Raw genomic sequence first — 142,140 nt, forward strand, 5'->3', positions numbered from 1 at the left:
TTATTCTGGGCTCCCAACGACACAGGGTGACTGAGGGCAGGGCAGCTGTTTCAGAATCGCCGCCGAGACTCGGGAACACAGCGCTACCACTCCGAGGCCTCCCGCCCGCGTGCGTCCGGCGACGCTGTGGAGTGAGGGGAGCGCTGGGGGTCCACTGTAACCACCACCACGGTGTCCCCTTGGAGTGCGCTGTGAGCCTCAAACCCCGACACCCTGCCCCGCCTCCCTTCCCAGTCACGTCTGTTTGCATGCCGGTCCCTCCTAAGGAGAACGCGCGTGGGCCCCAGCGGCCCAGCCCGGTAACCTGGCAAGCAGTGCGGTCTCTCAGGTGTCGGTCTCGTGAGGGTCTTCTGGACCCCGCGTGTCTGCCCCTGGATGACAAGAGCGACTCACGGTCCCCGAGATCGGCTGAAAGGGACCCGGGGTCAGTAGTGTTTCCGCTCCTGAACACGCCTTTGTTTTAAACCGGCCCCCGGAGGGAGCGGGCCGGTGAGGTCAGCTCGGGCCGTTCCACAGAGCGCGACAGAAGCGTGTCATCCCGCTGCGCTGACGGCGTGGACGACCCTGCCCGCGCCCCCCCCCCCCCCCCCGGCAGTGCAAGAGCGCGGGTGTCTGTCTCAGGGGGCTGCAGGGGTAATCACCAGCCTGTGCCGCCCCCGCCCCCACGTAGAAATAACAAAATAAAAAGGCCTCGTAGGGAGGATGTTAACAAACTTCATTAGAGGGATGGCGCGGGAGAGCCCAGGCTCTTCCCCCATTTTTATAACGACAGAGCACCAGGGGCGTTCTTAAGGCTACAGAGTGACTTTTCCGTTAGTACCCTTTCTTGGGGAAAGGAGGAGACGTATGTCTTATTTTCGCGTCTGTGTCTACAGAGCCTCAGGCCGGCCAGAGAGACTGCGGGAGCCGAGTGGGCAAGGGCCGCCGTCCCCCCGCCCTCAGCTGCCCGCCTCGCCGTGGATGTTGTCCACGTGCACCTTGAGGTAGTCGTTCCTGGTGAACTTCTTGTGGCAGAACTGGCACTCGGCCAGCGGCCGGTTGGGGTTGTGCGTCATCTTGTGCCGGATCAGCATCTTCTTCAGGCTGAAGGCCAAGTCGCACACCTGGAAGACACCAGAGGCGGTGGTCATGCCACGCGGAGGAGCCCGCAGCCCGCAGAGCACCGCGTGGGCACGGGCCTCGGGCCACCCCTGCTGCCGGGACGGGCCGGCAGGCGACGCTGGAACTGAACACCCCGCTCCTGGGTAGCGAGAGTCGATGACAGTTCCCGGGGGTCCTCCGCCCGTCACGCGCGGCCTCTGGACCCCGGCCTCCCTCCCCGCCCCCCCGCCGCCGTGGGAGCGAGGAAGGAAGCGTGCGGGAAAGAAGGCTGAGGGTCCGCGTGGGGACGGGGTCGTGCGAACCGGAACGCAGAGAAGCACCGCGCTCGCCCGGCGTGCCTGCGGCGGGAGGACGTGACTTCACAGCCACCGGGAACTGAGGGGGGCGCGGGCCCCGCTGGTGAGGACAGGGCGGGACCGACACCACGCAACGCGCTCCCTGACAAAGCGGCAGCAGCAGCACGTGGGCTGGAAAGAGCGGACGCTGCTCTTATTTATTTCCATGCGTTGGGGGGCGTCGGTTCGCGACGTCACATAAATGTGACATCGTACACGTGACAGAGGCCCGCGCTCGCTCACTCACACGCGCGCACACACGTGCACACGCTCCGGGAGGGCAGGGCCCCACTCACGTCGCACTGGAACGGCTTCTCCCCGGTGTGTGTCCTCCGGTGCTCGTCCAGGCCGCGCTTCTGGCTGAAGGCCTTGCCGCACTCGGCGCACGGGTACGGCTTCTCCTGCGGTCGGGGGGGGCCCCGTGAGTCCCTGGCCGCAGCAGGTGCGCAGGGGGCCCCGCCCGGGTGTCAGCTCCTGGGGACACAGCCGCCCTCACCCCTGCCGGACGGTCTGCAAGCCCCTGGCTCGGGCAGCCTGGCCCCCATGCACGGCAGGCTGCCTGCCGGTCCCGCGAGAAGCCGCGCGGGCTAAGGGAGGTCCCCCCGGGCAGCCTGGTGTTCGCGTCGGCACCGGGAGCCTCGCAGTCAAAGACCCTGCCTGTTTATTTCCTGCCTTAGGGCTCTTGGTCAAGCCTTGTTTCAAGTCGGAGCTCCAAACACGCTTGAGGGAGGCTCCGGTTGGACTGCAAGGAGAACTGTTTCTCAGCCAGAAATCGCCCCGAACAGTCACACGTGCTGAGCAGCCCCGTCTGGCCAATGCAGAGGACGTCTAGTCCCTGGTGTCACCAGGAGCCTCGCCCTTCTGGGGCCCCAGCACGGTGGTGGTGGGCCCCACAGCCAGAGTCCCCTGTCACCATGAGAAACCAAGTCCAAGGGCTGCTGACACTGGCAGCCGCCCCGCAAGGTGCCACCCCGAGTTTCCAAAGGCCTCCGCGCCATCATCCCTGTCCCGTGTGCTGTGACCTGACCTCGTCCTGTCTTTCCCGCCGTCACAGAATCTTTCCTCCAGGCTCCGAATCTGACCGGCAGGGTATGATCAGCCCTGTGTGTAATGCCGCTTCTGCACGGGACACGCGGCACGCACTACACATGTAACTCATTAGCTGGGTTTAACCAGACACCAAGTGATTAGCTTCTTGATTAATTCTGCTTCTGAACGATTACACAGTTTAACTGACAAATAGCTTGTCCTTTGTCATCATGACTGGGGGGCCGTGACCAAATGGGGGCAGTCTGTCCGTCAGCTGGCCTGTAATCGATCAAAGGCAGAACTAATCAGGTCTAATCAGCCCAGCTTTGACTGCACAGCGCTTGGCAGGACTGTTACTATCTACGCTACCCAAAGGGAAACCTTAGACAGTTCTTCCCTGCATAATAACTAGCTGTTATTCAAATCTTACAAAACACGGCGAATCGGATAAATAGGGACATTTTATAAGGGAAAAAAATTAGGCTCACCATTTTAAAAGATTATAAAACAAACTTTGAAATATAAATTATAACAAAAATATAAGAGAGTATATGGGGAAGAAACAGAAGAGTAAATATAATGGAAGTACAGAGGAGGCAGGGACGAGATAAATGTGTGCCCACAGACACATGTGTTCACCGCTACACACGTGTCCGAGGCCACAGCACTGGGTTCTGAACGACCATCAGAACGGAAGCCGGGGTGCAGACGGTCAGAGCCGCCAGGGCACGCCCTCTTCCCCGTCCAGTCCCGCCGGCGGCATTTTGGTTGGTTGTGCCCTGAACGCCTTGCCAATGCCTCTGTTCGAGAGCGTCCCTGGCAAGTGCTCAGCAGGACAGCCTCAGCCTCTTCCTCTTGTTCAGTATTAAAAAGTTACAATCTACTTATTCGAAGTTTCTCAAGTAGAACTCCTGTGATTCCTAATAAGTGTGTCCCAGTTCCAAGAATGGGGACCCTTTGGGGGTGCGGGTCTTTGTTTCTTTCATTGTTTTCTTTGAAAAACATCCCCCAAATGTCCATCCTAAATATAAACCCATAATTTCCGTGGCGTCGCCTTTTTTTCTCATGTGAGGCTAAATATTGTTCTCAGTGAGCGTCGTTTTCACAACCGGCAGGAGGGAGACAGAGGCCGCCTTACCCGGGTGTGGGTCCGAATGTGCATCTTCAGCCCATCGTTCTTGCTGAACCCCTTCTCGCAGTAGGGGCACTGGTACGGACGCTCGCCTGCAAGACAGGGGACGGCGCCGGGTCAGACGCGCGCAGCACAGGGCGGGCACGGGCCGCCGGCCCCTCCCGCATGCAGGCCCGGGCCCACGTGCTCCGTCCGTGACCTGCACAGCAGGGCCCATGCGCCATGGCAGCGTGGACTGAGGGCCGGTTGTCCCTCTCGCAGACGGGGACCCGCCCGGAGCACGTCCAGGACTCAGGAACAAGCCACAGTCCCCGGCAGCAGGCCTTGTGACTCTTCCTTTCAATCCTTGAGCGGAAAGGAAATCTCCTAATCTGTGAAAAGGATTTTATATGAATCAATGTATTAACAAGCTATTTATACCCATCAGGGAGTCCCGCATTGCTCATTCTGAGTGTCTGTAATTGTGCCGCCGATACTTTGCTTCTGTTTTATTTCTATTGATTGGTTTTAGAAAGAGAGAGAAAGAGGGGGAGAGGGAGCCCGAGGAAGAGCGACACCGACGTGTTTCCCGCTTGCTCCTGTGCGCTCGTTGATTCCGGTATGTGCCCCGTCTGGGGGTCAGTCCTGCCCGCTGAGCGTATCGGTCAACCCTCTGACCAACTGAGCCACCTGCCAGGGCCCTGGCACTTGGCTTAAGTTAGGAGGGTGAGTTTCAGAAGAATTGCACTGAATGGGTGGATGTTAAACAGAACCAGTGGTAGTTAAATGACACAATAATTGATCCACACTTTCAGATACAACCAAGCACTGTCCTTGTATGAGCAGAGCTGACCTTCAGGCCGAGCGAACTCTAGGAAGGCAGGGATTTCTTCCTCACCGGGACACGGCCAGCCCCCAGACTCTGAGTTCACTCTGATGCAAGTCCAGACAACTGCTATTTTTTAATATCGCAGGTAGGTTTAGACACTGACTTGATTTCGTTCTGGCAAATCATGATGTTCAGATTTTGACTGTCATGAAAATTAATCTAAAATTAGCCCAGAGCATGGCCAGGACTCAGGAACAAGTGACAGTCCCCAGCCGCAGGGGACTAATGACATGAAGCTAAAAACTCATCTAAGTGGAAATAATAACAACCGCAGCTGCCACACACGAGGCTGCTATTAACCTCTGTTCTGCTGTGCACGGCACTCCCTGCCCAGCAGCAGCGTCATTCCGGCAACAACACTGGGACCCAGGTATTCGTGCCCTGGTTTGCAGAGGGAGAAAGTCGGGCACAGAGAGGGTGAGCAATTTGCTAAAGATAGCACAGCTGCTGGGTGGTGAAATCAGAATGTAACCCCTAACTCTGCGCCATCCTGTTCATTAATAACACGGCCATTAACTAAACGTACTGACAGAAACTCTGCTCCGGAGGTGACAGTCACCATGAACGGCCTTTCTGCCTGGCAGACGGAGACATCCATTCTAAGGGATCCAAGCTCATCAGGGAAAAGTGGGGGGTGGGGGCGGGCAAGGAATGTGCGTTGTGTGTCGAAGCAGGTCCTGCCCTCATGGGACCCTGAGCCATGAGAATGACACGCAGGTGACCGTGTCTGACACTGAGCGGTCCCGGCACCGGCTCCTGTCACGGGAGGTGAGGCTGCCGGGGGGCAGATGGAACGCGCACAGCCGCAGAGGCCCCGGGCCGCGGGTGCGGCAGCAGAATGGGGCTCACTTAGCGAGGAAATGGCGGGGAGGCGAACTACGTCCTGGCGGTCAGGACGGTGCGCGTCCATGCGTGCCGTCTTCAAACCCGTCCGGGAACCCACAGAAACATGATGCCAACGGGGAAAGGGTCGGTTTTAGGCTGATTTTAAAAAGCGTCGCCAAGCGGATCTATTCATCATCACGCAGATTTTCTGAGCGCCTGCGTCTTCTCGTTACTGCCCGGGGCCCGGGGACAGAGTTGTGGACACGTCGGCAAAACCGCTGCCTCGCCCACCGTTCCAGTGCAAAAGAAAGGCAAGAGAGATGTGCGCTACTTTCTGACATGAGAAGTGGCAGGAATGAAATGAGACCAAGGGTCCGGTTTAGGAAAGACCTCTGTAGGAGGGGCAGAAGAGGGGCCGAGCTAATAGCCAAGGCCACCAGAAAAGGCAGAAGGCCGGAATGAACGTGGTTCCCTGACGCCAGCCGAGCACTGTCCGAGCACACGACTTACACGCCGACGCCCGGCACCGTCTGGTCGTGCTGGGGCTGCCTCCACGTCCTCGTGGCCGGCCCACCTGAGAGGCGGGGCACGGTGGCGAATGTTCAGAAAGGGCTCGGCCTTCCACGGCGGACACCTGGATGCCACCTGGAACACCTCCCCAGAGCCGAGCCTGGTCCCCACACAAGTCACCCGGCATCTTTGACAACGAAGTGCCCTGTGGCAACAACCATGCCCTGGCAGATGTGGCTGAAAGCAAGAGGGAAAACATGGGAGTCTAGGTTAATGTACGTCATTAGAAGATTAACTTGCCAACGTGACCATTGTTTTAGGTCATGTAATGTTAATTAAAGACATGACGAGAACTGTGGCCCTCACCGAAGGACTGACCTACTGATATTCAAACAGCATCTTCACTTCGTGGAGGGAACCAAGTGTGTTCATGAGACAAGGACCCTAAAGCCCCTGAATACTGTCAATCCAGCCACGGCCACGGCGCCCCCTCAATGTCCAACCCCCAGCCGCAGATCCTTTCTAAAGGTCTGTGTTTAAAGAACATAAAATCAATGAAGAAAAGTCTTGTAAACCTGGATATTCTTAAATTAGGTATCTTGAGATTCTTAAATTAGACCATGGACTTAATTTAAGAAATACATTTGACTGCTTGGTCAGAAGGCTCAGAAGATCGTATTTCATTTTATGCAAATAAACACATCGACTGGAACAGATTAAGAAATAATGGCCATGATCAACTCTGAAGATAAAATATGTAAAAAAAAAAAAAAAGTTAAATGGTAAGTTTTATCTACCAAAATTTAGAAAGGAAAGTGTACAGAAAATAATCCCTATGCTTTGAAAAATCTTTAAACAAGCAGGAAGGGTTAATACATAATGTACACATTTTAAGAGATTTTGATTAAAATAAAAATGGACTATATTCAGACATTTTAATAATTTTAACTTTTATTTTGTCAGTCAGTATATTTTTAAAAGCTATGCAGATTTCAGAGAACTCTCATAATTCTCTGAAAAGATGAAAAGATTTACCTACACGGGAAAGGAAATTTAAAATGAAATAAAGTTAAAACTCTTACTTTCAATGGATCCAAATTAAATAACGTTTAAGTAATTAAATAATGCTTAAAGACAGAGTCATAGTTTTACATTCTACTTTTGAGTTTTCTAACGAAAATCAATTTTGGAAATGGCAACTTCCAAATGAAAAAAAAAAAGGCCTCACTAGTGTATTTTCATAAAAAGTAGTCTGCAAGGTTCCAAGTGGCTGCACTTGAAAAGAGATGCACGAAACGGAATTCTTTAGAAGAACTTTGTATATTTCTTTTCAACACGTATCACAGGACAGGCTTAGTTTGCTTTTCTGGACTAAGGAAATTGTCCTAGAACATCAAGGTGGCTCATGCTAAATGAAAATTAAGGCAGAAATGTAATTGTGCACGCACCGCCCAGTCGCTTTCCTGGGTTCCCCCGCCCCCGGCCCCCCCGGAGAACCTGCCCAGAGCAGACCGCGGAGGCAGGGGAGCGCTGCACTGACCCATGAGAGCCCAGCACGTCCACACTGGGCACTTTCCTACGGACGGAAATGCTTTCTTTTCCTGCAGCAACAAGAGCCACGGGACCTCGCCAACCCCACTGCCCCCCACGTGGTTCCTCCTGGAACGCTGCCGTTAACCCCGTCCTGCAGAATCTCGCTCGATCGGCAGACGTGAAACCCAAGGACACCATCTTGAAAGAAACAACAAAATCTGAACTTGACATTCACTCCTGAAATATTTCCTGAGACACCCTACCCGTAAAAATTTGAAGTGCTCACTACTGTAAGGAAGTGAGCAATAAAATATAATAATTGAGAACTGACTGAATGAGGGACCCTGACTTCTCGAAATGCTTTTACCCCTTGAATCAAAACAAACCAAGTCTTTTTTTTTTTTTTTTTTTTTTTTAATGCCTGGCTCTATGGATGGAGCTACTAGAAAGTGAAAGACATGTCCTTTTTCTTAGAAAGCTTACGGTTACGGCACCGCTTTGCCACTTTGAAGTGAGGATCACCGGGGAGCAGGAGGATTGGGGGTCCACGTGCTACTAACTCTCTCGTCTCCAAGGACCAAGAGCCAGATGTATTTACAGGTTTGAAGGCAAAACAAAACCCGAGTTTCACTGATGCAAACGAAACAGAATGAGATTCAGAATAAAAAGAGGGTAGAGCTAACAAACACCCTGAAAATGTAATTGTCCAGGGAGAGAGCGTAGAGGATTCCCCACTGAGGACGCCCTGGCTTTGGCCGGCCAGGGGTATAAGGCTGCCCATTCCCCGTCATCGCCCTGAAGCGGGCGCGGCACACACAGGAGAGGCCTCTGTCGCCCGGGGTGGCGGGAGCAAAGTGGGAGCGGCACACACAGGAGAGGCCTCCGCACCCTCAGGTCCCCGCGAAGCTTCAAGCGCGCTGGCCGAGAGAGGAAGGCCACCGGGAGCGGGCCACGCTTCTGCGCGAGGGGAGGCTTCCCAGTCGGGGCGGGCGGCGGGTAGGTGAGGGACGGCCAGGCGGCGACGGTCCTGCTCTGGTCGGGAAGCCGGGCTTTGGCTGGGCAGTCATCCACACGTGCGTCCCCCAGCTCTACGGACCCCGACCAGCAGTCTCGCAGGACCAGTATTTAGGGGCACAGACTGCGCACCGCGCTCAGCCGAGGGACGGAGCAGCCACGCCGCAGGTCCCTGCGCCCGGGGCCTCCTGGTCACAGAGCCAGCGCGGAAGGATCGAGACCATGTGACTGAGCAGCAGGAGACCCAGAAAGGGACTCCCTTCCCCTAAAAACTAGAGAAGCTGTAAGCCCTTCCCAGCCCCGATGCCCAGTTCAGAGCTGCAGAGAAAACGCAGGGAGCTGTTCCAGGGCAAACGTGCGCCCAGGCAGGGCCAGCACCTCTGAGAGGAAATCAGACCCCCTTGCTCTTCCCAGACGAAAGGAAAATGGGGGTGTTCCCAATGCCGCAGAGCTGGCCACCCATGTTATCTCCGCAATTAACCCCTCAGAGAACAAATACAGCGAAATACAGCCCCTGTCACCAGAGGAGGACTGTCTAATTCTAACACGAATGTGAAAAACGAACTTTAAATTTCCATTCGTGTTTGTAATTACTCTGTTGTTTATTTTTGTGTTAATAACGGTCACATTGTCATATAGTTATTTATAATTATTTATAGTCGCTGTTTTTTAACAAATATCCTAAAAAGGAATGAATAGCTTCCTTCAGTAAAAGTATCTGAGAGGAGAGAACAATAGTGGCTAAAATCCACACGGAGTCGAACGAAAACAACCTGGTCCTTTATTGCCAAGCTGATCACAGGGGTTTACTAAAAAGTCAGGTGTTTCCCAGGACAGTGATTTATTACCGCGTCCAAACCACCGTGGGCAAGCAGGCCTGGGGCCGAGGCGGCCCAGCCGGTGCCTATTAACCCGGGAAGCTGGTCGGAACTGCAGGCGAGTAATTAACCTTCCGGCCCCGAGCCTTAAAGCCTGAGAAGCAGCTCCTAGGGTTTCTTTCATAATTTACGAACAGCGGACGGCACTGCTGTCAGTCCGTGGATCCCGTGCGGGGTGAACCCCCGTGCTCACTGACCCCACGAAGCTGAGAGCCCCCGGGAGATGGGGCCCCGCTCTTGCAGCCGACCCACAAAGCCGCTGCCGTCCCTGTGGCGCGGGAACCCCGATGATGGATGACAGAGCTGCCGGCCAGGCCCCGGCCGCAACGGGCACCGTACTGACGGCGACAGCGGCCCCTCAGCTGTGTTCCCAGGGGACCTGCACACTGCCACCAGCGGGGACAGGAAGAGATGCTGACGGCGACACTGGTGTATCCGGGCGTGTGCCCACCTGCAATGGCACCCAGCAGGCGCGGCAGGCAGAGCGCAGCAAGGGGGCCGGTGCGGCGCGCTGTGTACGCGCCTTCCCATCTCCCTCGAACGACGCCGCGAGGCCAGCACTGCGGGGCTCAGTTTTCAGACGCGGAAACGAAGCTTGGAAGAGACCAAGCGGTGGCCCGGAGAGATGAAGCCATTTCCCGAGGCTCAGGCCCGGTGGAGGCACATAAAACGGAGCTCGGAAGCCGGTGGCGGCGCTCCGGGGCCCAGACTCCGACTGGGAACCAGCATCAGGTGCCGAGGGTGTGCAGGGGTGACTGTGTGGGGGGAGAGCTTCTCTGGGTGGGGGGGGGAGCTTCTCCGGGGGTGGCGTCAGGGGCTCAGACTCTCAGACCACAAGTAGCAAACCGCACGCCCTGAAGCTTCCAAGTCAAGCTTATTATCCTCAGTTGGCTGGTGGCCAAGGCAATGCCATCACACGTTGTGGGAGGAATGTATGCGATCCCACGGAAAGTTCAAGTTCAAGGGCAGCGGGAGGGGCTGGGCGGCATCACTAAGGAATAAGGGAGGAAAACGCCAGCCATGCACGCGGAGGCCTTGGCCAAGGGCTGGGTGCGCCACACGCAGGCTGGGCAGCGTCCGCCGAGCGCCGCATCTGGTGGGTGTGGGCCCGGTGCAGACGCTTGAACCAGCGACTGGCGGACATTCCTTTCTACTCTCAAAGTCAGGAATGTTATATTTTAATAACCAATAAAAGCAAATGTCTTGTGCCTAATTATGAAGAATGGCTTGATTTAGAGGATAGATACAAAGTTATGAAAAATAATATTTCACGCTCAATGGGATAAAAACAAAGCCGTGTCAGACTCTGCCCCACAGTACAGGCTGGTGGGAACGGGAGTGGGGGCTGGGGGACAGATGGAACGGGCAGGAGGCGAGACAGGGTACACCTGGTTCGTTATCTAAGGCAGGAAAGGATGGAGTCAATCAAAACGAGAAGGACCCGGCGACTTTTGAGATGTCTCCTTTAAACTGTCTTAACAAGGACCTCCAACAGCGACGTGAATGCTAAGATTCCTCCCAGAACTCTCAGGCAGGCTGCAATCCAGTCGCTGAGTGGTCACCCTCTTAGAGAATAACCCTCAGTCGTAAGCCGATAAACTAAGGCCCACTCTGAGAGCGCTCCTAGGGAGCGCCCTGCCTTTGACACGACCCGACGCCACCGCCCAGATGGGAAATGGCCGACGGTGCCCGTTGGCAACGAGTCGGCCGTCCCAGCTCCTCCTCATAAAGCGTAGCTGCAGCTACAGAAGAGGATCCGCTTCCCAAAGCACCGCACGGTTTGAATACAATCAAAGTGAAATCGGCCCTTCACCCTCTGGGAAAACCTCGTCGCAGGGCCGTGCACCCAAATGGATGCCAAGTCACTGAAAGGTCGAACCGTCAGTTAACAGTCATTTCCTAGAAATAAAACAAGGACTCTGTCCGACTCTCCAACACTCCAGGGGAAAACCGTGGAGACAGCAGAAGCACCGGCGGTTGTCGGGGCGGGTCTGGGGTGAACAGGCAGGGCCCCGCGGGCGGCGGGTGATGAGGGCGCCGAGTGGCACCAGGACGGACACGTGTGTCCAAACCCACAGAGCATCCAACACCAGGAGTGACCCTGACGCAGCGCGTGGGCCCTGGGGTGTGATGTGTCAGGGCGGCTGCTCCGTAACAAGCACACCCCTCGGGCGTGTAGGGGGCGTGCCTGTCGGGGGAGGGGCGCACAGGAAGCTCTCTGTCCCCTGTCCTCTGCTGTGAGCCTCCAGTGGCTCTAGAATATAAAGTCCGTTTTTAAGAAAGAATCAGTGACACTGAACAGAATGGTCCTTTCCTCCGCGCGCCACTGCCCACTAGAGAGTGAGCAAACGGGACGTTCGGTTTTTTAAACACCTTCCATTTGGCTCCAGAGCATGAAACTTCCAAACCCCTGCAATCCGGTTAGGCTTTTAGAACTTCAACCCCCCTTTCATACTGGGGGACGTGCAGCGTGTTGTAACCCTTGTGTTCACGGTAATAGCTGTGCAGCCACGGAGAAGGGACTACACAGAGATAACATAGGATCTGAGGTCAGAAGGTTTACATTGTATTTTCCTGACCAGACAGGCCATGACATTACTTCCTTGACTGGACAGGCCGTGTGCTTCTCAGGATCTCAGCTTTGTTGTGGAAAGCGAGCGTGGCCTTGGAAACCGAGCACGTGCTGTGGAAGGAAGGGACCCCCGAGGGAGGCCCGTCTGAGGGAGTCCCCCTCCTTCCTCAGCTGGTGAAAGCCAGGGGCCTGCTCTGCCCCGAGCGCGGTCAGGGACAGATGAGCACGTGCCGCGTCCCAGTGAGGGGAGAGCCGTGTGGAGTGGGCAGGACGCCTCCCCATCTCTCCCGGCTGAGACCACGCAGCAGGCTGGGGGCTCGGACAGCCTGCCTGGCTGGCTGTGATTATTCCAGCTGCTACGGGGTCGACCTCCTCACACCAAAGGGACGGGCTTCTGTTGTCTGGGGTAACCTGGGACGCCCCGGGATGGCTCCGTGAGAGGGCATGAGCACGCAGGTGCTGAACGGGCAGCGTGGCTCGTGGAGCGTCACGTCCTTGCCACAAAACGGCTCCCCGACAAATGGCAGCCGTTCGGACCTGCATATTTGGTAAACTCGGGTAGGAACGAGGTGAGCCTGTCGTTTCAGGAAGGAAGGGAGGGAGGGAAGGAGGAATTTTCACCAAACACAAGAATTAGAGAAATCAAGCAAAATTTAGAATGGAGGAAGCCTTGCATCTGCCACCACATGCTTGAGGGTAGACTTGCCAAATGACAGAGACCCCGGACAAAGACCTGGTCACTCGGCGAGACAACATTTTCCAAATGATCTGTCTGTGCATCGTGTCACGGAATCACACGTGGGGAAAGGCTCCACATGCAGGTCATACCCATGATTTTCAGCGTAACAGACAGGGGAACGTTCATGGGGTGCTGTGAGGTCCAGGCGACAGTGCCTTTAGAGAAGCACCCCTTTCTGAGTTTACAGGAGGCATTTTTAAGAGTCGGCCCCTCGCCGTCTAGAGAACGTGGACCTGCTCTCCTCTCCTCTGCCCATTCGAATGGTGTACAACTTAAGTCACGGTTACGTCCCAGCCAGGCCGTGATCGCACGATTTCCACGTTAGACATTTAATTTAGTTTGAGGAGGTTACTTAGGCAAAAATTGTCTAGAGAGAAAGACAGGATTTCACAAAACTCTAAGGGAGAGAACACGGCCAAGATTCCTAACTTGGGAGATACTGTGTAAGAGTGCCGTGTTCCTCTTCTGGAAGAATGTTGTCAGTTTTACCCCGGGTGCCGCCACTCACCTGTGTGGCTACGGATGTGGACTCTCAGCGTGCCGCTGCTGGCGAACTTCTGGCCGCAGTACGGGCAGATCTTCTCCTTTTCTCCCGTGTGTGTCTGCGTGGGGTGGATGAAGAAGAGTTGAGGACACAGGCAGAGAACGAGGTCAAGGTGACTAAGCGCCTCTGACCACGGCACATCCATTTTCCCCGGATTATGTTTCATTCAATGATTTAATATCACAATGAGATTTTAAACCATTTATCACGGGTATTCCCACTGGGTCAAAAACCCCTTTAGAACCACGCGTTAGTGTTCATTTGACAATAACTCTGTGGTTGACTTCTGAAGCCTTTACGGAGCTCCCGACCCCCAGTCAGGACAGTGCCCTCAGGGCACGTCCGTGATGTCACAAATGGCTGGGTTTTATTCTTTCTTATCTTCTTTATCGAATCATGCATCGAAAGAGGAAGGCAATACCATCATCGCTGAGCAGTAAAGATTCAGAAGAGAAAGGTCCTTAGTTCAACCTTTGGAGACAGATTGGCAAGGCCAGACACCCACATCAAGGTCACGCACATCTACGTCACCCACATCAGCGTCACCCTCGGGCGCAGTCACTTCTTCACGTCCCTCGGTGGCTATGCCAACAGGCAGAAGACCACCCCCCTCCCAGTCATCTCAAGTCAACACTAAAACCTTTCACTTGTGTGTGTGGCAGTAAGAACCTTGCTATTTAAAATATGTGCTTAAAATGTACGCATGTAACAGATGAAGGTGACCTGCTGATTTGCTCAGGGTAATCTGCGTCACACAGAAAGGTGACCTCCAAGTCACTGTGAGTAGAAACGTCATTTGAGCTGAGCAAACCCTGATCAAGACCCTGCTCTGGACAGGAAAGCCCGGGCCCTCGAGATCCGAGGGGAAGACAGCCCACCGCAGTCCCTGAAGAGCTCAGCCTGGTCCTGGGGTGGCCGAAAGGTTTGTTACGTTTTTTTCATGCGATGGCTGGAGGAGCGCTTAGTTGTCTTTAACTTCTTTTGAAACTATTTTGTTAGATTGTATTGTGACAGCTGTCACATGAGCCTTCATTTTAAAAAAGCATCAAAACTGATGAATTTTTGTGCAACCATTTTAACATTGAGGATGGAAGAAAATACGCAACGTTTTCAGCATATTATGCTCTATTATTGCAAGAAAGGGAAAAACGCAACTGAAGCCCATAAAGAGATCTGAGCAGCGTGTGGAGAAGGAGCTGTGACTGATCGAACGTGTCAGAGGTGGTCTGCGGAGTTTCCTGCTGGAGATCTCTCGCTGGACGATGCTCCACGGTCGCGTGGACCAGCTGAGGTTGACAGCGGTCACATCCGGACATTCATTGAGAACAGTCAGTGTTCTCCCACGTGGGAGAGAGCCGACTCACTCAAACTATCCAGATCAATAAAGTTATTGGTGAAAATGAAAAACGTGTTTTTATTTTATGGAAAAAAAACTAAATGGACTTTTTGGCCAACCAATACCTTCTAAATTAGCTTCAAAAACTACAAGTATTAAGGCCCTTCATAATTCCCATTAAAACACCCGTGTTCATATAAAAAACGAGGCGCTCCCACCCACGGAGCCTGTGACTGCGTCAGCAGCTCAGGGCTGTGCGGCCACACACGTGACTCCAGGTTCACTGTCACGTGAAAACTTGTCTTTTCTGAAAAGGGGAAGACATGCGCTGCAGAGCTGAAGTGAGTCATGCATTCCTTATCTGTCACTTGGAGTAACCGTGCTGATAAATGACCATAAAATGGCCGACCCCGCGATAACACACGTGCCCACGTGGCCTAAGCATGTGCCCACGCGAACGCACTGCCACCACGACTCACTTTCTTGTGGCTCCTCAGCACGGACGGGGTCACGAACGCCTTATTGCACAGCTCACAGCGGTGCTTCTTGTGCCTCTCGTGCACCACCTGCACGTGCACGTTCAAGGTGTCCTTCCGCTTGAAGGTGGCTTCACAGTGATGGCACTTGAAGGTCCTCTCACCTGAGCGGTAAGAAGCTGCGTCAGGGAAAAGCGAGCAGCAGCCGCAGGTCCCGCCCACTGCCCCGTGCACACCGGGGGTCGTCCTGTCCCCCCCAAGTTTGTGTCAGAGCTCTGACAGCTTCTCGTCACCTAAAAGCTCGTTTTTTTCACAACGGACGTCAGTTCTGTCTGCTGAGTCACGTGTGACCAGGGAAGCCCCTCGGTCCCCCCTCCTGGGAAGTGCGGGGCTGAATTCACTCCCCCGGGTACCGTGGGCTTCACGTTCCCAGGGCAGGGGCTGGGGGGCGAAGGAAGCCGAGTCTCGTGGTGACGGAGGGCCTCCGTCACGCAGGGTGCGGTGTGTTGAAGGCCTTTCCTGTCTCCGCTCAATCCCATGACTAACGCTATGGCCTCGGGGCGGCCGGGGACGGGCCGGCCTGGCCACAGGCGCCGGCTGGGAGGGAGGGCCCGAGGACAGACAGACAGACAGACGCGGTCAGAGCAGCCTGCCCGTCACGGGACGGGGGGCCGCACCTACTCCTGGCTCAGCACGATCTCGGGAACTTGGTCTCAGAGAGTTTGGGGGTGCAGAGCGGGGTGCCCAGAGTGGCAACTCCCCATTTACACCCTGGAGCCCCGGGTGCCTTCTCTCATGGAGAGACCTGGGCCTGCAGGGGAAGCACCCCCAGAGGCTGTGCCCAGGGCATCTGGTCCTTCATAAACGTCCACAGCTGCTGTCTCTGTAGCTCTCGTCACACCTACGTCCGACTTCTGGTGTCCCTTTGCAATGCCTTTTAAGCCACGAATATGCGCCATCAGAAGACAGCGACACCTCCCAGGAAGTGACGAGGTGCCCGCAGCCCCCGACCGTATGAGGAAGACAGACTGGTACTTGCGACAGTCTCCTGGGCACCGATTCACACACTCACGTCCTCCATCTACGTAAGAGGTGACCTCAGCTCTGACCTTCTGACACCCCCCTCCACTGGAGCCAGCACACAGAGGGACGGGGGCGCCACGTTCCATTCCACACGCGAGCACAGTCTCTCCTCCGGCACCTCCACCCTCAGCTTCAAACCGACGAGAGCCGATAGGCTGAAGTCCCAGCTAGTCCATCCCTTCTCCTGAAACTTCCTCGCTGGCATTAGAAATAAAATTTCTTCTTTCCAAAGAAAAGCTTCCTGAGCATCAGGTCAAGCTTATACGTTTTCACAGTCAGCACAAACCAGGCTCCCCGTCTGCATCCCCGTTCTGAGAGCCACTTGCCGCAGAACGGTTATCTCCTTGCTCAGGTGACAGCCGGGCGGATGGGCCCGGCCCGCGGCTGCGTGGCAACACTGGCTGATGAGAGGTCTAGCCGCTCCTCACCAGGAGGATGCAAAGCCACGCTCCGGGCGTCCCCAGGGCTGCAGGGTGACCGCACAATCTTGTCTGTGGGCCAAGACGCATCTCATTGTCCCCGTGACCCTCTGCTTCATGAAAACTTCAACAGCTGTACCATTCTGATGTTCAGGTTCAGGGGACCCCCGTATAACACGGTTGTCGGGTTCCTAACCGATGCCGTGGTGTGTGAATCCGGGTCACACGGAACAAAGAGCTCGTACAAAAAGGGGGCTTAGAGCCAACCAATAAAAAAAAATAGTATTATATTTGTATAATGAAGAGAAATAGCTTTATTGGAGCACTTTTCATCCACAGCGTTACATCCTAATATGCATTTAGTGATGTTTCCTTCGTTGTCACTACTGAGCTCCGTTAGCCGAGCGCGTTTTGTTTCTGACCAGAGACCCTCATCCTCTGAACGTCCTTCAGCGTCACCTCGGTCTCCGTGCTCTACTTTTTGCAAAGAGTGTGTGACTTTAGAGGCTTGCTTTTAGCTGCGAGGCCGTTTTATTATAAATCTCACCGTACGGCGCTGAGCACTTTGAAGTTCTCCCTTAGACTCCGGGCTCCTTCCGGCGCAAGGACCCACATTCAGGAAGCACGACCGTGCGGCTGAGTCTGGGCCTTCCTTCCCGCTTTCCAGAGTGAACGGTTTCGCTGCCTCGTCTCCATCGGGGCTCCCGTCCCCTGCGCTGTCCTGGCACGTTCCAGGGGTCGCTTCCACCCAGAACGCTCCGTCGGCTGCTCCTTCTCCCGGCAGCTCCTGGGTCTCCTCCACAGCCACGCGTGTGCGAGCGAGACCATGGGACGGAGGGGCCGCGTTTGCGGGGGCACCTGCACTTCTATTGACCAGGGAAGCTTTCTTCCCAGATCCCGTCTTATCTGTGCAATCAACTGTCAGGACACAGTGATTATTCTGCTGCCTCCGAAACATCACAGATGTGATCAGCAGTAGAACTTTTAAGTGTAGGGCTGTTTTACTGATTAAAGTGCTTGAATTAAAAGCAGGAAGTAGAAACGGGATGACGCTAGATCCCTTTCTTCTTGAATCTGAGATGCCACAGTATAGGAAATCCCTGGTTACTTTAACGTCTCAACAGTGAACCCCCTTGAAGGTTCAGCTGAGCAGAAACTTCCTTCTCTGAAACAGTTGTGTCCTTCAGTGACAGGGCTGTCACGTGCTGTTCTAAAGGCAGCTCCCGGCCTGACTGCCAGACAGGCTTCCCCTGTGTCGGTGTGCGTGACACAGGGACCCCTCACGTACCGCGGGTGTCACGGTCCAGAACCCCTGTGACAGGTGACAATCCGCGAGGCAGGAGCCTTACGTTTATTTTAGTATTTATATGTATCTTAAGGCTTTATAAACCCTTCCCACACACTTATAAACCGTTCCCAGTCCCTTATTAACCTTTCCCACACTTTTATAAACACTGCTTATGTTCTTAATCATAGTCTACACTCTTAAACCTACGTCACTTTAACAACATACGTATACAGTACCACAAAATCCCGTGATACAGCGAAAAATCCGCGATAAATATTTACATATAATATTTTTAAAACCCCGCGACACAGTGAGGTCATGCTAAGTGAACCGTGACATAGAGAGGGATGACTGTAAACCCAGAGGAAAACCGTGCCCTGCAGAGAAGTAAGAAATCGGGGCCGTGCCGCACGCAGGACGAGCGCCAGGCTGGACGTGGCTACGCCCGGCGCCGGCCCGAGGGCGCCCGCCTCCCTTCACACTACGTTGCCTCAGTTCCCCCAAGGAAGAGGTCAAGGTCGAGGCGTCTTCTGACCTCCCCAACCTCCCACGTCGGCGAGCCCATGAAGCTGCCAGAGCCTGACCGTTCACGCCTCGCGGGACGTGCCCACATCTCGATGAGCTTTGCATGCACGTAAGCCCATGAACGGCTCCTTGGATCCAAATGAAACAGTTAAAAAGGACCAAAATGTCTGTTTTAGAACAAACTTCCAAGAAACCTTGCTGAATGCAGGAAATGTTTTTCTGCACAAACGTGAACTAGTGAGAAGACGGGATAGGAAATGAAATGTCTCGTAAAATGACCTTCTGTGGGCAAACAGAGCAAGGACAGAGGACGGGAAGGTGACGTGCCGGTCCCCAGCCCCGTGTGCGCGGCAGACACTCTGCAGGCACGCACGCCCCGGGCAAGGCCAGGAGGGAGCCCCCGCCCCGCACGCCCCGCCGCGGGCCCTCGTCCGCAGGACTCACTGTTGTGGATGAGCAGGTGCCGGTGCAGGGAGAACGGGGTGCGGAACAGGGCCTTGCACTCCTCGCACTGGAACGGCCTCTCTTCCGAGTGGGTCTGCAGACAGAGACACCGAGTCAGGGGGGTGCAGACCTCCCACGTCCTCCCAGCATCGGGGCGCAGGTTCGAGAGGAGAAGAAGGACAGAAAGGGCCGCGGAAGGGATCCTGCCTCTCCTGGTGACCTTCTTGCACCCTAAAGCCATTGGCGCGGATACGCTGTGTTCGCAGGAGGAAGCGGCCGCGCCTTCCGAGGCTCCCGGGAAGGAGACACCCGGCAGGGCTCCCACCGGCCTCCACGCGCACTCGGGGATCTCTCCGGCCCGCCCCTGAGCCCCGCAGCTGCGCGGTCTGAGACGGGAGCCCCTCATCGCTGTGCAGGCCGGGGCTGCAGGCCCGTGTGTCACACCCTCGTCCCCGTCCCCGACATCAGTGGGTGACGTCAGGGCAGTTTTCATCCTGGGTGACGCTTCTCCCCACATTAAACCAGGCATCACGTTGTAATTCACACGAGGAAACGTGCATTCAGTGTTTATTTTGTGTCAGATGCTAACGTTTCCCGCGAATTATTTCACTGAATCCTCGCAGTGATTCGATGAGGGAGATCACGCTCATCGCCCCCAATGACAGGTGAGAAAACCTGGCTCACATGGAAGCAGCTTAAACACGCAACACACAAAATCTCCTGCTGAACAAGGGACGGCAGAAACCCCCCGGCTGACCAAACCCAGAAACCCGACCACAGAGCGAAGCCCGGCTTTCCGTCCCCACAGCACAGACCAGGGAATAACCCGCCCGCCCGCCGCCGACGGCAAGGGAAGGGCGGTGTCGGGAATGACACGGGGCGCCCGTGTCCCAATCAAACACATCACACGGGCGGCGGGTTTTTACGACGCGTGTGGCAGAAACATAAAGGGGCTCATTTAAAGGAAAGTCGCTTTACTGACGACACAGGGGGTCACACATCTGCTTAGCCTACGGGACCCTGTAACACCGGGACACAAGCGTCACCCGCGACAGTGGTGCCGGGGAGAAGGGCGTCATCGCACCTGGTGTCAGTTTTGAAAAATACAGAGAAAGGACGGGAGGAGCACACGCCTAAAAACGAGGGAAAAGTGCAGACATCCAACTGGGTGCCAGGGCGGCCGGCGCGGCTGTGTCCCCGCCCGGGCGCGCGGGGCCGGGTCCAAGGGACGGCAGGCGGCAAGGAGGTGACGAGGCAGGCCCGTCTGAGACGCCAGCAGGCAAACCTACGCAGGCGTCGGTGCGCCTGCCCTTTTGTTTCTGCCTGAAGCTGAAACTGAAATCATAATGTTTCAAATGATTTTTAAAAAGGTGTCTTTGAAACGTACCCCCCAAACACTGAAATGCCCACGACCGACCCTGGCTTGAACGGCGGGTGTTCTTCTCTCTTTCCGTTTCTTTCCTTTCCCCTTTCTTACTTTATTGTAAGAATATAGTACATAACACACATAACCTCCTAAATCTGTGTGACCTCACTGTTTACGTCATTGGTAAGGCTTCCTGTCCACAGTCCGCCCTCAGCACGTAAGCATCTGGGGGTCAAAGTAAATAACAAGTGATGTGCGAAGACAGTGTACACATGGTCCTCACACAGCATGCTCACAGGAGCCACAATCAATAAGCAAATACCAGTCACATCACAAATACATTTTAACATGCAGTTCTAAGATGTCAGGTGTGCTCCGGGACAGTGGACCTGGAAGGAGGGACCGGAGTGGGAGGTGACGGGCACGGGCGTGATGACAATGCGCAGTCACCGGGGACGGGAAAGGGGTGTGGGACCGAAGGTGGTGTCATTCTGCAGAGGGCAGGGCCTTTCGGGGCTGCCTCTGCGTTCCGAACGGGGCAGAGACTACAGAGAGACACAGGGACAACTCTAGGCGTCTGTCATCCACAGAAATGGGAAACTCCAAAAGAGAGGTTATCGGGAGCAAAGAGAATGAAAGGTCATTTTGAGAGTCGTTCACTGGGCCAGAAAGATGCCAGTGAGGTACCCAATAAGCACCGTAAATGGGGGTCTGAAGCTTGGGAGGAAAACAATACGTCCTTTGGAATTCCTCAGCACAGACTTGGCAGCAGAAGTCCTGGCTGTCGCTGGCACAGAGGAGACAGGAGCGGTCCAGCCCGACTGTCCAGGACCCCCCGGGGAGGGGCGCCAGTGCTCAGAGAACCCAGGAGACCCGGCCGCGCAGACTGTGACGGGCACCACAGAGAAGAGCAGTTCAGAGAGGGAAGATGAGCAAGCAGGGCCCACGTCCCAGAAAGAAGGGGGAGAATAAAGGCGCATAATCAGTGCAGGTCTGATGAGGACTGGATGACGCTCTGTTTGTGGGGACAACGGAGGACAGAAACGGGTCCCGGGGTCACAGCCCAAGCAGGGGGTGACATCTCAGCAAGGTCTTCTCCAACTGTTCGAGGGACAGCCCGCGCCAGACCTACAGAACCTTCTTTAAAAGACAGACAATCAGAAATCGCATCAGCGATCAGCAAGGAAAGAACGTGACAATGTAACAAGATTTACCTTCTTGTGGTTCTTGTAAACATTCCTGTGGGCAAACCCCTTCCCGCAGAGCTTGCATTTGTAAGGCTTGTCTTCACTGTGGATGACTTTGTGGGCGCCCACCTGGTCGAGCCTCTTGAAAGATTTATTACAAATCTCACAATTGTAGGGTCGTTTCTCTGTGAAAAAGGAGCGGAGACAATCTCACATCTACATCAAGTAAAGGATAAAAGAGAAACGGCCGTACTTCACATAACGTCTCCTGGAACGGCAACCAAAATGTGAGCAAAACCATGGACGGCACCTCCCGCCCCACCGCTCTGCGTAGGCACGCGCCTGATCACCATAAAACTGCAAGCGTGCTCCTTGTGGCCCGACTTGCAAACTAAGTGTCTACAGTCGCTGGAATAGAGAGATTTGAACTCAATGAAGAAACCCCCCTTCCAAAGGAAAACTCTGCCGACAGGTGTGAGTTGATGTCAGGCCCTCAACCCCAACGCTAGGAGCGGCCCGACGGACAGACGGACAGACGGAGAGGCCGCACCTGCCTCCGGCTGGGCCCAGCGGACCTTGCACAGGCGGGGCTCCTGCGTCTCCGCAGAAACTCACCCTCGGGGGCTTGTGTGAAACCCACGTGTATACAATGTTCGTGGAAGGCTGGCAGCGAGGTGAGAAAATACCATGTGTTTCCAACAGCATCTGAAGGGCACTCGTCACTGTCTCCTACTGCGTTTGCCAAACTATCCGTATCTCCAAAACATTGGGACTTGAATGGCCTCAAGACATAGACAGCCTCAGCTCTGGAAAGAGGCTTCCTTAAGCAAAAATTATTTCCAGAGCTGATTTGTTTTAAGTCTCTGTAACAGACTTAATTATTATGCAACCTTGCTTCAGCAGAAACTATGGCTTTAAAAACTCAAGACTCTGCAAATGTCTCTGTGCTCCTCTCACGAGCGTTCGCGAGCACCTCGGTCGGAATGTCGAAGCCCCTCGAGACGCAGGAACGGGAGCCGCCGCTCAGAGCCGGGCGCTCCGCAGGAACGGCTCTCCCTGACCCTCCGCCTCCACGGCCGCCCCAAGGCGGACGAGCCTGTCTCACAGATGAAGAACACAGCCACGGAGGCCCAAGGGGGACTGAGGACCAAGTTAAATGGTGGCTTCGGGGACCTTCCAAATCCTTTCATCCAGCCCCTCTGCTCTATAAACAGACTGAGGTCTAGGGGGGTTACGTAATGTGTTCAAACTCCCCCGGCCAGACGGGCTGAGCTAGAACTGACAGCGGGTCTGCTGCCTGCCACTCCAGGGCTCCTGAAAGTGACAGGGGGCCATCTGCAGTGACTTCAGGATACGTTTTAAAAATGAGTACTTTACCTGAGTGAGTGATCATATGACGCTTTAGCTGATTCGCTGAAATAAACTTCTTCCTACATTCTTGGCAATCAAAGATCTCATGAATCTGCAAAAGGTTAAATTGGCGGTTAAATCAGCTGTCAAAGCCGAATGAGGTATGCGGAGCTCGGGTAACAGCATCGATGCACGGACAGGCGCCACTGCAGTGACCAGCCCGGGTGTTACAGCCCAGCCCCGATTTATTCGTGCTGCCCCGTGTCAGCTGAGACCGCGGTGAGTCTACAGTACAGGGTCACAATGTGTCATCAGAAGCACGCAAGAGTCCACACTGTTTCCATATGTGATACTGCTGACTGCCTTCATACATACTAGATGTATCCTCTCTGTACACACGGCCGCTGGCGTATTATGTTAGCGCTTCGTTGTGCCCCAGCTGAGACTTGGAAATGTGAGGCCTGCAGGTGACAATGCCCGTTACCGCGGCCAACAGTGATTTAAACATGCATGAGTGTGCTCACAGTGCGGGAGGCCACGCCGGTGACCATGAGAAGACCTGTGGCTCTGAAGCGCGTTCAGTTCACAGGGAGCCTCTCGCACGACGGGAGGACGGGAGAAAAGGAAAAGGTCAGACACCAGAGTAAGTGGGGGACAACCGGAGCAAAGGACTGGCTCACAGAGAAATTACAGCTGCATCTCAGGGTTCATTCTCCCCCTCGCAGATACCACTCAGAGCAGTTAGACGCGGGGTGAAGAGAGTAAGTCCAGGGTATCATCAAAAGCGACATCCAAGCCCTGGCCGCTGTGGCTCAGTGGATTGAGCGTCGGCCTGCGAACCAAGTGTCGCTGGTTCGATTCCCTGTCAGGGCACACGACTAGGTTGCACGTCAGGTCACCAGTTGGAGGCGCGAGTGAGAGGCAACCACACAGTGATGTTTCTCTCCCTCTCTTCTCCTTTCCCCTCTCTCTAAAAATAAATAAATAAATAAATAATTTGGAAAAAAAAAAAAAGTGACGTCCAGGGTTCTAACAGGACCGCGCTGGATAAAGCCTTAGACAGGGAGCATCAAGCTTCCCAATGAACAAGAGCACCCACGGGCCTGGCTGAAGATGCACAAGGGACTTCGGTGAAGGCCTGGTTTTGTTTCAGCCTCATTGAAGGCAGAGCTCAGCACACCCCAGGCCAGGCCGGCAGCGGCCCCTGTGCAGGCATCCAGGCCACCTCGGCCACCTCTGCTGAGCAGCGAGGGCCTCATGGAGAGGTCAGGGCAGAGGCCCCGACCTCGACAGCAGTGAGCAACAGGGGGAAGACTGTGGCCTCCTGGGAAATCGCTCCCTCGATCCAACGGGCCCTAAAGAGATGGGACAGGGTGCGGACCCAGAACCCAGGTCTGCAGTCTGGGCCTTAATTCTGTGCCCAACCACACGGCAGGTCGGAGGCTGCCAACCCACCTTCCGCTCCGGGCAGCGCCAACTCTGGGTGCGTCTGTAAGCTCCACTGGGCAAAGCAGGGCCAGGGCAGGAAACGAGGCCGAAGCAGGCCGATGCCGCGCCACGAGCCTGGCTCCCACCCCGTGACGCAGGGGCATCTCCTCTGACCGGGGTGTGTGGGGTCCCTCAGAAAGCAGTGTGGGGTCCGCACGGATGCCCAGAGGCAAGCACTGCATGGCCCAGAAGGAAGACCTGGCCAGAGCCGTGGGGAAGGCAGGCCCTCCAGCCAGCACAGACCCTCACAGAGGCCGGCTGAGCACAGTGCTCTGGCCGGGGCCGCGTACGCACAGAGAGAGCGGGTTTGTGTTCTTAAACCCTGCGTTTCTCTGATACATCACAGTGCCCCTTCTAACGACAAGTTCTGCTAAAGAAGACGATAGGCTGGCTCAGCCATACCTAAATGAACTCACATTTACTGTATTTTCATTTTTAATGTTCAGCTTTTATTAGCATAAAAAAAAACGTAAAAATTATTAGTGCACATATAAAGTGGAAACTGTTAAAAATACTGGAGAATAATAATCATATTTGTTTACTCCTTAATGCTCATAGCTTCTGAAACATGAAACATTCTTAAAGGTTGAATTGAACAGATAGTCCCCAAATAAAAGAGAGCATTTATTGTGCACATATTTACAGTGGAAAATTGAGGCCAAACCTATTTTCAAAACTCTTAAAAAAGGTTTGATAAAACGATCAGATTTAAAGTGAAAATGATAGGCAATGCTATTTATTTATGCCTACTACCAAGTAACATACATTTTGTAAAATGTCCAATGTACTAAATTGATATGGAGGGTAGTGACTTAAATTTCAAGTCCCAAATTAAATAATTTTCAAGAAAGATCACAGTATATCTTATTGGAATATAGGATAGTATATAGTAATGTACGATACCACGCTGGCTGAAAAGGTAATTTGGCATCTCTTAGAGCACCACCTACTGGCAATGTGAAATACTGCAACCAACCTCTATTAGACATCAGATGTCCCCAACTATAATGGGGTCAGTCACCACTGCCTGTGGTTTCAGAAAGGCCAAGCTAGAGGAGCTCTGCTGCTCTGGAGGATGTGCCACATCGAGCTAATCAGTTATTAATATTCTGCAGAGACCATTGAGGTGCTGTGCTCCACCACCCCCAGGTAGGGCTGAGACCTTCCAAGGTCTGAACAAACAGCACCTGATAAAGCTTGTAGGTGAGGACCCGCCAAATATGACCTGCATTCAAGAACTAGTTCTCCTAATTCTGAGCAGTAACCAAAATAATCTTTGGAAGAACCTACTCTGCTGCTCTCAGTCTCACATCTCAGAATGTGTTTGTATTTAAGTTAATGACAAGCTCTGTCTTTACGATATAAAAAAATCATCTTAAATGTACATGGCAGACCCCATAAATGACTTAGAACAATCTCATGCTTTGACGAGCCTTCATCGTGATCTTACTAACCTTTCTATGTTCCTGCAGGCTTGAGGCTGAAGAACACTTTTTATTGCACACTGAACATACAAGCTTCTTCTTAGGATCTCCTAAAACAGAAACAAAATCCCATCGTGATTTAAATGAGAGTATTGAGGGGCAGCAGATGCAGCACTCCTGTTTCTCTCCTCCCCACAGCTTCTCTTCTTCATTCTAGAGCTGGAGACCTCGCTCCTCTGAGCAGACATACGGGGACAGTTTAGGACTGTGCACCTGAGCACGAAGACAAATGCTGTCTCCCATAAATGCCACATCTCACAGGTGGCACCCACAGACTCCGAGCCAAGCAGAAGGGCAGGAAGTGGGGTCAGGCAGTGAGCCCTTCTCTCTGTGTCCTGCTGGGTGACCGTGAAGATTCTTACCACTCTACCAGCGTCCCTAGGTCCAAGGACAACCGCACCTGGAAAGCCAAAACTAGCCTTTATCCTCTTTTAGTTTCCCTGTATTCAGGTAAATCTGGTATTTGGCTTCATATTCAATTTTCAAAAGTATTAAGAACACGTTCCTTACAAAGGCAGGAGATGCGTGATTCATCCAATGGGAATGAATACAAAGTCACTTAATTGCGGCGAGTTTCAGCACGAGGCAGGCTGAGCATGCTTCTAGGAACGGGTCTGAAAACCCACCCCTCCGTGCACAGTTTCTACGGGAAAATGGGATGCTCATTTAAAAATTCAGCGTCTCTCTTCTTGGCATCTTGAACTCCTACCACTAACAAGAACCATTTGTGGTAAAAGCTGCAAGACCTCGTTCCCGGACGACTTGCCTTTCTGGTAAAGGGTCCCACAGCCCCAAGTGTGAACCCTGCTCTGCTTCTGAAAACAGGATCTTCTTTCCCCAGGAGTCCGTACAGGCCGCAGAGGAGGGACAGCAAGAGAGGCAAGGAAAGGGACCGTCTGTGGGCCAACCGCAGCGAAAGGTGGGCTCAGTGACCTTGGACTGTAAGCAGAGAGCTCCACCTTTTCTAGGGCCGACAAAATATAGCAAAATGAAAGCTTTGCATTGCCAACTGTTGCCTACAGGGTCAGCATGACTCTCCTGAAAGAGTAACATGATGAGAGCCGTGGCCGATTACAAGAAGCCTCCAAGAAAGGACGGCTACATAAGACAGCCCGAAGACCACATGTCCCGTCACGCGCGGGAACGCAAGTTTCCAGAGACAGTTTCTGCAAGCATCTGGCTTTTCACTCAGTTCAGCGGAGTTGATGTTACAAATGACAAGAGAGATTTGTTATAATGCGTTACAGACGAAGATGGAGAAAATGAAGAACAGCATTTTAAACACAACAGCTTTAAAAAAAAAAACTATGAAGACAGGTCTATTCAAAACCCAGGCTTGCCTTTTGCCGGCATGGGGAAGCCCAGGGACAATGGGAGCAGAAAAACGCCACCTCCCTTAGATCAGCCACATTCCTCCAAGAGGATGTCGGGGCCGAGAGAGTCGGAGCGATGGCGCACCTGCAGCTGTCCCGCTCGGCACTCACCCCTACGGGGCCACCCCGGCCAGGGGCAATGCAGGGGCCGGCACCCACGCACACACCAGCTTCTAGGTGTTGGCCTCAAAGGACCCGTGCAGGAGACCGAGGCGGACACCATCACCCCTTCCTCCTGAGTGCGGGGACACACAGGACGGGAGAAGAGACACCCAGTGTCCTCATACCAGGAAAGGCTGCTCCTCCCACTCCCAGAAGCCGAGGGCAACAGGAAGACAGCACGTGAGGAAGTGCGGGCGCAGGGGGGCGGCCCGCGAACCTCCGCCTCCTTCAAGGCCAGGGCTCCGGGCAGGGAAAGGTTTGCAGTGACGCTGCAGCCGTTGCTCTGCTGGGCGCAGCGCCGTGGATGCGATCCCTGGACCGAACCCTCTCCCGTGTGCTAACAGCCGAAACCCGAGGGGCAGTCCCACTTGATGTTTGCTTCACTGTTTATCGAGCCATTAAGAATTCTAATAGCATCTGCTTTGCTAACCCAACACCCAATTCCCATCTCAAAACGGAGTGGGCCGTTTTCTCCGACACAGAATCCCATGGCAACCACGCGAAGGCAGAGGGCGCCGCTTAATGGTTCACAGCTGCTGAGAGGAAAGTTCAGGGGACGAAACACAGTTACCCCTCAAACACACCCAGTCCGAGAGCACCTGACTGCCGAGCACCCCTGGACTCTAGCGCGGGTGTCCAGTTTGGATGACCTCAGACGGGAAAATGGCACGTTCTGCCGAGATCAACCCAAAAAGGGAAAGAGCTTCGGGGGAGAGGGGACCGGCGCTGCCGGAGCCCCCATCTGGGTGGGCGGCGGGGCCAAGGCCCGCTTTCTGCTCCGCAGGGACAAGGACAGACGGACGGACGGCGCAGCCGGGGCTTCTCACCGGCGTGGACATTTTCCTGGTGTCTCCGCAGGGCGTCCCTGCTCTTCAGCCTCTTCCCGCAGCTGCCGGCCTTGCACACAAAGCTGGCTCTGCTCCGGCAAGTCCCCTGGTGCTGCTCACAACTGCGGGACAGGGAGGGGCCGGGGGGAGGGGGGGGGGTGCTGTGAAGCACTCGGGGTCACTGCCTGCATCCCCTGGGCAGCTAAGTGGGGAAGCAGTCCCAGTCTGGGGCCCACGGTACCAATGCACGAAGACCCTGAAAGCGCGCCGCCCGCCAGGACCCCCTCTCCCGTGGCCGCGCCCTGCTCGCCCCGCACAGACCTGGACGCCGAGCTGAGCGGGGAGTCACAGGCGGAGCACTGGGGACGTCGGGAAGACCCCTTCACACGGCTCCGTGCCGGGCACTGGAGGATGCTGGGGACACAGAAAAGACAGGGAACAGGAGCCACTGTCCCGGATCAAAACGCACGACCGCAGCTGCGCTCTGAATGGAGTCACATGCGACGTCCCCCTTCTTACTCCATCTCTTGCCCTTTAAGACTTTTACCAGAAGCATCTTCGGTATAGAGTGTATAACAGGAAACTCAAGCCACGCTGACTGGACTGCAGCTTTCACGTCCGTTTAAGGTGGACAGCCCTTGGTTTGTGTTAAAGAGCTTATAATGGAATTTCCAAATGTTTAATCTCTTGTTATTATAAAAATTTAACCTATTTCAGTTTAAAAGTTTTGAGCGGACATTTTTCATCTCAAATTTCATAAGCCAAAATGGATGCTGAGAGCACATGGCAATAGCTTGACAATGAAATGTAGCATATTTCAAAATTTTCCCTTAAAGAATAAAAAAATGATGCGTGACGCGTGTGTGAAAGATTTCTGGCTCGTACGCAGAGGCACTCTGTTAAAAATGGAAATTTACAAGTATACGTATCTACTTTCTCAGTTTTAATAACTCCTGACACCGTCCGCTGCCTCCAGAGACACTGACGTGCTGGTCGTACATACACAGAGCGATAAGGGGCCCACGGCCTGACGGGTTCCCGTTTCAGCAACCCGCCCCAGCTGCGGGGAGTCCGCCCTGGTCCCCCAAAATCCCCACGTCCCCTGGGGTCTGAACTCGCCCGTCTCCCACGCGTCCCCGGACGGATCGCAGCGGGCGTACCGAGGAGGGCCCCTCACAGCCCCCGCCGCGTGCGCGTGTCTGATTGCAGAGGAGGGACGCGTGGGTTTGCTCTTAGGGATGGAGACAGAGGCTGACGCGCACGGGCAACGTTTACTTGCTAAGCGCCCCGCGAGAACGTGTCAGAAGGCCCCCTGCGCCCGTACGCACTGTCGCTGCAAAGCCTGCGTCACCGGGAACTTCTTCCCGCAGCCCCTGCATGTGAACCCCTTCTCCTCGCCGGGCGTCTGGTGCAGACTGAGGAGGTGCTCGGCCAGCACCTCCTCGCTGGGGAAGCTGGCCTCACACTGGGGACAGGCGTGGTCCTCGCCGCAGCCGACGCCGTCTGCACGGGGACAAGGGCACAGGGGCATCGGGTGAAATCAAATGAACCGCTCAGTTTTTCCCTCATTTTAAAATCACATTCATTGTGCTTAATGGTATCAGAACTGTAAAATCTTATTATTATCTCCATGAATATTAATAGTGTTATCCACAAAAAGTAGTAGGAAGTGTTGCTAGAGAGAAATACTCCTTTTTTAAAATCATTCACTTGTATTCTACCAAATTATTATAAATTCAGTTTTTAATTCACCCTGTAATGCTAACTGTTCACTTCAAAGCGAATTGGGAAGCAAAAGATTTCCCCGAATTGGGTCATCCTGAGTTCTCATTTAGATGCACGAAGAGACAAATCCAGGCGAGAAAAACTAGGCTGAATCGCCGAGGGGGCTGTCACGTCGCCGGGAGATGACCGAGGTCCAAAGCAGGCCGGCGAGGGCAGGGGGGGTCGCCGCTCCGCCATGCCGCCCGGCCCGCCCGCACGGCTCTCCCCAGGGGTCCCAAAGAGTGTCTTTTTATCCCATATCCTTTCCGATTAACCAAGGAGATGAGAGTCGGAAAACGCAGAAAACATGCAGGAAGTGAATGCCGCCCCCTAATGAAGAGACAAGCACTATAACCTCCTTCTGTCTCGTGTGCCACGCACGGCCTAGGAAGAGCGGCATTCATGGTCACACTTCGCGTGTGATGTGTCGCTCTTTTATTCTGTGGAAAACGGAAAAGCACGGCTGCCCTAAGTGAAGGCCCGGGACTTGTTTGACAGTCTCTCCGCCGTCAGACGTCTGGGCGGCTTTGTTTTTGCTGGTTGTTCAGTGGTTTGGGTTTGGGTTTAGAGTTTTGTTTTTGTAAACGAAACTCTGAAGTCTCTAAAAAAAAATAGCAACACTGTAAGTACCTAAATCATATGTTTTAAAAATCTATTTTCTGTTGATTCTTTTCAGAAAAACAATGAAAACGGGTATTTTGTTAACGAAAGAAAAGCAGGGGCTTTCCTCGGTAAGTAGGAGGCCGTAAGTTTAGACCATGGCCACAGTTCTCAACAGGCCCCAGGGGCAGTGGAGCCGAGAATACACACAGAAACAAAGAAAGCACAGAAAACACAAAAATAATTCCCATCACTCAACAGGTGACAGTCCAGACAGCCCACGCACGCCTGACAAACGGAACAGCCCGCCTGCCTCGGCTTCCCCGCCACTGATCCAAGTGCAATAAAGAGGCAAGCGCTGGATGGCCGCGCTGGGAACACGCCTCCTTCCTCAGACAATGACAGAGAGAGCTCACGTAAATGACCTCTCTCCCGTGGTGACTAGAGAGACCAGTGTCCCCTGGGAAGTGGCCTTGCTCCACGGATGGAGAAAGACTCCGGAGTAAGTATGTGGAGCCCGGTGACATCATTCCTGCTTCCCTGCAGCCCTGTCGGCAGCGAAGCACCACGGAGCAGGGTCAGGCCCGGCGGTGACTGCTGGGGGCAGACCGTGGACCCAGCTCCTGGGCGCAGGGCAGGTCTGACCAGGTCTGACCAGAGGTCCTCACGAGCCGCTGGCCACCCAGCTAGGGCGTCCCGGCCACCCCGCAGGTTTTCAGGGGCCCTGGGTTCTCAGAGAATCTCAGGCAAGAGCAAGGCCTAGAACAGTCCCAGATGGCCCTCTGCACACCTGTGCCCCTGTCTTCCCGCACGCAGGTGAGCACGGCAAGTCTCAGAGAGGCGGTGGCCGGCCAGGTCCCAGGGCAGCAGGTCCAGGGCTGGAGCACGAGTCCTCACTCCTGGTCACCCCACTGCCCCGGGACCACGGGGAGCTTCCTGGGACCGTGGCAGCAACACGGGGCGCATCTCCCCCTACCCCCGCCCCCCTGCCCCGTGCCAGCTTGCTCCTCCTGCTGGAAGGAAGTGGGGCACACAGCCGGACACCCTCAGAGAGCAGTGCTGAGCGAACCTTAGACGGTGCGACCCTAACACACCCCGGTCCTGTTTCTCTGGCACTTCCACCCTCGCAGACGGCCAACGGCGGGGGCACCTGTCCCGCCAGGGGCCGGCCTCCCTCAGCGTGTTTACCTTCCCCTTCCTGGGTCACCGTGGCCGCCGGCTGCTCGTCCTCCTCGGCCTCCATGTCGCTGTCCAGGTAGCCAATCAGCAGCTCCGTGTCTGTTTCTATATCTTCAACGGCCAAGTAGAAAATATTTTCTCCTTCCTGCAGCAACATGAAAACACACACAGTGCACCTAACAGCTCTGCGCCCGTGGTGAGGCCACTGCTGGGCCATCCGCTCACTGCTGCCAGGGACTCGCGACTCCTTCTACGGCCCCGGAGGACCGGCCCCTTCGAGAGTGCCTGTTGCTTTTGTTTTATGTCCAGGTAGTCTGGACACTGAGAAGGAATCTGACGATGTTCAGTCACCTTCACACAGAGCGCAAGCAGCGATTATGGACAACGACATTTCTACGCATCCAGTGCAATAAGGATAATGGTTTAAACTTCTAGAGGGAATTCTGCATCAGTGGTTGGCCGTACGCAGTCCAGCCTGAGAGACCCGTCAACGCAGCAGAAAGTACTTGGGTCAGGGACGGTGTCGGAGAGCAATGAGATATCAGTGAGGTCATTCTGAAGAACATTTAACGCAAAACTGGAAGAGAAGTGAACTTTCAAGTTACACCACAAGCCAACAGCGCTGCCGAGGAGCCGCGAGAGAATTTCCAAAACGCTGGACCAGAAACAGAGGGAAGACGAGGCCCCGGGCCGCCTGAGCCACCGCGGCACCTCCATCCCACTCCAGGGACAGGAGGGAGGAGAAAGCAAGCCCCACCAACACACCGATGCTCTTCAGAAGGTTCTAGAAGGCAGAGACCCCGTCACTCCTGTGGAAGAGATCTCAGCCCTAAGAGATCGAGAAGAGGACGGCTGCAGAGAACTCCGCAGGGAACCTGCTGAAACACCAAGTCCCCGTGGGCCAGGGCCGGTCCCCAGGGAGGCCAGGACAGGGCAGGAGTGCCGCCATGGCTGTCACGCACCTGGGGTTGGCTCTGGGTGGGGTCCCAGGGTGGCTGCTGGGGGCAGAGGGGAGCAAAGCCCAGCCTGGATCTGCTGAATCCCGGCGGTGGGCCAGCAGAGGAGGAGATGGGACAACTGGCTCCCCGGGGGTAGAAATTCCGTCACGGCCAGCACACAGCGCGCCACCTCCCTGGTGACATCAGCGCTCACGCTGCGGAGGCGAACCGAGAGGAGGAGGAAGGGGTGAACAGGGAGGAAGAGAAATGGATGTACATCCGTATGTCTGTATGCATGTCTGTATGCACACGTGTATGCATGCACAGGCACCGCCCCCATGAAACACTGGAGAACAGGCATCACACTGTCACACACTCATCCTTCCTTTCCAGGTGGCAGGAGGGACGGTCTGCATTCAAGGCTGCTGTAGACTCCTCCCACGGACAGATCTCTTTGTCGTGAGAAAAACAACAGGCGTTAGAAACGCCGTGGAAGACACGGAAAAGGTGCTCGGATGTTATTTCTAACTAAAAGCACGGAATTAACGTCTGTACAGTTGTTCCTCTCGGTGCAGCTGAAACAAACAAGAACCGACGTCAGCTCTCAGCCAGAGGGAGGTCTCTCGTTAAGGTGACTCAGGGCTGTACGTCCCAGGGGCCCGGAACCGCTTGCTAAGTCGCCCGCAGCAATGAAGGACCCAGCTACTGAAGGCTTCAGAGTGCACTCGTCGGTCTTGGCGCCTATGGAGACCCTGTCTCACACGGTAGTCACTAACTCCGTGACGGCCTTCGCAGCGCCAAGAAAAGATAGCAGTTTTTAATTTTAAAACAGGATACATTAAACTACCATCTCAAGACACGGCCAGCCTGTTCAGGGGATCGACAGGAAAAGACCATGTCAGTAGCGCAGGCTGGCGTCCACACGTGGACGACGCAGGGGACCGCGCTGGGGTGCTGGTGAAGGCAGCACGCGCTGCACGGGAACAGCAGCGGGCTGAGAAAGCCCGGCCCACCCGACTGAAATGACGAGCGGAGGTCCGCACCAAGGGGACCGCTGCAGACCCGGCGCCGGGCGTGCGGACGGGACGCTCTAGACCCGCGGGACGCGGGGGGTAGAGTTTGGACCATGGCTCCCGGGATTCTGCGTCCACGCGCGGGACCAGCCAGGGGCCCCTGGTGGCAGATGGCCGTGGAGAAAGCCCCGTCTGTGCCCAAACACATCCAAACCGCCGCTCTGTTCAGACTCTCATCAGACCTCCCCGCTGTGCCAGGCTGAAGTGTCGCCCGAGGGGGCCCCCGGAAAACTGCCTGAGTCTCCGTCCTCCCACGAGGCAGAGCGAGGAGAGCAAACACTAAGGAACCACACAGGTCTCCTGGTGACGGGAGCCACCCTGGCTGCAGAACCGGGGTGGGACCGTGTCAACAACACCCGGCGCTCAGCCCAAGGCCTGGGGCCCTTTCCCCTCAGACAGCCCGTCCCTACACCCTCACCCCCCGCGGGAGGTCACCGGGACCCGACCGAGTCTCCAGATGCTGCTCCAAGCCACCTCTCATTTATGTCAAAAATACCTTGCAAAAAGGCCCAGGCAAGATCAAGGAAAATACAGCCGTAAGAACATGAGCTGTGGCACTCTCGTCAAGTTATGACTTCCAGGGACCTCATTCTGCCTTGAAACGAATCGTTTTCTATCCCCAAAGAGGAGAAGCTTTTGAACGCCTACAGAAGAACACTGAGGTCGCAGACACATTTTGGCCTGTAGTGCAGTAAAATCAACGTTCAGGAAGACTCACCCACTTCTCATCGAGCTCCGGGACTCTTCTGGTTTGTTCTAAGCCACAGCTTTCATTCTTAGAACGTTCTGGTTTACTTGGAAATGGTTTTCAGAAGGCTGACCCCAGTTCGTCCCATTATTCCGAAATGCATGCATGTGGGGAGAACTCTTCGCCTATGCGTCCTTTCTCAGTAACTCAGATACTGAAATCATCATTTCCAAAGCAATTTCCCAAAATCAGATAAATTGCACAACTAGAAATATAATCAAGTCTCCAAAGAGAATGTCCAGTCCTCTGCCAAAACAGACCTTGAATTCTTACTCCCTCGTCCCCGCCCCGCCAGAGAGCGAACTGGAGCAAGTATCGACGTTTCCCACCAGAAAGCCGCGCAGCCACAAATGGTTCCCATTTACCCCACTCCCGGGACATGCCGCTCAGATGAGACATTTCCTGAGTACCCCAAATTCCAGATGCAGTTTGGAACGCAAGGGGTTCATAACGTGGCGCAGGACAGTAAGCTCCTCGCGCACCGGCTCCGTGTCTCTGGAATGCCGTCCTCGGGAGGGTGTCCCGCCCCTCGGGAGGCTGACCGCGGGCCCAGGTCTGACGCTCTCTGCCCTGGGGCAGGCGTGACTTTGAACCCTGCGGCGCCGGCTACCCCAGCTACTGTTCAGGGAGGAAAAACGCCACGTCGGGGGCGCCGGCAGAGATCCGCATTGTGCCCCGTGGGCACAGGGCACCCCCACCCCCCAGCAAAGGGCAGCGCGGGGTGAGAAGGAATTCAGGCCCTGTCACCACCTCCGCCCCCAAGACGCCCCCAGGGCCGGGCAGCAGACACTGCCGATTCTGATTCTGCTCCCGTGGGAAGCTCCACAGAGCCTCCGGCTGCTCTGAGTCCCATTCGCGTCCTCCCCACGTCACGCCTCAGTGGGTGAGCAGTCACCTCTTGGACATGAAGTTGCGAGAGCCACCTGCCGTGGATCCCTGGCTTCTCTGAGGAAGGACACACGGCAGATAGAGAAGGATAGAAGTATGGCCCCGTGTGGCTGTCAAAGACTGTGGTCACTCCAGGGCAGGGGCTGCAGGGGCTTCCGTCCCGTGGACTAACTAAAAAGGGCTCAGAGGGGGGATGAGCGCGTCCTGACAGAGCGTTCCCGTCTCGAGAGAAGGGGACTGTGAGCAGCCGCCAGGACGGACGGATGGACGGGACGAGGCTGACCTGAGACCCTGAAGCAGAGCTGAGGGCGGAGCACAGCACCTGCCAGGCTGGGCCGTGGGGACAGTGGCAGGACAGGGGGAGAAGTTCCTCACCCGAAGCAGCGCGGGGACAGCTCACATTCACTATCTCAGCATCGAAAAGACTCTAGTTTGAAAAGAACAGAATTCCCCAAAACCCGATATTAAAGAACCCAGAAAGCCACAGTTTAGCAAAAACTTCATAGCTCTGTAAGTTCTATAGGCAATTTTGAAATTGGGGAATTTACAAAGAAACACAGGCTGAGTCCATACGTTAAAAGTATAGCATAGATTGTGTCACATGAGTTTACCTCAGGGAACTGCAAGGACATATAATATACTTGAAAAATTAATGTCTGCACATTAAAAAGAGATCTGTTTATATTTCCGGCTGGATCAGGCGGGCCAACGCCTGTCATCAATAATGGTAAAAGTGGTTTGAATATCTCGGGCTGCCAAGAGATCCTATTTTCCACCCAACCCAACCCTTTGGAAAGAGTCACCTCTCATTTTTCACATAAAAAGAGACGGGAGTCACATTGCTTATGTGATACTTACTTGTACTGAAAAAAAACGTGGCCGGTTCACGGCATCAGGAAGCAGAATGTTCCCGACAACCGCGCCCCCCTGGCCCCTTTAAAACCTAAGTCTGGGCGTTTTTCTCCTGCGACCGTCTGCGTCACGCTCGGCGTTGAGTGGCGTCAGCCGTGCCCGCAGCAAATACGGAACTCTCAGAGCTTTTATCAATAAATGACATCACGTATGTGAAGCTTCTAGAACATCGCACGTGGTAAATACTCAAAAAAAGATAGTTCCCGTGTTCTTTTCCCTCCTCTCTCCTGCAGTGAAAAGTCCCAGGCTGGGTTTCCATGTGGAACCCCTCGGTCTCTCCGCAGAAGACACGACTTCTCTGTTCTCTTAATCATCTGCTCAATGAGTCTTAAGAACAGAGCCCCTCTGGAAACTTCTGGCCTTAACTTTTTCTCTCCTTCCTTTAATTTCCACTGATAGGTCCCCCAACTCCAGCTCCTGGTGGGTAGCAGGGCCTCACGTTACCGGCAGCGCTCTCTGAGGCTACCAGAATACAGCATCCAAAACCCGGTTCCCAGCTGGGACGGCTGACTTTATGGACCGATCTGACTGGACCACCACATGCCCAGGTAGGTGTCCAAACATTATTTTGAGCGTTTCTGTGCAGGTGTTTCTGCGTGAGGTTAACATTAAAATCGATGGACCTGAGAAGAGCAGACTCCCCTCCACAGGGTAGGTGGGCCTCGCCCAATCAGTTGAAGGCCTGGATTTAGCAAACGGGTGATGCTCCCCCAAGGAAGAGGCCTCCTCCTGCCCGATGACCTTCCTGCTGGGACGTCTGCCCTTCTGCTCCGACAGCCTTCGGCGCGGGGCCTCAGCTCTTCCCGGCTGTGGAGCAGCTGCGGCCTCGGGGGCCACCGCGGGGCACTGGGTCTTGCCAGCCTCCTTAACCACATGGGCCAGTCCCTTACAAAGCCTCTCTCTGCGTCTCTCTGTCCCTCGGTGGGCGGGCAGGTAGACAGACAGACAGACAGACAGACAGACACAGTCCCTATGGATTCTCTTCGGAGAATGCTAACACCCTGTCCTTAAAGAGTTCAAAGTCTAGTTGTGGGACGTACCCAAGTAAACTTTGTCCCGAATGCCTTTCCCAAACAATAACACAGAATACTGTGCTATCAACCACATACGCCGTCAATAATCATTCGGGGAATGAATTAAAAGTGCCTGACAGCATGAGCTGCCAGAGACGTCAGCCGCTGTCCTGCGCCCCATCTGGGACGCTCCCACAGCGAGGGGCCTGGGACCCGCCTCCCACGCGACCTGCCCCTTCCTGCCGGAGCCGGTGGGTGGCAAGCGCTTCCTCCGCTTTTACCGGTCCGTGGCTGGTTTTGAAATCAATCGAAAACACGGACTTCAGCTGGAACGAGCCCACGCCCCTCCCAGAGCCCGGGACCAGCGAGAAGCCAGGCGGCTCACCTGGATGGCGGCCAGGTTCTTCTGCTCCTGTGACGGGGCCTCGTGGACGAAGCGCAGCCAGTTGGAGTGCCGCGGGTTGGTCGCGTCCAGCACGTACAGCACCTCTCCCTTGCTCCCACGGACCTGAAACACAGAAGGCTCCCGAGTCTGCCCGTGCGCTCGGCATCAGCCACGCAAACACGTCACGGTGAGAACATGGTGCGTTTCCTGGGTACAGACCTGCTTACTCACAGGTGCTGAACAGAGAGATGCTGGATTAACACCCCTCCCTCCCGTAACCGTGTGTACAGACAGAGCCGCCCGCGTCACCGGGCGGGTGTCTAGATGCCTCCCAGTTGCAGTCACCTCTCAGAAACACCCTGTGTCGACAGCTCTCCTCTGGTCCAGATCACTGGCTCATAGGCAGGGCTTAACGCATGTGTCGCAACCACAGTTGTTGAGGGGACACCCCTGGCTGCAGCCCACCCTGCATCCCACAGAAGAGGGCAGTACCGTGTGCCTCCCCACAAGGGGACAGCGGGACAGGGAGCCAGAACGATCCCTTCCCTGTCTCCACCTGCTTCCTGAATCTCCTGCTATGGGGAGAAAGCGCGGCCCTAACCAGGGCATCTGCCCCACGGGGCCAGTGTGTCACGATCGTAATGAGCAGGTGAACAAAGCCGAGCTCGCGGCTGGCCGAGGCCCGTGGGTGCTCTGTTTTTGGTTTTGTGCCGCAAGTCCTCCGGGTCAGGCCTACCCAGCTTTCCCGTGGAGGGAGCAGGTACCTGCCAGAGCAGCAGGCCATCCCCCGGACGCTCCCGAGTCCAAGTTGTTCAAATCCGGCCTCTCCCACGCCCCGGCTCGGTAGGCAGTGGGCACCGGCCCCACTAGCGAAACATCTGCCCATCGGCCCCACGCTCGTGCATTGAGGTGCAGCTGGAGCCCAGGAAGGAGGCAGGAATGAGCGGCGAGCGCGCCGGAGCTCCAGCACCGAGCCGCACCAGGACAGAGACGGTAATACACTGACCTTTGCAGACTTGGGGTAGGAAACCCACTTTCCAGATTTCTAAGATTTTATTTTATAAAGTAAAGCGCAGCCAGCCCGATAAATACACTGCATGACACATACGTACACTCGTCCGTTCATCTGACAAATGTTTGAGTCTCTGCCCCACGCCAGGAGCTTGCCCGCAGCCCGGGCCCCCCTCGGTGAGCAAGGCAGGTGAAGCCCGGGCCCTGGCACCCGAGCCGCGAGCACGGGCCACAGCTGCAGGCGCAGGGGCCCGAGGAGAGTCCTACAGGAAGGACACACTCAGGCGCAGGGACGGGAAGGGGGCAGGCGGGGGGAGCAGAGGGCTGAGGCGGGGAGAGGCGCCCTGAGCTGGACGCAGCTGAGACCTGCTTGGGGAACAGCAGCTACACCAGGGGCTGGAACGGAAGGAGCCGGGGAGGAAGGTGTGGGCGTGACATCAGACAGGCTGGCCAAGGTCAGGCCGTGCGCCGGCTATAGGCCTCCGATGGGGGTCCCTGCAAGCTGCCCCCCTCGGACTCGCACCTTCCCGCCTAATGCCAACATTCTCCTCCTGGGAGCACCTAACAGAGGCATCCGGAGATAATCCAGCCCAGCCTTTCTCTTCCCAGAAAAACCAAATGCGAGACTCCAGACACATGGCTGTTATTAAAGTCTCCATTTATCTATTCTCATGCGATACCAAACCCTGAGGTAATAAAAGGAACATTTTTAACGTCTCCCAAAGAAAGAAGAATCAAAAGTCCTCTTAGTTAGTTCCAGCATCAACTAGCCTTTGTGGCCAGGGTGTATTTGTTGCCCCTATCAGAGTTCACCTTCCAGATACCATCTTCTCTTACGCGAATGTTCGTGGAAATGGAATGTACTGGTTAGTGTCCTGCTGAGGACCGTCCTCTGCATCACTGGGGCCTGGGGTGGTCCACACACCCCTCCTGCCCCCAAAGCACCCAAATCCCAAACTGTCTGACCGGCACCAGCCTCCTAAGCCCGGCCCACAGAAGCATCAGCTCAGGTAGGAAAGCAAAAGAAACCTCACGGGAAAGCGAAACCTTCAAGCTTCAGCACGCCGTGCACATGGTGGTGACTTTGCCACTTCAGAGCAAAGGACGGTTATCACTGTAGAGGGACGTGACCGGCCCCCATATCTGTTAAATGCCACCAGCGTCACTGTTCAGGTGTCCAGGAGAAGTGCTACATGGCCTGTCTCTTTCTAGAGCAAAGAGGAGTGGCACTGACTATGAGTCACCTCTGGTTTTGTCCTGCTGACCAGCACAGGACAGACACGTCACAAAAAGATGTAGCTCAACAAGAGGATACCCTGACAGGTAAACAAATGGAAAAAAAAAAAAGGAAACAGGCAATCAATACAAATTTTCTGAAATTTAAATCTCTGCTTAGTTAACTTGGATCAACTAAAGGCAGAGAAGCATATTTATCACGTGGATGGTTAATTTTCACAGGACTTGAATGTTTTCCTCCAATTATTCTGAATGTCTCAGACATTTCCACTCACATCAGGGTCCCAGGGCAAAGCCATCAGACAGATCTGTCCTCCGGTGTAGCAAAGGGTAACCAGGAGAATTTTGTGTCACGTATCGTAAAACTGAATGGCAGCAAAACATGCTCAGTTCCCCCAAATATAGCAATAATGTCCTTCCTGAGAAGTCACAAAATGTTTATGTTGTGTGATTCCTTTATTTAAAAGAATGTTCCCCTCTCTGTGAACAAGGCTTTTCAAAGGAGGTAGCTTTAAGCACCACGATTTAAAGGATGGACGCCTTTAGAGCATAAAACGTCACATTTTCTCATTTAAATCACAGGCATCCTTCCTGCCATTGTCTGTAAGGAGGCCAGATGCCTTCGCTCCACGCTGAGGGAACCAGACTTCAGAATGCCTTCAGGAGCCCGAGAAACCAGCCAAGTCTGCTCACGTAATCGATTCCGACAGACGTTGTGGTCAGACTTAAACCAAAGAGGGACGCTTCCGGAAATCAGCAAGGACCGTCCCTGGGAAGCTGGTGTGCTCCATCATTTCTAGGCAAAGGGTGTGATTTTATTCCTGCTGGGTTTTCAAAGGATTCTGTCTAAACTTCTTGCTTGCTTTGGTGCTCACACACACACACACACACACACACGTATATCTGCATTAGTCCCGCCCCCGCCCCCACACCCCCCACCCCGGCACGGTCTAACAGTCCCCACCCGTGGATTCCCCATCTTCAGGGGGGAAAGCAGACGGAGAGAGAAGACACAGGCTTGTATGGGTCCTTGTGTCTACCGAACAGCAACCAGAATATGATACCCATACAATTAAATACGCCTGATGAGAAAAACGAAGTCTCTTTCCGTTACAATAATGAGTGTCTGTGTTCCCGGCCAGAAGGAGCCTCGGACCAGCCTCCCAGCGCCGAGCAAGCGCCGGGCCAGAGTCGCAGAGCCCGACGGGCGCGCTCCGACCACGGCCGCACCGTGGACGGGCCAGCGCCTCTGCCGGAACCCAGTGGGGCCGCCTCCCCTGTCGGGTGGGGACCCCAGCCTCTTCCCTGAGACCCCACAGAATCCATGCGAGCCTCCGATGGGATGAGGTGCATGGTGGCTCTTCCCAGCGGTGACGTTTTGCCGCCACAAAGTGTAAGTGAGCCAACGCTGCTTTCGAGGGCGCAGCTGGGAACACATGGGCCGTTTCTCTGCCCTGTTCCTTTCCCAGGAGCAAACGTGACGTCCAAAAGGCCACTACGCGCATCCGGGTGCGTGTTCAGGGGGCCCCTGACCGAGCACCTGGGGAAGGCAGAGGAAGCCCAGGGCCATTTCAGTGGAGTGGCCCCCAACTGCCACTGGGGCCGCCTCAGTGTCTCCTCTCCCGCCTGCAGGGAGCCCTTCCGGATTCTGCAGGCAGGAGTCGCGCGTGCGATCTTCCGTAACAGCTGATCGTGTGACGAAAAACAGTGATAACCCCCGAGACAGGTTTCACGGTGTTTTTAAAAGACGCTGCTTTGTCTACAGAAACGCTGAGCAGCAGAGACCCCTGGGCCGTCCTCCGGGACAAAAGGGGACGGCCCAGGCCACCGCCGCTTTGGTCCTGTGTCCCAGCCAAGGGTACTGCTCTGGGCCACTGAGCTGGGGGTCCCGGTCACAGGCAACAGCGGTCCCTCCTGGGACCCAAGCCAGCGTTCTCATCGCTCGCTGCGCAGACACCGCCGGCAGCACGGCTGGAACCGACGCTGTTCCCGCGGTCGGACGTCTGGGCGGCCCGGGGAGCACGGCTTCGGCGGGCGGAAGGCTGGGCAGGGGCCCCCGGCAAAGCAACGACACATTCCGGGCCCCGGAGCTGCTCCTTTCCCCTGAGCCGAGGTGACAAACGCTGACTTATAACCCACGTCACATGGTCGTGTAAAGAACCCCAAAGCCTGTCCGTGTATTATCAACGTCCATTTAATGTAAGGAATTCAGTCTGACATTCGATGAAAGGGAGGGAATAAATAGAAAGGGCTCCTACGACACACCCTTTTGAATTTTAACTCTGATTCTTTGCAGTTCCTTTTACAAAATGAACCTGCATACATACGGTGACCTTCCCCGCTTCGTGAGCTCTCTCCGGACCTCGGGCGGGTCCCCGCATGCCGCGGGGCACGGCCTGGGGACGCCTTCGCCAGCGCACAGAGATACCAGAGCCACCCGGGACTGTAACCATAAGGAAACTATGGGCCATAAACATTTTCCTATTACATTTCCACCTCGTAAAGGCATAAAGAACCGTTAGAAATACACGTGCAGACCGCAGTGGCGAGACGGATCCCCCACCGGCATGAGGTGACGTTGCTTTCAGGTTGTGAAAGTGCCTTCCCTCCGAGAGTGTTTCTAATTTTGCAGCCCACTCCCTTCTAAGATAAGTCATCTAAAGTCACCAAGTGACAAAAACACCTTCTCCGTCCACAAGCCCTCATTGCGCCGGCGGCTGTGCGCACGGGAGTGAGAAACACACGTCCCGCGCACACTGTGAAAGCCCCGACACTGGGATCCCCCGAGCAGCTGCCGGGACCCGGGACCGCACCTCGCAAGGGGGTCGCCGGGTGAGTGGAAACCACGCTCGCACGCTGTTGGCCACCAACTCCCAGACGACGAAACTGCCTGTGCACATGGGTGTGATCCCGTCTGTCCCGTGAATTGCCGGGACATTGACTTCCTGACGCTGAAGCCCCCGCCTGACTCGGTACTGTTACCCCATTTAGTGGCCCTTCAGGGTTTTCTCCTTCAGAAACGTCTGTGATTCTTCGGCTTTTACCTGAACGAGAACTGGAAATGTTCCTATACAATATCCTCGACCAGTTGTTTTGGAAAACGGATGTTCTAAAACCTTGTTTCAGAACGGTGACGCGGGTACGGTGCGCATACCGTGTTTACATAACACTTTTCCAGGGGCTGGGACTCCATCCCATAATCAAACACGCTCTTGTTTCTGTAACTCGAGGTATGAACTGTCGTGCCAAGCAGGAAAAAAACAGGAGGCCACAGCAGCCTCTGCTCCGTTCAGTCAGGTTCTGCTGCTAAAGCCGTTGTGGAAAAAGAAGGCCTGTGGGCTTCAGAGGGGCTTGGATTTCGGGTTTCCGGGGGAGCGTCCCTGACCCTAGAGGCTGAAAGGAGAGAGGAGACAGCTCACTGGAGCCCCGCTCCGCAGCGATGAGACGCGGCGCTGAGGCAGATGACGGGGGCTCTGGCCGAGGCCTCCAAGGAAAACGCAACGTCACAGAATTCAAGGAAAACACGCCACCCGACAGGGGCCCTTCAAATACCACGTCTGACAGGTGACGTGGACTGTGAGCACTCTGGGACGGGGCTGCTGAGCACGCAGGCGTGGGCAGAAAGGGGGTCCCCCTCTCTGCGACCTGGCAGTGAAGCCCAAGGGTGAGAAATGGGGCGCGGAACACGAAGCTCCGCAGTCTCTCCGATACGTAAGAACCGCTTCCTCCTTTGGTCACCTGCAAGCGTCATGTGAACATGCAGATTGGAGTCAGCACGCAGGACCCTCCCTTTGAGTGTTCAAATGTCTCAGATGGGAAAACACAAAATTACCATCTTAAATGAGGACAAAAGAATACGTATGCGCTTCCACGGATCTCTAGGGCCTGTCAGAGGAAAGATTTTTTTTTACAAGCAAGATTCGTTCATCAGAAGTTAAAAAGTAACAAATATGCACAACAAAACATTAATTATCTGAGCTGTCCTAAAACGTCTTCGAAGAACAAAGTGCTTTCAGAGGACTCATTTATCATACAGCAAGGAAACGATAGGCCGCATCATTAAAGGGAATTTATTCACATCCACGAACATTAATCTTCTTCATACGAAATGAAAACCTGGAATTCCTCAGGTAGAATTCGATGCAAACGCTCGGCCATGCTTGGAGAGCCTCCAGTGTGCACAGGACGGGGTGGCGGTGGCTTCTGACTTCTCTGAAACACTGCACTGACTTTAGGAAAAAACTCATTAAACCCACTCTTTCATACGAAACATAAATTAGCACGGCAATTTGTTACTAAAACAGCCCGAAAGCTAAGCAACCACGCAACGGCTTACATCCTCAGATGCAAACAAATCACGCCGCTCGGAGACTTCCCGCCTGCCTGCTGTTCTCACGTTCAATTTACTGCATAAAAACAGCAAAAGGTCTTGGCAAACAGAAATGTAAACTCCCCGGAACACAAACGCGGTCTGTGTTGCGGTAATATTAGAGAATCCACAGATGGTTGGCATCAGGAGGCTGGCGCAAATACAAAAACAAAAAAAACAACTAGAAAGACAAGTAAATAACACAGCGAATGTGGGGATGAACAAGGTACATTGGAACCTCGTTTGCCAAACGGGGAAAAAAAGTCCCTTCATGTCAGCACAGCCAAGGGACCTGGAGCCCCGGCAGGGCCCGTGCGTCCGAGGTCTCGGGAGCCGCTCCAGCTCCGGTCACCTGCCCGGGCCTCAGGATGCAGCAGGCTGCCAACCCTGCGAGGGACCCCCGGCTGAAGCGGGGCAGGGAGGAAGAGGAGGCCGGAGAGGCAGAGAGGAGGAGGAGGAGGGAAGGCGGCCCTGCTGCCTCCAGCTGAGACTCAGCGGCCTGCCCACCCCCAATAAGGCCCCTGGAAACGTCCGCGATGTTCCCACTGAAACGGAAACAAAGACATGCCTCCCGCTCCTCCCGCTTCCCAAAGGGGTAAGCAACTACAGTGGGTCAAGTTCAAGGGCACACAGATACAAACTCCATCCCTTTTCATTTCGTTCCATAAACTTGCTTGTTTGCACCAAGAAATCAGAGATCAAGAACATGTCGTCACTGTGAGGGGGTCGCAGGCCAGGGGCGGGGACAGAGGCCTGTGTGCGGTGACCCCACAGGACAACTGCGTCAGGTGTTCGGAGCAGCGAGGAGAGGCCGGGGCGTGCCTGGCAGGGATAAGGGGCGGGGCAGGACAAGAAACGGGGGGCCAGCCAAGGAGAGGGACCTGCAGAAGCCCCGGCACCCACGCGGGGGTGAGTAAAAAAAAATATAAAAGTCAAGTGAGAAGCAGGAAATACCGAGAACAAGGGAAGACAGGTCAGCAGCGGGTCGACCCTCGGGCTCCGTGTGACACTTGGTGACACACGGAGAAGAGCGTGGCAGCTCCCTTGTGGGGCGCACCCTAAGGGGATTCTCGGCGGTCCCGACGGCCAGGGAGCTCCACACTCCTCCTCGGAGGAGATCTGTGTGGCCGTCCGGAGCCGGGCCGGGCTGCAGACGCCACGTGTGTCCAGCTTCTCGCGCTCCCCGGTGCACAGATGGGGGGTGGGGTGGGGGCTCCTTCCTGCAGGTCCCGCCCAGTGAGACAGCCTTTCCAGTGAAGCTCGAACCTGCATCCAGCATGGCATCCGTGCCCCCCAGCCCAGTGCTCCGCCCCATGGCGATGAGGAAGGTTTCCCAGGCCGATTAGAAACTCTCTTCTCTGCTTCACACAACATCTGGGTTTCTGGTTGGCTGGTTGGTTTATGTTTAATTGTATCTCAAACGGGAGTGCTAACCCTCCGCCCTCTTCCACAGGACAACACCGGACATCCTGTAACGGCCATAATCTGATCCTGCCAGGTCCCTCTCATTAACAAAGGTCTTCCCAACCAACGGGCCAAGTCATCGACAATCAGGAACTCAAAAATCCCAGCCGTAAAACGCCTATTATTGAAGCAGAAGATGAATATGTGGAGTCTGTAATGATGACTCAACCCCCAGATCAACAAAGCCTGCGGCGTGGGTGCAGGAGGAAGAGGAAGTGAAATGTTATCTTTCCTTTCTGTCTTGACTTATGAGATGAAACAGAGACCAAATATGTCCAATTAAAAATGGGATTCTGCTTCAGAATCGCAAGAGAAGATTAAAGCCAGAATTAACTCCATTTGACTGGTCTCACTCCTCACACTCCCAATAAAAACTCTTTGTTTGCTAAGAATAAAAGATACTGTTTTAATACGAAAACCACAGCCAGTTTAAATCTGAGCCGGCCAACTTACCGGTGAAGGGCACAGCACGGACATCAGCATCGGGGACAAGACAAGGCTGCCCTGTGACCGCTGCCTCTCACACGGCCTGAAAGCTCCAGCCAACACCAACCAAACACAGGAAGGCCGACCCGCCCGCGTCCAGCGCCAAGGCGCTGAGGATGCTGCCCTGCGGCAGGATCCTGCGTCTCTTGGAAGCACCGAGGGCCCCAAGGACAGCCCCTGTTCCGGAGGCAGAGGGAGTCCTCACAGGCCCGGAGCAGAAGGCTCCGGTTCTAAGGATGTCGTTGATGCTTTTTGGAGCCAAATGCATCCATTGGTCAAACCCCTGTAGCGCTGGAAGTTGTGATCAGAACCACAAATATGGTGAAAGTGCTCCACTAATGCAGATAGGGAGGTGTTTCTTGTTTTTCAACCAAACACCTTGGCCTGGATCCCCGGGATTCTTCTAACCCTACCTCAAGTTGGCTGGGATGTCCAGACAGGGGCTGAAATACTCAGGTGGGAACCGTCTTAGGAGAAGCTGGAAATGAAAACCACCAAACCAGCATAGAACTTGCAGAAGACACGTGAAAGCCTGTCGCTCTGCTTCATCCCCAGTGCGAGGACCAGTGTCAGGAACAATGGACCGTGACATTGGTTCTGGGTTCCCAGCATCCTCCTGGGCTCCCTGGGTGGTATTTACCACTAATGTCTGCCCTAAGTGGTTCCATTTGGAACCTAAAACAAAATGTTATCGTCTGCAAAATAAAAACATTTGGTGAAGACAATTCTTTGTTCCAAACACCTAAAAAGACTTCTATAAACAATCAAGGAAAATAAAAGATTTTAAACAATTGAAAACATTTTTTCCAAAAACTGAAACACATTGGAAACCTGGTTCTGAACCAAGTTCCCAAACAGCAGAACAGCTGCAAAGAGGGAGAAAAACATCTAAACAAAATGTCCAGTTCAATATCCAACCAACCGGTTCCTATAAAAACCATTTTCCAGGCAAATCACCATCTTCATGACCAAGAAAACTATCTGCAAAGCAGGAAAACTCAAGGTAATAAACTACTAAGAACAACACTAAGCCATTTCTTTAACCTTTAAATTTCATATCGTCTAAGAACGCCAGTGGTAAAGGTAACATGCATGTATTTAATGTCTACTGAATATGAGTGAGTTATTAAACATTGACCGTGACTGGTAGTATCGATGTTCTAGATGCCATGAAGTAAAGATTGGTGTGAGAACACCGGTCCTCGGAAGTTCACAGTGTCCACCCCACCCTCCCATCCCATGTGGCTCAGGCCAAACATTTCAAAATCATTTGGGACTTTTCTGTTCAACACACAAGCCATCAGCAAGCCCCAAGTGACAGCCAGAAGCCAGCCACTGCTTACCAGCCCCACTGATGAGGCCAAGTCCAGCCACCATCAACCACTCTTCGACCACCAAACGGACTGCGTCCTGCCTGGGACCCTGCAGACGCCGGACCCCAGGCCTGTTCTCCGCACAGCATGCGCGGGCCCTCGTCATGGCCTGAGCACATCACACAGGCTCCGCATGAAAGCCCGCAGTGGCCTCCCTCCGCGGCCTCTATGCATTTCCCAGGCAACAATGAAGCAGACCATCTTCCATGTTTTCTTTCTCCTTTTTTTTTTTAATTTGGGATATTTTAAAGTATATTTTATTATGCTGTTACAGTAGTCCCAATTTCTTTTCCCTTAGCTCCTCTCTTCCCAGTAACCCCCTTCACTCCAGCAATCCCACTCCCCTTAGTTCATGTTCATGGGTCGTGCATATGAGTTCTTTGGGTTCACCCTTTCCTATATTATTCTTAACTTCCCCTGTCTGTTTTGTACCAACCGATTATGCTTCTTAGTCCCTGCACCATTTCCCCATTTCTCCCCCTCCCCCTCCCAGCTGATAACCCTGCACATGATCCCCATACCTAGGACTCTGTTCTTGTTCTGGTTGTTTGCTTACTTTGTTTTTGTTTTTATTTTTTAGATTCAGTTGTTGATAGTTGTGAGTTTGTTGTCATTTTAGTGTTCATAGTTTTGATCTTCTTTTTCTTAAATAAGTCCCTTTAACATTTCATATAATAATGGCTTGGTGATGATGAACTCCTTTAGCTCTACCTTGTCTGGGAAGCACTTCATCTGCCCTTCCATTCTAAATGATAGCTTTGCTGGATAGAGTCATCTTGGTTGTAGGTCCTTGCTTTTCATCACCTTGAATACTTCTTGCCAGTCCCTTCTTGCCTGCAAAGTTTCTTTTGAGAAATCAGATAATAGTCTCACAGGCACCCCTTTGTAGGTAGCTCTCTGCTTTTCTCTTGCTGCTTTTAAGATTCTCTCTTTATCCTTAACCTTTGGCATTTTAATGATGATGTGTCTTGGTGTGGTCCTCTTTGGGTCTAGCTTGTTTGGGACTCTGTGTGCTTCCTGGACTTGTATGTCTATTTCCTTCACCAAATTTGGCAAGTTTTCCTCCATTATTTTTTCACATACGCTTTCTATTTCTTGCTCTTCCTCTTCTCCTTCTGGCACCCCTGTGGTTTGGATGTTAGCATGTTTAAAGTTGTCCCAGAGGTTTCTAAGCCTCTCCCCATTTTTTTTTTCAATTCTTATTTCCTCATTCTGCACTAGCTGACTGCTTTTTTCTTTCTTATGTTCCAAATCATTGATTTGAATCCTGGTTTCCTTTCCTTCACCATTGATTTTGTGTGGATTTTCCTTCGTTTCATTTAGCATAGCCTTCACTTCTTCCCTTATGCGTCTGCCATACTTAAGCATATCTGTCAAGCCTGTGAGCATCTTTATCACCAGTGTTTTGAACTCTGCATCTGTTAGGTTAGCTATCTCCTCATCACTTAGTTCCTCCACTGCAACCTTGATCTGTTCCCTCTTTTGGGCCATACTTCTCTGTCTCCTCATCTTGCCAGGCTCCTGTGTTTGTTTGCCTGTGTCTTAGGTAGAGCTGTCACACCTGTTACTTTGTAAGGGGCAGAGCCTTAGGTACTGGTCAGTATAGGGTGACCCGTTTCACCACATTGTGGCACTGTGTGTTTGGGAGGGGTCTGAGAGGGAACAATGCCACTTGCTCAGCACTTGCCCCTTTTCCAGTCCCTTCTCCCACTTCTGTATGGGACTGGCGCCCCTCTAGCTGCTGCCCTGACCATTGTTCCCAGAGTGGGTGGGTCTGCAGATGTTCTAGGACCGTGGGGGCCCTTTAAACAAGTGGACTCTGCTGAGAGACTGGCAGTTTCTGCCTCTGCCCCAACCCCCACTGGTCTGCACAGTCAGAACCAATGAGGCTTGATTTTCCCTGGTGCTGGGACCGTGAGCTCTGCAGTCTGGTCTGGTGCTGGGAGCGCTCCCTAGGTGTCCTCCTGACTTTAAAACATGTGACTGAGCTTTCCACCGGCCTGATGCTGCCGCCGCTGCTGCCACCACCACACCGTGTCCTCTCTGCTCCTCGTCTGGGTGAGTATTTCTTCTTTATATCTTTGTTTGTTGGCCTTCCGTGCAGCTCGATTTTCTGGAACTTTGGGTTGTCTCTAGTTTTGAGGTCGTTTTGTTCCTTCTTTGCTGTGGAAGGAGATGCAACGTGTCTGTCTAGGCCTCCTTTTTGATTGGAAATTCATCTTTCATGTTTTTGTTGGCCATCTGGGTAGCATCTGGTGTGAAGTGCCTGTTCAAGTGCTTCGCCCATTTTTCTGTTTTGAAGTCCATGTGTAAATCTTAAGATATTTTTGACACAAATCCTTTTGCTGACAAATGCATCCAAAACCTCTCCTCCCCTGGGTAAGCTGCTTTTTTATGCTCTTCCTGGGATCTTCTGATGAACAGTTGCTGATGTCCCTGGTGTGCAGTTTCTCGTTTTTCCCTCTATGGTGTCTGTTGCTTATTATTGAAGAACCCTCTGCCCACCCTAAGATCATGAAGGTATCCTTCTACATTTTCTTCTAAAGCTTATGGTTTTTACCGCTGCAAATGCTGAGATTTACAATGATAGTAAACTGACTCTTTATATATGATGTGAGTGAGGGGTCAGAACACTTTTGTGCCGTGAGGATGTCATCTCTACCCAACGCTCTTGGAAATGCCACCCTTTCTCCAGCACATTGTTAATGACATCGCTGTCAAAAAACACCACCACTCGGTTATCCCTGTGGCAACCCAGTACTAAATTAAAGTTGTTTTATAATAACTCATAACATCTGATAGTGTAAGTCCTCCAGTTTTAGTCTTTCGCTTCACAGCCGGCTTCATAATTCATGGCCCTTTGGGTTTTCACCTAAATTTTAGAATCTACCAAAACAAAAGGGAAACTAACTCGCTACCTCTCCCAACCACACACTCGCACTTCACTTACAGGCCTGGTTTGGTTTTGTGCCTAATTCCAAACAGCTGCCTCCCCTTCCTGCCTGAGGAAAGAAACCGATACTCCACGCACGTGTCCTCAGCCCGAAGGTCACTCCACTTCCCATGTGTCCTCGCTTCCTCCCTGTGAGAGGTGAATGAGAGTCACAGTGCTCTGGGCCGCTCCCCGTCATGGTTCCTTCTCCCCACTGACTGCTGAGACCCTGACTGTCACCGCTCTCTCTGCCCAACCCCCCCCCCACCTCTCATGGGGGCCTTCTCAGTGGTCTGGAGACTGTCCCTGCCCACGCTTGCTGGTGACCTCCATGGGAGTCATGCCCCAAGTGTCCATGCAGTTATGCTTTTCATGGGCAGATGTGTTCAGAAGCTCCCTTGCAGGCCCAACTCTTGCTACACATGATACAAAGGTCAAGGTTAAGGAAGTAGAGTGTAAAGTCACAGCCTCCAAGGCAGCTTCTCTGGAGCCCCAAACTAAGGGTTATTGCATGCCTGTTAGAAGCAAGGAGAGCGGAGGTATTAATTAGGAGCCACCCCAGTGTGTAATCAGAACTACAATTGGCAAATACCTAAGACTCTGCCCCAGACACCCTAACAGGTGCACTAAGAGAGGGAGTAAAAGCAGCCCTATCTAATACACAGAAACACACACAGGGAGGCTGCCAAAACAAGAAGACAGAGCAATATGGCCCAAATGAAAGAACAGAACAGAACCCCAGAAAAAGAACTAAATGAAATAGAGACAGTGAACCTATCAGATGCAGAGTTTAAAACACTAATGATAAGCATGCTCAGAGAACTCATGGAGTATGGAAATGCATAGGGAAGAAATGAAATTAAAATCCACAGGGAACCAACAGTGAAGAGCATTCAACCAGATCAGAACAAAAAAACAAGAATCAAAAAAATGAGGAGAGAATAAAAAGACTGGGACATCTCCAAAAGTGTCAACATCCAAATCATAGGGATGGAAGAAGAAGAAGAAGAAGAAGAAGAAGAAGAAGAAGAAGAAGAAGAAGAAGAAGGAGAAGGAGAAGGAGAAGAAGAAGAGCAATAAATCAAAAATTTATTTGGAAAAAAAATGAAGGAAAGCTTCTCTAATTTGGCAAAGGAAATAGACATACAAATTCAGGAAGCACAGAGAGTCACAAAGAAGCTAGACCCAAAGAGGACCACACCAAGACACATAATTAAAAAGCCAGAGGTTCAAGATAAAGAGAATCTTAAAAGCAGCAAGAGAAAAGCAGAGAGTTGCCTACAAAGGGGTGCCTATAAGACTGTCAGCTGATTTCTCAAAAGAAACTTTGCAGGCAAGAAGGGACTGGCAAGAAGTATTCAATGTGATGGAAAGCAAGGACCTATAACCAGGATTATTTTATCCAGCAAAGCTATCACTTAGAATGGAAGGGCAGAGGAAGCGCTTCCCTGACAAGGTAAAGCTAAAGGAGTTCATCATCACCAAGCCATTATTATATAAAATGTCAAAGGCACTCATTTAAGAAAAAGAAAAAGATCAAAACTATGAACATTAAAATGACAACAAATTCACAACTACCAACAACTGAATCTAAAAAACAAAAACTAAGAAAACAGCTAGAACAGGAACAGAGTCATAGGTGTGGGGATCATTCAGAGGGTTATCAGCTGGGAGGGGGAAGGGGGAGAAATGGGGAAACGGTGCAGGGACTAAGAAGCATAATCAGTTGGTACAAAATAGACAGGGGGGAGTTAAGAATAATATAGGAAAGGGTGAACCCAAAGGACGTATATGCACGACCCATGGACATGAACTAAGGGAGCGCTGCTGGAGGGAAGGGGGTTATCCGGAGGAGGGAGCAAAAGGGGAAAAACTGGGACAACTGTAATAGCATCATCAATAAAATGTACTTAAAAAAAGAAAAAAAATACAACTGGGAAGTAAAGGCAAAAGCAAAGTGTAATTTCATGTACAGAAATCAAATCCTAAATCCAGTACAAGAATGTGCTTATTTTGAAATCCAAAGATCCTCATGCATGGGAAATTTATTTTTCAGCAATGAACTCCATAAATGTCCGAGTTCTAGAATTGTCTAGGAAGATATGTCAACAGTATTTTTCCCTGAATGCCCAACGTTCAAGTTACTCAGATTCCTGAAAACTGAAACATTGCAATCCTGCAATAGTCAACTAGAATCAGTAGTTATCCTTCCCTTGTACATGCATCACGCAGTATAGAGAGACATACTTCATGTCAAACGGCCGCCGTCCTCACCTCCCACATCAGCCTGTAATCCATGTTCTCATCCAAGTCTTCGGGCATCCTCTTCTCTCCGGCAAATGGTCCAAACTTTTCACCCTGCGCAGGACGATTACATTGGAAAAGCATTAGTGCACCAATCAAACTGCTACCATAAACGATCCTTTGTCTTCTGGAAAAATTTTTTTTCTCTCTGTCTTCACGCCCCATGATTGAGACACAATTAAATTTTTAACTAATTTACACAACACAAAACATTTACATCTTTAAAATCCAACTTAATCTGTTTTTTAGCCTAAGATCCTGAATCCAAAATGCAGGAGCCAAGATCAAAGGGTTAAGCTGCGCAGCATTCAGATTCCGACCAGGCTCTGAGTGGCCGCGTCCCGCACGTGGTCCTGAAATGACAGGCCCTGGGCTTTTGCCCAACTTGAGAGACAAGCCCACCAGGCTGAAAATCACCTGGTTCCCATAAAAATCGTAAATTCCTCCCAATTATGAAGAAGAAGGCGGGGGGCTTGCCATCCTCAGAGGAGGGCTTCCTAAGTAAAGTTTACCTTCTCCTGCCAATTGCCCAAACAGCCAGGGGCCCACCGGAAACCGGAGAGGTCCACGTGCCTGCCTGCAGCCCACCTGCGCGCCCGCCTCAAGGGCAGGGAGCGTGGGAGCCGTGTGCAGGCCAGAAGCCCCAGGAGGGGCCGCCGTGGCCCTAAAGGGACCTGCGAGGCAGGTCAGCGGGGAGTGACACTTTTCTCACGAAGGCAAAGAGGACAAGAGACCCAGGGGGCGGGGCCGGGTGAGCCGGCCAGATGTTCCATGAAATGCGTTCGGGAGGAACCGGGCCCGCCAGCGCCTGGTCTCCAGCAGAACCTGCCTGAGGAGACGGAGGACAAAGAGCCACCCAAGTCTCCGGGGAACTTGTGACGGACACCGTTAGGGGGGAAATGACCACCAAAGCAATGCCCGAAGGAAAATAATTGCTTAACAAGCCACAAAAAGCCCAGCCGCTGGGGACAGCAAAATGTTAAAGCTTCAAGGAGTTACAACCAGCTAACCAGCGCCCCATTTCACAGAACGGGAACAGGTCCTGAGAGGCCGCGGGTGGACCCGGTCTTCAAGGTTAACGTGGGGGCAGGAAATGCTACAGAGACCCCGCAAGGCGAGACTCTGATCCTAATGACCCAGCACAGGGACACTGCCATTTATAGGCACAGAGTTCAGGGTGTGGGTTGCGGAAAGGCTGGGAGCCGGCCCTGCTCCTGGGCCACCCTCACCCTGGGTCCTGGGCCACTCCATGCTCACAGTGGACCCCCAGCCTCCTCTGGCAGACATGACAGCCCCAAAGATGCTTCTATAAAGGGGAACCATTCTCACCTCAACAGGGGACCTTCCCAGTGTTGAATGGCTGTGCAGAATGGGAAGAAGAGGGAGGGAAGTTAATATTGGCTGGCCAGCTAGTGCCCCACGCCACATGATCCTATGCGACCATCCCCGTTCAACAGGGAAGGAAACTGGGACTCTAAGAGCGGAAATCTCTTGCTTGATTAAGGTCAGTCCCCTGGCAAAGGCCAGAGAAAGGACTGGGAACCTGTGGTCTGTCCCCAGCGGAGGGCTCAGGCACTGTCCCCGGGCTAGCGCTCAGAAGGCTGACAGTAACCGCAGGACCCAGGGGCCTGTTCATGGCACTCAGCACCTGACCGTTGAGTTGAATGGAGAAGCCGATGAAAAGGCCAGTCCGGAAGACGGACCAAAACCTAGCTGTCTGGTCATGAGCATGAGGACTCAGTGTTAGCAGGCACACGTCAGCTCCTCGCGCACGTGGTCACGTGTTCAGCCTCGATCGGCCACTGCTGGCCGCAGACGGCGCTCATCCGTGTGCACACTCCCCAGTGCCACCGATCGGCCCACGACAGCCAGTACGAACGTGGGGGAAAAACAACGAATCAAAAGGATCAATTCCTCAAAAGACGGAAGAGGAAGGAACCCCAAACGAAGCCCTGAAAGAACGAACAGATCTGACTGTTCAAAATAAGGGCCAGAGCTCCGACCTCAGAGGCTCCCCACTCACAGCGAGCAGCCTCTCTGGCCTCAACCCAGACCACGGCCAGTGCGGTTTCCGTGCGCCTCCTCCGCCCGCAGCGGGAAATACGTGGGCCCCTCTGCCGAGCATACTCACACGCGTGTGCGGGAACACGCGCCTATGAAACTAAGACAGAAACCTCGTGAAACAGCACTGCCCTTACTCTGCATGACGCACTCCCGTACCGTCTACTCGGTTTTAATCCCTTTTGTTAAAACACTAGCTCTGACCCAGTGACTTCAGGTCACAACTCACCGACAGGCTGCCAACACAGTTTGAAAAACAGTCTCAGAAACGTACACAGAGCAGGCACACGTGTGAGACTCTTTGGTCTCTGGATGTGATGGCGGCCTTCCGCGCACTGTGAGTGAATTGGGGTGCGCGGGTCAGATAGGCGGGAGCCTCTGTGGCCGCACGGTCACAAAAATGGGAGTCGCCAGCGCGCTATCACCCCCAGTGCCGGTGGTAAGAAACGCTGCAGAACATTAAAACAACATATCTATATCGGGCTTCAGATGAATATTCTAAACTCCCCAGACCCACCCTCTCGGAAGCTCCCCCTAAGGACCTCAGCACCCGCTACCTGCCCCCCGCAACCCTTTCTTCACTGTGGTCTCCACTGTCCAAGCAGTACTTCCTCTTTTTTTTAATTAATTTTTTGAGAGAAAAGAAGGGGGAGAGAGAGAGAAACATTGATGTGAGAAACACTGATTGGTTGCCTGCTGTACGTCCCCAACTGGGAACCAAACCCACAGTCTGTGGTGTACGGGACGCTGCTCCAACCAACAGGGCCACCAGCCAGGAGGGCACCGCGCTTTCTTATGATTCTGTCGTACACAGCGCTTTATTCACTAACCTCTTCCTATGGAAATTCTAACCTCAGGGTGAGCTTCTTCTGTCTGGTGGGCTTCACACCAATTTGGGCAACATGGGCATGTTATATAATACAAGGTCTGTCTGAAAAACGTCCAGCCATTGTTCATATAACATGAATGCTTTGTGTAACATCGATATGACCTGGCAGCCAAGGCGAATGGACTGGAATGCGTGTGCGTGAACAATGACGACCTCACTGTACTAGTCAGTGGGGGCGGTAGATGCCACTGAGTGAGCATGTGTACTGTGTGGTCATCACATTCAAAGTGACGGAGCGAGTAGAGCCATGAATCTGCATCAGATTTTGTGTTAAGCTCGAACATTCCTCTGTGGAAACCATTCAGATGATTCAGAAGGCCGCAGCTCTGGGCAGCTGGTGATGGGCAGCTTTATCAGGACAGCGCACCCACCCACACATCACGTCTTATGCAGTTTTTTGGCAAAACATCAAATCACCCAGGTGACTCAGCCCCCCTACAGCCCATATTTGGTGCCCTGCAACTTGTGGCTTTTCCCAAAACTAAAATCACCTTCGAAAGGGAAAGTATTTCAGACCATCGGTAAAATTCAGGAAAATATGACGGGGCAGCTAATGGCGATTTGGAGACCTGTGTAAGGTCCCAAGGGGCCTCCTTTGAAGGGGACTGAGGTGTCATTGTCCTGTGTACACTGTTTCTTGTATCTTCTTCCATAAGTGTCTATTTTTCATAGTGCATGGCTGGACACTTTCTGGACAAACCTCAAATAATATATAAAATATATATAATATATAATTATATAACAAAAATATATATTATATAACTAAAATTTTTAGTTGAACCATATGAAATTGTCAATATTTGATCATTTTCAACCTACACAAATGAAAATTTTTATGACTCATTATATTATAATATAAATCGTATCTATATATGCCTTAGCACATTAAACACCTAAGGTGAGGGTCACATTTAATGTTAATGATAGGAAGGAAACCAACGTCTCCAACCAACTTCTTGAAAATTGCAGAACTCCCCGCCGCCCTCCTGCCATCACTGGTTTTACTTTCCGTGACTAAGCACCTGAGGACCTCGCTGCAGCCGCAGGACCGGGTCAGCGGTCCCATCTTCTTGCTGACGCCATCCTGCATTATCAACATGACCTTCAACTTTTGCCTTCACCCAAGAGCCCTCCTAGAGTCCATTGCTTCTCACTATCAAGGGCACCACCTGCAATGCTTACAAGACTGGGCAGGAAGCAACATCAGACCCCGAAACACACGTGCCAAGGACAGGCCAAGGCGTGGCCGGGAGGTGCACTGGGAGGGCACGTCCACGCCCACAGCTTTTCCACTCGGGTGGAAGCTCACCCGAGAGCTGCAAATGTTTTAGAGAAGCTGATGGCTCAAGTGTGTATGTGAAATCCCTACTTTTCTATATTGGAAGTGAATTCCCACTTTGCAAAACTCTGTGCAGGTCCAACCAAATGTCACTGCAAGACAGTCAACCTACAGACACCAAGCAACTCATGGCCCCGACCGGCCCCAGGCCCAGCCTGGTGCTTCTTTGCTGTTTCAGAACAAAGCAGATAATTAATCCATTCAATTTGCCACCCACTGGGCTCGACAATAACTTTTAATTTTAAAAACGCATAGGATTGTGAACATGTGGGCCGTTTTCTGTTGCTTTGCTTAATATAATTAGTAAGCAGTTGAAAGCAAGACTTCCTACAGCTTGACCCCTTGGAAGAGTCGGGGCCGCACCGGGGGAGGCTTCCAGAAGTCGGGGTCCGAATCCTCGCCTGCTGTTGGTTAGCTGTGACATGGGACGTCTCAAACTTCCAAGCCTCAGTTTCCCCACCTCTGAAACTTAGGGATCTGGATTAGCTGATTCCTGAGATTTCTTCCAGCTCTTAAATGCTATTGGAAAGAGCGCCCACAGGTCCCACTCTGAGCGATTTGAGACTCAGAGGACAGGGGCGGAACTGGCCGCAACCCACAAGCTCATTCTTAAGTCCACGATCGTCAGAAAGAGGAAAAAGAAGTTTCGTCTTTGGAGAAGCTCATTGGCCATCACTAGAAGATAACGACTCACTGAAATTACTACAGAGAAAGAGTTCGGCCCGAGTTTCCCCTTGTCCACAATAACCCCAGCTCGGGACAGCCAGACAGCAGCCGGCGATGAAAGGAAGCTCTTCTTCACGGAGCAGCGCAGCTTACACGGCAGGGAGGCGCAGGGGTGAGGCCACCATCTTGAAGCCCTCGTGCTGTAACTGATGGATGCTCCAGCCTTTAGCCGAAAGGGCGACAGCGAAGTGGACGCTTGCCAGCTTCCAGGTGACGGGCTGAGCACCAAGCACCCTCACTGTAGGAAAACCGCAGTCAGCAGAGCTGGCAGCTCGAACAGTGGAAGACCGGGCACGATGCACCCCCAGTTCAGCGCTACAAGGCGGTGGGACCTGGCCCATCCCAGCCCTCCATGCCCCGTGGGACAGTGACAGTGGTGTCGCGGGCTCCCCAGGCTCTTCCCGGGCGTAAGGGCAAGTGAGTGCACACAGACCTCTTCCCGTCCTCTCTGCCGGCACCTGGGGGCGGGCTCCTGGCCCGGGGTGAGCAGTAGGTGGAACACGTGTTGGGGGGTGCCCCCTACGCTCCCTCCTGTGCCCACTACGAAAAGGCACCCTTTAGGGCAGCAGAGAAGGCAGCCTGAGAAGGGACCGTGTTCAGTACGCGGGGTCAGCGCATAGGAACAAGCAGAGGAGAAGGTCACGCCGCCTGCATCTCACTTCCAGGTTAGAAGGAATACGGAAGGCGGGAATCACGGTCAGCGAAGCCCTGGGCGCGTGGGGAAGAGTGTGAGACCCCCCAAGAACAGCGAGGCTGACCTCTTCAGAAAGTCACTGTGGGGAAAAGAAGAGAAAGAGAGGAGGAAGGGGGGGCGGGGGGCGTGGTCCTGGGAACCGGAGGACGGTAAAGGACACTTAATAGGTGTAACAAGTGTCATAGGCGGACCTTGATTGGATCCCGGTTCACAAACAAAAAGCTATAAGACCATTTTGGAGGTAATTGGAGAAATCGGAATACGGGCTGGAATTAGGAGACATTAGGAAATTGCTGTTATTTTTGTTGGATGTTAAAATGATATTCATGGCTCTCGAGGAGCGTGCCCTCCTGCTGAACTACTGGGGAGTAAATTGCCATAAAGTCTGTAATTTACTTGGAAATGGTTCAGCAAATAAAAATATATATATACATACTGCTGAACAGCATTAAAGTGAATTCGATCTGCCGTTGAATCATTTATATGTGAAATGATGGTTTTTTTTCACAGAAGGAGCCTCACATTCCCACTTAGAACATAATGATATTTCAGTGTGAAACTCCTGCGCACATGTGCACACGTGCAGTACAATTCAGTCTTCAATGGGGTGCAATTCTGAAAACTATCCCATCCCCTTTCCCTCCCGTGCCTGGGCCGCAGGGGCATGTGGCCCCCTAGACCCACTCTCCGCCATCCCCTCCGTGCTGGGACGCTGACCTCGCTGGGGGGGCTGATGGACCCAGGCCGGAAAACCGCGCTCACTACCTTCCCGTTTAGACAGGGAGGAGAGCCAGGGAGCAGAGACGGCTAACGCTCTTCGGGGACGGCCGGGTCAGCGGCCACCCTGGGCTCCTTCCTCGTTCCCCGTGCCTGGAAGAGAGCGTGGGGGCCGACGCTGAAGCAGCCGCCGTGGGGCCCGGAGAACGGCCGAGGCTTCCACCCGGACGGGGATCAGGGCCCCCCTGCCAACCTCTTGTCTCCGCGGGGAGGTGACAACCCCTGGGCTTCGGTTTCCGCAGCCGTCTCTGTCACTCTCGGCCCAGACAGCAGAAGTCAGGGAAGAGAAGTGCCCGGGCGCCCAGGACGGGACTGAATTATTCTTCAGGAGAGGCGTCAGGTACAGAATAGACACGAAATGGGACGTGCGGGCAGCGGCGAGGAAGGAGAGGTTCCGGGTACGTGGGGGCCTGCCTGCAGCACGTTTCCCTCAGCGACTTGCTTCTCCCGAGGGAAATGGCTGCCACCACCCTGTACCGGCAACCGGGCGCAGCCGCGGCCTCGGGGTCCGGCCCGGAGCCGGCGTGAGACTTTCTCCGGGGCGCTCGGGAGTGGACTGGAAACCCAACCCTCCCAGTGTCTCGAGCTAAAACCCTCGGAATGCCCTCACCCCCCCTCTCCTTCACCCGCACCTCAGCAGCACATTCTGCCACCGCTGCCCACCAGCACGGCCACCACCCAGGCCTAAGCCACCGCCACCTCGCACGCGGATGACGGTGGGAGAACCCTGACAAGTGTCCCAGGTCACGCACGCGCCCTGGGCCCACCTGTTCTCAGGAGCAGACAGACCAGCGACCCTCAGGGAACTCCTCTGTCCTGAGCGCTGCGGTGGCCCCCGCTCACCGCACATGAAGCCGACGCCTTTACAGCAGCCTGGAGGGGCCATCTCCCGCTGTACTTGGCCCTTCCGTAAACAGGCGGAGGTCCTTGTCAAACTTGCCAGACACCCTCCATGTTTTTCAGGGCAGAACTTGTTAACGGTGTTTAGTGGCTCAGCAGAACCCAGTGCATCACATTGTAATTCTGGAGAATATTAATGTAAAGTGGGCGGGCAGACTGCTCCCCCCTGGAGGCTGTGAAGAGTCCTGCCGTTGCCCTTGTCAGTTTCCTGGATGCTACCTGCATCCTTGGCTCAGGGTCCCATAGTCTCCAACCTCGGCCTCTTCCACGAGGACTCTTATGGTCGGATTGGGCCTGGCCAGATAATCTGGGCCCCTAACAGTCACACCCCCAAGAGTCTCTTTTATTAGTGCCACACGAGGTGACTTACTGCCGGGGTCTCAGGATTAGGGTGTAAATATTTGGGGGGGCTGTGATTCATCCCACCACAGCTCTGAAGCACACTTCTTGCGGCCGAGCTCCTGTGGGACAGTTCACACTGACTAGCTAGGGTGAATCCCCCACCCCCACCCCGTCCCCTCATGCTGGTCGCCCTATAATGTGCCCGCTGCGGATCTCCCCAAGGGGTGGGAGTCCCGGCTGGTTTTCAGAGTAGGTTCTGGCCAAGGCGCACAGGCGTGGCCTTCACGCAGGGAGGCCTGGGTGAGCGGGCCTCCTGGAGGGGGGCCGGCAAGTCCGTAGGTGAGGATCGAGCAGGAGATTCTGGGGGTTTCTCCGCGGTGGTGGTCGGAGGTGCTCCGGAGCAACCTCAGGTGCACACACTCGTGCCGCAAGTGAAGACCCCGGACCCGTGGCAGCGCTGCGCGCAGCTGGCCACCAACAGCCGCCTCCCCGGGCCCACGCCGTCGGCAGGACTGCGCCCTGTCTTTCAAACCAGGGCCAACGCCTTGATAGGGCATTTGTGGTTAGAGACGTGGTCATGGACACAGGAGCCTGTAAGCAGAACAGCAGGGGCTGGGGGGGGGGGCAGGGACAGAGGGGCCCCTGCCGGGTCGGGCCACTGCCCCTGGGTCTCAGCGATGCCCTTTCCTGCTTCTAGGGGAACAGGGGACCAGAAATCTGGGAGGGGCGTCACGTTGTATTTCACACATATTTAGTGATTTCCTTCTTTGCTTTTCTTCAGTTTTCCTTTTAGTCGTTAGTTCTTTTTAAAAATACATAAAAACCCAGGTCAGCTACACTTAGCGTATTCAAGTTAAGGAGCTTCTAAATACATCTGAAGATCAGGTGAGGCTTTAGCCCGCTAAGGAAGAAAGAATTGGAAAGCAGGAAAGAACTGTCCAGGTCAACACAGGACCATTGCGAAACTTGACAAGAAGTAACAATCGAGCGAGTGTCTCATCAGTAAATTAGGGGTAATAATTAGACCTTTAAAGTCTGCTGTACAATAAAATGAGGTAACACACGCAAGCACATAGCACACAGAAAACCCAGGCTTCAGGTCCCATGATGGCACATGACCGTCTCAGGTTGCCCACAGTTTCCAAGAATTCCACCAACAAACCACTCAGCTCCATCCACACGGATCAGGAGCACAAAATCCAGGCAAACTCACTGAATCCGCATCACGGGACCGCGGCTCATTCTGTGTCTCCCAAGTGCCCACCACGCGTCACCCTGGCCACCCTCCCGGACGCGACGGCCTCCTCTGAGAAGGGGTGTAATAGTAGTGCCTGCTTCAGCATTAACAGAGGAGTAAAAGAAAATAATGCCTGTCAAGTTCAAGTGCTCAATGATAAAGACAGGACTAATAACAATCACGTGACCCCATGAAGTTCAAGTCCTCCATGAGGCCCCTGCGAAGCCCCAGCGTTTTCTGATGACTTATTGTGAGGACTTCTGTGGCCTCAGCTCACACAGCCTCACGCCGTCACTGTACGGGGACTGTTCACACTCCTGTCTCTGTGAGCAGACAGAACATGGCCGCAGTTCTGCAATCCCACTGCCTCGGACACTGCCCAGCGACGTCAGCCCACAGACCCAGGGGTGGGCTGGCCTGGTGGGCTCCCCTTTTTCACTGCTGACTGCCCGTCTCCCCACACAGGACACGCTCCTGTGGACAAAGGCCTTGTCTGTTTGCTTGCCTGCATCCCAGAGCCGGGTACAGTGTCTCTGCATATGACAGCGTTAGAGAGAAGGAAAACCAACGGCCTGCAATGAACCTGAACCCAGTAGGACTAAGGTGGCACCCGGAACGTGATTCTGCTGCAGGGACCCCCCTCCAGGGGCATGCACAGCAGGACTCGGGGTTCCCATGGGTGAGGGAACCCCAAGTCAAGATGGTAAGTACAGGGCGGGCAGAGTCTCCAGCATGACCCCCGAACCTCAGAACAGGTCTGGATTAGCCTCCAAATCGGAAATGATGGCAATCGTTTTCTGAAACAGAAGTGCTAGGTGTGCAAACGCGATTTAAACGTGCGGCAAAACGTCTGGGAAACCAACATGCGCATGTATCTACAGTGATCTCTTCTGAAAGTTGGGGAGAGGACATGAAAACCCTCCATTAAGGTCCTTAATCTAACAGCTGAAATACTCTTCTCAGGCCCCTTGATTTATGGCCAGAGTTAGGCCTCGTACAAGTAACTTGGGAAATATTTAGGCCTCAAGAAACTGCATGCAAACAGGTAAAAGATGTATAAGCTTCCAGTTCACCTGGACTCTGAACCCAGCCTGGTTCCCGCAAGGCAGCAGGAGCTGTGTGAAGGTCATTGCTGACATCTACAAGCCTGCCTGTGGTCAGTGGCCTCATGGGGCCGCATCTGATGATCATACTGGATCTATGTCACTCACAGGATGTCACTGGGACTGACTGCAAACACCTGCAGATTCACCTGAAATACAGGGACGCATTCCAGGTGTGACTGGATGCCCATCTCCGTGTCCTGCATATTGAAGTGACAGGCGCCAGGAGAACATACGTGTGTACTTAGTACTGCAACAGTAACATGTAGTGACCTGACGGTTTGGGCAGCCGTTCATGCTATGCCCCGAATAATAAAAACTGCCAAGTGACTGACTACTTGGAAAACTAAGTTGGGGTTAATAAATATATCAAAAGAACATACATTGGCCAGCTGTTTCTAAAAGCCTAAATAACAATATAAGGCAAAAAATAAATAGGAATTATGTAATAATTCTAATATTTGCACTTTTAGGATAGTATTAGTAATAGCATTGAACAAAATAATGTTTAAGAACGGTGTTTCATTTTTCAGTAATTACATTTAGGTCTGAGATCCTCAAGAAAAGTCCAGTTGGGAATTTTTGTATCTTGTGAGAAAGAATTAAAAGCAGAACTTCTGCTTTGAAAGGATGTTGATGTTAACATCCTTCTGGCCATTGCCCCTCTCTGGTGCGTACAGCTCTAACCCCGATAAGCTGCTTGCTCCTGGGACGCACCGCTGAGCGGCCTTCCAGACTCCCACTTGGGAAAGCAAACGTGGGACTCACTGGTTCCCATTTTGCCCTGGGCGCTGCGTCCTGGTTCTGCCAGGGAGGCCTCCCAGGCCTGTCCACCCTCGTTCACCTGCTCTTAGGTGGGGCTGGGGAGGTCTGCACTCAGAGAACGCGCCCTGGCCCTGGGGGCGCCCTGGGGCCTCCTGCTAGCGTGCCTTCCCGGCACAAGCCTGCTCTTGCCCAGCTTCCACTGGTAAAAGTATCTGGTAAGGGGGTGGGGTGGGGATGGGGGAGCTGGGAAGCTGGCAGGGAACCATCTGGAAAGAACGTCAGCTCGGACTCAGAAGCCATGGGTTTGAAGCCTCACTCACGAGCTGGGCAGGAAGTCAGAGCCCGTGGTACTCAGTTTCTGCATCTCCGGTTTGGAGGATGAGCGCTGTGCTCGGGAGTGTGTGCTGGAGGAGTACCAGGTGCGCCCTGGCACCAGGAATCTGCTCAGGACACGTGGCTGTCCTTCCCCGGGCCCCGCACCCTTGCTCGAGAAACGGCCCTAACGCCGGCCTAGGAAATCCGGAGGTTCAGAATTTTCCAACCTCTCTTCTCCTAAGGCCTTTGCTTTCAAGGCGCAGCGTTCCCAGGCCAGCCTGTGGGTCCACTGCCACGTGCCCATTCTGCTCGCTGGCCTCTACGTTCCGGGAAGGAGAGCCCTGGTCAGAGAAGCACCCAGAGGCCGAGGGAAAGCTGTGCAGTTGGCACCTCCCAGAATCCGCAGGAGGGGACGCACCCCTGCGGTCTGAGCGAGACTCACGCCGGTGTGGGCTGTCACCCAAAGGAGGCGAGCAAGGCGGGGCTGGGGGCGCGCGCCCCGGGACCCCCGCCCCGCGGGCGAAGCCCTGGCGGAGACGCGGTCGCGCGGGTGCCCGGGGCACTGGAGGCTGGACGAGGACACTTCCTGCCGGGGGAGGACACACATCCTGCCGCAGGGCCGCGGACAGTGCCGCCCCCCGACCGAGCAGCGGGGCGCGGCCGGCACTGACGTGGCGCTGCCGCCCGGAGGCCGGCGGGCAAGGCCGCCCTGCAGGACCCCGGCCTCCGGCCCCCGAGCCCCGCCGCCCGGCGACACCACGGGCGAGAAGCCGGCGGCCCGGGCCCGCGCAGGGCGCACGGGGCGGGCAGGGCGCGCGGGCCGCCGGTCACCCACCTTTGCGACTCTGCGGGCCGTGTAGAGCCCCATCCCGTCCTGCACGCGGGACGACTTCAGGGAGAACCTGTCGGGCACGTACATGCCCAGCATCCTCCCGCCGCGGGAGGCGGCACATCGAAGCGCGGGGTGCGGGCGGAGGGGCGAGGCGGCGGGAAGGAGGAAATGGAGCTCTCCTCCCAGAATCCCCACCGCCCCGCCGACTCCAGGATCCCCCGCGGCCCGGCCCCTCCTCGGCCCGGCCCTGGCTCGGCCCCAGCGCCGCTGCCTGCGCTGCCCCGGCGGGGGCGCGGGCCGGCCGGGCATGGGCGCCGGGCGCCGCGCGCTGATTGGCCCCGCGGTGACGGCTCGGACCCGCGCCCGGGCGCGCTGCCCGCAGCGGGGCTGCCCCGGCCTCCAGCCCGAGGGCCGCCCAGCGCCCGGCGCCCCGCCCCGCGCGGGGTCTGCGCCTCCGCAAGCGCTGCGAGCGCCGGGCGGGGGTTTTACTCCCGGGGTGTGGGCCCGACGCGGGGTCACCGGGCAGCTTTACCGAGTCCCAGACCCCTGAGAACTGCCCCTGCGCGCCGGGAAATGGGGTCCTTCTGGAGTCCGCAGCCCTGTCTTTCCTGCTTGTTGGAGAGGTCTGGAGTCAGAGGGAGCCCATAGCGCACAAAGAAGGGGGTGTGCACCCCTGCCAGCAGGCCACTCGAAGTTAGCTCAGAACGTGTCGAGAACGCTTTAAGTAATATTTAAACGGCGCGGAAACTAGTGTGTTTGTTTTGTGGTGCCAACCGCAGGTTAGTCCTTACCTTCCCAAGATCCACTGTTCCTGGGCCCTCTCTTGCTTGAAAATGACCTGACACATTTCCAAACACACCTCAGTGGAGGCGCGGGGCATGGGAGGGGACGGCCCAACCCTAGAATCCGCCCTCAGAGCAATAAAATAATGCCACGAGACTCGTTTTAGTGTTTTTCATCGAGTTAGTGTAACGTGCTCAGAAGAAACTTAAAAGGCTGATTCCCCCTTCAAGACGAGCTGGGAGCTTTCTACCCTTTTCTCTTGATGTTCTTGATAATTTTCTATTCCAGCTCTTGTCTTGGAAGCCACTGATGTTCCCATAAACATTTGCTGTTCCTTATAAACCGATAAAATAATAACTTGGGCAAAAATTAAAGACCACTGTCTTAAAAAGAAACAAAATTCAACCGAATGCATTTGAAAGATCTCACTGGCTTTAGTGGACAACCCCATGAACGGGGCGGCATCCCATCCGGCAGCTGGGCCGTCAGAGGACTTGACAGAAGGAGAGACGCAACAGGCTGAAGGGAATGGGGACAAGGACGTTTAGGCAACACAGCCGCTGGCATGCAAGGCCACTGTCCTGCAGTAGCCGGCAGGGCTCTGTCAGGCGGGCAACCTCACTGGCCTCAGCCGTGCTGATCAGGCAGCCCGTGACTGACAGGGGTGAGGCTCCATCCCTAAGGGACCCAGAACCGTGAGTTCAGTCCGCTTAGTCTCAGTTTTGCTGCAGCTCTTAGCATAAGTGACTCCGTTTGGGGACTGTCCTCCTGTTTTCCACAACACACTGTGGAAGGGACCCCTGTTCCCTGAGGACCAAGGAAAGCCTTGGAGCATGAACAGCGCCTCATTTCCCAAGTAAAAGAATTTTAATGAAATTCAGAAAAGGTGTTTTTTTAAGCATTCTGAAGAAAATCAATAATAGCAGCATTTGAAGATTTTAAAGAATAGAACACATGAGCCTTTTTAAAAAAGAATTTCAGGGAGACTTGGTCAGTGATGAGAGGGACAAAGCCTCCAGCGTTCTCTTGAGTTTTGACCCTTGTGACCCACCATTGGAGATATTATCAACTTTGTTGGGGAAATGAATAAACACCTAAACACAAAGTTCGTTCCGGGGAAATTTGGAATGAGATGGCCTTGAAACCCATAAGAGGCATTCACTGAACATCAATTAATGAAACGTGAAATGGGGCTACGCTGAGGTTTCCAGGCCAGTCAGCGGTGAGCCTAGAAGTCACCGCTGGGCCTCAGAGAATTCGGACTAAGTAGCTTTCCCCGGGCCCTTCCCCCAGCGCTACACGCAGGCCAGACCAGGTCCGCCAGCCAGAGTGCGGCCCACGTGCTTCCCCAGGAATCGGTCCCTTGTCCGAGAACTGTCTTTCAGCTCTGGCCCTGACGCCACGCTGGCCTCCCAGGCAAATGCTCTGCCACAGCCTTTGGGCACCGAGGTTCCCGCAGCCTCTGATCAGTAAGGAGAGAAAGGTCCTGGTCTGACACAGTGCTTGTACTCAGGTGACCCTGGCTTTGACCTGAATCCCTCTTGGTGGTGTTCTGTGTGTCCAGGGAACAAAGACACCCGCTTCAGAAAGTTCACCTTTCTGAATCAGTCATCTTTCCTAGTCAGGAAAATAAACAACTAAACACATTCGTAAAGAGAAATCTGAAAGTAATAAGCTGAGAAACTCATAAATCCCCACCAGGAATTCTGTTATGGAGCAAACAGGCTAGCTCATCAAAGCATGCAACGTTCCGTTTATCTATTTGATGGAGCATTCTGAAGATCTACCAGAAACATGGGGACCAGCCATAAAAATAACCTCTATTACAGCACATGAAAAACAGATATGTGTTTGCCGAATTTAAATGCACAGCGGTGACCGGATATTTGATTTTAGAGCCGGTAAGACAGTGGTGGTACCATGAGTCAGCTTGTACGGCTCTGAACCCAGGAAAGTGACCTTTAAGATCATCTTTGAAAAAAAAGGGAAACTAAAAGTCTCCTTGAGAGCAAATGTTTAAACCCAGCCCTAAAGAAATAAGAAAATCAAAATATTGGCATGAACGTGCTGCCGTGTTCCTGGTTTACTTTCTGTAGAAATGATTGCGCTGGGTCGACACAAGAGAAGTGACTCTAAACACACTTCTCGGCACTTTTAAATTTGATTTTGGCAGAAATGTTCTTTTCCTTGATATTGCCTAAAGCAAGCTCTAGTTACTGAATTCAGACTTACGCCCTGATGAAGGCCCTGTTGTTTCCTTGCAGGGAAGACTTGAATTATAATTCTCTATTAATTAATGATTTTACCACACATACTGGCGAATTCCTTTGATTGTGTCTCGGATATTAATGACTCTCTCCAGCCGCCATGGTGGAATAAAAGCTGGACAGAAAGAAACACTGAGCCTTATTTGTCTTTAGTTTCCTAAGAGTCAGAAGGATTTTGTAGTGAATGAATAGAAAGCCAACTTTCCTGAGCAGAAAAGAATAAAGATTTATTTGGTGTGACTTACAAAAAGAAAACAATCCTTGAAACTAAAATTCCAAGCCGGGCGCGGGCTCTGAATCCGTCTCCACTGCACGTGGGCGGCGCACTAGCCGGCGCACCGTGGGGACGTGCCCCGAAGCCTGGACAGGTCTGCACACGCACGTTCCAGAACCTCTCGTTCTGAGTGATGGCACCAAAGGCTCGCATGCAGCACCAGAGAAGATTCACAGGGTCCTTTCATTAGATGAAGCCCAGACATCGTTGGCACTAGAGAGAGTCACGTTATAAAAGAAAAGCCAAGAGCATAGGTCAGTGGTCATGCGCCCACAGCCGTGGAGCCAAGGCGGAGGGCAGCAGGAGGCTGGAGGGACATGGGAGCAGGAAACCAAGAAAGATGCAAGTTTCCATGTCTTGGGCCTCGTGTATTCCAGAAACCGGGCTGGGTCTTTGGCTCCATGAACTTGAAGCCCTCTTGGCCTTACCAATGCAGCCCCGCAGAGTAAATGTTCTCAGCTCCGATTCACCCATGAGGAAACAGCCTCAGGGAGGTGACTGATCTTCAGGCAATTTCATGCACCCGTGAAGTGACGGGGGTGACTCAAGCCAAGGGCGGGCTGGTGGCAGTGTCCTTGATTCTGGGTCCAGCTGACTCAGACCGGCTCACCACCCAGGCACACTTCCCTCAAGGCCCAGCAGGGCTCCGGGCCGACAGAACTCTCCATTTCTGTTATTCCCCCCTCCAACTCCTCCTCTAAAACCTGAGAGACAATATGATTGGCCAAGGTCATGGTCAGATGCTTCAGTTTGGTCCCATCAACTGTGTCTAAAAGAAGACGGAGTCATGTGATTCTCCAAGGATCTGTCCTCTGCAGAGTGGGGTGTAAGATAAGACCCCATCTTACAGAAAGTGTCTCTAGCTCTGGCAGAGACTTTGTGGCTCAGCCTATTTATAAGTACACCCTAGCTCATCCACAAATTTTTAGTCTACAGGAATGATATTAAAATAATTAGTAATTAATCAACAAAGCAATACCAATGCTCCTATATTTGTCAAAACCTCACAATTCGCTTTCCTAATTTCCCTTTTCCCTTATTAAAATAACGTAGTGACTAAAGAGCTCAACTGTATTTTTCCTAAAACACTCACCTTCTTCTAAGTGAGGAAGGGTCTTCGTAAGTGAGCATGTTCTTTAAACTCTAAAACGATCCAGAGAGCAAAAATAATAATAACTACTATAATAATGTCTCACTAATTACTTCGCACAGGGAAAGGAGCCAACTTTTCCATAGAAAATGTTATTTCAAATCAAGACAACCCTGGAGTGCTGATGTCGCAATGACCCCTTAATAACACACACACGGCGATGGCGCGACTCCCATGGGTGGGGGTCTCCCTAAGGCATCCTCTCTCCCTGCTGTTTCTTTCTTCTCATGCTCAGCAGCTTGAAGTGTCCTGGTCAGAAAGCCAAGCTTCTGGCTGCCCCCTGGTACGCAGAGCGTGTAATCGTGGCAAATGACTATTGTTGGGGCATCACTGATTTCAGAACGTCTCTCCGTTTTCCAGTTGTAAGCAAGTACTATATTAACGTATTTTTACACATGAATTAAGAATATTATTTTTACTTAATCTCTTCGGTGAGTTCACTAACATTGGTTTACTCTGTTTTGAAGAGTCTTTCTTATGAAGCAACAGTACATTCACACCCCTCATTTCTAACACACCACCCAAACTTTCTCTCGCTGAAACAAGTCTGTGGGTCTTAAGCTTTTATATCCAAACCCAACTTGCCTAGTATTTAAATCACATACATGCCCCAAATAAGAAACAATAAATTATTCTAAAAGCTCCCAATGCTGTGTGCCCTGAAGGTAACTTAAATCTTTTGTTACAAGAACCTTGTCAACATATGGGAAACCAAATTGGAAGGCTTTTGGCTGTGTGACAGGTGTGTTCTCTGGAGAGAAGATACAAAAAATTTAAATAATCAAAGACAGCAAAAATAACAGATTCCCTTCTACCTCTGGGTCAGATGTTTCCTCCATGAATTATATATAATCCAGCCGCCTTCACACCGCAGGGCTCTTTGAGGAATTCTGTTATTAGATGTCTCCCTTTATTGAAGGCCACTATGCAGCTGAGAAGAAAAATTGGCATCATGCTAATTCCTGAACTCATCAATTCTGAATGTCTTTTGCAAAATTTTACCATAAAGGGCCTGAGGCCAGAAGGAGCAAAAGACTTAAAAAAATATATATATCACATAGACATGCCAGAGTCTGTGCTAAATTACACTGACTACCCACAGAAATAGCTTCTGGAAACCTCTTCCTCCAGACGCAGCTGCCACATGGGACGTCCCCTCTGTTACTGCCGTGGGAGCGCCTGCCCATCAGCGCCCCGGTCCGTCACGGGCTCCTGGTTTCCGCCGAAGCGGCGAGGAGCCCTGGGGACGGCAGGGACAGCAAGACCTTTGGAATCTGGGAGGGTGGCATTTGAATCGCAGATCCGAGACGTATTAACGCGAGCCCACAGGGAAGGCGAACAGCCACTCCGACACCCCATTTCTGCGTCTGCACATCGGGGATCATAACGCCTCCTTTGCAGAGCCCCAGGCCCAGAGCAGTTGCCAAGTGAATGGAAGCTGTTGTTACGCTTACCGTGGGCGAGGGCGCGGGCTCCGTACCTCGGTGTCCCTCACCGAGCACCTGGGTTCGGCCTAATTCTACGGAAGGGGGTCTACTGGCTCCCACTGTGGCCACGGCGGCCCCGGCGGCCCTTCCAGGCCAAGGACGGTGTTTCCCATGTCGGCATAACGCTGACTCCAGGACAGGGATGTCTCCGCAGGGGCGAGCAGGACCCGGACGGTTCCCCGGGGACGCGCGTCGGGAACTTCATGGGTCGCTTGTATGTCCCCCTGAAGGAGAAAATAAATCTACCGGCAGCTCAATGGTGCTAAACATGTTTTGTCAGTACATAGACCATCACATCCTCCCGGTGTATTTAAAACTTTGTAAGAAGTTCTTCAATGTTTAACTCAAAGAATGCGCTGTCTATTTAAAAAATAAATAAAGCTCGCCCTGGCCGGCAGCGCAGTCGGTTGGCGCGTTGGCGCGTCGTCCCATATACACCGTAAGGCGGTGGTCCGGTCCCCGGCCGGGGTGCGTACGGGAGGCGCCGGTCGGTGTCCCTCTCTCACGTCAGTACCCCCCTCTCTCCCTCTCTTCCTGTCTCTCTAAAATCAATGAACATACCCTCAGGCGAGGATTAAACAGCATGTAAGGACCTCCGCCGTCACGGTCATATATTCCTGCACCCAGCGTGGAGAGAGCTCATGACGGCGCGCCAAGCCGCAGGGAGCAGCGCAGCGTGGAGGCAGAGCGCGTCTGCGGGGAGGGGGTCTCCCTGACGCACCGCAGCCTCTCCCACGCTGCTGTCCCTGGAGGACTGACTCCAGAAGAGGAGAGGGACCCAGACGCGGAGCAGCCACAGGACAGACGAGCACCGTGGTCGTGCACAGACGCCGTAACCGCTCGCAGGAGGCCCCCAGGCCGTTCCTGGGCCCCGGCTGTAACAGGCAGGCGTTCACATGGCGGCGGAGCAAAGGGCACAGGCAAGGACGAGGGGGCAGCAAGGTCCGGCCGAACAGCTGTGAGGGGCACAGGAGCCCCGCAGACACAAAGCGGGGTTCACAGGCACCGCAGCGTTAGCGGGGCAGACGGGGCACAACACACAGGAACCCAACACGCAGAGGACACGCGGTAAATCGGACACGCAGCAGATTAGAAGTTGGTGTGAGGGACAAACTGAAGACTTTCTCACTGGGAGGATGGGCACCGTGGTCTCGGGCAGATCTTTCATCAGGTGCTAAAAATGTTCCTCCAGAATGAATTCAAAGTCAACAGCAGAACTGAATGGCCTCCACTTGCACTTTGCCATCAGGGGTCTGGTGCCCAAAGGGGACAAGGCACAGCACGTGCACCCCTTGGAGAGTCCTGTCTACCCAGTGCTGAATTTTGTCCGGGTGCATGCCCTCCGTTACGCTAATATTTAGAAAAGATAATTAAAGTCAATACCAAAAGGAGAGAACGGTTTGAGATCTTTGTAATAGTTTTCACACAATGAGAATGTAGAGGAGAAAGAATATGAGTTAATCTTAAAACTATTTGGTTCATTTATTTTGGATTCCTGGGTCCCCCGTTTCACACACACTCGCCTCTGTTTTCTTTCCCCTTTCCTGCCGGCCTCCTGCAGCCTGGTGTTATTATACACTATAAAAAATAGTTCGCTCATGCAATTGCAATGCTTTTAACTTTCAAGCTCAGTCAGGAAAAATGTGGAGGTGTTTAATTCTCCAGTTCTTTTTTTTTTTTTTTTTCCATGGGAAATGAAAGACAAAATCTGAAAAGTAGCAACTTGCAGTAATTCTTCTTCTTTTTCCAATCTGTCTAAATGGCATCAGGTTCAAATACTTTATTACAGATAATCCTAGCCAATTTAAATGTCCAATTTCTCAATAAAACATGAATCAGGAAAAGTCAGTATCTTTGCAAATGTGATTCCAATTTTGCCCTCAGATAGTCGAAATACATTTCCACTCACAGCAGCAGGAGTTATACCAAGTACATCTGAGGGGACAATTTGGCCCATGAAATTTAAAATGATTTTAGGGTAAGTAAAATATTTCATATGCTTATGATTATATAGCAACAGTAGACCTTTCAAAAGGAAGACATTAACACCCAGCAAAATTCAATTTAAAAAGAAGTTCTTAATTTAACTAGCTTTGAAGAGCTTTGACTTATTTTAAAGAACACATTTCATAGTCCCGGCCAGTAGCTCAGTGGGTTGGGACATCATCCCGGGCCCCAGAGGGTTGCAGGTTTGAGCTCAGTCGGGGCACACCCCTAGGCAGAGGGCTCAGTACCGACCAGGAGGCGTGTGGGAGGCGGCCAGCCGGTGATTCTCTCTCTCTAAAATCAACAAAACGTATCCTTGGGTGAAGATTTAAAAAATAAGTAAAAAGAACACATCTAATAAAGAGTGATTTATTCAGTCAAAAATATTTATTCATACCAACATCGCTTTTTCCAGAGACAAATATTTCCTAGCCCGATGGTCCTCATGCGACAACCAGCGCAGTGTAAAATCTGAAAAAGCCGTATTGCTTCTGTCAAGAACCGTTTAGGTCCATGTAATACATTCAGTGGCAATCAGAGGATTTCTACCTGCTGGTTGTAGGAAGAACAGACAGAGACAGAGGAAATAACGAACCTGAACAACTAAGAGAAAAGCTGGTTTTATTTTATTTTATTTTTCACTGAATTCATGAGCCCAGAGTCTGTCTGGGGCCGTTAGTGACCAGCCTCGGTCTGGTTAGTCCCTTTGCTTTTCCGTCTCTAAAAGGAGCACCGGCAGCACCGCCTGCCCCCCGGCTCCCGCCCTCCGCCCCTGCCCGAGGGCCCTGAGTTACATCTGTTTCCTGCCCGTCTCCCCGGTACCAGCCGGAGCTGAGAGCCTCAGAGCCCTCCTCTGGCGTGACAGCGCTGTGCTGTGACGTTGGCACCTGGCTCCTCTTTACCTGAACGCGGCGCACACAGCGCAGGCAGGCTGACGCTCCCCACATATTGCCTGACGCTCCCCGTCTCCAAGGGCGTGAGCAAGTCCACCTCCTAGAGGGGCGTCCCCACACCCCTGGCCTGAGCCCAGAGGCTGCCCAGGGCTGGTTCCATCCTACCCCCCACCCCACTCTTTGTTCAGAACCCCCCAGTCCCCCACATTCACTCGCCCTTCCTGACCTCAGACTGTGTCCTGCCCAGCTCAAGGTCATGTTGACGTTTTTCCCCAGTGCTTAAACGTCCCCTCTGTTATTTTGTTCTTGACTCCGACCGCCCTTCACAGTCCAGTCTGCATGTCACCCTCTGCGTGGAACCGTTCCCGGTCACCACAAGGGGACGCGGTCCGATCCCGTCTTCTGTCCGTTGGGCACTTCACAATCTCTAGCGTGGGTGTTTCTTTCCCATAACGATCTAATTAGATCTTAAGGTCTTTGAAGGCAGGTACTGTCTTAATTTTATATCCTGTGATCGAGAAACCCACTTTAGAGAGAGCGGCGCCGCTCAGGGGGTGGCGGGTCACACAAACGCCGCCCGGCGCCGAGGGCCTCCACCACGCCACGGTCGTTGCGGTAATGGTCTCCGTCTGGAGCTGCACGTGGTAGCCGCTTGCCCACCGCCCCGGCTTAGGGCTTACATGTGATTTCTACTTTCCTTGGGTCATTATTTCTAATGTTTTATAGCAACAATTTCTCAATAGTTCACAGCCGCCTTTGCCTTTTCACTACTGAAGGGGAGCAGAAGGTGCGACCCCCAATATATACCTTTTGGGCATCAAGGATTATTTTGTGCTGATTATTCTGAGAAGCAGCAGACACAGGAAAAGCTCTGAAGATGGAGGAGAAGTCACCCTTCTGTAGGGGAACCCACATTTACCAAGGAAGTTTCCATTTGTAAGATGCCTCCCTCTTGGTGCCGGAAGGAACTCCCTAGGGACAAGGCAGTGACTTGAATCTGCGAACAAGCCTTCCTCTTCACCCCGCTGCTCCCCAGCCACCTCCCATCACGGCTTCTCCCCCCTCTCCGTGACATCTTTCTTCTGTCTTCAGCTGAAGATGGCATTTACGGTGAAGACTTGGGCCAGCTGGGGAGTCGCGCAGGCTTCCTGGGCGTCTCCCACACGCACGTGAGGCGTGTCAATCAACCTCGGTTCGCGTTTCTGCCCTCACTCGGTCTCAGCCAAGGACTCCCAAAGGGAGAGGCAATGTTATTTGTTCTTCCTTCCCACTCCGGTGACAAAGAAGGAGTCCCGTCTTGCTCTGAAGCCTGCTGGTGGTTCTCCAAGGTAAACTGAGGCATGTGCAAGGTTTCTTTAAAGAGCCTGAGCAAAAATGGATTCAAACGGGGCGGCGCCAAGCCGGAAGCGGTTAGGGGCGCGCACTGGGCCAGGAGCTGGGGGCAGACTCCGAGGGCGCAAGGCAGAGGCAGAGGAAGGACAGTCTGGATGGCGTGGCTGGGGCCCGGCCGGCGGTTTGTCGGTACTTGTCCTTCGTGGTTTGCCTCCGTACCCTGGGGGCAGGTGCGGGCTCAGGTCTGGGCTGGCCCACGCAGCCCGCCCAGCATCAGGGCCGCCGCAGTCCGAGGGCCTCCGGGTTCCGTTACTTTCACCGTGGGCCCTGGAAATGCGGCAGGCGCCAGGGAAGGGGGAGGACTTTTCCAGAAGATGGCTCTCCTGCATCGCTCTCCGGTGCCCGGGTGAGACAGGAAGGCAGAGTTACGCCGTCACCTTCCCCATCCACCGTAGGTAAGCTGGAGAAGAACAGCTGTAAGGTCCGGTTCTTTGACTTGTGGCGTCTGTGAGTTGGGTTTGGGGTGCCGGCGGGCCACGGGTCCTGTGAATGGTTTGTGTCCTGAGGACCAGGCTTGGCTTTCTGCCCGCCTGGGGCACGGAAGTTGTCGGTTTCTGCATGTGCAGGTAACTCAGCGTTCAGGTCGAGGCCCCAAAATACAGCTGGACAGAAACATGGGCTGCGCCCTCCTTGAGGCTGACACCCTACCGACTGTCACCAGCTCTCAGCGGGACTGCTGAACCCCAATGGGGAGTGGCTCTGGGTCTTGGGAGGGCTGGCATCCCTGGTTGTCATACAAGAATTATTGGTTTGGGCTTCGGTTTCAGGTCACTTGATAGGTATACCTGCGGTTTAAAAGAAAAACGAAAAAAATAATTTAATTTAAAAAGATGCTCAGTTCTGCCAGGAATAGTTACTGTTCATTCTGGCTGAAACCTGATAAAATATTTGAAAGGATTTTATTTTTTTTAATAAGGAGCTCTATGGTCAGAAGTTGGCCTCGTTGGAAGCTGGTATTTGGAACCTGATAGAAGCTTTGGGAGGTGGGGGGGATTCTTTCTGAAGCTGAAATGGAACTACGTACCCAGAAGGAAGGGAGACATTCTGAAGCCTTTGTAGAATGATTTATGAAAACATTCCAACGTCACTCAGCTCTGAATCTAGAACACAGGACTCTTTTGATTTCCATCTTCACTGGAAATCTTCTCCCCGGTGGGAGGCAGCCAGTTGGCACAAGTGTGCTGGGTGGGCCTGTCAGTCCCTTGGGGGCAGCAGTCAAACTGCAGACATCGTAAAATATCAGGACGTTGGAAACAGAGCTGTTCTGACCTTAAGAGAAAGAAGGAAAATCTACTTGGTGATTTACCCTGGGCCTCTCGTGATTGGCAACGATGCCCCAGGACAGCTTCTTGGGAGACATGTATGTTTTCTGCGTACGTTTGCGATAAGTGTCCTGCCAGGTCTCCCATGGGGCCTGAGGGCCGTCTCCTGGAAATGCAAACTTTAGGGACAGGATGCTCATGAGATCAGGGGAAAGGGGGCTACTAAACTGTGGTCTCGGACCAGGGAAGGGGGACGCCAGGATTGGGGCTGGTTTTACAACGGACTTAGCATTAGCCATAATATTTGAGATTTTTCTAAGAAAAATTGATTTATTATTACATATGTAATTTTTTTAAATAAAGGAAAAAGAGGACCAACTTTGGAGTCACAAAGATCATGCCTTAGTGTCGGGATCCACACTGAAAAATTATTGATGTATTAACACCAGTTTCCTCTTTTACTAAATCGTCGTCGGCAGCCGTCCGTCTCGAGAGACGATGGTGTAGCTTCTTAAGAGTCTATCTGCACCGCCGAGAATGGCTGTGCAGTCCGACTCGGGAGTGACACGGTATCTGTCTCCTCCCGTGTTGAATCGACATCTTGCGATGACGCTGAAGCTACAGAGCCTGGGCAGGGTAATATGGAGGGTCTGCTGTTGCCCATGCAGCAGACCCCCCCTCTCTTCGCAGCTGAAGGGTCCAAGGGAAAGACGGAGTCAATACAGCTTGGCTTCAGGTGCGCCGCAGGAGTTGCCGGTGTTGACTACAACGTCAAACCGCCTTAGGGACTCCGGCTCCGGATTTTCTGTCGGGGTTTACTCCCTTAGCCTTTCCCCTGAAGAGGTATGCCGCAAGGCAGCGGAGGTTTTTTGGAGTCAGAGTTTTCCTTCTCTGATGTACCCTGACTGCAAAACTAGCTGTTTCTATAATGGTGACATTTGCAGCATGTCACTGGGGAGTGGGTGTCTTGATGCCATGCAGCCCAGACAAAACCCAACCTTCCCTCTGTTTCCAGCTCATGTTCATCATCTTTTACTAAATAGAGATATTAATATATATTATAATATACATAGCATAACTCTATTTAGTATATACAGTAAATAGCATAAAATGTATACAGTATAATAACAGAATATATAATTTAGTGTGTGTAGTATAGTATAACAAAAAATAAAATATAATTATATATCTATTATATATCATATATGTAATAATAATCATACACATTATATGTACTAGATCTACAATAACAGAGAGATATCCTATAGAGAGATACAGAGAAAGAGTATTGAATGAGTTAATATTTGTCATGCACACAGTACTGTGTCTGTTTGCAGTGGGTGCTCAAAAAAAAATGTGTTTCCTTCTCTTTCTGTTTAACGCAAACAAAACATGCACAATTCATGCTGAGCCTTTTTCTGAGGCTGCCCTTGTTTGGGGTCCCCAGTCTTCACTCAGTCTGTCTGAGCAACACTTCACCAGGAATATGGGGAGACCCACGCCTGGGATTCAACACGACTCACTAAACTGCAGAGAGCCTTGACTTCTCTTTGAAAATCTTGACAGTTTTAAAACACGTGTTTCCCAGTCAAAGGGCCTGAAACATTATTCCACTAATTACCTTGGAAAACAAGAGCAAAGAACCAAAGGTCTTTGAAAAAAAACTTCTTTTTTCCTCTCTGACGAATATTTCTAGGCCCAATAAAACTAAATACCCCACTGTAAAAAGATGAAGTGCCCCCAGTGAGGTGTTAGTTTCTGAACAATCCTGCACATATTCCCAGTTTGAGCCCCAAACTGTGCTCCCTCTCGGAGGCTGGCTGGGGCTGTCACCCACCAGAGGACAGTTTTATGAAGGACAGAAGGACCGCAGACTGAACCCGCCCAATGAAACAGATTCCATTTTATCTGTGAATTCAGGCCAGGGCGATGCATTACTCTTTTACTGCAGAATAAACATAAATTTATGGATGCTGTGAAGCTTGCAGCTGGTGAAAGTCCACCGTTTTCCCCCCGGAAATGTTGATTTATTTAACTCCGATTGTAAAGTTAAAAAGGAATCGAATACATCTAAGGCAGAAAAAGAAAGGAAAAAACCCTCTGTGACTCAGAGATAAACGTTTGGGACTGAACTGATTCTCGGTGATTTGCGAACACTGTTCATGTGACTGAGGCGCATAACCCCACAGAGCGGCAATGCATTCCTCACGCGTGTCACCTCCCACGTGCAGGCCACGGCGGACATGCCCCGTCCAGGAAGATGCGGGGCCTTAAGAACGATACGTCTCAGTGCAATTACTGACGCAAGATAGAAATAAAACTTTTGGTTTAAGGTAACCCATATGTTTTCTTTAAAAACATAGATAATAGTCTAAAAAATGAGAATAAATATTTGTGAAATCTTTGACAGTTTGGGGTGGAGAGGTAGGAGGCAGAACAGAATGCTTATTTTAAAAGAGTAAGTTATTATTGCTTTACCTTAAGTTTAATTAGTCCTTGATTCAAAAATGAGTCCTTTTCCTCACACCCCAGCTTAAAGCACCGTGAGGTCACGTCCCCCTTGCCTGTGACAGCCTACATGGGCGTGAGGAAGCAGGGTGCCGGCATTCTACAGCAACTGCCACGTGACCTCAGTGGCCTGTAAGGAACACTTGCGAAGGTCATGGACTGAAGAGAACACCTGTGCATTGGCATGTTAAGAGCTCTGAGTGCACATGTAATAGAAATGGCTACGGATGATATAAAACTTTAAAAAATACTTTTCCCCCTTGGAGATGCACAGGGATAAATAGATAGAATCCCCTTAAGAACCGTCATTCACCTTTTCAGGGTGTCTTCATGGTATTGTAAGGCCCGGAAGGGCGTGAGATCAGCTAGAATAGACTCTTTTTGAACAAATGTGTAATGTTTGGGGGCTTCCTCTTGTGCACACGCATGTATGAGGACGCATGCGTTCACTTAAATAGCCACAGCTGAGAAATCCGAAGCAGGCAAAATATCGTAGCAGTTCCCAGATGCTGTTATAATCAAATCTGAATTACCCATCGGCAGGCACCTCCCGGCAGGGAGAAGAGTAATGAATCCTGACAAAAAGGACACCTGGGCCCAGAATCAAAGCCGATTCCCCCACCCGCGAGGTCTCCTGTCCCTGGGTGGCACGGCGTGGGCCTCCTGCCCTGGCCTCGGCCCCTGGCCGCACGGCCTCTGCCCGCCGCCCAGGGCTGCCCACTCAGGAACCTGCACGGGGGCCCCGTCCGTCTACCACACCGATCCCGCCCGTTTCTAAGCTCTCGCCCCGCTTTCCTGCCTCGCCCCGGGGGGCCCCAGCTGTCTTCTGCTGAAACTCCTTCCCCCACTCTGCCCATCCACTGTGCCAGCTCCTCATGCCTGAAACTAAAGCAGAACCCAGACAAAATCCCACACACATGCACACACACGCACACACACCCCATTTCCTCTCTGATGCCTTCCTTGATCCCAGAAACGTAATCTTTGTCCCATCTGACCGTCAGATACACTCATCTGCGCCGCCTGCTTTTCTTATAGCTTTTCTGGACTTTGCTGTAGGGACCCTCCAAGCACAGCAGGCGGTGAGAGAAGGGGACCAGAGATGGGTGTCTCACGGGGTGGGCCTCTCTTGTTCTGATGCACCTCGTGGGTGCTACAGTGGCCTCTCTGTGACTCGGTTTCCTCGGTTGCAGAACAAGGAAGATGGAACCGTTTGGCTCTATAGATGCCTTTGGATTCTAAAAATTAGTAACACCAGCAAGTTCTGGGATCAGTACATCTTTACTTCTTGGTTTCAATTTTATTTTTTACCCCGTGTAGTTTGCGAGGGCGTGCCGTGTCCCAGAGCACCACGGTCTCCTACTGCCCTTGCCGTAGGTCACGGAAGTGTATGTGACAGCTGGCCATAGTCGCCTATCTCAAAAGAATATAGTGAGAACGATAGAATAAGAAGATGTTAAAGTACATTGGGGACCATTTATCAGGACCTGCCAATCTATAGACACTGAACAATTTGCATTTCAAAGAGCTATTAACTCTTTCAGGCCATAGTATCGTGGCTCATAGTATGGATCCTGATATTAAGCCTAACCGTAATGATACTTAACCCAGAAGATCCCTTTGGAAATCTGACGCTCTATGAAAAACAAGTTATATTGCATTTCTTGCTCCAGTCTGATTGCCTCCTTTTAATCTCTTGGAATTTGCAAAATGCAATATCTTTGTGGAGCTAATCTGGTAATGAAGGTTGGAGAAAGGATTTAAACCAAATACACTACTTCAAGGACATTTCTCATGTAATAAATGTAACACTGATGGATTTTTAATAAAGTTATTGTCAGAATAGTATAATTTTTGTCTTTCATCTCTTTTCGAAGGCACTGAAGCCCATCTCTAAGCCGTGGGTTTAATAAACCCGCATTACGTTCTGAACCGAGAAGAACCAGCCGTGACCCGCCCGGCAGCCCGCCTCTGCGCCCGTGCCCTCGAGCCCTGTGAAGACACCGGCAGTTTCATGTCAAGTTCAACTCCCGTTGAAGCCCTGACACATCGTCAGTGTTTTCTTAAGGAAAAACTTCTGCGTTCCAAATAAAACGGATTCTGAGAATAAACGTCTCCCGAATTCCAAGGCTTCAGAGGAATGAGATGCAGCGGGGTCGGAGTCCGCAGATTCTGCCCCTCGGGTGTGGGTCCCGCCCCGGGTCGCATCTGTGCCTCAGGCTGCCCTTCCCCGAATCTGCGCCCTCCGCACGCCGGCCCGGCTCCCGGCCCCGAGCTTTACCTTCACAAGAGGGCCGAGGGGCGCTGGCTGCGCGCCCCACACGAGTAGAGTCTGTCCTCTTCGCCATCGGGTCCAGGCGCCGCTCTCGGTCTGGGCCGTCTTCATTAAGTCATCACGCGGGACTCAGAGAGGCTCATAAGAAGTAAAGTACATGCTCTCACACGCACAAACACACAGCGCAGCATGCAGTTTGCCAAGCAAGTCCGTGCGTATTGATGAAATGGCCTAAAAGTCGCCTGTTACTGGGCGAGCTGAACAGCATCACTGCACACAAGAGCAGTCACTACTTCAAACAGCTTAAAGTCCAATCAATGCGTTTTTATTTCTGTGTGAAACTATACAGCCCATAGCTCCCATGAAAGATATCCGCTCGGCACTGACAAACCACTGGGCCCATCTCATTTCTAATTTCTAGAGAGTTTTGAGGCTGATTTTCTTTGCTGATTAAAACCTTCCAATAGGTCACATGTGCAACAGTTTCTAAGTTCGCTTCCATTCTGTGTGGGTTAAGAGATGACTAAACGTGATCGCCAGTCCTAGTAATTACAGGGAAAACCGCTAATAATGTTTCCTGCTTTCTCTCCCGCCCGTCCTCAAACATCGTTTTGTCCCTAAAAGTGTTACAACACAAAATTGCAGCCTTTCCTGGACACACACGCGTCAGCTCCGTCTCACTATTGGATGAGAGAATCTCTCGTCTTTAGAGGGTGTATACCATAAGGAATATCGTTCTAGTCGTGTGTTGTTCTCTGTTGACTTCAGTAAAATGAACAGTGCCTGCTCCTGTAAAACAGCAGGATTAAGTTTTTCGTTCTGCTTGATTCTGCAGGGACCAAGTGTGAAGGGTCTTCTTTCAGACGTAAATCACTCATCAGGTCATTGAAACCAGACTGAGGCACGTTTTCATCCCTTTAACACTAAATTCTCCCTCCTGTGCCCTCCCGGCAATTGGAAGCAACTTCAGTAAATACTGTGCTTAGGGTAATGGGTTTGCACCTAGACAGCCACCCCAAGGGCTCTCCCTAAGGCTCACGTCACAGGTACACCGTCCCGGTATGTCCCCTTGAAAGCACACGTCTTCTAGAAACGTGCGGTGTGTTCACCATCAGGGATACTCCCCGGAGTTCCCAGAACCCGAGGAAAACACAGCTTCCACAAATTCCAGTGTCAGAATACTGGGAAAATGAACAGGGAAGGTGAACTCAGCGTTTCTATCCATGTGCTTATTCAGCAAACGGCAAAAACTTATTGAACCCATCCTTGTTCATGTAACTAGAAATACCGTGTTAGTGACATTAACAGGATCCATGCATTACTGTGATTGGAGGCATGCCTCCCCCCATTGATTCTGAACGGCCCTCTCTCCCTGTCTTCTCCCACTTTCCTTAGACGCACCTTTGCGCAGTCAGGAAGCGTCTGTTCCCGTGCGTGTCTGCCCGTCTTTGCTCACCTACGTGCCTCCACCCAGGCCACGCTCCGCGCCTTCTCCCCAGGCTGAACTGGAGGCCCTCCTCGATGCGCCTGCCCGCGTCTCCCTCTGCGCACGAGTGACTTCGATGTTGATGTGGCGGCTGAGAACGAGCCTGGCGTCCCCACTCCAGCTCCACCGGCGACCGTCGCGTTCCATGGACAGGTAACATCTTCATTATGGAAATTATTTCTGCATAGATGGTGCACCATGTTCCGTACATACATTGTAGACCTCTGAGGCTCACTCTAACCTGAAAGTTGGTTCATTTTCGTAACCTCTTTTCTTTCATGAAAGTTTCCTATTCTCACCTAGCAGTCTTCTTTCCACATTCATGCTTTTTAAACTTTTTTAAAAAAATTTTTATTAATTGATTTTTAGAAAGAGAAGTGGGTAAGACACACAGAGAGAGAGACATCGATTTCTTGTTCCTCCAATGCGTGAGAGCCTTGGTTGACTCTTGCATGTGCCCTGACTGGGGGTCCAACCTGCAGCCTTGGCGCGTTGGGTCAACACCCTAACCCACTGAGCCCCCCGGCCGGGACCACCGGGGCTGTTGCCGCCGTTGCGGTTTGATCTGAGCCGCAGCCTCCTTCCCCACGGGTCCCCGAGGAGTCGATTTATCAGCCTGTCCTCTTTTCATTTTACTTTTTAATGTCTCCCCCTCCCCTTTGGCAACCATCAGCTTGTTGTCTGTATCTGTGGGTGCGCTTCTGTGGTGGTTTGTTGACTCATTTGTGTTTCTTGAGATTCTACATGTAAGTGAAATCACGGGCATTTGTCGTTCCCCGTCTGACTGAGTTCGCTGAGCAGCGTCCCTCTGCGTTCACCCGTGTCGTGGCAAATGGCAAGGTTTCGTTATCTCTGTGCCTGCGTAACATTCCGTGGCACAGACGCACCCACGCCCTTTCCTCGGCCCGCCCAGCTGCTGACGGACCCGAGGCTGCTTCTCTGCCTTCGCTCTTGCAAAGGACACTGAGGTGAGCACAGGGAGCACCTGTCCTTGTGAATGACACGGTCCCGGTAATGCTGTGCTGTCTTCACAAGCGGCTCCCACTGTTCGCTTGACGGAAGTCTCAAGAATTTGCGTCACGAGCAGCGCATCGCTTTGCTCGCAGTGGGTCCACCACAGATGACCCAGGGAAGAGGACAGGCACATGACCGGCTGGGACTCAGTGGAGATAGGACACAACGTGAAAAATGCAAACACTGGCCCTGGCCGCTGTGGCTCAGTGGATTGAGCGTTGGCCTGCGAGCCAAGTGTCGCTGGTTTGATTCCCAGGCAGGGCACATGACTAGGTTGCACGTCAGGTCCCCAGTTGGGGGCGCGACTGAGAGGCAACCACACAGGGATGTTTGTCTCCCTCTCTTTCTCCTTTCCCCTCTTGCTAAAAATAAATAAATAAATAAATAAACAAAGCTAGCAAATAAATAAATTATTTTTTAAAAAAACTATTAAAAAAAATGCACACGCTGTGCGCTCACCCGCTGGCAAGGTCAGCTGTCCCGAGGTGGGCGTGCGGGAGGGTGCGTGGGTGTATGTCAGCCTTCTCCAGCAGGACACCAATGGAAGCATCACACGGCCTCCAGACCTGTGGTCCCCACGCAGGCAAGTGTGCCCGGGACTGATAGGGCAGGACGCTTAAAGGGTGGCTTTCAAAGATATTTACTGAAGCTGAGTTTAATGGAAGCGCTGGTATCTTCACTCTCTTGTCATCAATAACCAATGGATACATTCGTAAGAATATGTGATAATAACATCGAAGGAATGACAGGTAAAGGAAAGGACCTCAGGTCGCCTCTCCGAGCCAGAGGAGGTGGGCTTTCTCCTCTTAAACTGAGCCTCATGGTAAAGCGGAGGGCTCCTAATGCCCTCGCTAAACCGTGATACTCAACTTCCCAACCAACTGCTTAGGGAATCTATTAGTGAATGAGATTTAGTGATTAAAAAAAATAAGTGTGAAGATGTTCCAGAGTTCAATCCAGTTTTAACTTGCTATTGAAATGTATTTGTTCACGGAAAACACATAAACATGTTCTCAGAAAGACGGAAATCTCAGCTGGCCAAGATCTTCAGTAGAAATGCCGAACTAAAAACATTAGATTGGTAAAATACACCTTATATTGTACCCAGATATTATCTGAACACTAAACTTTTACTCTTATTAACATTCATTATATATTAATGACTTCTCTTTAACGACCTACGGGCCAAAAGTCTGTACCCCAGAGTCAAGGCCTTCAGTAGCAAGAACCATAAGAAGTACTGGAATCTAACTTTTCTCCCATACAGACATTTTCTTTTCATTTCTGTGGCTGGGACGTTGTCAACAGAGCATCAGCAAGGTGTTCGTGTTCTTCTTCAAACGAGGGAGGCTCTTAGCTCTGACAGCAGAATGGAAACTGTGGGCCCATGGCCTTTGAAAAGCTGGTTCTCCTCTGACATATTCTACAAGAGCAATGCAAATAATGTCCTCAGCAAGTACGTGAATAATCCCTCCCAACACTGAGCTACGCTGCCCCTCACTGCTCACTGATGTGGCAAAGCGAGAAAATTGGAAACCTGGAAGGAACTTCTGGAAGGTTTAAGCTGATGTTCAAAAGAACAAAATTAGGGCCAGAAGGGAATGGCAAGGCAGACCCTCGCTGATGCCGTATAATGGGCCGCGAGCTCCCTCGGGCGCAGGTGAGGGGCTGGGAAAGCTCTGGGCGGCCCTCGGCTGCCTCGGGGTTTGGGTCTGGACGGCGACACCCGACCTTACAAGAATTGCCTCTGACAGCTCAGCGCGAAACCAGTCCCCTCGCGGGGTCAGGAGACCGAGACGAGGATGCAGCCGCGCCGTGGGGCACGGACAAGGTCACCAGGCGCCCCACGGACCGCACCCTGCTCCTGGGAGACGGAGCCCCGGGACTGCCGTCTTCCTCCCCAGGCCGGCGCTGCTGGCTGGGGACGGCTGGGGGCCTGAGACCCGGAACAAATCGCAGACCACATGCTCACTACTGACTCCGAGCTCGGGTTCCTCCACAAAGGTCAGAGACATGATCTACTTTCTTAAACAATCCAACAGGCCTTTTGTCCGCCTTTTAGCGGGCTCTTCTGCACTCCGGCCCCTCCCCCGTTCCAAACTGTTTTCTCTGCCTGCACTTTTGATGACGAAAAAACGTATGTCTCCCCTCCTGACGTATTTTGATTTGCTGCAAGCGGATGGCTTTTAAAGATAAAAGTTGGTATCATTTGCTTCTAGAAGTTACTTCAGAACTGTCTAACTTCCATCAATATTGCAATCTAGTCCATTCATTTCTTACACCTAAGAAATTCCCAGAGTTACCATCCCCCCGCCGCCCCCCAGGAAGTTAAATTTAGGCTGAGTCAGCCTTGGAGAACTGCATTTCCGACCTGCAGAACGGCTCACGTAGCTGACAATATCGGCTTGCTCTCTCCCCTGAAAGAGGCTTTTGCTAAAATCATGTCTCGGTTTTCTAGGACTTTTCCTCCAACCTATTCATATTGTAATTAATATCGCAAAGACTATTGTCTCTCATTCAGCATTCCCCAACTCCTGCTCCGCCTAAAAAACACATTCAAAAATAAAACTTTTAGAAGACCGGGCGGTGCGGATCCCCGAGAAGAGATCCACACCCGTGTTTTCGTTGGACTTGGGTTCAGACGCGCCCGCGCTCAGTCCCTGAGCCCTTCTGCCCCCGTGCAAGCTTCCGTCCCCCCTTTGGCCCTGGTTTCTGTCACCGCGAGAAGACCAGCGCTCTGGATGATTCATCAGCCTCCTCATTATTGCTTCCCACCATCCCAAAAATTACAAAGCAAGTTAATACGGGGCACTCATACTGAGAGCAGTTCACGAACCTTGGCTAACTGCCCATCGTAACTGCCCGAGAGCAGCCCTTACCCTCTCCTTCCAGAGGCCGAGCGCCGCGGTTCCGTGGGGAGCTTCAGGCTGCTGACCCGTCCACGCGTCTCTGCGCGTAAACCCCAGGGGGGCCCGGCGCCTGCCTCTAAGCTCGTTAATAGCTAGCACTTCGTAAGACGGGCCATTGACCGGTCTGAAGAAGAGCCCGTTTTATTCAAGACGCTTTCTCCTTTTTAAAAATAACGCAATAGCCTATACTGATCCATTTTAAGTATTGTTTCGGAATAAATGTGTGTCGTAGAACACTCAGAATATTCAGAAATGAATGAAAAATACAGTAACACCTACACACCATTCAGAGAGCCATCAGTAGAACTGTATCGAGACGCGGGTGTTCTGTACATAATCTACTTTTATTTTACATAGCTGCGGAGTGGTCGGGCTGCTGGGATCCTGTTAGGTTTGGGAGCCGAGAAGAAAGGGGTTCAGAGTCCATTTACCACAGGCTGCGCTAGGAATGTCCGGGCAGCTTTGAGATGCTCTTCGAGTTCACTATCCCTTACAAACCTTTTATGTTTCCACCACAAGAGGCACACGGGGCGTATAGGATATATTTTAATATCTATTCCAAATATGCGGCTCCCAGTGAGAAGGATGCGGCCTTGGGCCCTTAGCGGGGAGGGGGGCTTATTTTGTCTTTGCGCTTCCGGAGCCCGGCCCAGAAGCGGGTACGCACTGGCTGCCCAGCGGACGGCAAGCCCAGGAAGCCATGGGCACGGCCACGGTGGGTAGCCTCGAACCTCTGCCTCCTGAGTGTGCCGTCCCCCGCGCGGCATGGCTCCGCAGGACAGCCGCCGAGGCGGAAATCGGCGTTTGATCCCGCTGGGTACAGAGTCCCAGAACAGAACGTGAGGTTTGGCTGTGAAAAGACTGTTCCACGGAGTAATGAAACGCATCAGGACGCTCTCCTCGGCTTCCTCTAGGTCGTAGCCGGTACTGACGGAGCTGAACCAGCTCTCAACTTGACGGGATGCGGGCTCTAAAGCAAGTGAAGAAATACGATGTGTAATGTCACTTACCTGAGTTCGTACTAAGCATCGTGCTCCCTTCAGCTATCTTCTGTGCGACGGTAAAACCTGTAATACCCGACGCACAGTGGCTGGCACGTCAGAGGTGCCCAACTAAGGCAGGATGGATGGGAACCGGATGGATGGACAGATGGAGGGATGGTTGGATGGATGGACAGCATTGTAAAACTAGATCTGAAAGCTAGTGCTCTAACAGAGGCTAGAATAGTTCATGCTCAGAAACGTCGAGGATGATGAGCAATGATCAGAGATTATTCAAATTATTAATAAGTCTGTAAGTGTCCAGCCGAGGTGGGTCATTTTTGCACATATATTGAGTACGATGAAAGCACATAAGCTTGATGTCACCCAATGTCTGGGTCGCTGAGACTAAGCAAAACTGAGCAGAAAAGCCAGCAAGAGAGCGGCACATTGCACAGAGCTCGTGATGCCCGGCATGTGATCCTGAAATTCACTGTGTGAAGAGTTAACTGGGGGACTGGGTAGCTCCAGGCTGTTCTAGAAGCCTTGGTTTATTTTCCCCCCATGCAGGGATTGTCCTTTCAGAGAACTCTATAAATCAGATTCCGATCTGGGGCCCATGTCAGCCTACCAGCTCCCACTGCATTTGGCAGTACAACTGAACAATAAATCCATTATGAACTCTTGAAGGAACTTGAACAGTTTTAAGTGCTTTTGTAACGCTGTTGAGCAGCACACGGACATCTACATCCCACGCTGGGAGTGTCCCAGAGATGCGGGCCTATTGCAGAACCAAAGCTTTCCCCGTAGATCACCGCCAACCGACCGCTGTCCGATGTGATGTGTGGGCCCGCCCCATCACTTATTAACTTACACCGGGAAACTGATAGGTAGCTACAAAGGACTGATACAGTTCTTGAGAGGCTGCATCCAATCGCAGCCACAGAGATAATATTCTCACCGGCACAAGAACGGACCCATTCTGAGTGTTTTCATCACTAAAAGTACATCGGACAAAAACATTCCAAGGGTTTACTTTATGTAAAAAAAGTCACCTCGAGCCTTTCCGTTCGCTTCCATAACGTGATGAAGAATAGCATGCAAAACTGACCCCGACGGAGTTCTTCCGATGATGGATGAAGTGTGGAAGCATTGGGCACTGACAGGAAGGAACACTTGGGAAATTCTCTGTGTGCCCCACAGCGACCTTGGGGTGGTGGATACCTCTGACAAGAACTGAAGTCGGAAAGCGGGCTCATCAGCTGTGTCACATTGAGGAGGGCCTTCCACTGCTCGGGGTCCCCAGGAACCTCGGAAGAAATGACCCCTGCCTTCCGCTGAGGTGCTGAGCCTTCCAGTCTTTGACTCCACACATCTATTCTGTTTGCCTCCAAGCCGCCTTGTGCCGTTCTTATCCGATACTAATCAAGTTCACACTGTGGACGTGAGAGAACAGAAGTACAGCGACGGGAGAAATCCAACCAGCAGGACTAGTTCTCATGAGTCCTCTGGCGGAGGTGCCCGGTCACGGCGCGTGGAGTGTGGACGTCGGAACGGCCAGTCAGCGGGAGGAGGAGCGGGGAGGGAGGAGGGACCGGCAAACAGGGTTCCTCCGGGTCTACCTTTGCAGACAACGTGATCAAGGACCCAGGGGATGAAGGTCACATGGCCTCTAGTTCCTTGGCCTCACACTGTCTGTCCCTCTTTCCGTGGCCCTGGGGAAGAGTTTTAACTCACCAAGAGTGCTGTGACTGTCCCAGAGCAGGAGAGCGTTGTCCTGGTGGAATGGCCACAATTCTCATTTGAGCATGCAGGCACCTCTTCTAGGTCACCCCAGTCAGCCTGCCTTCTCCCCTTCTTCACAGGGAATTTCAAAGTCATTTCAGGAGCTGTCATATCCGTTAATCATGGTCCAGTTTATCCCTGAACACAGTGGGTTCCCATGTGGCAGTTACACAGCAGGGCACACGGTCTTCCTATACTCAGTCATGGTGCCCGAGGAGCAGAACGCGGAAGGCGTCCAGGCCACCTCAGAGCCTCGTCTTACGTGCCCGGGTGTGTCTCACAGCCGACGAGACGTCGCTCCGCACTATGAGTGCTTGCACCCCACTGAGTTCTCCTGAAGAGTCTCCGTGTTTTAATCCCACTTCCTCTTCCCCGCCGACTGGCCCGTGCTCAGCAGCTGTCGCTGACAACTTTAGCAGCTAAATTTGATCTGACGCCTTAATTTGTGTGTTAGAACCTTCAAGGTATGGCAGTGAGAGGCTGGGGGACAGGCCATTCACGGGCCACGTCAAATCCTTCCGGAGCCCCTTCTATGCAGAGGTCTGAAGAAAAGCGTCTTGATAGTAGAGGCTCCCGAGAAGTTTTACCACGAGCACATCTGCCTCGTTCCTCTGCTGGGCTCTGTGGCGTGGACGTGAAGATGGACTTCTGTGGGTCTGGAAATGAAAACCTTGGACCTGGAAGTGGGCGTGCCCAGCCGGTGTCTTACAAATGCCCACCCGTCTCCCACGGATCTAAGCCGAGGGCCATCGGGGTGAATGGCGGAGTGATCAGAACTGCCCGCGCCCAGGATGACCGCAGGTACCGGGACGGGGAGAGGATCCATCAGGCGGGCTCCCCCACAGGACGTGCGCAAGGGCTGTACCTGGAGGAGACACCGAACTAAGGCCTCGGAATCCTTCGCCTCGGGTCCCTCTCTGCGACTAAGCTGGGGGTGGGGGGGGGCGGTCATCAAAAGGTTTTAAACTCGTGGGGAACCTCAGGGTACAAGACAAGGCAGAGGGCGAAAATCCTGAAAGAGGTGAATTAATTAATGGTTCATTTTAGTGATAATGGTTAGCTTATTAAGTCTATTTAACATATTTTTTAAAATCTCTAATTGTGTGTTTTACTTCATGTAGCAAGACAGCGTCACTGAAGGTGAGTTTCAAATATCAGGTAAATGATACTGATTATAGGGAATGGAGAGAGTATATCGTTAACTCGTTTGAAATATGATTTTAATAGTAAAATAAAGACATGCCCTATGAAATAGGATAGAAAGTTAGCCTCTATGCTTACAATGAAAGAAGGGATTGTAAAGGTTCTTGTTGCTGATACGGGGAGCCACGTGGGCGTGTGTCTGCAGACCCTGCACAGCGGGGCTCTGACAGCTTGTGCTCCCGAGAGCGAGCGTCCCTTTGCGTGGGTGCCTCAGAGAGAGCCGCTGGCAAAGAGGAAAGGGTCTCTGGCGGGGGAGAACCACAGGCCTGGTCAGGCTGTCACCACTCCCGCTACTACTGCCTCTGCTGCTGCTGCTCTCACCATCCTCATCCTCATCACTGGTGCTGTCGCCATTCTCAAAGGAGGGAGAAGCGTGTCCTGAGCAGGTCTCAGCATCTCACGTTTGGTCACGCCTTCATTCTCCCTCGGGGGGAACCTTCCCCTCCATCGAGGCCACCCACCCACTTCCTGCACCAGCTCGTACCTGTCGGGGACGAAGGCATTGGGAGCAAGTGAGATTTTGTTGGACCTCAGTAGGTGAGGCAGCGTCACGCGAAACTCAGAAGGACCCCAGCATGCATTTCTTCAGTGGAGGGAGAGAATTTCCCCTGGTAAATGTGCCCGGAGAATTAAAATCAAGTAAACACGCGTGGCCGATGCCTGAAGGCGTGACTGCCTTCACACTGAACTCTTTAGACGTGGGCACGGGAGCCCAGTTATGGGCACTGCTGAAGAAGGTGAAGTTGCTTTTGGAGTTTGTCCCCTGAAATGGGAAATTGAATTCCAAAACTATCTCTACTCTTTAAAAAGTCCATGAAATTAAAACGAATTGTTTGGAAGCATTTTATTTATTCCACTAACACTTCCTATGTTTCAATGAAGAATTTAAGCCTGTTTTGGGCAATGGTCAATGTTTATTATGGAAAACCCTACTCGGGCCTTTGAGAAAGCTGCAACGCCGCGAGAACGCACCGCTCCCGGCGCCCGGCCTCTCGGGCACCCGTGGGAAGCCTACACCTTGCTCTTCCGAGGGGCCCGTGGAAGGGAAGGCGAGGCAGGCGCCGGACTGGGAAACAGTGACATGTCCTGTGCACATAAGCGCGGCGCCCACCACCAGACAAAGATGTCATCTGAGCATTTGGATTATTTCTAGGACGGGCTGGATTCAGTAAGAAATAGTTCATTTTCTTTGCCTTTTGCATTCGTTTTACCAAGAAGGGAAAGAGAATTGGACCTTTGAGCTTATTTCGCAGTAAATGACAGACAGATCCTAGCCCAGGGAGCCATTCCATTTTCATTTCCCAAGTCTGACGCTACAGAGTGACACGGCCTCCTTCCCACCCTACCGCCTGAGGGCACCCTGGGGAGTCACCTTGTCCAAGTTCACAACAGAACACCTCATTCATCACGAGCAACACCTATTAAAACACCAGAGATGCTTAGAATTCTTCTATAAAATTATTCATCTCAGAATTTCCATTTTTGACATTCAGATACATTTTCAGGAACCCAAATTCCAGGCCAGTATTAACTCCCCATGATTTGGTTGTTTCAGCTCCCCAGGAAAACACATTCTAAATTTTTTCGAATTATTTTGTGGGATGTCACAGGCAGGATGGTCGCTTCTCGTGGTTCAGACATCAGCAAGCGAGCGAAGTAATGATACAAGTTCCCGCCCACAAAACTACGGCCCGAGAACACGACGAAGTTTAAGACAGAGAGGAACCGTTAGCTACATGTGCCGCGGAATCAGTCACCTCCGAGAGAATCAGCCCATCAGTGTGGCTGGGAGGTAGGAGAACGTGAGGTGGAACCGCTCTTCTGGGGACGCTGCTCAGCATCCCAGGTCACGGCGGGACGTGCTCACATTGGACGTTGCTAGCGAGGCCAGCCAAAGTCGGGGAAACCGAGGAAGACAGCCTTGACTCTCGTGCCAGCTGCCGCGGTCGTCATTCGTCTTGCTCTGGGTTGTAGGCACTGCCTTCTTCCCCACTGCAAATTCAAGTTTATGTATTTAAAGTTAGACTTTTGGACTTAAATCTCAGTGAATAGCCCAGACCTGGAAAACCCACACTTAAACCCTGAAAGAAGTCTTCTGACCATCATTCCACAGAACACTCCCTTTCCACCTGAACCTGTCCTTCTGTCCGGCACTTCCTCTGTGGGTCTCCCACGTGGATCCGAACATGGCAGGGATCGGGATAGAAATGGAGTTATTGTAACCCTCTGTCACGGCGCAGTGAGCGACCCCATTCATTCTGCTGCAGAACCCCGCAGTGCGCCTGGCAGGGAAAGAAGACGAAACTGGGAAATACACAAGAGACATTATAGGCTTGATGTTTGGTTGTGTCGGGTATATGACGACCATGTGGGAACAACAGTTAACTCACAGGCTTTTGTCCCTTAGACGTAAAAAGAGTTTCTGCAGGCTGGGACCTATAACCACAGAGCCATTCATCCTGTGAGATAGGAACCAGTGCAGCCTCTAATGTAGCACATTTTCCCTAACATTCCTTCTTTTAAAGTATATTTTATTAATTATGCTGTTCCAGTAGTCCCATTTCTTTCCCTTTGCTCCCCTCTGCCTAGTACCCCTCTTCCCTCCAGCAATCCCACCCCCCTTAGTTCATGTCCATGGGTCGTGCATATATGTCCTTTGGCTTCACCCTTTCCTATATTATTCTTAACTTCTCCCTGTCTGTTTTGTACCAACCGATTATGCTTCTTAGTCCCTGCACTGTTTCCCCATTTCTCCCCCTCCCCCCTCCCAGCTGATAACCCTCCAAATGGTCCCTGTACCTATGATTCTGTTCCTATTCTGGTTTGCTTAGTTGGATTTTGTTCTTATTTTTTAGATTCAGTTGTTGATAGTTGTGAGTTTGTTATGGTTTTAGTGTTCACAGTTTTGATCTTCTTTCTCTTAAGTAAGTTCCTTTGACATTTCATATAATAATGGCTTGGTGATGATGAACTCCTTTAGCTTTACCTTGTCTGGAAAGCACTTCATCTGCCCTTCCATTGTAAATGATAGTCTTGCTGGATAGAGTAATCTTGGTTGTAGGTTCTTGCTTTTCATCACCTTGAATAGTATTTGCCAGTCCCTTCTTGCCTGCAGAGTTTCTTTTGAGAAATCGGCTGATATTCTAATAGGCACCCCTTTGTAGGTAACTGACTGCTTTTCTCTGGCTGCTTTTAACATTCTCTCTTTATCTTGAACCTTTGGCATTTTAATTATGACGTGTCTTGGTGTGGTTCTCCTTGGGTCTAGTTTGTTTGGGACTCTGTCCTTCCTGGACTTGTATATCTATTTCATTTGCCAAATTTGGGAAGTTTTCTCTCATTATTTTTCCATATAAGCTTTCAATTTCTTGCTCTTCCTCTTCTTCTGGCACTCCTAAGGCTTGGATGTTGGCACATTTAAAGTTGTCCTAGAGGTTCCTAAGCCTCTCCTCATTTTTTTCAATTCTTGTTTCCTCATTCTGCACTGGTTGACTGTGTTTTTCTTCCTTATGTTCCAAATCATTGATTTGAACCCCACTTTCCTTCCCTTCACCATTGGTTTTGTGTGGATTTTCCTTTTTTTCACTTAGCATAGCCTTTACTTCCTCCCTTATGCATTTGCTGTACTCAGGCATGTCTGGCAAGCCTGTGAGCATCTTTATCACCAGTGTTTTGAACTCTGTGTCTGTTAGGTTGTCTATCTCCTCATCACTTAGTTCTCCCACTGGAACCTTGATCTGTTCCCTCTTCTGAGCCATACTTCTCTGTCTCCTCATCTTGACAGGCTCCTGTGTTTGTTTGCCTCTGTGTCTTAGGTAGAACTGTTGCACCTGTTAATTTGTAAGGGGCAGAGCCTTAGGTATTCGTCAGTACAGGGTGATCCGTTTCACCACATTGTGGCGCTGTATGTGGGGGGAGGGGTCTGAGGGAACAATGCCGCTTGCTCAGCACTCGCCCCTTTTCCACGCACTTCTCCCACTTCTGTATGGGACTGGTGCCCCTCTAGCTGCTGCCCTGGCCCTCATTCCCAGAGTGGGTGGGTCTGCAGATGTTCTAGGGTGGTGGGGTCCTTTAAACAGTGGACTCTGCTGAGAGACTGGCAATTTCTTCCTCTGCCCCAACCCCCACTGGTCTGCACAATCAGAAGCAATGAGGCTTTACTTCCCCGGCCCTGGGAGCATGAGATGTGTGCTCTGGCCAGGAGCTGGGAGTGCTCCCAGGTGTCCTTCCTGACTTTTTAAAAACATGTTACTGCGCTTTCCACCGGCCTGCCGCTGCTGCCACTGCTGCCACCACCACACTGTGTCCTTTTGGCCCTGGCTCCGCCCCTCCCACCTGTCTGGGTGAGTGTTTCTTCTTTATATCTTTGTTTGCTGGACTTCCATGCAGCTCGGTTTTCTGGAACTTCTGGTTGTCTCTAGTTTTGAGGTAGTTGTGTTCCTTCTTAGTTGTGGAGGGAGACACAGCATGTCTGTCCAGGCCTCCATCTTGGCTAGAATTCCCCTAACATTTCTTTTTAAAGTTTCAGACAGCTAGTTTGTAAATGTCTTTTGAACCAATTATAACATTTTACTGGTCTTTCTTTTATTAAATAATATCTTTTATATGCATTCACTTTATATTTGCCTAATAGCATAATTTTAATTTGATCATTATATTAACATACCCTAAATTATAAGTTTAAAATAATAATAACTATAAATAGCAAAGCTATCGGTGCATAAACATAGCAGAGAACTGACATTTTAGAATGGAGAGGTCTTTAGGATCTCCTGTTCTACTTTCCTCAATTTTAGTTGACACTCTAGAGGCATGATAATGGGGGTAAACTGAATGGTGTCTCCCTGCCTCTCCCTCCATCCTCCCATCAAAGAAACCCCTACATGCTGAGGGCCCAACCATACTGTGGTTCACCAACCCCACGCAGGCCAGAGCTGCCGCCGTCTCTGCGTGAGCACAATGCACAATACCCTCCTCATGGGTCTCCTCGTCTCTCTCCATTCACGTCTTCGTCTGCCTACGCTGCACACAGAAGCCAGAGTGCTGTCTGGAAATTATTGACCTGGTTACGGCACTCCCTGTTTGAAACACTTCCTTGGCTTTCCATGGCCCATGGCATAAATGCCAAGTACTTTCCCTCCAGCCTTCAGGAGCCTGTGTGACTAGGCCCAGTTCTATTTCACCAGCCACACCTGGGACTGCCCGTCCATCGTCCCGGTCAAGGGTCAGCACCCTTGCTCTCTAAAGGGCCTGAAGGGGGATATTTCAGGCTTTCCGGCTGCGAGTCTCTTTCACCATCACTCCGCCCCCGTAGTACAAACGTGGGCCCTGGCCACCTCCTGCTCTCGCTCCGACTGGCCTTTTTCAACACTTTCCACGTGGCAAGCTTTCTCCCGCCCCAGGACCTTTGCACAGACGGCTCTGGGTCTCTGCCTGGAACATGCAAACAGTCTCTCACACATGTATGTAATCGTACACCCCCTGCAAGGGCCGCACTGTAACAGTGCTTTGTGAAGGGTTCGCTTCTGGAAGGTTCTGGATCAAGCTCTGCCCTCCTCTCCGCCTGGAAACAATAGTCCCTTCCCAGAGACCTAGGCCGACCGAGTGTGGGAGCGCCGTCTGGTGCCAGGCAGAGTGGGACAGACCTCGTGACGACTGGGGCTACTTAGGATTTCCAGAGCGGGGTGGCTTCGGGCTAGTAGGGCGCTGCAGCTAATTTGCATAGTGTCCGAAATCCTTCTCACAGCCAGGCCGATCAAAGTAATACAGCCGAAATAACAGGGGTCTTTTTTCTTTTTAAAAACCATCCTCACCGTTTTAAAATAAAGTCACCAGCTCTTTTCTGCAGCTACATGGAGAAGACGCTTCCTTGTGGGAATCTTTCTGAGGAAATCAAAGTCAAAACAAACGTGGAACAAGCAAACGAATCCCTGCGCCAGGTCAGGATGAAACGCTCTCTTCAATCACTTCCCGTTTGATCTGCCTTCTTTGGCCCGAGGCCTCAGATTTTCCGCTGCTCGTTCACGTAAGGCGGCGCTCCAAAAGCTGCCTCGACTCAGTGGCAGGCGGTTACTTGGTGTCACAATCTGGTCCCTGGCTGGAAATTAGGTCCCTGCATCCACGCTGGAAGCCAAACGCTGTGTTTTCATCTGTTCGTTCTTGGCATCCAAATTCTGAGCTCCACACCAAGAAAGGGACACTGTTTTGACTTACGCGGGGCAGAAAACTGTTTGGAAATGCTGGAGGAAAGACACTCGCTGTTTCTTAGAGAGGAAACAATGGTTGTGTCCCAGAAGGTCAAGGTCCTTTGCAGGGTGGTCCCCACAAGGCTGGATGTTACTCAGATAGCTCTGCGCTTACGGCCTGATAAATTGGGCCACTGCCCAGGGTCGTGTATTCTTAGCGGGACAAGGGAAGCGGTGCTAATACAGAAACCAGGCGACACTGGGTGGGGGCTGAGGAAGTGAGCACAGCAGTGGGTGTTAACAGAGACCTTGGGGACAGAGGCCCATTCCAAAGCTCCGTCCCTTGCTCCCCTTTCCCAGACGGGGTGCCGCCCTGCCCGTGAGGCCCCTCTGGAGGCCTCTTTTCTTCTGTGATTGACATTAGCGATTATTCTTCTCCGTCACATTTAACCTGTGACTGTTTCGGGGGGAAGAGAGCAGCAGACAAGTGTGACTTTGCCTGGCCATCCTGTCAAGCCCACCTCCCAGCTCAGGGTTGTCCCTGACCACGGACTTCTAGTCTCCCTTTGAAAGTCAGCATGACACTGACCTGTGACCGTCTCTGACCTGGTTTGACCCAGGCTGGCATTTGGAGCCTACTGCTTTTATTCCTGTTCCGCTGGCATGCTGCTACCAAGCCTGCTGCCTTCCCATGTGTCTGCTCAGAAAACGGCTCTTCCGTGGCGGGCGGGGCCGGCTGGCACCCAGCCCGCACGAGGCCTCCTCTGGTTGTCCTCCCACGCTCCTCGCCGGGGTGTCGGGGGCGCTGGTCTGCGGCCGGGCGATCAGCACGGGCCCCGCGGGGCTTTGGAGGGGAGGCAGGCAGAGGCCTTCGCCCGCCGGTCAGCTCTTCTTCTGGAAGCGCAGCTGGAGTTGGATCGTCTTCCCTGGAGATGCTGCGTCCTGTTACTCTCCTTCTGGCAGGTTTCAGGGTGGTCGGAGCTGTGCCGTGGCCTTGTCCCCAGACCGCAGCGAAGGCAGGGTGCCTTTTTCGTTTTTTAATTGGGGTAAAATAGACATAATGGTCAGCGCCTTCCCCACGTCCAAGGGCGCGGTTCAGGGGTGCTCAGCACTGCCGCACTGTGCAGCCAGCCTCCGGGACTCTCTCATCCGGCCAACCTGGCTCTGTGCCCATTAATCAGCAACTCCCGCCCCCCACCCCCCATTGACAAGTGTGGGTTTTTCAGGAGGAGGACAGGGTCCCAGCAGAGTGCATCCTCGGCTCACTGACGGAGGAAACAGACTCTCCGATGGATGTGCCAGGAGGAAGCCTGGGGACCATCCTCCATCAAATGGCTTAACCGGAAGCCAGGCCAGTTTTCCAGGCGACTACAGATGTTACTGTCACCGCCAAACACTTGGGATGCGTAGAGGGGCTGTCGTCTTTCTCCTGTCCCTTTTAGCTTGGTTTTTGGCTGTAGGGCATATGAAAGGGTGTTTCTGTCATTAATAAGGAGGTGACTCAACTTGTAATGGCTATTTAAGAGGTGCCCCTGATTAGCCGCGTGCACCCCGCGAGCAGGGCTTCTGTGGGCGGGGCCCGGCGCTGGCAGCGGGACGGCTCACCTGGTCCAGAGAGACACAGTTTGTATGTGCACACACATGTACACACCTGCACACCTCGGTCACCTCAATACCCAGCCTAGGGAGCGCATACGAGACGGAGCACACACGTAGCCCGCACTCTTGCAATGCTCCCTTTAGGTCTGCGCCCAGGAGGGATCAAGACTTATGTCCACAAAGCATCTTAAATAGAAATGCTCAGAACAGCTTTATTCATCATATCCGTAAACTGGAAACGACCCACATTCCCATCCACAGGCGAAGAGATCCGTGGTGTACTTACGCACCAGACCACCGCGCGGCGGCAGGAGGGAGCGGAGCGCGGGTGTCCACGGGGATGCGGGTGGAGGCCTGAGCCGTGGTCGCGAGCACAGAAGCCTGACTCAAAAGACTACCTCCTCCGTGGCTTCATATTTACAGAACCCAGGACGAGAGAGCTGTACCCCACAGGGAAAGATGGCCCCCCACCCGTGGTTGCCCAGGCCTGGGGGAAAGGACCAGGGGACTTCCCGGGGCGACGGAAATGTTCTGTGTCGTGACTGTGGTGCTGACGTGGGTGTAGAGTTCTGCCAAAATGCGTAGAATTGAGGGCTTTAAAGCACACATTTTATTACATGTTAATTATCCCTTGATGAAGTTGATCCAAAAAATAATAACATTTGGTTGCTGGTTTTACCCAGCATTATATTAATAAAACATACCAATTTATTCCGTTTTATATTATGACCTAATATGAAAGGAAAATTTTTTAAATTTCATACTGAGAGAAGAATATCCTTATGCTCTCAAGGTCAAAAGGGATTTCTCGAAACCACAGACCAGGAAGAGAAAGAGAGCGGGGCCTGTCCGTCCTTTCGGCCTCGCGTCTCTTGAAGTTCTTAGCCGTGTGTCTTCGTGTCTGGGAGAGGTTTCTGAGTTTTCTTGACGCACACAGTGCAAGTCTCCTGTTTCAAAAGTTAGTAACAATGACTTTCTGTTTTCGTATCCCCCGACACCCGGGCGGCTCCAGGGCCCCCTCATCCCCGCGGGGCGATGGACATCTCGAGTGGCGCAGGGTCAGGACCCACTGGGTGAGCCCCGTCACACGCCAGCTCTTTAAACCTCACTGGTTGGGCGGCAAATTAAGATTTCCTGGTGAGGATAACATGAGCTCAGGGACGTGAACATGCTTTGTGCACGGAAGAAACTGTGTAATTTCCCCCCCGCCTTCGCCTCTGTCCTTCATACGCACGGTCACGTCACCCGGGAAAATACCCGGCTCCGGGGAAATAGCTGATCCCATTTCTCATGCGCGTTATCTGTTTCTTTCTGAGCTCTGTTTGCCACTTATCTGCACACTTTCTTGTTTCCTTCAGTGGCTTCCTCTCCACAGGTCTGACCTCTTTCCACGGCAGCCTGTTTCTCTCTGCCACGTGCTACCCAGACAGGCCAGCGAGAAGGGGGGTCTTTCTCGTCACCCCTGCTTCTCCGCACAGTTCTGTAACCTCGCGACTTTCCCATGCCTGCCCCCCTCTGACCTTGCTGTGATGACCCCCTACTCCTACTCCTAATCTGAAGTGATATTTTTAAAGGCCAACCATGTCCCATAATATAAAAAAATATTTAAAACTTGACCCACACCGTGCCGCCCTTCTCTGCAGCACTGCGGGCCCCCCCATCCCCTCCCCGCCCCCCCCCATCATTCTCTCTCCTTGTCCCACCGACGTGTTCTCTGACCTGCATGTGCCAGGACTCGGCCATCCGAGCTCCTGCTTTCCTGTCACTGCTCCTCCCAAAGCAGCGCTACGCCGTGCCTGCCACATAAGCCGCCCCTGCCGTCTGTGTTCGAAGCCCAGCGCTTCATGGAAACGTTGGATGCTAACGAGCGAATTCTCGTTGTCACCCCTCCCCTCAGTGGACGCTCCCCAAGAACTCCCCTCCTTCCACAGCCCTGCCTCTACTCCCTTCATTGTTCTTCCTGAATCGTTTCCTGATGAACTCATTCACGCCCCTTCGGTGTGCGGCTAATCTGGAGGCAGGAGGCGCTCCCCTCCTGTGTGTCTCTCACAGAAAGCCTCACGCACGGTACGTGTGGAGGGCAGGGACTCACGGGCTGTGCTGACAAAGATAAACGGACACCAGCGTGTTGTAAGGAAGAACGGTGTGTCTGGTGTCACCTGGATACGCACGAGGGAGCGCTCAGCCGCGCTACAGCAGACATCACGAAGGTACATACATGTACACACCTGAGACGGGGTATTCTTTATCCTCTATGAAACCAAGAGGCACCTTTGGGACAGTCTCAGGCCACACTGCGAGATGAAAGCCACTTTATTTTGCTACAGGGAGTTCTAAAAGGGGCGGGCCTCCGTATTTAAATTAACCTTCATCTGCCATGTTCCTGGCTCAGGGTGTCAGGCTGAGTCAGCTGCTGCTTCAGGAAAAGGCAGCTTCGGCAGAACAGGAAGCCACGAAGCGAAGGAGAGGCGACGCCTGACTCTTGAATTCGAAATAGACTTTTAAAACCCTGCCCTGAGATAACAGCTGAAAAGGAGAGGTTTTCAAGCGTGGGATCCGACAGAGGTTGCATCAGCTGACCGAAATACAGGCAAGGACCGGGGGCACGTGATTGTCACCAACAGCAAAGAACAAGGACAGCTTGTCCAGGCACGCGAATGACACTCGTGACCCAGACGGGGCTGTTCTAGAAACACGGGTGGACATTTCCTCCGCTCTGGCCACACGCTCTCCCACCTGACTGGTGGTATTTACCCAGGTGCACCCGGCGTGGTGGTCATGACACATGCTGCCGTCGCCTTGCCAAGAAAAGCCAAGGGCTGTGCGATCATCTGTGGTAATCTTGCTAATGAATCTAAATTAGTGTTGGAGGGACTTCAAGAGGACTAGCAGTGTTACTAATAACTTCTTCCTGTGTTAGAAACACACTTCACTCACTTCTTCCCAAGTCAATCAGGCCCACCGTTGGAAGAACAGTCCACGCACGAGGCTTGGGGCGGGGCCCGACTCCCCCACGCGCCCGCCCATGCAACTCTGAGGGGCCCCTCTATTCCTGGTTTGGGAGGGGCCTCTGGAAGTCTCCAGCCATGACGCTGTAAACACAGGGTGTCTCGTGCGTGTTGAGTGATTACAAGGAAGGTGTCCACAGAAGGACAGGCGACCAGAGCTGGAGTGCGTCAGCTACTCATCCCCGTCACTGCGGGCACATTCCTGGAGGAGAGTTCAGTAGTTTGGGCAAAGCTGGCTGGAAAATCTAAAAATCAAAACAAAACAAGGAACAGATGATTTGTGGGTTTTTTTTGTTTGTTTGTTTCTTGGCTTTTTTTAAATTAGAAAACCTAAATTCGAGGATCAGGGCCTAGGTGCTTGCTACGGTCCCACTGCTCACACTACCTGGGAAGGTCTCTTTCTCAAACTTGGCGGGCAGCCTCCTTGCAGAAGACTGGGTCTCCTAGTTGTAGATGTTCAGAGCAGGATGGTCCGGGAGGCTGCTCTGTTGATGACAAGACCGGGGATGAGCAGGACTCCTCTGCAGTCCTTCACCACAGGTGCTTGCAACGGGGATTGAAGGTGAAATCCTAAGTAAATGGGGCTGCCTACTGATTAATAAGAGAAAAGCTGATTTCACTGTGATCAATGCTAATTACATATGGAAGGCCAGGGGAAACTGAGTATCTCTAAAAGCATTACTAGTCACAGTTTTAGGATATCATTTATTTGCTATGCTTTTCCTGAAGACCGAGGGGGAAGGGTTTGTTAGTAGAATCCAAGGCTTTGCAGAGTTTCTTGATAAGGGTCTTGGTGAAGTGTGTGACCTATCACTGGGGAGATCGGCTAGATTTTCCCACAGCAGAAATTAGAATACTGAGCAAAATGCCAGACCGTCTGTCTTCCTGCTCAGCAACAAAACACCAGAGCATCCTGAGAATAAACCAACGTGACCTGAAGGCGCTGACTGCCCAGTCGTGGGGTGATGCGGTCGGAGGTATCCAAAGGAATGTGAGGCTTTGTTTCCCGCCCACACCCCATTACTGGAGTCTGGCCATGCACTGGGAACACCCCTGTAATGCTCTTAAATACCCAGCCAACAAGGATTCAATCTCACGGCCAATGTAGGCGCGTTATTATATGTAAAGTGACGGGACGTCTTTCCTGACCGGGCAACCGTTCTGTGGGCGTGACCATCGTCTTCAGGCAATGCTTTTTTCTGAATCAAGGGTTTATTGTTTTAATTCTCTTTAAATCCCTCCAAGATTCTTCCTCTTTGAGCAGTGTGTTGTGCCATAATAATGATAAATCACTTAAAACACGCTCTGACTAATCAACCCACTAACAAGGAGTCCAGACATACAGCCAAGTGCCTGAAATACCACGGTGTCAACCAAGAACGTCACAGGTTTTCTCAAATGGGGTCAACATAGAAAAATAATGCATATTTGATAACTGTGGTCACACCACTGATTCTAGTCACTGTCTGTCACCATGCGAATGTATCACAATGTTACTGACTGTTCCCTGTCCCCACCTCACCTACCCCCTCACGCCCACCCCTCTGACAAGCAACGGGATGGTCGCCTTCAGAGGCTCTGGCTCCACACAGGCTGGGTCCCGGGGAGGCCCCTGCGTCTTCCACGTGCACAGAACTGAGCGGCACGGCCCCCCTCGCGGGGCGGCCACCCGGCCCCTGCGGCGCTGTCTGTGCCTTGCTCTTCCTTCCAAGCACGCAGGGCAGGGGAGTCTCTGCTTCGGCACCAGCTCTGCTTTATTAGTCCCCCCGTGCCTGACACGCTGGCAAGCAGGGGTCTCCCCCCTCCCCGGGCTTGCAAACAACAGGCTCCTCGTAATTTCACACCGTTACTACTCACAACACCTGCTCCTGGCGGCCCCCGGGGAAGACGGCGTGGCCAGGACCTGCTTACAAAAGAAACTGGTCCTGGAGGAAAGCCGGAGCATCTTCAAGTGCAGCTAGACGGGGACCTGATTTATGGGCCCGTCTCTCACGTGGATGTTTTTATTGCAGATCGGTGAACGCAGCTCCTAAAGCAAAGCCCCGTGTCAGGGCCTGGGAGGGTCCGTGTGACTGTGAGCGGGAATGACGTAGAGGAACAGAGGCATATGCTCCTGACCGTCGCTTTTGTCATTTAAATCCAAAGTTTAGATTTGGGCACAGTTTTGATCTTTGAAAATACGTCAGAAAAGTCACCGTGACTGTCAGGTCAAACGCAGCTAACTAAGTTTGAAACAGCGGCGGAGCCAAAACCAGCAGGACAGAGCCGACACAGAGCTTCTGGGGCGGCCTGGGCGGGCGGCTGCACGACCCCGGGCTGCCCCCGGCACCGTCCGGAGCCCGTGTTTCACCGTAAACTGACCACGGCGGGGCGGCTTAGCCGAGGGAGCCCCTCCCGGACTGACGGCCTGCGCAGCCTCGAGCTCGGCGCTGTTATGACTCGCTAGAAACGAGTCGGTGCGCAGGGGTGAGACGGCCCCCCTGCTGTTTCTGCCCTGCCGACAGGTGCAGTACCCGCTTCTCATCGCGGCAGAGCCATCTGCTCCGTGACCTCGCAGACCTGCTGCCCGCGTCGTCTGCCGTGCCGACGGGCAGGGTCACAGACCTTCTGATAAGCCAGGACCGAAACGGCGGCCATTCCCTGAGCCGCTCCGAACAGGCATGGGTTAAAGGCACGGGTCACAGAGGCGGGCGTCGTGACGCTAAGCAGACCCCGAAGCAGGGCCTGTCCCCGTGGCCTGCGGCAGGGTGTGATGTTCAGATAAGACATGTAAGCGGCAGGGCTGGCCGGCGCCTCGGGTGCAGGGTGTTGTTAACACGCACTTTTTCTTCCTTTATCGAAGGGATAAAGTCTCCACGGTTCTTTTCTGATACAGGCCATGGGGAGTCATTGAATTTCTACAGTTTCAAGAGGCATGTGCTTTCCAGGACCCTGTCACAGCTGTGTCTTCCAGGGTCTCCATTCCAGTTTACAAGTAGTCGAAGAGGAAACTTGGGTAAAATTCATGTCAACAAGAGAGAAAAAAATGCCAAGGCCGAGCTTTTCTTATCTGAACTCAGGTGGCGCTTCCCTGCCCTGTCCCCCTTTGATCCCGACATTTGCAGGCGTCAGGGCCTCGGTTTATTTATGGCCCTTGGTACAGCCTGGCTGTGGGAAGCCTCGTCCCAGGTGTGCACGGTGATAGAGGTCAGTCCAGAGCAGCCCTGGGGCAGGCAGCTACCTCTGCTCCGTCTCCTGTGACCTGGCAACCGCCTAGCCACGGCCAGCACACAGAGCCAGTGTGCGGAGCGCTTCTCCCACAGCGGGAGCTCTGAAGGTGGGTCTCAGGGCCTGCGCCTTACAGCCCCACCCATAGGTGCCTAAGTCCACATTCAAATACAGCCCCGCGAGTCAGATGTAGGAAGAGAGGGCTGAGGTCAAAAAGAGTAAAAACCAGCAGGATTCCGGTGGCCCCAGAGCGGCAGTTTTTGGCTGTACCTCTGGGTCTGCCATCGAGGCTCACGCCATAACCAAGGGAAGAAAGTCAACAAAACGAGGGGGTTCCCACATTCTTGAGTTTCTGGCGCTGTGATTCTAAATCGAGTAGAAAACCCAACCGTCTCCCTTAAAATTTTTGCCTTAACATTAGTCGAATTTTCTTAAGCAATAGTCTTTACCAGCTGGTTTGGCTCAGTGGATTGAGCGTCGGCCTGCGAGCTAAGTGTCGCTGGATCGATCTTCCAGTCAGGGCACATCAGAGAAGGAAAACTCTGACTCCAAAAAACCTCCGCTGCCTTGCGGCATACCTCTTCAGGGGAAAGGCTAAGGGAGTAAACCCCGACAGAAAATCCGGAGCCGGAGTCCCTAAGGCCGTTTGAGGTTGTAGTCAACACCGGCAACTCCTGCGGCGCACCTGAAGCCAAGCTGTATTGACTCCGTCTTTCCCTTGGACCCTTCAGCTGCGAAGAGAGGGGGGGGTCTGCTGCATGGGCAACAGCAGACCCTCCATATCACCCTGCCCAGGCTCTGTAGCTTCAGCTCCACTGGAGAGGACACTCCAGCGTCATCGCAAGATGTCGATTCAACACGGGAGGAGACAGATACCGTGTCACTCCCGAGTCGGACTGCACAGCCATTCTCGGCGGTGCAGATAGACTCTTAAGAAGCTACACCATCGTCTCTCGAGACGGACGGCTGCCGACGAGTCTTTACCAAAACGCGAAGATCACATCTTAACCGCCGCTGAAGCAAGACCCTTAAAAGGCGACAGTGTTTAGCAGCACCTTGTATCAGCCGGAAACGAGGAAGAGAGATTTGTCTGGGTTTCTGAATTCCATCCGCTTTGTTAAGACAAACGGCACAGCGGCCCAAGGAACCCTGATGAAATCTGCCCCGTGTCAAGCCTAAGCAGGGACCCTAAAGGCTTGAGCAGCCAGACTCAGGGAAAATGACGTGAGAGGCCAGCGCTCTGTTTCTTCATAACAGAGGCGTCAGCAGCCGTGGCCGGTCACCCAGAAGCGCTGGCCACGCAGGATGACACCTTGGAGCGGGACGAGTTTAGAGGGACAGGGCTGGAACATCGGCTCTCCAAGCGCCCCGCTGCCGCGCACCTGGGGAGACCCGCAGCCTTGCCTCTGGCACGAAGTGCTGCTCCCAGGAGCGTGCCGTCCTTGCGATTGATCCCTGATCAAATGGGAAAATGGTTTTTCCCGTAAACTGCCTGTCACAGGTCTGTGGAAGCGGGGAGACGCTCAGTCTGGGACCTCTAGCGCTGTCACCTGCTCTCCCCGCTGATAACGTGAATGTCCTCGTGACCCGATGGCTCACGGTAGGAATAGACTGCTCTTCCCTGCAGGGGTCTTTCCGCACGGCTTGACTGACGCAGGATATTTTAGATACACGTTCTTCTCCATTGGAGGGGGCTGCAGGCTTTTTCTCCCTGCTCCTCTCTGTAGGAAGTTTATAGCATTAGATGAATTACTTCAAATGTGCTCTGATGAGTGAACCCACAACAGGAAGTCCAGGTACAGGGCGCAGGGCCTGAAACTCCAGGGTGGCAACCCAGAACGTCACAGGTTTTCTCTAATGGGCTCGACGTGACAAAATAATGCAAAACCCAAAGGAAAAGAGAAGCTGTTTTCAGCTGTGGTGACTAAGTAACCTTGAGCTTCTATTATTACTTTCCTTTTTAATTTTAAAAATTTTTTTTAAAGTGTTCTATTTCAGTTTACCCACATTTCCCCCGTTGCTCTGCCCTGCCCCACCTCCCCCCTCTCCCACAGTCAGTCCCCTCCCTGTTGTCCACGTCCCTGGGTCATTGGTACCTGGTCCTTGACTAGCCCCTTCCCCTTCTTACCCCCTCTGCTCTCCCCCCACTCTGGTCACTGTCAGTCTGTCTGCTCCTCGTTCCCACGCCTCTGGTTCTACTTTGCTCGTATATTTCTGTTGTTCCTTAGTCTCCTGTATCAGGTGAGATCATACGGTATTTTTCTTTCTTTGCCTGGCTTATTTCACTCAGCATAATTCTCTCTAGGTCCATCCATGTTGTCGCAAACGGGAGGAATTCCTTCTTTCTCTCTGCTGCATAGTACTCCGTGGTATAGATGTACCCCAGGTTTGTGATCCACTCACCCACTGATGGGCACTTAGGCTGCTTCTAGCACTTGGCTGTTGTGAATAGCGCTGCTATGAATGTAGGGGTGCATAGGTCCTTCTGAATTGGGGTTTCAGGGTTCTTCAAGGGTAATCCCAGCAGTAGAGTTATCTTATTCTTAGAATCGTGTGTGTACCGATCCCCTAGCCAAGTTCCGTACGTCGGGGTGAGCCCTCCCAGCTGGGAGCACAGCATGGAAGCCGCTGACCGTGTGAGAGGAAAGGCTGCTCTGCCCCTGCGGCCGTGCTGGAGCGGCCAGAGGGCAGGGACCCGCGGGGGGCGGGGCTGGGGGGCTCTGCAGGACAGGGACAGGTTGGGCTCGACTCCAGATATAACAAAGAAAAGTGGGGACTTGGGCCACGGAGCAGGCTGGGCACAGGGTCCGCGGAGGGACCACGGCTAGAACATGGCCTCCTTCTCAGGCTTCTGCTGAGGGCAGGCGGAGCGAGAGGGAAGTGCCTGGTGGATAGAAGGGGTGTGGAGTCTGCTCCGATCAGGAAGGCTAACAGCTCCGCAAGGTGGGGTGCCGGCTGAACTGACGCCCCAGAAATCCTGCCCGCACGGCGGCCACGGGGCTGGTGTGCCCGGGCCTGACAAGAGTGGGGTCACGGAGAGAAAGCATGAGTGTCAGCAGCGAGGGCAGAGCTGGGGGCGGGGGGCGGGGGGCGCCCGGAAGCTGAGGACGCGTCACGCGTCCCCGATGGAGGTGACGCCGGTGCTCATACCCACACCCACGTTGCTCGTTGAGGGGAGTGTCCTGGGAGAGCCGATGTTTGAGAAAAGGACCTCGCACTGGCCTGGAGTGTGGGCCAGACTAGCAGATTCAATGGGGAAGAAAAAAGCCAGTGCAAAACTGTGTATTTAGTATAATTCCATCGGCATGAATAATAATAATTATTAGTTTTTTCACAGGGAAGCAGCATTGGAATGTAAACAAAATGTAGTTTTTGAGTTAACTTTACCTTAGGAATTAGGAAAAACTATTTTTAAAGTGGGGGAGGGGCCCCAGGGCACTGGCCCGCGCCCCCCCGCGCTGCGACACCCCCGCCCTGCACGCAGGCCACTGAAGCAGCCACAGCCGCTGGCTCACTGTCCCTGAGGCCACACCTGGTCCTGTCCCCAGTGGGACTCGGCCGTGGGCGTGGGCACTTCCTAACGCCAAGGACAGAGGAGGAACATGCGTGGGGACAAAGGGGCAGTTAAGGGAATCAGGAAAGGATCAATAGCAGGTTCTTAACTTGCCAACAGACGAGTCCCACAAGCTTTCAGAGTAAATCTGCCCCCACAGATCCCACGGGAGCACGGCCAGGGGACGCTTCCCCACGGCAGGGAGCGAGGGTCATCCCACCACTGGCTTGGCCTCTAACCCTGGCTGGACGCCGGGCCGCACCCCTGATTAGCTGTGTGATGCTGGGGAAGTTACTTAACCTCTCTGGTGTTTGGTTTCTTCATCAGTGCCGTGTGGAAAACAATAGCATCTCCCTCATAAGGTTGTCATGTGATCCACGTAAGGCCTCAGTTTAGGATATAACTCTGCTCGGAGCCCTGACATGTAGTGAAGGCTCAGTAACTACCTGCCATTAAAATAAAAAATAAAAACTATGACCAAAGAAGGCAAAACAGAAACAAAAGCAGAAATAACCGTTGACAACCCTTAACAGGCTAAAACACGAAAGTGTTAAATAAAGGTTTATTGGCATCACAGGACAGACACATCTGATTCCACGTAAATGTTACAGCAAATTCTCTACACCGAGCGAGCACCGGCAGGCTGCCCGTTGGCTGGGCGCAGGCAGCTCTCCCAGCCCCTGTGATAACGGTGCTAATGTAGGCATCTTACTTCATAGGCCTGAGCTATTTTACAGGAAGGGACGAGACGGAACAGCCAAACCACTGACCCTGCTATGTATTCATATCCTCGGTTCTGTTGATCACACGGTTTTTCTCAGAAGCAAAGCCCTATCGGAGTTATAATTACAGATGGACATGTTGGGGTCTTGTCAAGTACATACACCTTACACGGCTGCGTGTAAAATCCTGTGCTCCCCTGTTTATAAGTTGGAAGGGTTCCGCAAAGAACCGACAAGGGACAAGGCACGGGTACTAGTCCCACATTATGGCCCTCTGACCGGATATTAATCTTGGCAGGTTATTTACACAAGAGACAGACGGCAAATATCTTTAAGTTGCCCCTTAAAAGCCACCCTTTCCCGGCCGTAATTCTGGACTCACAAACACAACCGCACATTCATCCCATCTTCGTCGTAAGATGGTTATTTTTTCTAGGTGGTTCTGACTGGTCTCATCACCCATGGCGAGGCTGGGGCTTGTCTGCTTTGTACCTTAGCTGCAAGTCCAACAACTGCTCCAAAATCTGAAGTCTTGGGACACACCGTGTCCAGGGAGGCTCCAAGCGTCCCTTGCTCGAAGTCTCTGCACTCTACCTTTCTAAGGAGTTTCTAGAAATCCTTACGTGTTCCTGAAAGTTCTTCCCCACAGCACACTGGGATGACGAGCTACACTTATTCCTGTTCCTGCCTTTGATGGGTCTTCGTCTGGGACCGCCCCTCCCTGCACCAGGCTCTCCCCTCGTCTTCTTTAGCAGCTGCCTGATGACAGTGTGGCCCAGGACCACACCGAAGGCCTTGAACTCGCCAACCTTGGAACCGATTATTTTTCCGTGGTGGTGCCAGTATCCTTCTTTGGATGAACATTTTAAAATCTCTTTGAAAGAGGTATGGGGTGGTTGTGAAAAGCCATCCTAATTAACGTCCTCTTTCAACTTCGATTATTCAGTTTGTTTCTCAAAGGCTGAGGAGGAGGGACAGAAATAAGCAGAAATGAAGGAAATGTCACCCAGACACACGGTCCGCCATTCCCAGGAAATGAGAGTGTCTGTCACAGCTTTTACAGGCGGTGATCGAGGTTACGTTTTCCAGGGTCGGATCACGTGTGGGACAGAATCCTGACCCTTCCTCACACTAAGCTGGGCTCGACCACGCAGGCCCCTTTGAGAAAGATGAGACCAAACTGAGCTTTCCTCCACCTCCTCTCTGGGGCCCCCGCCCTCCCAGTTCCCACCTTCAAAATAACAAAAATGTCCCAAGGCCCAAACCCCAGTTTCCTCTTCTGGCGGCCACTCTCTGGGGACAGCACAGCGGGGAGCATGCCCTGGGGCCGCCCAGGTCCCGCAGGCAAGCGCACAGGACGGCTGAGGCCAACCACCGGTCCCTCCGCTGGGCCTGGGGACCAACCTCAAGGCCAGCGCCCAGCCGATCCCTCTCCTCTGGGTGACACCGTATCAGAGAGGGAAGGAGGGGTTGCAGAAGCTCCACTCCCTTCGAGTTAGGTGCTGGGTTGTGTTGCTTTGACACCAGCTCCTGGACAGAGACAGAGGGGCCCTCGGGGTGACTCGCTGTGGCCTTCTGAAGTGAACTGGGAGCCCAGAACTCTGGGTTCCGGTCTCACTGGGCCTCAGCCCCTCATGTCTGAGAGGAGGCCGTGGACTAGCCGGGGAGTGCTGGGGGAGCCCCCGACAGGCTGTGGGCCCGTCAAATCCTGTGCGCTGTACGCAAAACTCGGTGCGTTTCATGAGGCGGCCCGGACCTCCCAGACTATTAAGAACCATTAAGCTGATTTCAAACCCTCAAGCTCATTTGAGTGATGATTTTATTGAAGTCAGTTCATTTGGCTTTTCGGGATTTCAAAGTCATAATTTTTTCAAATGTATTCTGAGTGGCGAGAACAAGGGGTGCTTATGCCCTTCCCAGCACTAATCCTCCGATGCATGCGTAACCTTTAATCCGGACATTGATTAGGAAGCAACTTAACCAGGGGAACTGTCTGCTCTAATCTGCACAGACTCTGAATAGTTCTAGATTTAACAAATGCAGGGCTCTCATGTAAGCAACTGACTAACGGCTGTGCAGCCCCGAGTTCGCGTGTGCTCACAGACCCAGATCAGAATACTTCGTGTCTCTAAAAACAGCCACACAATTTTTTTCTTATAAGTTTGGCATTTGCAGTTGTCGGTCATACACACATTCTGAAGGAAATCTGAAATGGGCTTTAGGAATGAGTTGCCTTAAAATCGCCAACACAAGTTTATTTCCTTTTGGGAAATGACCTACAAGTGACGCCCCCCAGCCCCGAGACCTGGCGATTTATTCCCTGGTAAGGATTTTGGGGTCCAGGCAACAGCACTGCCTCTCTGTTCTGATTATGAGAACTGTTTTTATTTCTCTGGTCTTCCTTTTATCTTTACCCCTGAAAAACGAAGACCGTGAACTTGAACTCCTGTGCTCAGACTGCTCCCTTCTCAGTGATGCTCCGCGTGACCCGACAGGGACCCCAACCCCCACCGTCAGCACAGACCCCCGCAGCTCAGTGGACGTGAGCTGATGCTTTTCCGTCGTTGCTGCTTTCTGGCTCTGGTGTCATTTAAGGACATGTTTTTCCCTCCTGTCCTCGGTTCACCTGAATGCCTCGGACACCTAAACACTGTAATAAATAAGGGAGCTTCAGTTTCAATAGGGTTTTTCTTTTTATGAGTGACAGAAATTTGATAATGTGTCTTTACCGCCCCTATAATTTTTCAAAGGCCAGTTGCACTGCTAGACCAGGGAAGGATCCTCGGATCTACCCGGGCTCTGTGGACGCCACCATCGCAGCGGGCGCGCCATTCAGGGCCCGGCTACCTGGCCTTGGCCTGGCTCCCAGGGCTTCGGAGCGCCCAGTCCGTCCCCTTCAGAGGCTGCAGGGACTGGCCGGCCGTAATGAACGAGCAGGCTGCTGTGTAGGAATATACTTGTGAGTAATGGGAGAAAGCAGATTCTCTGTGCGAAGGCCCCATTTCTAGCCTAGGAGAGACATCTCTGGGACGTTGTCAAGTCTGAAGGGTTACTTCGAACCAGGCTTCTCCTTGGTGAGTTACCTACACGTTCCTGTAAAGGATTTGCTCAGACATTATCTGTTTTGCACAGACCGATGTGACGCATGCTGGCTTGCACGCAACACTGGCGTGGTGGACGGTGCGCTTTCATGGGGCACGTTTTCTCCCAGGGCGGGCGGAGCACCTGCCGGAAGCGCTCGCCGGAGCTGTAGCGACCTGCGCCCTGTGGGAGCCGCACCTGCGCTCGCCCCCCAGGAGAGGTGGAGCCAGCACACTGGGGGGCAGTGGAGAGGTTACGGGGTACCCCTGGCCCTACTTGGGGGTCCAGAAGCACGTTCTAATTGAGAATTACAGGGTCCTACCCAAAGCAATGCCTCACGGTAGAAGGTGTCCCCTAACTCATCCTACCCAAATCTGTCACCATCTGACTTTACAAAAAGGAAAGGGAGACAAGGGGAAGGAGCAGGTTTCCCTGAAGTCACACAGCGTGGGTGACTGTAACTTCCGACTCTCCTGGGTCCTGGCCCCGGGTCCCGTGACAGCGACACAGGGGACCCCGGGGGAAGGGCAGTCCTAAACCAGTCCTTCCTGCAGCGGTCCTGAGACACGTTCTTGGTTCTTCTTGGCCTCAGGTTTATCTCATACCCAAACTACTTTTTAAAAGCTCGTGAGAAAGCAAAGTTAAAAGTACCAGACTGTGAAATGTTACGGAACAGCAGCGTCTGCTGTTTCCTCATTACTAATTTGTCAGGTGGAAAACACTGGGAATCATCCTGAGTTTGTCCTCAATGCAGGTGCCTACTAGGAGAGCAGAGGTAATGCCGTCATGGTTGGGGACGACTGTCACACCCTGCAGAGCTGCCGGACGCGGCCCGTCCTGTCCTGTTAGAACAAGCCCAGCGGAGCCTTGATTCTCACCCTGTGAGCTGGGGGACCTCAAAGCCCCAAAACCGCAGTAAACTGGCCGCAATGCCCCGTGACTTCAAGGAGAGGCAGCGTCTCTTCTAACTCTTAAAAAAGGGGTCCATTCCAGGGCCAAAGTACAGAAAGACGCAGTTTGGGGGACAAGATGTTAATTGAATACACCAAGGGAGCTGCTTGGGAAAACGAACAGTATATAATCTAATATCTTTAATTTTATGTACATGAATATAATGTGTCACCTTTGTACATGAGATACATACAGCATTTAAACATTTCACCCAACAAATAAGAATTTACAATATAATTGACTGGAGAGCTAGCCACTTAATATACTTAGATTAAATCTGCACCTGAACAGGGAAAGAACTTCATAGCTTACGATCATAGAAACACTGACGTTTAGAACAAGATTTATAAAATAATTTAGAGAGAGAGAGGGCTCTCCCAGCGTGTGTGGAGAGAAATGAGTTGCATTCTGTGGATGTGTGCAGCGAATGGCATATTTATAACTTTTAGGTAATAAAATAATTTAGAAGCGGTTCATGCAGTGGTCACAGCAAGGGGCAGCGGTTCCTCCCCGACGTCCGCTCAGTGACGTCAGCACACGAGGCGCCCCTGGGGCAAGCGTCCTGCAGCCGTGATTCGCACAACAGCCACAGACGCGCTGGCACCCTTCCGTCCACGGCGCGGGGGACTCAGGCTCACGTCCCGCCTCTCCTGGCATCCTGCTTCCGGCGCCTCCACGCCAGGCCACTAACAGAACCTCCTGGTCTTCACGACTTTGCTCTGGTATTTCACTGAGTGCCCCCCGTGGCCTATGACATAAACGTCCAGCAGGTAAGCTCTTCCAGGCTGGAGGCCCTTAATCGTTTCTGTGGTCACTGCCTTCTGCAGGTTCTGACTGTGGAAGTATTTGCACAGGACCTTCTCCGACTTCTTCCTCGTGGCTGGCCCTAGACACTGGTTTTGTTCCCTCCTCTTCTGGTCTTCGTCATAGTTGTCATCCACCTCCTTCTTGTAGATGCAGAACTTGTTCCTGTCCTGCGTGCCCAGCCAGGCCACGGTGGCCGACGCGCAGGTGCGCAGCTTGTCGAAGGCTTTGATCCTCGTGTCCTCGGGCAGCGAGGGGAAGGCGTGCTTGCCCGGCCGCGTGCTCGCCAGGATTTTCAACATCGACGCGCCTTTCTTGTTCCCTTTCAAGCGGATGAGGTACTTGGCCTTGGGCTTCCCTCTGAGCAGGAACTGCCGAACGCCTTCCACGTTCTGGGACAGGATTAGTTTCCCGTCCCTCCGCACCTGGACCTGCACGGCATCCAGACAGGAGTGGACGAAGAAGGTGACTTTCTGGTGGGAGGAGACGGGTGCGAACCGAAGGAACTTGGCTCCTTTCCTTTTCACGAACACGTCCGCCACCTTCCCGTCTTTCAGCTCGACCGTCTTCTGCGCCGCCTCCTCCCTGGTCCTGGCAAAGGTGCCCACGTAGGCCGTGCTCATGTTGCTGCGGCTGTTGGCCACGAAGACGTCGAAGTAGTACTGCGTGTCGGGCCTCAGGTCCGAGACGGTGAAGATGTTCTTGTTGCCTATGCAGACCTTCTGGATGTCCGCCTTGGGCCGCGCGTAGACGGGGCGGCCCAGCTTGGGAGACGCCTTGGTCAGGAAGCCGCGGTCTTGACCCAGATTAGCCGACGGGAACCCGAAGTGGGCAAAGTCGAAGGGGCTGAAGTCCAGCCCTGGCTTCGGGGCCGCCATGAAGGCGTCGTCCAGGCTCAGCCTCGCCTCCACCGCGCACAGGCTCTTGAAGTTGTGCTCCTTGCTGATGACCACACAGTACTGAACGGGTTGCTTCAGCAGGGACGCCGTGGGGCTCGGCTTCCAGGCCAGGGTGACCGTGGTGCGCCCCAGGGACGTCACGTCCACTCTGGGGTCATACGGGAGCTGGGGGTAGGGCTGGTCGGACTCCGGCGTGGTGGTGGCGTAGACTTGGAAGTGCGTGTCTTTCTCTGTCGAAAGGAGCTCCAGCTGGTACAGCCCAGAGGGGGAGCTGGGGGAGACGAAGGACTCCACGTCGTTGCCTTTGTAGGAGAACAGTGCCGCGCCCCGGGCGCCGGTGGCCTGCTGCCTCTGCCGCTCCAGCGGCTCCAGCTCCCCTGGAAGACAGAGAGAAGCGGGGCGGGCGTCAGGGCCTGGGCGCCGTGGAAGCAGCGTCCTGCCCGCGGCCACACAGCACGACAGAACACACCCGTGTCCTCGGCCCACGGACAGCCCTGGATGAAGGTTTTGGTTTTTTCCCATCCAGTCTTTTTTTTTTTAGTGTATTCTTACATAATTGATAGTGTTCTCTCTCATTTTTCTTTGGAACTTAATAATATTCTTTTTCACGCACATGTGCGTCCAGACAAACCCCCACTTCTGAACCCGGCTTTTCTCGCTTACAATGGTAGCACGACAACAAGGCCACTGGCCGATTCCTGACCATTACAGACAGTGCTGGTGCAGACGGGGGAGGCTGACCCGGTTTCGCGGGGCTTCTTCGGGATGGACTCCGGGAGTGGCTGCAGTCCCTTCAGAGATTAACCCCGCCTGCCCCTGCTTACAGAGGGGCCCCGTCGGTGCCTGCTGATGGCCATCTCACGAACCTCGCTTTCGTTAGTGGGACCGGACCATCTCCTCCAAACCCGGTCAGAGCACCCCGTGTCCCGTGGATGGAACCCGTGGTGCGGGGGAGGCACGGACAAATTCTCTCCACCCTCTGCTGCTGGGAGCATCAGCCGTCACGCAGACCCCAGCGTGGGGGGATCTGGAAAGGCCTGGGTGCCGAGTGGGAGCCCGCCTTTGCCAGCCCTTCCCTGCAGGGGGCCCGGGAGGTGGGCCGGATCTGAGAGCCACCTGGCCACCGCACGACTGCTCCCTTCTCCCTGCCTCGTCACCCCCCACACGGAGTGTCAGCCTCTCCTGAAATACACCGGCCCCCCATCTGCTTCGAGCGATGGAGCCTTCTCCTCCCCACAGGGGGCGGCGTCCTCCCTGCAGACCCGGCTCGTCTCCTGGGCCTGGTTTGCTTTCCATCGTGGGCGCCGACTCTGAGTGCCTGCCCCACGCTGCCTGCGCTTCCTTCTCGTTCTAGACCCTCGTGCCCGGAGCCCTTTTCCTTCCCTCCTCCTCCCACCTTTCTGCCCCAGAGAGCTGCGGGCCTTCACCTTGGCTGCCTGTCAGAGTCACTGCGGGGGTCGGGCGTGTAACCGTCCCAGAGTGCAGACCGCCCGGGACAATTAATGGGGCCCTTGGAGGGCAGAACCCTGACGGGCAGGACCGCAAACCACAGCCAGAGAGGCAGGTCCAAACCGCCCCCTGTCCTCATCCGTCCAGAGCCCTCTCCTTCTCTGTCCCCACGGTCACCGTCACCCGAGGCCGGCCCCCCGTGTCCCTCGCCTCCATGGCACAGTCGCCAACTTCACCCGCGCGTCCTGCGACGGTCTGCAGAGAAGGCTGCCTGCTCCACAAGCCTCCACCCCCCACGCGAGGGCCGGGCCCACACCTGCACGCCGCTCACCTGAGCCTTCCCCGCTCGCCTCCTCCGGCAGCTCCTGCAGGCTCAGCTGCCACTCCAGCGGCGTGTCGCAGGGTGTCACGGTCACCGACAGCGGGGTGTTGTCTTCTTCCACCACGAAGAAGTACCTGGGGTACAGCGCACCCATTCAGACTGAGATCATTTACTCTGATACCTACGGCCAAGCCTTCCTGGGAGAGTCACGTGGTTTAATTTTTATTCAAACAACAGAGAAAGAAACTGGCTGTTTGACACAGATCACGACATGGTCCGCATTAACGGTTCAGGTCCAGGAGCCCGAAGTTCTGCAAGCAGATTTACCAACGCCACGGTGTGAAGTAATAAAGCAATGAACTGAACTGAGTCCCATGGGTGCTACATGAGTGAAGAATCAACACGTACCTGTTGGGGGTGTCATTTAACACAGGCCTGCCTCTGCAAAGTCAGTCACACCCGAGAACGGTCCAGGTGTGCTGAGCTACAGGTACTGGGTTTGCCTTGAATTTGGTGACACGTTTGTGAGTTACCCCAGGGGCACACTGAACACGCTGTTTTAAAGAAAAAAAAAGTAATCTAATTTTTTCAGGCAACTCTTAGAACCAGAACTTACTTCTTGTTGCAAGACTGGAAATTCAGGGCTAAGCTACTTATTTGATTCCGTGAAACCAGAAATAATGTGGAGAGTTGTCAGGGAAGAACATGGCAGGGCAGGCGCACGCGCACTGGGGAAATCAAAGTCATTTTTCATTTTTTTGGTTTTTATAAAGTATATTTATTTGATTATGTTGTTACAGTAGTTCCAATTCTTTCCCCTTTGCTCCCCTCTGCCCAGTACCCACCCCCCTTAGTTTATGTCCATGGGTCGTGCATATAAGTTCTTTGGCTTCACCCTTTCCTATATTATTCTTAACACCCCCCTGTCTGTTTTGTACCAACCGATCATGCTTCTTAATCCCTGCACCGTTTCCCCATTTCTCCCCCTTCCCCTCCCAGCTGATAGCCCTCCAAATGATCCCCATACCTATGATTCTGTTCCTGTTCTGGTTTGCTTAGTTGGATTTTGTTTTTATTTTTTAGATTCAGTTGTTGATAGTTGTGAGTCTGTTGTCAATTTAATGTTCATAGTTTTGATCTTCTTTTTCTTAAGTAAGTCCCTTTGACATTTCATAGAATAATAGCTTGGTGATGATGAGCTCCTTTAGCTTTACCTTGTCTGGGAAGCACTTCACCTGCCCTTCCATTCTAAATGATAGCTTTGCTGGATAGAGTAATCTTGGTTGTAGGTTCTTGCTTTTCATCACCTTGAATACTTCTTGCCAGTCCTTCTTGCCTGCAAAGTTTCTTTTGAGAAATCAGCTGATAGTCTTATAGGTACCCCTTTGTAGGTAACTCTCTTGTTGTTTTTAAGATTCTCTCTTTATCTTGAAACTTTGGCATTTTAATTATGATGTGTCTTGGTGTGGTCCTCTCTGGGTCTAGCTTGTTTGGGACTCTCTGTGCTTCCTGGACTTGTATGTCTATTTCCTTCACCAAATTTGGGAAGTTTTCCTCCATTATTTTTTCACATACGCTTTCTATTTCTTGCTCTTCCTCTTCTCCTTCTGGCACCCTATGGTTTGGATGTTGGCACATTTAAAGTTGTCCCAGAGGTTCCTAAGCCTCTCCTCATTTTTTTTTCAATTCTTGTTTCCTCATTCTGCACTGGTTGACTGTTTTTTTCTTCCTTAACTTCCAAATAATTGATTTGAACCCCAGTTTCCTTCCCTTCACCATTGGTTTTGTGTGAATTTTCCTTTGTTTCATTTAGCATAGCCTTCACTTCTTCCCTTATGCATTTGCCATACTCAAGCATATCTGTCAAGCCTGTGAGCATCTTTATCACCAGTGTTTTGAACTCTACGTCTGTTAGGTTGGCAATCTCCTCATTGCTTAGTTCTCCCACTGGAACCTTGATCCATTCCCCCTTTGGGGCCATACTTCTCTGCCTCCTCTTCTTGACAGGCTCCTGTGTTTGCCTGTGTCTTTGGTAGAGCTGTTGCACCTGTTACGTTGTAAGAGGGGGGCCTTCAGTGTTCATCAGTACAGGGCGACCTGTTTCACCATGTTGTGGTGCTATGTGTAGGGGAGGGTCTGAGAGGGAACAATGCTGCTTTCCCAGCACTCGCCCCTTTTCCAGGCACTTCTCCCACTTCCGTATGGGACTAGTGCCTCTCTAGCTGCTGCCCTGGCCGTCATTCCCAGATTGGGTGGGTCTGCGGATGTTCTAGGACTGTGGGGGCCCTTTAAACAAGCGGACTCTGCTGAGAGACTGGCAGTTTCTGCCTCCACTCCAACCCCCACTGGTCTGCACAGTCAGAAGCAATAAGGCTTGATTTTCCCTGGCGCTGGGACCATGAGCTACATGGTCCGGTCTGGTGCTGGGAACTCCTCAGATATCCCTCCTAATTTTTTAAAACATGGGGCTGCGCTTTCCGCCAGCCTGCCGCTGCCACTGCTGCTGCTGCCGCCGCCACACCACATCCTCTCCGCCCCGGCTCCACCCCTCCTGCCTGTCTGGGTGAGTATTTCTTCTTTATGTCTTTGTTTGCTGGGCTTCCATGCAGCTTGATTTTCTGGAACTTCTGGTTGTCTCTAGTTTTGAGGTCGTTGTGTTCCTTCTTAGTTGTGGAGGGAGATGCAGTGTGTCTGTCTAGGCCTCCCTCCATCTTGGCTGGAAGTTTCAAATCAAAGTCATTTTTAAAGAAAAAGTGTGATTCACTCAAAAATGTCAAGAGACAAAATCATAGGCAAATGGGTCCGGCAAGAATGCAGCTGACACTAATTCAGCTGAGCGATCAGACTACCTCCTCTGGCACCGTCCCTGCGTCTTGTGCCTTCGTTCTTACGAATGTCACTGAAAGATTCATAATTATTTTCTATATGAATCATCTACCCCATTTGTTCAAACAAATAAGTTCATTCGTGCAGTGCTGGAATGATGCCTGAGCCTGTCACATCCGTCAAGACAGGAAAATTAATCCTGCTATTTTTCACTGACCAGACAGTGATGGCCTGCCACCGTGGGAGGGAGCTGCCTCTGGTTTCTGCTGTCAATCAAAACTGAAGTGACAGGAGAAAGACAGCCAATGATTTGAGGCACCTCAGTCTTCGGAACAGGGGTCATGGGTGGCGTGACATAGTTTTTGCCCTTCAGAAGGCCGGCGCGTCCCAGGTTAAAAAAGACAACTTGTTCTTGAAATATGTAGAGTGGGTTTTGGGTAATGCCAGTAAGTAACTGTAGATATAATTAGTTTACATGAAAGATGTCCACATATGTATTGAATTATATAATATCTGTGTAATTTTCAAGGGTCCAAATATTTAGAAGCATTTGGGAAGCCCATTTGTCGACGCTGCCGTGAAGGGGAGTGAACAGTGTCAGTTTTTACCGAATCTGATCATATCGGTCAAAGAAATATTATCCTTATAACACAGAAGGCAAACCTCTGAAGAATCACATGTATTCTGCTAATTTCATTTTAATACTAGAGGGTCCTTCTTACAAATTTCCCTGTGTCCCAAAGAAAAGAAAAGAGTTATTCCAAAATGCAAGAAATGCAAAAACTTCCCTCCCCACCCCAAAGGTCCCAGTGAGCAAGAATCAGAGCCTCCGGTGAGGATGAGGAGTGGCGCCCCCATTTTCTCCTACGGGGGGAACACAGGCAAAGGGTCAGGGTGTGGTGTGACAGGTGGGTGGCCTTCCTTCTCTGAGGGGGGCACCCTAAGGGGCTCACTGAGAAAGAGAGGGCTGTCGGGGGTGGGGGGAGGAGTACCTTTTGGGCGTGTCCCTGAAGAGGTAGCTGCTAATTTCAGCTCCATCCGGAATGAGCGAGGAGTCGTGGAAGAACGCCTTGTCCCGGACCTGCGTCTGGAAGAGCTCCTCGTCGCGGGTGGGCAGCTTCTGGGTCCGCGCGCCGAGTGCCAGCAGCAGCCCCAGCAGCCACCACCCCAGAGGCGCCATCCTGGGGGACAGAGACAGGTGGGTGAGCGGCTTGTCTTCCAAAGGGGCCACACTAGCTTCGTGGGGACAGGAGGTTAGAGCTGTGTTACAGATACTGGATCATGTGCATGATCCCAAGGACAATGTCACCGTAATTTTCCTTCAAGGCATGTCATGGAGTTGATACTGAATTCACTAGAATCGCATATATTGAGTGAAAAGATTGTGAAACAGAAGCCTCCCGGGGCCATGGGCCTCCCTGGGTGCTCAGAAGGGAAACGCCCACCTTACAAGGGTCCTTGTAGGTACCTGCACACAAAGGTCTCCCATCTGCACCCTCAGGTGAGACCCAGAGACCCGTCGGGGCCCAGAAAAGGGCCACCTCACTGCTCTTCTCCTGCTGCCTCAGTATCTGCCGGAGCCTCGTACACGTACAGCAGTCTCCTTATTCCCCAGCTCCGAGCGTCACAGATCAGCTTTCCGGGGACCACACAAGGTTTAACGTCCTCCCCGGGAAAGCCATTTGTCTAACGCGCCCAGGTGAGAGACGTGCCGATGCCTGGTGGCGACCAGCCTCTTGGACGCCACGTTTACGGAGCAGCGTGTCCTGTGCTGGGACGTGGCTTGGCCCCCCCCACCCCCCCGTCTCCGATCCAGGGAGACCACGGGACTGAAGTTACCCAGCTTGGTCATTTATGGCCACTGACTCCCATCATGGACCCGCGACATCGTACGGGTCCCTGTCTGCTGCACGTTGCTGGGGGGATGTGGTCAAGGACCGACTTCTCCGTGTGTGTCCCCAACGGGAAGCCCCAGGCGGGCAGGTTCTTCTCGTGTCAGGAGCGAGTGACAGGCTCTGCCGGCCCTGGGGGTTCAGTGCCCTTCTCCCCGGGACAGAACGGGGTCAGTCTGGAGAGGTCTCACCACATTATCCCGTCCGGGGCACAGCAGGGTCCCCGGGCGCGAGGGGAAGGTAGTGATTTTACACTTAAGAGCTTTAGCGGACAAGAAAGCCAAACGCAATTTCTCGCGATGACATGTGATGAAGTGAAGGCCAGCTTCATTTCCAAGGTCATTACTCTGGCTCTGAGGTCGCCTGTAATTACACCGGCTTCTGGCGTGAATTCCACCTTTCTTCCGCTGCTATGAAAAGTAGAGCCATACAACTAAAATGCTTCCAACGGGAATAAGCTTTTTTTCTTTTCAATGGCGTGAGAGAAGTCGTTATTTTTCACAGAGGGCGTGCTCAGAGTGGCCACCGCACGCTTTTTCCCAAACGGTTGTCTCGGCCACGTGTTCTTCAGTTTCCTGCACCCAAACCCCTGCCGTGACTGAGCGCCGCCACGTGCAGAACAAGGTGCTCAGTTCCCCAACCGCGGGATTTCATCTGGTCCTCACAATACCCTTGTGAAGCAGGTACTGTTCGTATACAAAACAAACCTCCGCCCTGGCTGGGAAGCCCGCTGGTTAGAGCGTCATCCCCATAGGCCAAGACTGCCGTTCGGTCCCCGGTCAGGGTGCATACAAGAAGCAACCGATGACCGCATGACTAAGTGGGACAGCAGATTGATGGTTCTCTCTCTCCCCCTTCCTCTCTCGCTAAAGTTACTCAATAAATAAAAATTAAGAAAAAATAAACCCCCTTGTACATAAGCAGAGAACAGATAGAGAGGCAGCTGGATCTGATAGCAGAGCCCAAACGTGTATCTGCTACCATCTCTCTCGGGAAAGCCGCAATAATTCCTTACCAAAGGCTCCTGTTTCCCATCCCCTCCTCGGCAGTACTGCCAGTGAATGGAAACATGACTGACAGCCGGGACACTTGGCTTGGTCACGCCCGCCCCGAGCTGGGTATGTTAACTCAGGCAATTAACTCATGTATCCGCTCCGGACCTCAGTTTCCCGAAGGACTGGGAGAGATGAGCTCTAAGCTCTGAAAACAAACAAGGATTCCACGAAGACTAATCTCCTCCCTAAGCAGTTTGCAGTTTACAAACAAGACCTGGCCTCCTTCAATAGCCTCCACCAGCCTGCCCCCTCCCTCCCCGCCCCCCAGACTGTCAGGAGGAAATCCAAGGGGAGGCGGGGCTGGCAGAGGAGCTCGGGGGAGCGGCCGCCAGCAGACGAAGATGAATCAGAGCAGAACGCTCAGGGCACCCCCGGGAAGCCAGCAGGAACTACACTGGACGGGACCCCAGGCCCAGCCCTCACCCCGCCCTCTGACGGCCGTCCGCCCCGGGCCAACAGAAATGGCAGATCTGCCTGAATTTGACACGCCGCCTCTGTTCAGAAATACTTACTACTTCAGCCTAATCAAACATATTCCCCGCCCGCTGGAGGGGCAGCCCGGAAACCGTGCCTCCCAGGAGCAGGGGCGGCCAGACAACGAGATCTGCCTCGTTGGAGATGGTGAGAACCCGACATTCCGCGCCGGTTAGGGACACGGAGCCAGCACGCCACGCGGCCCCGCTGGCACCTCTCGAGGGCAGCCTCGCCTCATTAGGCCCCGTGTCTGCCCACAGAGCTGAAAAGTGCCCGGCACCACTGGACGGCGGAGCGGGACCGGCGGCCGGTGCCCAGGGTGTTTGGGACATGCAGGTCAGCCGCAGTGTCAGGGAGCCGGCGCGTTCCGACTGGCGGGGCACCTCCCAGCAGCCTCCGCGGCCACGGGAAACCCTTTCTCTTTCTTCGGTCAGCTCCTTATAGGAGAGGAATTTGGAGTTAAAAGCAAGAGCACTCGGGCACCGTGCCGTGTCCATGCTGCATGCCAGGGAGGCCTTGAAGTTCTCTGCGTGCACAGCCCACGTGCTGCTGGCGACGGCCCTGCGAACAGCACTTGTCCGTCCCCACACGGCCTAGCGGGGCACAGACAGGGAAGACCCCAGCCTGCGTAGACTGCCACAGGAGGGCTAGAAACTACTTATCAGGAGCGACGTGAAAAATGTGGTATGAGTGTTACACACCCCCCTCCTGGGCGACTCGGCAAGTCCGTATTTAGTAAGGAGACCGGCTTCCGATAAGATCACGCAGGTAAACGTCGCGGCGGCTCCCCACGGCTCTGCGCTGGCTTTTGTGTCTCGTGGGAGCAGAAGAACAGGCTGCCTTTGTTCCACTTGATCTTTTCAAGATGTCCGTGCAGTGTGTGGCTTTGGAAGATGGAGCCTCTGCAGCCGACAGCGGGCACGATCCCTGCCCGTTATGAGTGGTCCGGGCTCCTCGGCTCAGGGCCCCTCTCTCGTGAGAAACCCCGCCCCATGGATTGGTGCCATCTGGAGGAGCTGGGGTCAGGGGCCAGTGGGAGGACAGAAAGACACCCGATTCTGCCGTTGCTCTGAACCACAACGTCCTTTCTCTCTGACCCAGGAGTCCAGGGCCGCGCAGCACCCAAACAACGAGGCAGGTGAACCGGTTAGCTAGGCAGCGGGGTCACGTCTCAGGTCCTCACAGTTCTCCACACTGAGCATTTACTTACTGAGTCGTCGGCTGGCTTACCAACCTGACGGGCTCAGGCAGACATTTTATTTAGATTGCCACCCACAGGGAATGGACTCAACTTTCTCCTCTGCTTCCTTTACACATAAACTATCAGCTGGCCCCAGGTAAAATTCTATCAGTTCATACTTTTTGTTTTGGAACCAGTTTTGACCGTTTTAATTGTCACAATAATTGTGGGAAAAATGGATGCTTTCCAGAGGTTTCTGTTATTTTCTTTTCCTTTTTAAGTGCAAATATTTAGTCCTTTAGCTCTATTTTTAAATGCAGGGGCATTTGTTTCTGTTTGACTCAGCCACACCACGTCTGACAATAAATCTGAAGCATCCGACCGACCAAACTGCAGAAGAAACAGTGTAGCTTTGGTGGGCAGCCCCCCACCCCCGTGGCTGCCGCACCCCATTCTGGGAGCCACAGCCTGTCACACCCCCGGAGTCCCTCCAGGCAGAAAATTAGCCATGAAAAACAATAATAAAAAGGCTGAGTTCCCAGAAGCCGGTGTGTTTTGTTGTTTTTGCAAACAATGAAAACGTTAACGGAGATTAGTTGGCCGTTCTGTGAGTAGAGATCTCCTCCTTGCGCTTGAAAGTCTTGGGGAGAAGGAGCCTCCTGTGGTTTGCTCCATTTCCATATTGAAAAGGGGGAGCGAAGCAGGTGGCAGTAAAGGGCTCTGAGGCTGCACCTGAAGGAGGGGTCCCCGCCCACGCGCAGTGGGCCTGCAGGCACACCCCCACGGCCCACGCACGGCGCAGCTTCAGGCCCGAACCCGGGGCCGACGCTCTCCGAGGGCTGCCGTCATGACCTCGCAGAGTGACGGTTAAGGGTTGTGGGGTTCATTGCATCAGGAATCTGCCGATTCAGGACCCTCACGTGCGTTTCAGCTGCACTGGTTCCAGGCCCCTCGACTACGTTCTCCACGGTCGCCCGCTTTCAGTCTAGAGGGACCGCAAGTCAGTACGAGAAAGCGGGGCGCATGGAAGCAGGCCGGGGACCCGGGTCCCGCTTCCGTCCCGCCGCCCCACCCTCTGGGCCTCAGGGTCGCCGCGCGGCAGGGCGAGGGCAGGCGGTGCCAACAGGTAGCCAGGCCTAAGGAAGAGGAACGCTTGAACGAGGGTCAGGTGTCAGTGAGGCCCCTGCCTCCCCACCATCACGGACGCCAATAAAAAGAATAACGGACACACGTGGCCAAACTAAATGTGCTCCATACGGCGGTAGCTTTGTGCCCGGAAGGGTCGCCCTAAGACGAGATGAGAAGATACAATAAACCCAAAAGCAAAATAGAAGCTACTGCAACGTAAACCTGGAAGAAAAGGCTGAGTAGCTTCCTCCTGGCCAAGTTTCCTCTGTACCTGGGACTGTGGCGGCCGGGCGACCCCCACGATCTCAGGAGAGGGGGTGAGTCCCGGATGGATGAACACCCCTAAGGGCCGGATAACGGGCTTGGTTGCTTTTCTTACTTTAGTTTGGCAACGAAGCCTTTTTTCCTGTTGATCTGCAACAGAATGAACGTGAGTTCCCGGGCAGCGTCCCCGGAGCCGCTAGCGAGCTGTGCGCCCCGCCCTCTGCTGTCCCGGAGCTCAGGAGGAGACCCCGGCAGGCCAGCCGTACGCAGCGACAGCACGGACCAGCCCAGGAGGCGAGGCGGGACTCGTCGCTGTCAACCGCGCCTGGGTCCCTGCTGCGTGCAACCCGCTAAAAGGGCCCGGGAGCCGCTTAACGCAGACCCCGCGGTCTGCCGCCGAGCCGAGCACGCGCGCCGTGCGGCCGGGGCCCCGCAGGGCAGGACGGCCCCGAGCAAGGGCAGCGGCGGCCAGGGCGCAGTGCTGAGCGGAGGGGGACGCCGCGCTGCCGCGCACTGGGGGAGGCAGAGCAGGGCTCCGGGGAAAAGTGGGGGAAGGACGGAGCGGGTCTGGGAAGGGCGAGGGGGGTGAGGCCAGGAGCTGAGGCAGAGGCGGAACTGCCTGAGTGGCGGTTAAACCAACGTGGACGGGGCACCTGCCGCGCGCAGTGCGCAGTCATACAAGACGCCCTCCCTTCCTGGCGCAGTGACGGTCATAAGATACAGAAGAAAAGACCGTTGGCCCCGGTGGGGTGGCTCAGTGGATTGAGCACCAGCCTGCGAACCAAAGAGTTGCTGGTTCGATTCCCAGTCAGGGCACAGGCCTGGTTGTGGGCCGGGTCCCCAGTTGAGGGCATGCGAGAGGTCACCACACAGTGATGTTTGTCTTCCTCTCTCTCCCCCCTCCCTCCCCCTCTCTCTAAAAATACATAAATAAAACCTTTAAAAAAAACACGGAAGAAGAAAGCACCACCGACGGGTAGTCATCACCACGTGGAGAAGCAATACCGGCCTGTGTGGAAGTGCGTGGGGTCTGTGAACGGAATGTTTCCAGAAGGTTTCTTGAAGGAAACGGCATTGACCCTGAGATATGAACAAGAGGACGCCCGCAGAAGAGCATTCCCGGAGAGAGGCGGCCCATGCAAAGGCCCTCAGGTGGCCCCAGGCCTGGGGCGCTGCGGACGGGAAGGGGGTCAGTGTGGACCAGAGCCGGGGACAAAGGGCAGACCCCCCTGGAGCGCCACAAACCGCAGGCAGGAGTTTGGCTTCCGGTCTGGACAGGAGGGAAAGCCCCTCCGGCAGGTAGGGCAGGACCCGACCCATGTCTTCCAGGAATAACTCTCTCCATTGCGTCGACAGTGGGTGTAGGAGGGGACAGTGAGGAGGGGAAAAGCACTGCCGTTTTGGTGGAAGAGAAAAGAGCAGGTGAGGGCTGCTGCAGCCGTGTGGGGGGGACACGCGACGTTCCGACCCCGTGGGGGAGGGGGCAGGGTGGACGGCTGGGCAGGGTGTTACACACACAGTCACCTGGATGCTATGATTAGCATCTCCAGGACTCTGGTTGTCCGAACTTTCTGATTCCTAATCTTCATCCCTTACCAAAGTTTTATACTTAAAATAACGATTGAGGGAGAAGCAGGAATGAACCGAACCAAATAGTCCTTTGAGAACTGTTACTATATCCACATCATTTCACAGCTCTCTCTTTTCTCTACCTTAGTTATATATTGTTTAAAAAACGACACGCAGGTGCATTCCCTCGGGGGAAGGTGGTGATTATCTGAGAGCCCAGGCACGAGAGCAGCAGGCCAGTCTGGGACTGTGACAAGATTCAAAGTTACACCGAAGGTTCTGATCAGTTTATATACTTCACGGTGTATATAAGGTGCTATCGAGAAGTCACTTAGTTTTGCTATAGAATAATCACTACCAGAGACTAAAGGAGCGGGATTTGACGCCATGGATGGACCCAATGCCGTAAGGTTCCAAATATCTGCTGGTCCTGAAGCTGCCCCTCCCCCCTGTCCCTTTGACCCTTACTTCATGGGGCAGCACCACAGCCTGGCCGCTCTCCGAGTATCTCAGGTGGCCTCCGGTGCCAAGCACAGGACAGAATCAAAACAGCGATTTAAAGACAACCCTGCGCAAGGTAATATACTTTAAAGACGGGTGAGTGAGACAGATACCCCAGGGTTCTCAAGGAGTTACAATGGCTAAAGCCTAAATGATTCTTATTTCCAGAAAGAAGAAAAGGGGGAAGGAGCGTCTGGGTATGTAGTTGTCTCGTTCTTGTAAAAAGAAGTGGAAGTAACAGGTTTTGAACACGTGCTTCTTCTACCGTCTCTCTCATAAAATCCGAGGCCAAAAACAAACCTCAAACTGGCAGGAGCCACGCCTTGGGAGAGAAGAGGGAATATTCTCCAAGGACACAGGTTCCTGACAACCTGGACGTTTTAGAGAACTCAGAAAGGGTGACTCACCACCTCTGCCCTTTTCTTTCCCGAGGTGACCCCCCTCCCAGCTCGTGTTTCGGGGCGCCCATCCCGCGCCCTGGCTTGCTGTCGATTCGGACTTGGATTTTCTTACGAACACTTGCAATTGGTTTGGCTTGGTCTTGACTCTCTCCTCCACTGCCGTGTAGTTTGTATGAGTGTGTACGTATGTACTCATTCATTCATTCATTCATTCGAGCTCTGGGAGAGTTAAAAACTTGCCGAAGTGAAACAGAAAGTGGTCGCTGGACTCGGAGAAGCTTTGGGTGGAAGGAGGTCTCCCTAGACCACCGCTGGCTTCTATCCTTCGCGCAAGTCTCTCGAATTCTTTGAGTGTGAGTGTCCTCACCTGCAAAATGGCGAAAAGTACCTCCAGGACGGTTGTGAGATCGCCAGAGTGGATGAGATGTGAAAACAGACACATAAAAGTGGGCGTGGATGCTCTTCTAACGCTTTCGCAAAGGACCCATTCATTTACAAACGGTGTGAGTCGGCCTCTCACGGCAGTCGCTCAGTTTTGTTCAACTGCAAGGGACGCGCGTTGCAACCTGCTTTTAAAACAGAGGCAGAGACGGTGTCAGCGTCAGATCATTCCACCTTTATTTACCCCATTTACGAGGTAAGGTCGCCATTCATTAGAGACCGACTAGAAACACAGCGGGATGGCCACCACGCTGCATTTTTAAAAATAATCACCCCAACAGGAGAACATGCTGAGCACCCCGCTGCTCCCCCAGAAACGAAGCCTCTGAGGACATCCGTGTTGTTTACTAAACAGGCCCGGGTTAGACCTGGTTCCAGGGCGCGGGAGCCCGGGCCTTTCGGCATGAGGTCTGCGGCGGGTTTAGGACACGTGTTGAGATGGGAGAGCAGGGGATTAGGCCCGTTCCTGGGACGCTCTGCATTATTATTTCTGGATTAAAAGATGATTAAAGGACAAGATGCTCCCCATGCAGACGATACAGGGAGACCCTGCAGTCGCTTTTAACGAAGAGCCCGCAGACAGTGACAAGGACGGCACACGAACCTGTGACCCTATGGCAAACACATGACAAGGCACAAAACGCACACCCACACGGGAATTCAGGCTCACAGTCATTCCCTCCCTTCCTCCCCCAAAGTGACACGGACAGTCAGGTGTGGTTCTCTTTTGCAAAAACAATTTAGGGGAAGCATTACGGAAAGGCTGCAGCTGGAGGGCTGGGGGTCGCCGCGGCCGGTGGTCACGACCCGGGACGGGGCCTCCCAAGAGGAAAAGAGGTTTCCAAATGGTCCCTTTGTTGTCCTTGCCTTGTGCGTGGGAACAAACTTGAAATGTCGAGATTTTTTTAAAGAACAGGCTGCATTTGGTGACTAAAGTGTTGATATCAGCATGTGTGTGTGTATAGGCACTTCCGCTACATAAACTTACTTATTCTTCATTATGTTTTCAAGGGCTTTAAGTTTCCAGAATATCTGGAATATCACATCACACGTGTCTATAATATCTCTCATTTTTCCATTGAACTGTGCCGTTTCATTCAACATGGGGGTAAATAAAACATCGTTTATTTTAAAAACCTTTGAACTAATCTTACTTCAAACCTTACCTCTCAAAAAATGCCACATTATTAATGGAAACGAAATAGCTGTAAGGCTGAATCACTATGAATTACCCCCAGCTGAAAAAGGGATTTCGCAGCTTACTGATTTTTTAGTTTTGTATCTATCATACATAATTGGACTATGTTTCAAAACTACATGGGTTACATGTCTCTAACAAACTTTAACTCATTTATCCAAGAAAAGATGTTTTATTATGTCCTTTTCCAGACAACTTGTCTCCATTATATGTTAGTGGCTTTATCTCTCTCTCTCTCACACACACACACGCACACACGCACGCGCGCACACACACACACACGCCAGACTCAACCAACGGTGTGTCGTAGGGCACCTTAACACTCGCCTATGAATGGACGGTCAGGTGAAGACAAGGGCTAAAGAAAGGAGAAGAGCTCTGCCTCCAAGAGTGGACTCCGTGGCTATCTGGAGACGTCCTCAATAAAGCGATCAGCTAGTGCACCTCTTGTACTCGGGAAGAATTTGTGTAAAGGCCGCGGCTGGGGAGTCGGGAAGGGTTGTGCCAGGACCTTCAGATATTCGGACGGCTCCTCCTTTCACTTTCAACAGTGTCCACGATTTAAAAAGCCTCGAACTTTCTAGCATGAGAGGCGTGGGCATCACTTATCTATTTACCACGTCTCATCCTTTGTATTATTTGGAGCCAGAATATTCGTGCTCTCAAAGACACGCTGTTTAGGGCTGGCCTGAAATCCTGACTTCCCTGATAAGGTAACTGTTACCAAAACAAACACACACACGCACACTCAGCATGTAAGTGGCCTGCAATTAAGGTCTTGGACAATTAAATTCAATTAATGGTGTCTTTGAATCATTAAACTGTAAAAAAAACAAAAACAAAACTAAGTAAATTATGTCCTTGCCAATTAATTTGACCATTAATCTCTATTTTAAAATTTTAGACATTTCTACCCATTTTACTTCTGAAAGCAAAGAGTTAGCACTTTATTTTAATTTTTGGTGAATTTAGGTGGGTCTCTTAAACTGGGTCCGGCCTATCCCAGGAAAGAGAGGGTACAATATCGCCCTCCCTGGGTTCCTGGGGAGCGCAAGGGAAAGGAAGGCTGTGGAAATGCCTCGTAAGCTCTGGTGGGTCACACACAGTTACAATGTCATCACTACGCAGAATCATCTGCACTCACATTGTGAACTCCAACCCGCAGAAATGTCTCCAGTGTAAGTTAATAACCGAGAACTCTACTGAAAAATCAATAAAATTCAAAGTAAAAGCTTCCAAATGTAATACTATATGTATACATATAAATTGGGTAACAATTTTTAACTCTTAGAATACTGAAAATTTTAGAACATAATGGAATGCAATATGTATGTATTGGTAACAGGAATTATGAAGTGCTTATGCGAATCACTAAGAATACTCTTGAAGACAGTGGTGACCACCTGTGGACCCTTTCAGCTTCCTGTGCTCGTCCTTTCAGGCGCTCTGATTCTGTAATGCATTGTCTCCCAATCCCTTAGAATGGTGACTTAAAAAAAAAAAATATATATATATATATATATATATAGAGAGAGAGAGAGAGAGAGAGAGAGAGATGACGTATACACAAAATTACTTAGGGTGCACTATACTGGGATAGGCATCCTAATATACTACAGAAGCTGAAGCTGTATATTCAGATGTTTCTCTGGTTCATTTGTGGGCAGGGATGACCTTTCACTGTGTCATTATTTCCACCGTGTGTCATTTTTACTTAATGGGAGTGTCCTCTGTGCCATTCTGTACCCGTTCAGTGTCCGTCTGAACAGCTATGGACGCCTTTGTCAACAGGAGTTAAATACCACTAACCAAGCTTTCTTCCTCCTTGACCCGTACAGGTGCCCGCAGCAGACTTCAGAGGCCTTCTCCCTTACGATGCCGAGAGAGCTGCCCACGTCACGGGGCAAGGGGCGGTGCCCTCGGAGACCCCTCTCTGCAGACTGATGCTCTCAGAGACAGGCCCCTACCTGTTCAGTATCATTTTAGAGGCCATGCGAAACCTCCACTTCAACTGCTTCAGCAGACTACCCTCTCTCTTTCATTTGACTTAAAAGACAAGTTTTTAAAGACACATATTCACTGGACCTAACCTTGCAAAGGTCCTCTCAAACGTCTTTCCCAGATCCCCTCCCTCAAGACGGGAGGTCTCAGAGTCCCCCCCGAGGTGAACTGAAGAGGAGGAGCGTGACTTGTGGGACTCAGTGCAAGGCCTCCTGTTCAAAAATGAAGATTCCAAGCTGGCGAGCGCAGGGCATTCAGCAAGGTGCGGGGCCTTCCCGGCGCCGCCCTGGGGGGTTTCAGTTACTTCTGAATCCACCGCCCTGTGAACTTTAGTGATGCTGTAACTTAATACCAAATCACAGCCTTTATTGGGCATTATCAACATCGGAATTCTATTTTGATGAAAATCTAGTGTATCCTTATGGGTAAGAATGTATTTATTTTAGTCTTTAAATGTATTTTAAACCATAGAACTAAAATGGATTACGTACATTTACGTTTGTGTGTGTTTGTCTTTTTTATGGTTTTTTTGTTTGTTTGTTTTGTTTTTTGGTTTTGTTTGTTTGTTTGGTATGACTGATAATTTAATCAGAAACACATTTTATTACAGGAACAAAATGCATAATGTGACACTTGGCACTGCCTGTGGGCTCAGAACCCACATGACCTTGACAAGAGAGGGCCCCCATGTGGGCTGCCATGACTGACACTCCCCTGCGGGAGGCCACCTACGCTGCGGAGGCCCTCCCACCACGGCACCAAAGCTGGAGAAGCTAAACCTAGAGAAATCCAGCCCTTTGACACAACCTTGTCCCTTTTAGCCACCATATCTTCAAGTAAGTGCCACAATGTTGCCCCTCATTTGGTTTGTCAACGACCCAGATGTGGCACCATCTCGCTCTGCCCGTAGACACCGGTCGCAGCTTCTATATTATAACTCAGGAAGCCGTCATGGCGACTTCAAAAATATCACCCTTTATAAACCTGCCTGAGTGGAGCTTTTCCTGCGCATTTGGTAAGCGTCAGTCTCGTGTTTGATCTAGATCTGTGAATACTGAGACATTGCCTTAGAGAACAAGAGGGAGCTGTGATGATTTTTAGTTGTGATAAAACACCTTTTGGAATAGAGGACCTGTTTTTTATTTTAGCTCTGTCTGTAGGTTGGGGAACAGATACAGCTGGAAGGAGAGGGTGTCGGTTTCGGGGCGCCCGCCTTCACTCCGTCCCCACTGTGCGTGATGGTGGCTGAAGTCACCCCAGCGAGAAGACGGGCACGAGAGCAGGAGGCTAACTCCCTTCCTGCTCCTGGTGATTACAGAGAACACCGCACTGCCACGGCAAGGCCTGAGCGTTCCACTTAGAGAACTCGGTTTCCAGTCCTGCGTGATCATGTTTTTGTTGAGTCCCTTCCAAACTTCAGATAACCCCGTTGTTTCTAAAAATTGTTTTTTCTTTTCTCATTATGATATAAAAGGCAGCTACTGCCTTCAAAAGAATAATTAAAAGAGACATCTGAGAAGTTAACGATACACTTTATGCCCATTTTTGTTTCTGAAGAGCCAGAGTTTTCACAAGTGAAACTAAAAAGAAACACTTCAGGGGAATAAACTAAGCACCGAATATGTGTCTTGTTCACATTTGCTGCAGGAAGAAATTAACAAACGAACACCCAAAACTCTTCACCAACTCGCTAAAATAAACCCTTTTCCAGAGGGTCCGGAAGTCACCAGAGGAGCAATGATGTGTCACCTGGGACGTCTCTCTACTGGTGAACTTGAGGTCTGAGGACTTCGGAACGAAGTTTACGTCCAGCCTAGCTCAGTGAATGCTTGTAAAAACTTTGGCCACGTGACAGGACCTGATGTCCAGCTGTTCTGTGGTCAGATCCGCCTCTTTATCGCAAAGGGGAAAACCTGCGCATATATGGCTGGTTCTTCTCTTATCCCAGACACACCTGATACCTTACTCTCAGGTTTTTAAATGCAGTGCAAGCAATGCCTCTTCTACTGGGTGTGAGTGAATATTATATATTTCATATTTTCAAAATATTTCAAAAGGCTCGAATGCCTGGATTCGTTGGTTGGCAGTCGTTGGTAAAGCACCGGCAAGAGGGACGGAGGCGGGCTCCAGGGCCCTCGGGGTGGGAGGTGTGTTTAGGAGCCAAGCAGCCAAGAACACACCTGCTCTGGGCACCGACCTGGGCGCTGGCGGCCGACAGAACAGCAAAGGTCAGGGGTCAGCTCAGACGTGGCCAGAGACACGTGAGTCTCTCCCCACAGCCACACAGACACACATGATGACGGTGTGGTTTTCCCAGAAATATAACTGAATTTATAGTCAACGTACCACTAACCCGATGCAAGGAAACATTAGCAGTGCTGCTTCTCCCTTCGCGTTATGGGATCCTTTCCTAACAGCTGCACGTCAGCAGCAAAAATTAACATGTGGGAGCGTGGCTGCCTGCCTCCCGGGTGTCAATCTGCATCTGTGACATCGTGGAAAAGTAAAGCAGAATTCAGCCTAATTCAGACTATGAACTGCAGGCTATGTTTAAATGGCGGCAGTACGGGAGGACTTTAATTTTGAAATCAGTTTCAAAGCAGAGACTTGGATTGACTATTCAGTGGTAACGTGCTTAGCTGTGGCTTCTACTGAGGGCTTGTGAGCCAACGGGAAAGAATAAATCACGTTTTTCAGAATAATCATTCCAAAATAAATATTTAGAGGTTCTAGATATTGCTTCAAGGTCAAAGGAAGCATCTGAATGCTTTTTTGTAGGTTACGCTTGCCTCGGACCCAGTGCAGATGACTCCGGGACAGGCGTCCTGGGGACTGTGACTGGCTGATGGCCCCTGACCCTGGCAAGTGTCACTCACGACCAGGCTGCGCTGTGGGTGCGTGGTACCCCAAAGCAACACCCAACAACCAGGCAGGGAGCAGGAAAAGCGTGGGAGCGCTTCTTAGCCATTAGAATCAACCGCCTCATCGCTGGGAAAACGAAGGAGGGAAGATTAAAATCATTTTCATCAGCGCAAATAAGGGGGAGCTCACACAACCCCCCTGCTGTCTGTTTATTTCTGGCACAACCCTTCCACTTCCAGCACCTACTCATCCGTCCAGCGGACGGAACATGTAAGTTCTGTCTTGGCAACCACAGCGCCAACAACGCAGTTTTAAAATAAAAATTCCGAACTCTGGATACACGGAAGGAAGCGCCCGTGGAAAGGGACACAGGACAGCAACAGACAGATCCACTTTTTTTCTACCTTTTCCCCTTTGGTTTCGAGCGACTTGTGAGTGGCACAGCACATTTGTGCCTTCCTGTCACTGAGTCTGGTCAGGGAAGCCGAGTGAGAAAATTCACATCGGCTGCAGCCCCAGGTTCACACAGCCAGCTGACAAAGTCACCGCATCCAGTTTTCTGCAGGCCGGCCCGCTCTGGCTGCTCCAAAAGCAGCGTCCCCGCACGCGGTGGGGCCCAGGTTCCACCACGTTCCTCTGGGCCCCCGTGCTCGGCCACACTGTCCAGCAAGGCTGTCCCCCAGACGCAGGACCATGGAACTGGTGGTGGGGGCGGCCCCCCCTTCAGGGAAGGATATTTTTCAATCATACATTTGTTACATCTTAAGAGATAAAAGCTGTGTCTGCAAGTGATTAAAAGATGTTTTATATCCGTTTCGTTTCTGCTGAAATAAAGGCGCCGTTTAAACCACACGTAATTCACAGCAATTTGGGCCCATTACCGAGTTCTAGCTCCTTTTTTTATGATAGTTCCTAATTAAAACAGAGTGTTCCAGCCACGCCGGGCCGTGACGGCGACGTGCAGGTTTAACGACTAAAACGTCCCGACACGAGAATGAAAACAACCGTGCAGACAAAGCTGCCGGCCGCTCCGTTTCGCGTGTGTGGTGCGGACTGAGGACGGTCACTGGAGTGAAGCAGTGTGCAGAGCGCGCTTGCTGTTTCCTTCCCTCAAGGCCGAGGTAACGCAGTTTCGACAGGAATCTGAACGAGGACTAGTTTCTCTAGCTTCTGAGCCCCTCATTCCCAGCTGACCCACCCCCAAGAATTCCAACTCACCAGAGCCTTTGAAAGGATAAATGATGTGATATTTTAATATAATCCTGAATATAGGTTTAGATTGAAAATGGGAATTGGGACCATAATTAATTATGTTGCCAAGTTTTTTGGGCTTTAAGAAGCCAGACAGAGACAGATGAGGGCATTTCACAAGACTGCACCCTTCTGAAAGTTCCTGGGTTGGAACCCGGTACCTTTTTTGACATGTGATTCATCCCATGTGCCAAACGAGTGTGCGTAATTAATCCCCTTTTGGTGTTTCCCTTTCTGAAACCACTGTAACAAGAGACGGCACAAAACCAAAACCAAATAGAAGCGCAGTCAGCAAGGTTAGGGCCTTATTATCACTCTTATTAAACAACAATGAATCACAACACCGATCTCCTTCAATGAGCGGGCTCTCTGCTCTGGCATCCGGTCCTCCCACCTCTGGGGATAACACACTCAGTGCCATCACGCCCACCCTCACAGCCCTCCTCCCGAGGAGGGCCCGGCTCTCCGGTCTGCAGCCCCGGCAGCCTCCTGCTCCCGCGCAGGGGGCGGAGAAGGCAGCGGGTCCTATTGATTTCTATTGACGACGCCCGGGTTCTCACCGGCGCTGGGGGCCGGTGGGAGGAGGGGGTGGGAGAGTCCCCCTTGGGAAGAGAAAGGGTTAGGAAGCTAGGAGGGGGGAGGGGGAGGGCGGGGGAGGGGCAGGGTGTTTAAGAGATCAGCAGCTACATGAATAAATTCCTCTTTGTGATTTGGCCTGATCGAAAGGTAAGTAAACAAATTTTACCAACGCAACTAAGTTTTCCCAAACAGTTAAAAAAAAAAAAATCAAACCCAGAGACATTTGCTCAGGTTCATTTCCCGCTCAAGGTCTTGGTTTCCGGGGTCCTTGTGCCCAGAGTAGGGGACAGGCAGTGTCAGGAAGGGGACCCGGAGGGGGCCGCGATCCCGCCGCAAGGCAGCTCGGCTGGGCGCGCGGACCTCCGGGTCCCGGGCGTCGGGCGGGAGCGGGGCTGCGAGTTTCGGGGAGGAGGGCGCGCCCGGGGCGCACGAAGAAGGCAGACCGCACCCTGAGCGCGGCAGCTTGTGCTGTGTCGGGGGGCACAGCTGGCACCCGAACCGCTAGTCAGAGTTCCCGAGCGCCCGGGCCGCGCTCAGCTCGGTCCTGCAGGCTCGCCGGCTAGAGCGCACCCCGACCCGCGCCCGTCCCGGCTGGGGCGCGACGCCCGTCGCTCAGTCCCGCCGCTGCGCTGCTCTCCCGGCAAACGGGGGCCCGTCCCAGGCCAGCCCGCTCAGCTCGGGAACTTCCTCGACGCTCGCCAGCCGCGCCGAGGACGAGTGAGAAGCCGGACTGGCGGGGGTCGGCGGACCAGGCCGCCCTGGATCCCAGCGCCCCGGCTGCGCGGTCGACGCACAGAGGGCAGGAGCCCGCGGCCCCTCCCGCGGGCGAGCCAAGCCGGTGCCCGGGCCCGGTCGGGGCTTCCCCGCACCCGGGTCCCCGCCTGTCCACCCCGCTCGGGTCGCCCCCTCAAGGCTACCGGGACGCGGCGGGGACCCGCCCGCACTCCTCAGGCCTGCAGCTCCCGGGATCGGGCGCCCTCGCCGGTGGGGACCGAGCGAGGGGACGCGAGCACCCCTCCCAGCGGGCAGCAGCCCCCCGCGTGCGTGTGCCCGTTTAGGGCGAAGGCGCCGGGCATCGGGGTGGCTCTCCTCTCCGCACTCACCTGGAGAAAATCTGCCTGTTCTCCCCGGGGGAGAGGAAGCTTCGTCCCCGCGGCGTCGGCGCCAAACGTCCACGTCCCGCGGCCGCCAGATGCTCAGCCCAGCGCTCGGGACCCGCGGGGCCCGGGCGGAGGCGGCAGGAGGCAGGAGAGTGCAGTCGCCCGGGCGTCCCAACTTTGCGGGCGGCGCTGCGAACTTCAAAGGCGGCGAGCGGCCGCCCAAGTTGCTGCGAAGTGGGGCGCGCGGCGCGGGGCCCGGAGCGGGGCCGGAGGGCCGGCGGCGGCGGGCGGTCCCCGGGCTCGGAGCGTGCGGGGACTGCGGCGGGCGGGCGCGGGGGAGAGGGCGCACGGGCGGCGGCGCGCGGCTCGGCTCGCTCCGCTCTCTGGCGGCTCCGAGCGGGGAGTGTGTGCTGGCTCCGGAGTGACACCGCTGCAGCCCGGAGCCCTCCCCGCCCGCCGCTGCCCGCCCCTCCCTCCCGCCTCTGCCCGCTGCCTCCCCGGTTCCTCCCCTTCCCTCCCTCCCGCTGCGCGCCCCCGTGCGCGCGCGCGCCCGGACACACACACACGCACACACTCGCACACACGCGACCCTCCACCCCGCGCTGCCAATCCAGAACCCTCGCGGGCGGCGTCGCGGGGGCAGTTTGCGGTCCTACCTCCCGCGAACCAGGGGAAGGAGAGGGAGGCCCAGAGGGACCCCCTCCCAGCCACTAAGCCCGGGGCGACGTGGACACGGGTCCATCGCCCCATCTGGGAAACTCGGGTGCAGAGTAAGGGGGACTCGGGTTGATTTGGGGGCGGGAGGGGAGACCAGCGAGCTGGAGGAGGTCGGAGGCGGCAGGCAGGGTGCACACTGCCCGCGTGTCCCGCCGTCCCCGCCCGCCTGCCCACCGTGCGGCCCGCGAGCTCAGCCTCCTCGGGCTGGGACTCAGCAGCTGTTTTCACCGTCGGAAAGGGCCCTCCAGGGCCTCTGAGACACCTGAGCAGAGGGTGTGAAGCCATTAAGGCTGACTAGGTCATTATGATAAGAAGTTACCTAATTAGCGACCTGGCCCGGGCCTAGGAAAACCACAGAAAAAAGGACCCAGTGATTCAGTGATCTCGTGGTCACAGCTGCAAACCTAGTTTTCAGCAAATCTGGCGTTTAGACTCTCGGATTTTAAGTTCTCGGGGTGTATCATTCATTAAGATACAGTGGCAGCCCTGAAAGCATGAAAAATAGTTTTCCTCTTCTCGCCACCGTGGCGAAATGACAACAAACAAGATGAAAAGCAACCTCGCCAAAGCCGTTTTAGAACCCACGGCCTTTCCGTTAGCCGGTCCCAGAGGGCCACCCAGTGAGGCTCCTGAGGCTTGGCAGCTCCCAGGGAAACAGCGGGAGGTGGATTAGCGAAACAGCCGTCACGCCACAGAACCGCTCTGTAGAAGCAGTGGAATTCTTCAACGCTGGGCCACACTGCCATCCCCGTGCCAAGCTACTTTTTGCAGATGAGACAATGACCTGGGAGAGGGGGGTTTCTGGGTCCGCACCCAGAAGCTCTGGAGAAGGGACCCCGCCCTTCTGAGGTGTGGCCCAGAGCAGATGGAGCAGGTCAGCCGAGGGATGGTTAACATCCATCAAGGGCCTGCTGGGTGCCGTGTCTGTCTGGTGCTGATTTCAAGGGAAGACACAGGGCTCCCAGCCTGGCACCAGGACAGAGGCCCGAAGGAGAGGTGCGTTCTCGCCGTCAACTGTGGCGTCTGTCACCTGTTCTGCAGAAGCATGGGTGGGAAAGGAAGCAGCTCGCGTTTAGAAGGCACCGTGGGTGCAGAGCTGGGTGTGGTGTTTTGAGCTCAGTACTCTGAGGGATGGGGGAGAGAAGTCCAGCCAAGTGAGGCCGGGAGGAAAGGGCAGGGCATGCCCCACGCAGGGAAGCAAGGGAAAGGTGAGGGACGGGGGTGCCTCTGAGCGCGCGGCGCGTCCCGGGACCTGGGAGCCGTGAGCAGTGGCTGGATGCAGCCGAGGAAGCAGGGCCCGGCCACCCCAGGCTCCGCGGGCCTACAGCACCAGGGCTTCCTCGGGCGTGGTCTGTGCTGGAGAACGGTTAAGGTTCTCAACCAAGACAGGTTTTCGGGTTTTCTTTTTAAATTGATTTTTTATTGTGTTTTCCCATTACCATTGATCCCCCTTCTACCCCTCCCGCCACAATCACCACCCTGTGGCCCATGACCATGGGTCCTTTCCCCTTTTTGCTCCGTCCCCCCGTCCCCTAAGCTCTCCCCAGCCCAGACGTGAAGGTTTGTAAGTGTCACCAGGTAGCAGTTTTAGAGTGACGTCTGGCATCCCAGTGGAGGACGAAGAGGGGAGAGAACTGCGAGGAGGAAGCTCCAGAGGAGAGGCTCAGGGGTGCCCTAAAGCAGTGCCAGGCTGGGGGGCACAGAGGCCACACTGGGTGGGGTGGGACATGGTGGGTGATGGAGGGGAAGGGGAGGAGGAATCTAGACTGACTTCCGGGTTCTGGCCAGGGCAAGAGGGCAGGTGACGGTGCCATCTGCCAGGAGGGACAACAGAGGAGCACTTCTAGGAGTGTAATGGGGTCTGTTTTAAGCCTGCTGAGCGGGGGTGTGGGGGGGGCACCTCAGTGCAGTGCTGTGTGGGCAGCAGGAAGGAGAAGAGCCCCCCAGAGGCATCCGTCAGGAATCACCAGCACTCAGCCTTCGGGGACCAAGGAGAGGGTGGCACAGGGCAGGAGCGCCCGTGCTGGGTGGATGGAGCAGACGGAGGCCAGCGAGTGTGGAGGGGACCCGGGGGAGACCAGGGCTGGTGACGCCAGGGCAGGAAGGGGCTGGTGCGCAGGGTCCCGCGTGGCAGGTGCGCAGCAGACCCCCAGACCGAGAGGCCACTGCTCCTCTGCAGAGGCCTCCGTGCTGTGAACCTGCGTGGCTGTGATGTGTGGTCCGTGCGTGTGAAGGAGCCAGATACCAGCAGGGAGAGAGGTGGCACCGTGGGGACACAGAACGGGAGCTCCCTCCCGTAGCAGTGGGGCGCTGGGGGGCGGAGCGGCTTGTAAGAAAAGCGTTTTGGTGGGAGCTGTGCTGTTGTTTTTCTTACGTGAGACATCGGGTCTTGACTGCATGAAGCTGAGGAAAAATCAGACTGGGAGGGAGGGCTGAGAAGCCCGTGAGGGTCTTGGCGGGTCAGTTCCCTCCTTAGCACCGTGGGGGCTACAGAGTCTACCCCCTGAACCGCCCAGGGCCCGTGGGAGTTCCAGCAAACCAGGGCGAGACTGTTCTTGACTGTGGCCATTAGGAAGAAGCTAGCCCAGAGGACATGAAACTGACTTGTTCCTCCGGCCGATTAATAACAGATCAAATCTACAGGGAAAGTTCTGTAAGACGTCTGTGAGGGGTATTCTTAGGAAACTTCCTCAAAAGAGCCCTGAGCACCATGGTCTGCACATATCAACACCCTGCCTTCCCCCGACCCCAGACACACCGTTGGTAAAGCCAACGGTGTATATTTCTATCTATACATGTAAACATCTTCGATGTGTTTTGAGAGACTCGGGCAATGTGCCATATTGGATCGAAATGCGTTCTTTAGTCAGACAGACATGCATTCAGTTCTAGACTCATAATTATTTGCTGTGAGACAAGCAGGTTAACCTCCCTGAGCTGCAGCATTCTGTTATTTTTTTTTTTTAAGTATAAAAATGGAACAAATTATAGCTGACTTACAGCTGTTTTGTGAGGATTAGGCCGTATATCATATTCATGTTTTGTCTTAGATGTGACTATATCTGAATTTACTTTTAAACCATGAAATGCATAAATAGTCAATGGGAGAGAAAAAGGAAAGTAAAAACCTATTATAAAATTAAGAGATTGATTTAAGTCTGCTTAAGACAAGTCCTAGTGCCAGTGTGGGTATTAAGGCAGCGGTCCCCAGAGGGTGGTCCTAGGTCCCCGGAGGTGGGGGGGGGGGGGTGCATGAGACCCTTTCACCAGGGAGGCCCACAAGGCCAAGGCTAGCCTCCTATTCATGCGGAGATGGTCGCTGCCGTGTTTACGGTGTGGATATTGGCACTATTAGTGCAGAAGCAATGGTGGGTGGAGGTGCCAGCACCTCAGCAGCGGTCCAGGCAGTGACACCGAACTGTCCCCAAACTTACTGTCATCTCCACTGCCACAAAGGTCAGTGTCACTTGAGATCGCGTCTGGTGAAGCGGTGAAAATTATTCGTGTTATCTAAATCCACCCTCGGTTCTGCCCTTTGACCGCCATGGGCAGAGAAATGGGAGGCACGCGGCACGGGTACAACTTGCTGCCGCGGTCCCAAGGACGGCGTGTGCCCGGCGTGTGCCACCCGCTCAGACTCCTGCGGGACTGAGCTGTGAGCTGAACTGGCGGCCTTTTTCATGAACCGCAGTGTGACCTGCAAGAACAGCTGACGGGCACGCTTCAGGGACCCACACGCGGTGATCTGACGGACGCTTTTTCCAAAACAAATGGGGCTGTCACTTCAAGGTAAACTACACGAAGTCCTTATTTTCAATGAAAAACCTGAACTTTCAGGTAAAAAGCATACTGTGTAGAAAACGTGTAGCTGCCACCAGAAGCTTGAAGCTGCCCACTGATTAGTCCCTTCCGATAAGATGTGGTTTTCTGATCTTGGGCATTGTGACGTATTGGCAGCTGGAAGATCCGCATAACCCAGGGAACCGGTATTTTGCAAATGACCAATACGTAGGAGGTTGTAAGTTCACGCCCGAGTTCAAGGCCCATTCAAAGTTCACGGTAGAACAGGAACGACTTCCTACTCCACGTTGCAACGATGAGGTTTAAGAGGCTAGCATTTGCCGGGTTTGGGTATAACATAAAAGACGACGAGCCAGAATTATTTGAAAAGTGTGTTGTCAGGACGCTGCTTCGTTTTCCTGCTACGAACCAGTGCGAAACCGGACAGTCCCCGTCCCCGTCAAGCAGAACAGCGTTGCAGCAGGATGAGAACAGAAGTGACGTGAGAACCCAGCCGTCCTCCGCTGAGGCAGACGCTGGAGAGACACTCAAAAAGGTTAACCAGTGCCCCGTTTCCCACTAAATTGTTTCCTTGGGAAAATACAGTTATCATCAGAAAATGCTGTTATTTCCGTTAACATGCAGTAGTTTACTATAGTGAGTTTTAAATGCATGGTTTTTAAGTTTCCGTTTTAATTCCTAATGTAACGCATGCTGGTAGAAGTAACCTCCCGCCCCACAAAAGCTGCTCCCAAGCCCGTGAGGCTGGGAAGGGGTCTGAGAACTGCCGTCGCGTGGAGCTGGCCCGGCCGTGAGCACAGACCGCAAGGTCAGCAGAGGCCTGGCACCGCGTTCCGCCCGGAGATCGGCCGCCCCTCAATCGTGTTGTGCGACCTGGTTCTCATTTCGACCACATGTCCACAGACACCTCTACATGCACGTAC

General features: G+C 53.0%; 2 protein-coding genes across 2 annotated transcripts; both read right to left on the reverse strand.

The window, feature by feature from the left end:
- Positions 1–853: 853 nt before the first annotated feature.
- Positions 854–64,744, reverse strand: PRDM5 (PR/SET domain 5). The gene is made up of 16 exons (XM_090288341.1): positions 64,547–64,744; positions 52,534–52,617; positions 37,389–37,511; positions 31,411–31,576; positions 29,217–29,400; positions 28,210–28,302; positions 27,889–28,010; positions 25,497–25,576; positions 22,582–22,666; positions 21,232–21,389; positions 18,652–18,745; positions 14,896–15,056; positions 13,045–13,138; positions 3,604–3,689; positions 1,733–1,837; positions 854–1,103 (listed from the first exon to the last, which is right to left on the reverse strand). Exons 1-16 carry the CDS (start codon positions 64,637–64,639, stop codon positions 939–941), a joined length of 1,893 nt encoding a protein of 630 aa, XP_090144467.1. The 5' UTR covers positions 64,640–64,744; the 3' UTR covers positions 854–938.
- A 48,426-nt stretch (positions 64,745–113,170) lies between these two features.
- NDNF (neuron derived neurotrophic factor) lies at positions 113,171–136,981 on the reverse strand. The gene is made up of 4 exons (XM_090288590.1): positions 136,703–136,981; positions 119,796–119,984; positions 115,976–116,111; positions 113,171–114,578 (listed from the first exon to the last, which is right to left on the reverse strand). The coding sequence occupies exons 2-4, from the start codon at positions 119,981–119,983 to the stop codon at positions 113,190–113,192; spliced, it is 1,713 nt and encodes a 570-aa protein (XP_090144716.1). The 5' UTR covers position 119,984; positions 136,703–136,981; the 3' UTR covers positions 113,171–113,189.
- Between the last annotated feature and the right edge of the window lie 5,159 nt (positions 136,982–142,140).

The sequence above is a fragment of the Furipterus horrens genome, unplaced genomic scaffold (assembly GCF_987537825.1).
Source record: "Furipterus horrens unplaced genomic scaffold, mFurHor1.1.pri manual_scaffold_10, whole genome shotgun sequence".
Classification (NCBI taxonomy): Eukaryota; Metazoa; Chordata; class Mammalia; order Chiroptera; family Furipteridae; genus Furipterus; species Furipterus horrens.

What these genes read in the sequence shown, in the direction of transcription:
- PRDM5 (XM_090288341.1), bottom strand. Translation starts at nt 64,639, where the DNA reads ATGCTGGGCATGTACGTGCCCGACAGGTTCTCCCTGAAGTCGTCCCGC. An exon ending in ACGCAGGCTTTGCAGCGACA is followed by an intron (nt 28,303 to 29,216) that starts GTGCGTACGGGC and finishes CTGTGTCCCCAG; the next exon opens with CATCCTCCAGTGCCCGGCAC. An exon ending in CCGCTCAGCTCGGCGTCCAG is followed by an intron (nt 28,011 to 28,209) that starts GTCTGTGCGGGG and finishes CCTGTCCCGCAG; the next exon opens with TTGTGAGCAGCACCAGGGGA.
- NDNF (XM_090288590.1), bottom strand. Translation starts at nt 119,983, where the DNA reads ATGGCGCCTCTGGGGTGGTGGCTGCTGGGGCTGCTGCTGGCACTCGGC. An exon ending in TTCAGGGACACGCCCAAAAG is followed by an intron (nt 116,112 to 119,795) that starts GTACTCCTCCCC and finishes GCTGTACCCCAG; the next exon opens with GTACTTCTTCGTGGTGGAAG. An exon ending in AAGGCTCAGGTGAGCGGCGT is followed by an intron (nt 114,579 to 115,975) that starts GCAGGTGTGGGC and finishes CTTCCAGGGGAG; the next exon opens with CTGGAGCCGCTGGAGCGGCA.